Source organism: Lynx rufus, unplaced genomic scaffold (assembly GCF_022079265.1).
Source record: "Lynx rufus isolate CCGP_SWC_20201006 ecotype Redwood Valley unplaced genomic scaffold, mLynRuf1.p SCAF_2, whole genome shotgun sequence".
In the NCBI taxonomy this organism is placed as follows: Eukaryota; Metazoa; Chordata; class Mammalia; order Carnivora; family Felidae; genus Lynx; species Lynx rufus.
Genome location: NW_025814834.1, coordinates 142907254 through 143025188, shown reverse-complemented (window position 1 = coordinate 143025188; position 117935 = coordinate 142907254). Strand labels below are relative to the sequence as shown.

The 117935-nt window shown below is 45.7% G+C and overlaps 1 protein-coding gene across 1 annotated transcript; it reads right to left on the bottom strand.

Annotated features, from left to right (window-relative positions):
• Window positions 1-5485: 5485 nt before the first annotated feature.
• BCAR3 (BCAR3 adaptor protein, NSP family member) lies at window positions 5486-113316 on the bottom strand. The gene is made up of 11 exons (XM_047085586.1): window positions 112992-113316; window positions 85646-85685; window positions 38156-38284; window positions 35203-35645; window positions 31390-31493; window positions 29639-30291; window positions 24483-24598; window positions 20215-20386; window positions 17457-17568; window positions 9554-9766; window positions 5486-6513 (listed from the first exon to the last, which is right to left on the bottom strand). Exons 1-11 carry the CDS (start codon window positions 113306-113308, stop codon window positions 6335-6337), a joined length of 2478 nt encoding a protein of 825 aa, XP_046941542.1. The 5' UTR covers window positions 113309-113316; the 3' UTR covers window positions 5486-6334.
• Between the last annotated feature and the right edge of the window lie 4619 nt (window positions 113317-117935).

Genomic DNA, 117935 nt, shown 5'->3' with positions numbered 1-117935 from the left:
TCCTGAACAAGGAGGGGTCTCTGTTGTTGTGATTAATAGAGATCTATGCCAAGCTTGGAAGTGGCAGGAAAACAGTGTCAGTAACAAAAACTCAAAACAATGAAAAGGCTTTTGCTATCTGAACTGAGATCAGGGAAGTCAAATCCAACTTGCTAGGGAAAGATAACATCCCTGTAACAATCTCAAGAGGAAAATGATCTCCAGACTTGTTGAAAAGGATAGATTTTCTTTGTGAGAAGCTATTAGTTTAGATGAAAAAATCTAAAGAAACACCAAACCTATTTCAATGAGCTCATCATATACCTGGGGTCAAATGCATTCCTGACTATAGTTACTGTGAGTAAGAAACTACAGAAAATAGAAGAGGTGCCAAAAGATTAGAGATGGAAAAATACAGGTGAGGAGTAAGTTCTGAAAAGTTTGACGACTCTTAAAAGTACTTGACAATTTTGTCAGCATTTAAGAGAAAATGTGATGGACAACTGACCTAGATCCTAAGCTAAGAACAGGCCACATCAAATTAACCTCATTCCTTTCTTTAGATAGAACTGGGAAACTCAACGGACATAAATGTCTTGATTCCAGCACAGTTTCAGCATTTGACAGAATTTCTTACTCATTCTTGTAAGGTGGTGATAGCATTATTGTAGAAAATGGGAGCTCGCAATAAAGCTGACTTAGTAAACCCAGAATATCAACCCTGAGGAAAACTTCTTGTGGAAGATATGTATGAACCATACATAATAAATGTAAATCTGCCACCCAACTTAAATAGAAAATTATCCTCTTCCTCCAAGGATAACCACTATCCTGAATTTCTTCGTTTTTCTTAGTTTTACCACAAGGGTATTTTTTCCAAAACTTGATTAGCTTTCCGTGTTTTTGCATAAAGTATAACGAATGTAAGTTCCAGTACATGGGGGTTTATCTCAAAAACCACACATGATTCTTTGTGATGCATTTCTGGTTTGAGCACTGGGGACAAAGCTGAAGGACTTACAGTAGATATACTATTATTTCAAGTGTTGGGGAATCTTATCTGGTTTTGTAAGCCCTTGAGTGAGAGGAGGAACCTGGGCAACCAAGCTAAAGAGGATCTCGTCTGTTCATCCTCCCGGAGAAATGCCTCATCCTGCTGAAGGGCAACATATGTCTAAGCTCTGGTAGCAGCTGGGAAGATTGGAAGGGAGTGTGGGCAGGCACAGGTGTTTAGGGACATAGCCCCTTGTGGTGCAGTAATGGCCTTTTAGATTTTTTTTTTAACATTTTGGCAACTTGTTCTGTGGTGGAGGGTGGCCTGTCGTGTGCACTGAAGAGGCATGAGGCGAGTGACTCTTCCAGGATTCTCCTACCCAGAAGAGTATGCTCTAAAGCAAGTGATAACACAACTGCTCTTTTCTTCCCTCTCTTCCCTGGGCTGAGCTCCAGACAGGAGTATCATATTTGTTTGCCCTCCCCATCTCTACAAGTTCACCCTTCTTGACCAAACCAAGCTGCTCATCCAACCATTGTTTCTTGGTTGGCCAATGCAGGGGCTGGGGGCAGTTTTGGGTATGAAATGAGACAGAAACACAAGTTTCCGGTTCCGGCAACCAAGATCATCAGTCCCCACCCAATTAGCCCTGTCTTCTCACCCTTTATCTCTAGTTGGGAGCACCTGCCACTAGCTCTTGGCATATAGCCAGCACCCAGGTGGTACTGTCCTGTCTGATAAGATGGGGATCAGCTGCATGTCCCTTCTCTTCAGGTGCCAAAGAGCATATTCGTTAATGACTACCAATTGAATGGGGGAAGTCCTTGGAAGAGTTTGCATCCACATATGAGAGCATCATTTAGCTGGTAGGGGCGATGTCAAAAAAATTCTACCAACCCAACTGTTGAAACAAGTGATTTGGAAATTATTAGTGATTGCTGAATGATTTGTGCTACTTTCATCACTTGATAAAGTTTTATTGTGTAGTTCGGTTTATTTAAAGAATACAAGGGTTGGGTCCCCTGGGTGGCTCAATTGGTTACACATCCGACTTCGGCTCAGGTCACGATCTTATGGTTGGGGAGTTTGAGCCCCATGTCAGGCTCTGCTGACATTTCGGGGCCTGGAGCCTGCTTCAGATCTTGTGTCTCCCTCTTTCACTGACCCTCCCCTGCTTGCACTCTGTCTCTTTCTCAAAAATAAGTAAACATTAAAAAAAAATAAAGGGTTTATTTTCTTTATTTACACATTGACATCTATTGTTGATTCATATATGAATTATATATTAACATTTAAATATTTTGAATATTGCATGGTGTCTTCTGAGACTTGGTTTTTCACTCAGCTCTAAGATTTATCCATGTTTATGCATAGTTCATTTTAGTGTGTATAGTTCATTTTAGTGTGTATATATTATATATATAATTAGTGTGTACTAATATGTGTGTAATATATTAGTACACACATATATTAGTGTGTACTATTATATAAATACACAATTTACCCATCCTCTTGATGGACAATTGGGCTATGTCCTGAATTTTGCTTGCATAAACAATGCTGCTATGCACATTCTTATGCATGTTTACGGATATAGGAGTTCTGTATTGCTAGTTTGTGGGTTATATTTATCTTCAGTTTTTAAAAAAAATGCCACATTTTTCCTTCACAGTGATTATAACAGTTCTACATACCTACAACTTGTATACCAAGGTTACTTAGGCTCCATATCCTGGCCAATTTTTGTCATTTCGACAGATGAAAATGGTATGTATCTTTAATTTGCCTTTCCCTGTTTATTGATGAAGTTAAACATACTTTGCATTTTCTGTGAAAAGCCTGTTTATATCTTTTGCCCATTTTTTTCTGGTTATCTTTCCATATCTATTCATGGGGATTCTTTATTAAGGATGCTAATTAGTTATTTTGCTGTGTAGCATAATAAAACTGGTTCAGTTTCTCAGGAGGCTGCAGTCAAGGTGTCAGTCACATGATTGTTGGCCAGCCTCAGGACCTTGCTGTGTGGATTTCTTCATAGGGATGCTCAGAACATGGCATCTTGCTTGCCTTAGGGATCCAAGAGAAAAAGAAGCTGTAGTTTTTGTAACCTAATCTCAGACATGATACAGCATTACTTCTGCCCCATGTACTTGGTAATGCAGAGCAAACCTGCTACAGTGTAGGAGGGGACAACAGAAGGGTGTGAACACCAGGCTGCAGGGACGGTCAGTGACCATTGTTGGAAGCTGCCTACCATACTAATCTTTGGTTAGTTTCATGTCTTTTTAGTAACATCTCTTTGTTCTTTGAATTTATGACCTCTTTTGATGAGTGGAAGTCTGTTTTAATGTAGATTGACCAATCTTTTATATTTAATGTTGTTTTCTGTCTAGTTTAAGAAATTCTTCCTTGATTCAAAGTAAAAAGGATATTCTAGATTTCCTTCTAAATGTGTTATAGTTTTGCCTTTCGCATGTATGTTATTTTGGTGTATGATAGGAGGCAAGGGGCTGTTTTCTTCCCTTTCATTTGCTTAACCAGTTGTCCAAGAATTATTTGTTTAAAAAGTCATCCTTTCCCCCACTGATTGCCAAAGTTACTTCTGTCATTTATCAAATTTCCAATGACAATTTACTGTAGCTTAATAATCAGCTTTTAGGTCTAGTAGAACAGATTCCCCCCTCCCTCCATCTTAACTTCCTAGGATGGTGTTGACTACTTCTAGCCATGTAAATTTTAGGAAAACCTTATCAAGCTTGAAAAATCCTGTTGGATTTTGATTGGGATTGCATTGAGCTTATAGGTCATTTTAAGAACTAGTATCTCTGATACCAAATTTTGAAATCTAGGAACATGATGCTCCCGTTCATTTACTTTTCTTCAGATGTTTAAAAATTTTTTTCACCAAATTCTTGTACATCTTTTGTTAAAACCATTCCTAGGTATCACATTTTTTTTGCAAATGTTTTAATACCTTGTTATAAAGTATACATTCAGAGAAATGCATAAAACTTAAATGTAAGCTTAAGTTACTAGAAAGTCAACACTTGGGTCTGGAAATACAACATTACCAGCACTCCATACTCCCACTGTGTCCTCCTGATCACACCCTGTTCTCTTGTAATTATCCTGACCTTTTCTAACACACTTTACTTTTTTATGTATTTTTATGTTTTACGTTTCTTAGAGTATAAGGTGGTTTTGTGTTAAATCTAGAATGCTATCTCTTTTAACTGGCAGGTTCAGTGTATTTATGTTTGTAATGAGTATTGATAAATTTGGACGTATTTCTGCCATTTTTGTGCCTGCTATTCATCTCACTTTACTGTCTCTTTACATATATATTTTTTCGTTTTCTCCATTTTTTTCCTCTACTGTTTGAAACTTTGACCCTAATTTTTCTTTTTTTTTTTCAACATTTATTTTTATTTTTGGGACAGAGAGAGACAGAGCATGAACGGGGAAGGGGCAGAGAGAGAGGGAGACACAGAATCGGAAACAGCCTCCAGGCTCTGAGCCATCAGCCCAGAGCCTGACGCGGGGCTCGAACTCACGGACCGCGAGATCGTGACCTGGCTGAAGTCGGACGCTCAACCGACTGCGCCACCCAGGCGCCCCATACCCTAATTTTTCTTAATAGCATTTACCCTTGACATTTTATATACTTAAAGCTAATCAGTATGTTTTAGCTGAACAAAGGGGGTCCCTTTGTTCTTCTACTGATGAGAAGAATAACACTTGATCAGAACTCTAGTAATGAATGTCCCCATTCCTGGCTTCTGTTGTTTTAATTAACTTTTCAACCTCACATGGTAGACACTGTTTTAATATACCTAAAAGCCTACCAGTTTCTCTGCTTGACAATCCTTAAGTCTCCACCCTTTCTTCTAGATGAATTGCTTCCTCCCCACCCCACTTTCTTTCCTTCTGGAGCTGTTAGCACAGAGCCGGACTCGGGTCCCAAACTCAATGAACCACGTTGAGTTTGATCTGAGCCAAAGTTGTATGCTTAACTGAGCCACCTAGGCGCCCCTCTAGTTGCTCTTTTAAACTATGGCTTTTTTTTTTTTTTTTTTTTTTTTTTTTACCCCAGGGCATTTGGGGCTGCTGTGGGCTAGGGGCCTGGGGCTCACCAAGGTGGCAGGCCGGCTATGGTGCCAGGACCATGTTCCTATCTTCACTGTTAAGGTGAAAGGGAAACAAACCATGGTGCTCATTAGTCTCTCTGACCCAGAGAGTTCCAGCAGCTTCCCAACTATTTGGCAGGGTGCTAGGGCTAGTTCCTTTATGTTCTAGTAGCCCTTTTAAACCATGGCACTTTTTTTTTTCCTGTGCCCCAGGGCAAACGAATCTGCTCACGGTTTTTCAGTACCATCCTTCTTCACTGCAGTTTGCAGCTTTGGGTGTGTGTGTGTGGGGGGGGGGTCCCTTTGTTACTGTGTCACCATTCCTCTTGCTGTTCTCTGTGTGGTTTCTACCTCTTGTTGAGCAGAAGCTGTTCAGTCAGCCCTCAGTTCTTTAGGAGGAATTGCTCTATAAATAGGTGTAAATTTGGTATATCTGTGGAAGAGGTGAGTTCAGGGTCTTCCTATGTTGCCATCTGGGACTGGAAGCTCACCAGTCCCATTAGTTTCAAATGCATTGATGTCATGCAATATACTAACATCTGGGTACCTACTTTATATCAGGTGCTGTGTTGCACACAGGATATGATGAGGTTAACCTGACCAAAGTCAACTGCTAGCAAACACCACAGGTCTACCCTATATAACTATTGACTCTGTCTCCCAGGCCGAACCTTAAATTCTCCATCCCACGCTCATTAATTTTGGTTTATTAGGATATAGTCTCTAGGGAAGAAGGTAGGAGATAAGATTATTCTATGCTGATGAGTTAACATTAAAGAGACTAGATACAATTGTTTCACAAAAAGATATATTTTCATTTGACTATTTACACTTCTCATATTTAAGGAATATCATACAACTGATACCTTCTGAAATGTTTCATGCTTTTAAACTCTGTTCTATTTACACTTATCTGACAAGAAATTTAAAATGGTCAAACGCCTCAGTAATAGAAAGCAACCAGCCAACATAGCCAGATCTTCTCTTAAATTTGCTGATCAACATTAGCAATAGTTACCTTCATAATAAATTATCTTCATTTTAAAATCAGTAGTAATTTTAAACAATTCATAAATAAGTGTGCTCTGTGCAATTTACATGTTTAATATCCTGTGGATACTAAAAGCTTGTATACTGTCAGATTTGCACATTGTTACTTTATCAAACAATAAGCCTTCCCAAAGAAGAAACTGGAGAAGATTGAAATAATATCCTAAGGTATTCTCGAGAGTTATCAAAGCTCTGCCTGCTTTACTGGAGGAGGTTCCAATTTACGTGAGAGGGCAGTTAAAATCTGGTTGAATTTCTCATATCTTTCTGTCTGATTGACTTGTGCACCTTTGCTGCCCCATAGCAATCGCATTTGAAATTCAGTCTTGAAGATTTCACTCATTTCTTCATCTGGTTGAAAACCTAATATAAAAAGAGAAAAGTTAATTCAGTTTTCGAATACAGACTGAAAAACTGACTACTTGCATAAGGTAGGTAGGATCAAAATGAACTTCATCTTGTATCAGAACTTTAAGAAGAGCCCCAAGGAAAAATCCAGGCTCTGTTTTCCATAAGGGAAGGGCAGAGCCCCATGGTCAAGGACCTGAGCACTTTCAGAGAAGGGATACCAAGGAGACTGACTAAAACAGGACAGAATAAAATTGGTGTGCACAAGCCACTGTGGGAAAGTGTTTAAAGTACCTTGTTCTGTTTTTACAGCTTTCTTGATGTACAGTTTATGTGTCATGATTCTGCAGTTTGATTTAGAATACCCTGTACAAGTTGTAGAACCATCACCACCACTTTTAGAATATTTCCGTCACCCTCAGAAGTTACCTAGTGCCTCTTTGCTTTCTGTTGCTATTGTTTCACCTACAGATTTGATAGAAATGGAAACCTACGATGTGGCCTTTAGGTCTGGTTTATTTTGCACCATGTTTTTGAGAGTATTCCATGTTGTTGCCTGTTATCAATTCATTCCTTTTCACTGCTGAGTAGTATTCAGTTATACAGACAGTCCATGTTTTGTTTATCCATTTACCAACTGATAGATTCGGACTGTTTCCAGTTTCTGGCTGTTATGAATACTGTTGTAAACATTTGTATATAAGTCTTTGCGCAGACATGTGTTTTCTCTAGTAGAGGAATTACTGGGGCATATGGTAAATCTATGTTTATTTTAGAGAAACTGTCAAACTCTTTTCCAAAATGGTTGTACCATTTTATATTCTCACCAGCTCCAGCTTCTCCACAAGCTGCCAAATCTTAGTATTATCATTCTTTTTAAATTGTAACCATTCTAGACAGTGTGTATTATCTCACTGTGGTTTAAATTTATATTTCCCTAATGACTAATGCTTTGAACATCTTTCTGTGTAGTTATTTGTCATTTGAAGATCTGCTCAGGTGTAGCGTCTATTCAAATCTTGTTTGTCTTCTTAATGAATTCTAAGAGTACTTTATACAGTCTAGATATAAATCCTTAATTGGATAAATGTTTAGCAAATATCTTCTTATAGTCTGTGGCTTGCCTTTTTACTTTCTTAATGGTATCTTCTGAAGAGCAAAATTTAGAATTTTGATTCATCAGCATTTTTTGGTGTGGTTCAGGCTTTTTGGGTCCTAAAATAGCTTTGCTAATCCAAGGCCACAGTGAATTTTCCCTATGTCATCTTATAGAAGCTTTATACTTTAGCTCTTACATTTGGGTCTGTGATCCATTTTGGATTAATTAATGTATATGGTATGCAGTAAAGATTCATTTTTTCTTTTGCATGTCATATCCAATAGTTCCAGCACCATTTGTTGAAAGACTAAATCCAATGAATTTCGTTGGCACCTTTCTCAAAAATATATTGACAGCCATATGTGTGGATCTGTTTCTTGACTCTCTCCCTCTGTTTCATAAGAGAAGATCTGCTCTACTTAAAGCCAAGAATATTCAGTCAACTCTATTAGTGAAGTAGAGACCAACAGCCAAAGAGTCAGACAGGCTGTGGTTCTCATCTTTGATTACTTCTGGCTTAATCTGCTCTGTCCTTAAATATATCTCTACCATCTAGATTTATAGGATCTTTGTGGTTAAGAATAAAAGCCTTCTTTGTCCATCCTTCCATGTGAAGCCAGAGTATCTTTGACAGATAACATCCTGGAGGCCAGATGACGACTTCCATTCATTCAGTTAACATGCTTTGAGCCCCTGCCTTGGGCTGGGTATTTGTTAGTTGAGCAAATCTCTGCTCCTACTGGGTTCGTAGTTACTTCCAGCAATGGGAACTTGCTATATAAACCTGTAGCAGGATTAACTGAGAAATACCATTAGATACCTTTAAAGTGATTTGCTATAGAGCAGCTTAAAGTGCTTTTCTCAAAACCCATTCTAATATATTGGCTTAGGCAACATCTAGGGTAGTATAGTTATTAGCCTTGTATAAATAGGCACTCTAATTTCTGGTGAATTGAATTATGTGCTTTTATTTTTTGAATCCTACACTGCCAACTGTGGAGAATTTTCTGAGGAAAAACTTGAAACAGGTATGTAGTTCTTAAACCTACAGCAGATACAGTATAAATTGTTTAGACCCAAAGTCTGGTTCTGAAGCAACAACTTTGCTTTATGGTGAAATAAATAGGCCTCTCCTGCCCTATATAATTTTTTCTTAACTTTGTGGATATAACTTTGGGCCCTTGAAGAATTTCAGAAATACAGTGAAGAAGAGAAAATAGTCATTCCTGATAACCACCTTGAGTAAAGCCTTCTTTCTCGTACCTGCTTCCTAAATGGTCTTTTTGCCTACAAGCCCTCAGCCTCTCACACACAGATGCAAAATTTAAAATAAATCTGACCATGTCATGACACTTTCCCATGTTTAAAACCCTTAACAGACTCTCTCTCAGCTGCAGTCCTACAGGGAAGGCCTTCCCACCTCCATCCACCTCCTTCAGTCTAGGTGGTCATTACTTAAGGCACACTTTACATGAATCCAGACCTAAGTACTGGTGGTTTATATTTCTCTCCACGCTGTCTCTGCAGTGCCTTTACCTTGTGTTGGACCCTCTGATGCTAAAAGCAGGGGAGCTCACCTCCCAGTGTGACTGGGAAGAAACAGGAATGCAGATAAATGAAGTCACACAGAAGTCTAACTCCCCATATTGGCCCATCACATCTTCAAATAGCTCTGATCAGGAGTTCTAATGGTAGGTAGGCTGACCAATTCCTTGTTGACCCTTTCTCTCAGCTTATTCTATGCCATTGACACAACTGAACACATAAAAAAGGATAAACAGGACTCTCAAGTCACTTAGAGATTAAGAGAAAGTAAGGATTCATTGTAAGAAATGGAATTTCATGCCTTAATCTTTCCTATTTGGTCTTTTCCTGAGACCATCCATGCTTTTTCAAAGTTCCTTCATTCTAATCACTCTGCAGAGTAGAGAGTGGCCTATAGAACATAGCTCTTACCTTCCAAGATCCTCTCGGCGTTCATCCGGTAGCTGTCTGCAGCCTCTGCCATGAGACGGGCTGTTGCCAAGTGGTTCAGCATAATCTCACAGCTTTCATCATTTTTTTCCCACATGTCAGTTCCTTCAAAAGTGACCTCCTGGCGCTCCATTAAGGTCACAAGAGGCATCAATAGTGGGACTGATATTTTGTTTGGGGGAACACACGTAGACTCTAAAAAACAGGGTAAAGTTTTCTGTTATATTCTTTTCTCCAAGTTAAGCAAAGACAGTTCCAATTCAAGATGGTGATGTAGGAGGAGCCTGTGCTTACCTCCCCCCAGTGGACACACCCAACTCTGCAGGTAAATATGGAAATTCCTCTGGAAAAAAACTAAAAACTGAGCAACTCCTACATATCAGGTGAACAAAACGTGGTCCACATCGAAGCAGGTAGGAGAGGTCAGGACCCAGTCTTGTCATAAACCCCAACCCTGGCACAGCAACCCACAATTGGGAGAGAACTCAAAACTTGCAGCCTCCTTGCGTTTAAGACCTGCATGAAAGAGACAAGCCCCCAAAACATCTAGCTTTGAAAATCAACCCTGCATACATCTGCAAGACCCACAAGTCTGAGAAAGAGCTCTTAAAGGGCTTGTGTGCTCAGACTCACCTGCCCCACGGCTCACCATGGAGTTAGCCAATTAAGAGGGGCTCATTTGCTAATCTTGAAGAGTTGGTCTGAGGAGCAGGCATTAATTTAGCACACAGCCAGGGATCCGCTGGCTGGCAGGCACCATCTTCACGTTCTTCCTCTGCCTGGTTCTAGCCGGCAGGTGCCATCATTTTTTCTTGCTTCCTGTGGGCACCATCTATATGCTCTCCCTCTGCCAAATTCCAGAGGGATAAAGAGTGCCAGTATCTCCAGAGGGGAAATTTTACATACATCTGGTGTCTCCATTTTTGTGGCTGTTCCTCATGATACATCCCTGACCACTTGGCTTTGAAGGCCAGAGGGACTTGTGATTCCGTGTGTCACAACTGCAACAACTGGAGAGACAGGCACCCCTAAGGCACAGCACAGACAGCCGAATGAGACACATCCCCAGTCTTTCTGGGAAAGAAGCCTATTTGCTTGTCCTGGAGCTTTGGCCCGAGGGGTGGGCTTCATGTTTGTCGCACATTTGGGGCCTACAGAGATGCTCCCAGATAATGTAGGGTTGTGGACACCATCTTTGCACTCTCCTGCCTTGCTATAGCTTCCTGATACCTCTCAGAAGGGAGCTGGCTAATACATTTCTCTGAAGCCCTTTTTTTGCAACTGTCACCCAGGAGACACCTCCAGATTACCTGGCTCTGGTGGACAGTGGGGCTTATGCTTGCATTCCCACAGGATTATATATATTTGCATAATTTAAAAAACTGATGCCTGAGGGTCTGGCTTCCAACTGACCGAATCTAGGTGCTGAGACCCTCCACTTTGGGACACTGACAGGTCTTGACATATCCGCAACTACTGGGAGCCATGAAATATAGAAAAAAGACTGCTTGGACAAACACAAAGGTTAGACAACCAAGAACTAGGTCCGGGTTGAATGATAAGGTTCATCTCCTACATGAGGCCACTTCTTCAAGCCTGAGAGAGGTGGCTGTTTTATCTAACGCACAGAAACCAACACAAAGAGTCAAGCAAAATGAATAAACAGGAATATGTTCCAAATGAAAGAACAAAACACAGAAGAAACCTTAATGAAATGGCGGTAAGTAATTTACCTGATAAAGAGTTCAAAATAGTGGTCATAAAGATGCTCACTGAATTTGGGTCAAGAATAAACAGTGAGGACGTCAAGAGATAGAAAATATAAGTACCAAACAGAAGTCACAGAGCTGAAGAAAACTGAAAATTACGTGAGAGGGTTTCAACAGAATAGATGGAGCAGAAGAAAGGAGTAGTGAACTCAAAGACAAGACAATGGAACTCATACAATCAGAACAGCAAACAGAAAAAAAAAAACGTGAATATAGTCTTCTTGATGACATTCCATAACTCCCTTAAACTAACATTTGCATTATAGGAGTCCTAGAAAAAAAGAGAAAGGGGCAGAAAACTTACTTGATGAAATAGTGGCTGAAAACTTCCCTAACTTGGAGAAGGAAATAGACATCCAGATCTAGGAAAGCCCAGAGAGTTACAAATAAGACCCACCCAATTAAATTGTCAGAAGTTAATGAAAAGGAAAAAATCTAAAAAGCAGTAAGAGAAAAACGTGTAATGTACAAGGGAACTACCATAAGAGTCTATCAGCAGATTTTTCAGCAGAAACTTTAGAAGCCAGAAGGGACTCACACAATATATTCAAAGTGCTAAAAGAAAAAAAAAACTTCCAACCCAAGTATAATCTATCTGGCAAAGCTATCATTCAGAATTGAAAGGGAAAGAAAGAGATTTCTAGACAAAAGATAAAGGGGTTCATCACTACTAAACTGGCTGTACAAGAAATGTTAAAGGGACTTCTGTAAGCTGAAAAGAAAGGGTGTTAATTATTAACAAAACATATAGAAGTACAAATCTCACTGATAAAAGTAAATAGTAAAGATGGATTAATCACTAATAAAGCTAGTATGAAGGTTAAAAGACGGAAGTGGTAAAAAGATGTATAATGTGACATCAAAAACAAAACGTGGGAGGTAAAAATGTAGAGATTTATTTTTTTTTTTTTTTTTTAATTTTTTTTTTCAATGTTTATTTATTTTTTTGGGGACAGAGAGAGACAGAGCATGAACGGGGGAGGGGCAGAGAGAGAGGGAGACACAGAATCGGAAACAGGCTCCAGGCTCTGAGCCATCAGCCCAGAGCCTGACGCGGGGCTCAAACTCACGGACCGCGAGATCAGGACCTGGCTGAAAAATGTAGAGATTTAGAATGCATTCAAACTTAAGTTGGTATCAACTTCAATAGTAGACTGTTATAAATTGTTAAATGTAAGCCTCAAGGTAACCAGGAAGCATAAACCTACAGTAGACACACAAAAGATAAGGAGAAAGGAATCCATGCATATCACTAAAGAAAATCATCAAGTCACTAATGAGGTGAACAAGAAAGGGGCAGAGAGGAATGATAAAACGGAAAATAATGAAAGCAAGTAATGAATGAAAACAATGAAAAATGGCAAAAAGTATACCAATCAATAATTAAATGTAAATGGACTAAATTTTCAAGACATACAGTGACTGAATGGATAAAAAAAACAAAAAGACCCATCCTTATGCTTCCTACAAAAGACTCACTTCAGATATAAGTACACATACAGACTGAAAGTTGAAGAGATGGAAAAAGATAATTGTGCAAGTGGAAACCAAAACAAAGCTTGAGGAGCTATACTTATACCAAATAGGCATTAAAATGAAGACTGTAATAAGAAACAAAAAAGAGCATTACATAATGGTAAAGAGATCAATCTGATAAGAGGATATAACATTTGTAAATATTTATGTACCCAACATAGAAGCACCTAAATGTATAAAGCAAATATTAACAGACCTAAAGGAAGAAACAGACAACACCACAATAGTAGAAGACTTTAATACCCCACTTACTGGACAGATATCCAGATAGAAAATCAGTAAGGAAATAACTACTTAACAACACATTAGATCTGATGGACTTAACAGATATATACAGAGTATTCCATCCAAAAGCAACAGAATACGTATTCTTAAGTGCACATGGAACATTCTCCAGGGTAGATCATATGGCAAGTCACAATACAAGTCTTAAGAAGACTGTAATCCTATCAAGCATCTTTTCTGACGACAGTGGTATGAAACCAGAAATTAATTACATGAAGAAAAGTATAAAATTACAAATATGTGGACGTTGAACAACATGCTATTAAACATCCAGTGGGTCAAAAGGGAACTAAAAGAATACCATGAAAATCGAGAAACAACATACCAAAATCTATGGGATGCAGCAGAAACAGTTCTAAGAGAATTAATACTCACCAATCCCTATCTCAAGAAACAAAAAAAAAATCTCAAACATATTTTACACCTCAAGAAACTATAAAAAGAACAAAGCTGAAAGTTAATAGAAGGAAGGAAACAAAGATTAGAACAGAATGAAATAGAGACTACAATGACAATAGAAAGTATCAATGAACCTAAGAGCTGGTTCTTTGAAAAGAAAATTGACAAAACTTTAGCTAAAGACTCACCAAGGAGATGACACAAATAAAATCAGAAATGAAAGAGAAGTTTCAACTGAAACTACAGACAAAGGATCATAAGAGACTACAATGAACAATTATACACCAACAAATTGGACAACCTAGAAGAAATTATATGTCCCTAACAATATACAACCTACTAAGATTGAATCATGAAGAAATAGAAAATCTAAACAAACTTATTACCAGTAAGGGATTGAATTAATAATCAAAAATCTGGGGCGCCTGGGTGGCACAGTCGGTTAAGCGTCCGACTTCAGCCAGGTCACGATCTCGTGGTCCGTGAGTTCGAGCCCCGCGTCGGGCTCTGGGCTGATGGCTCAGAGCCTGGAGCCTGTTTCCGGTTCTGTGTCTCCCTCTCTCTCTGCCCCTCCCCCATTTGTGCTCTGTCTCTCTCTGTCCCAAAAATAAATAAACGTTGAAAAAAAAATTTTTTTTTAAATAATCAAAAATCTCCCTACAAACAAAAATCCAGGACCAGATGGCTTCACTGGTAATTCTACCAAACATAAATGAATACCAATCCTTCTCAAACTCTTCTGAAAAATAGAAGAGGAGGGAATACTTCCAAACTCATTTTATGAGGCCAGCATTACCTTGATACCAAAACCAGACAGGGGCTCTACAAGAAAAGGAAATTACAGGCAATATGCCTGATGAACAAGGATGCAAAAATCCTCAACAAAATAACTGACAAGCTGAATTCAACAATACATTAAAAAATATCATATACTATGATCAAGTAGGATTTATTCCAGGGATGCAAGCATGGATCAACATATACACACCGATCAATATGACACACCACATTAATAAAATGAAGGATAAAAATCAGATGATCAACTCAATAGATGCAGAAAAAGCATTTGACAAAATTCAACATCCATTTATGATTAAAAATACTCTCAACAAAGTAGGTATAGAAGAAACATACCTCTACATAATAAAGATCATATATGACAAACCTACAGCTAAATCATACTCAATGGTGAAAAGCTGAAACCTTTTTTTCCTAAGATCAGAAGCAAGACAAGGATACCTACTCTCAGCACTTTTATTCAACATAGTATTAGATGTCCTAGACTGAGCAACTGGGCAAGAAAAAAAATAAAAGGCATTCCATCTGGAAAGGAAGAAGTAAAACTGTCACTATTTGCAGATGACATATATATGGAAACCATTAAAAACTCCATCAAAAACTGTTAGAACTAATACAGGAATTCGGTAAAGTTGCACGATACAACATTAATATACAAAAGTCTGTTGCATGTCCATACACCAGCAATGAACTATCAGGAAGAGAAATGAAGAAAACAATCCCACGTACAGTTAAATGAAAAAGAATATGTGGGAATAAATTTAACTAAGGAGCTGAAAGACCTGTATACTGAAAACTATATGACACTGATGGAAGAACTGAAGAAAACACAAAAAAATGGAAAGATACTCTGTGTTCACGGTGTCCATACTATCTAAAGCAATCTAAGATTCAGTGCAATCCTTACAAAATTCCACTGGCATTTTTCACAGAAATACAGCAAACAATCCTAAATATGGGGGAACCACTGAAGACCCCAAATAGCCAAAGAAGTTTTAAGAAAGAACAAAGATGGAGGCATCATACTTCCTGGTTTCAAACTATATTCCAAAGCTATAGTAATCAAAACAATATTTTATTAGTATAAAAACAGACACATCAACGGAACAGAATAGAGAGCCCAGAAATAAATCCATGCATTTATGGCCACTTAATTTATGACAAAGGAGCCAAGAATGTTCAATGGGAAAGGACAGTTTCTTCAATAAATGGTATTGAGAAAACTGAAGAGCCCCATGTAACAATGAAAATCAGACACTGTCTTACACCATACACAAATATCAACTCAAAATGGATTAAAGACTTGAATGTAAGACCTGAAACCATAGAACTCCTGGAAGATAACATAGGCAGAAGCTTCCTGACATTAGTTTGGCAATGATTTTTTTTTCTGATAGCAAAAGCAAAAATAAACAAGTGGGACTATATCAAACTAAAAAGTTTCTCCACAACAAAGAAAAGCATCAACAAAATGAAAAGGCAAACTACTGAATGGGAGAAGATATTTGGAAATCATATTTGATAAGGGGTTAATATTCAAAATATATAAAGAATTTATATAAGTCAACAGCAAAACAGAAAGAAAAAAAAAACACCAATGAAAAAGGCAGAGGATCTAAATAGACATTTTTCCAGAGGAGATACAGATAGTCAACAAGTATATGGAAAGGTGATCATCAGGGAAATGCAAATCAAAACCACAATGAGATGTCACCTCACACTTGTTAGAATGGGTATATCAAAAAGACAAATAACAAATATTGGAAAGGATGTAGAGAAAAGAGAACCCTTGTGCACTGTTGGCAGGCATGTAAATTAGTACAGCCACTATAGAAAACAGTATGGAGAGTCCTCAAAAAATTAAAAATGGAACTACCATATTATCCAGCAGTTCCACTTCTGGGTATTTATCTGAAGAAAACAAAAACATATTGAAAAAAATATCTGCACCCCATGTTCACTACATTATTTACAATAGCCAAGATATGGAAACAACCAAAGTGTCCACTGATGCGATGAATGGATAACATGGGTATACTTATATACATATTTATAAACACACACACACACACACACACACGCTGGAGTATTATTCAACCATAAAAATAAGAAATGAGGGATGCCTGGGTGGCTCAGTCAGTTGAGCGTCCAACTCTTGGTTTTGTCTCAGGTCATGATTTCACAGTTTGTGGGTTTGAGCCCTGTGTCGGAATCTGTGCTGACAGTGAGAATCCTGCTTGGGATTCTCTCTCTCCCTGTCTCTTTGCCCTTCCCCTGCTCATGCACTCTCTCTCTTTCTCTTTCTGTCTTAAACTTAAAAAAAAAAAAAAAAAATGAAATCCTGCCATTTGGGACAGCATGAATGAATGGACCTTGAGGGCATTTTGCTAAGTGAAATATGTCACAGAAAAAGATCAATACTGTAACTATATATGTATATCTTACATATGTAATATATGTGTCAATACTATGATCTCACTTATATGTGGAATCTAAAAAAATGAAACCAAAAACCCCAAAAAGTTCCTGAGCTTATGGATATAGAGAACAGATTGATGGTTGCTTGAGCCTGGGGGTTATGGGTGGGCAAAATGGGTGGAGAGGGTCAAAAGATACAAATTCCCAGGTGCAGAATAAAAAAGTAATAGGGAGGTAACGTACGGCACAGTGACTATAGTTAACACTGCACTGCACATTTGAAAGGAGCCAAGAGAGTGGATCTTGAGAGTTCTCCTCACAGGAAAGAAAAATTTCATAACTGTGTATGATGTAGGTATTGATTGGATTGTGATCGTTTTGCAATATACACAAATACTACATCGTACACCTACAGCTAATATAATGCTACATACATTACACCTCAATTAAGAAAGGTAAGCACAGAATGAGATGACTGGTAGCCCATGTCCTGTTTTGGCAACTGCAGTTCTTCTAGAAGTGATGCTGTCATCTGATAAAAAGCCTTGATGATCCATCAACAATCCTACAGATAACTCGGGTATCATGATATGTCCGGGTCAAGGTTTTGATCAAACCAGAGCAGACGTGACCTAATGGTCTCACAGACACACGCCTGCTTATGCTGACTCTGCACTCACCTCTGCCTTCATGCAGGATTTTGCTGAAAGGCTTCAGCTGTTTCTCATAGAGGATGGCGGTCTGGGTGTATTGGTGCCGGAGGGCAGTCCATGTTTTTTCTAATCTTGTGATCTGGAAGAAAGACCGGTGTGATCATTTTGGAAAAAGCTCTCTTTAAAATAAAGTCAAAGCAGTTGAGAGCATCGTACAGAGAAAGGCTAACCCCCATCCCACCCTGTTCTGTATTGCTCTGATGGCCCATCCAGAGGCAGCTCAGTTTCTTCTGTGTGTGCACGAATCTTTGCACACACACATATACACAACTTTTTTATATAAAATGCATCTCATACATTACACATTTTTTTCCATAGAAGTAGTACAAAACAAGCACAGACAGCCTTATTTTGTTAAACTTCTGCATGAAGTTCCACTTTATGGATAAAGTTTAGTCTCCCAGAGAGTTTTAGAAATTTTTTTCCATTATGAAAGTACCTTGTGAAGATTTTGCAAATGTGTCTATGTGTGAAAATATCTGGGGGATAAATTTCCAGAAGTGTAATTACTGGGTCAAAGAATACATGCATGGTAAATGTTGATGGGAATTGCCAACTGTCCAGAGGTTATATTGATGAAAGCATGGACGAACAGAACATACAGCATTTTAATTTACTCGTAATAATGTCTGAGGCACAGAGAACACTGCCCAGACCATATGATGCCACTACTCACTCCTTTATCGTTTGTTTTAGAACAGTCAGGGCCAACACCTGCCACTGACTCTGACTGCTCTGAGACAAACCACCCCCACTCATACCATAAAACCAGCAAGCCTAAGCATCTGAGGTTTTTTACATGAAATAAGAAAGAGGAACGGCACTAATACTTGGGGGACAAGGGCCAGCTCTGTGTTGGGTATTTGAGGAATTTCAAAATTAATCCTCACAATGCCCCGCGAGGCAGTATTTTGGCCTCATTTTACAGATCAGAAACCAGAAGAGAATAGTTAACTTGCTCCAGGTTTTATAGCTGGTAAGAGATTCATTCCCTTGGCCTCTAAGAGCTGCATTTTCCCAGAGGACGGTGTGAAGCTACCAGCACCCGCAGGTCTGCTGGGACAGAAAAGACACTACTTGTCTTCCTCTGGCCACCCCCTTCTCAATGTGCCTTCTCTCCCCTCGCCCCCCACCTCCTGTGAAGTATCTGCCTTTCTGAAAGCAGCCCTGGTCTCTTGTCTGGGCCCATCTGCTGGATGCTCTTTCCTGATACTAGAAGCTACAAAGAGAAGACATGTTGAGCCTGTAGTATAGGGACAGGTTTGGATGATGATACACAGGAGGGATGTGATTCTCCTCTTGGCTTTCCCTGGGTCTGCCACTTCCCTCCCCCAGCAGTGCCCTAGCTCATTGCAGGGTCTGGAATATCCTGGAGGACCAATGCCATCAGGAAGAGTCTGATGCTGCTGGAGGCTAGGGAGCCACCTGCAAAGGCATATTAGGTGCTCGGGGAGAAGTCCCTAATTGCTGAGTGTGATGTCATGGAGGGCAAGCACATGATCCCTCAAACATCCTCTTTGCTGCTCTCAGAGAAAGCTCTGAGCTGGAGGGTGACAGACACTGAGCTTACTCTGTCTGTTGCCTCAGCCTTCCAAAATTACAGGCAGTTTTGGCTAAGAAGAAATAAATATGATACAAATTAGAAACAACGTGAGTGAAAAATTATAACCCCTATTATAGGAGTCAGTATATCATGAAAATACATCTAGATTTGCTTATTCTAAATATGGAGCGTATGAAATTCCAGTATGTCTAAAGAGTTTTCAAACTGTTAGAATATTGTAATAGGAACTGACCCCCCCCCCAAATTTCCTTGTGATGGCATTAAGTTGTTCAGCTTGTTTTTAGGGTGACCTTGCTTTAATTCATGGCTAGACCTTGCTCAAATGTGCTCTGACTTGCAGGACGTGTGACTGTAGCTGTCTCCCCTAGTGGCAGTGGTGGATTTTCAGCTGTGGTTATGAAACAGCCAAGCTAAATGACCCACTCCGTGGTTTTGGTGTTACTGGTCGCAGACTGGGTTTATATACGACTAGAGGAGCCTGAGGGCGAGATTTTAAACGCCTAGGGCTTGCTTGGCAGGACAGAAATGGGAAAGCGGGAATCTGGACAATCAAGATAACAGAACAACTTTCCTTTGTCAGGTCTGTTCGATTTTAAATACAGACTTTCAGGTTCAACACATCCTAAAAACAGCCCATCAAAGCATATAAACTGCAAATGCACACTTTCAGAAACTCTAATTAGGAGGTTATCTGGCAGATAAGCTAGAAATCTGAATTTTTTAACGGAAGTCTCTTTTAGCTGACCTAAGGAACATACTTTGAGACAAGCCACTCTGGGGATTCTCAGATAGAAGCTCCCCAAATGCCTGATGGCCCAGATGAGAGCAGTCTCTATTATACAACACACATTAGCCAGAGAGATCATCCTCATGGGTTCTTAAGGAACACCGATGGCTCCTGAGGACGACTCTTCTTACTGCATGCCAGAGAGAAAGTGTGGGCAGTCAACAATCATCCACTGTTTTTAAAAACAGAACCAAAACACTTAGGACACTGCTTTGGGTTGTCCCCTAATCCAAGCTGCTTTCAGTATGATTCAGTTTACCTTCTGAGATGGACGAAAATAGTCTGTGATTTGCTAAGCATGGGCTTGCAGACCACTTTGCAGAACAATGAGTGCACACAGGCCCGCAGGGCACACGAAGCAAGTGGAACCTCACCTGTGGCATTTCTAGGGCTTTCATGATGGCCGAGAAAGAATAGAGGTCCCCCATGGAGTCTTTCAGTTCCACCGCCACCTGGATGATCCTATTGAGGGTGGCCGCTCGGTCCTCCAAAGAGCCTGTGCAGCCCAGAATGTCCACTGCGATGCCGATGGCCATCGTGTTGTGTCTGGGAGGGAAGAGATCAGTGGTCAGGCCCAGGGGCGACAGGACGAGGAGGAAAGGAATGCAACCCAGCAAGAAAAGGGACTAGCTTTGTTGCCTTTTGCTGCCTTAGCTCTGTGCTGGCAGCTCGGATAATTTGGTTGCTGATTTCAACAGCGAGACCACTCCCACAGGCTGCCTGCGGCAAGGCCTGGGCTAGGCCTCAGAGGGTGCACTATCAAGAGTCAGAAAGGGCAGGACAGGGCCATGTGCAGCTCTGGATCTGGGGGCATGAAGAGGACCCTGCTGGGGTGAAGCTGCTAAAAAGTACATGTGGCTCCCGGTACCTTCTGCCATGAGAGGTCCAGGGAGACACCTGGTCCCTCAACACACTGCGGACTCCCATTCTCAGGGGAGTTCTGGCCACCTCCACTGTGCCCCTGAACTGGGGAATGGAAGGAACAGGAAACGAGAGAATATGCTTGACCCAAGAAGACGATATGGGTCTTGGAACATAAAAAGGGATGAGGAAGTAAGAATGGAGAGTCTGTGTGTCTGGTCAAGAGGCCAGAAAGTGAATGGCGATGTGGACAAAGACTGAATAGCCGACCGGCAGGAATTTCCCTGTAAAGTCAGACCCTAATAAAACAGAAATCTTGTATCTGCCAACAATCCTCCCTTTTCTCATCCTGTACTACCAGGGTCAAGCTCACAGACCCAGAACAGGAAGCACAGTGATAACAACGGGACTAATATGAATGGGGTCACAGAGAAGTCTCTGCCGATGGCAGCAGCACAGACCGCAGTCCTTTCCTTCTCTCCCTACATCAGCTGACTGCTTTGGGCCAGAAAGGCCTCCATTAACTTTCTTCCAGGCTGTGGTACAAGTGCTGGAGGTGAAGCCCCATCCATAGTTTTGGTTACTAAAATACAACATGCCTTTGAAACTCTGGGGCCACCTTGTTCTGAAAGTTCACAGCTAAGGATGTCACTCCACAGCCACGATTCTCTCTAGCCACATGTGTTGGTCTCTCTCTCACTGCTCTAGGCCAAGGGTGGCATGATTCATCAAGTGGCTAGCATTACTACTTTCTCTAATGGTTATGAAATATGCAATGAGCTCTCCTATCTCTGAGTGTGTGTGTGTGTGTATGGCGCTTGCTTGCAGTGTGACCATAGGCTGCTCCCTGACTGTCCACTCCTCAATCTCTTCACTGTAAAAATGTGAGCAAGTCTTGTTATGAGAAACAGATGCGTGGGGGTGTAAAAATCATTAAAGTGCCATGGGGCACCTGGGTGGCTCAGTTGGTTAAGCATCCAACTCGATCTTGGCTCAGGTCATGATCTCACGGTTCATGGGTTCAAGCCCCATATCAGGCTCTGTGCTGTTAGTGCAGGGCCTGCTTGGGATTCTCTCTCTCCCTCTCTCTGCCCCTTCCCTGCTCTCTCAAACATTTAAACAGTAGTTGGTAACACAATTGTCTCTGTGTGCCCATCTTTCTCTGTATCTTGGTCCATTTTGTCTGTCTCTACCTCTCTACCTTTTTCTTTCTCTCTTCTTCCTGATGTCTTAATGGATCCAAACAAAATTTTTATTTTTTTATTTTTATATATTTTTAATTTTTATTTAATTTATTCAAGTTTTTTTTTAATGGTTTTTACTTATTTTTGAGAGAGAGAGAGAGAGAGAGACATAGCGCAAGTGGGAGGGGCAGAGAGAGAGACACACACACACACACACACACACAGAATCCGAAGCAGGCTCCAGGCTCTGAGCTGTCAGCATGGAGCCCGCTACGGGGCTTACATTCACGTACCATGAGATCATGACCTGAGTCGATGTCGGACGCTCAACTGACCGAGCCACCCAGGCAGCCCCCTCAAGAGTTTTCTTATTTGTAAAGTGTTAAGGTTGAGCTGAGGATTTCAGATGTTTCTTTCAACTAACAGTAACTAATTTTCCATGTTGCCTTCAATTGATTCTTTCATTCACTGTTTTTTCCTATGTTTTAAATGGCCCTTAATAAAAGATAGGTTCTCTACCTCTTTAAAACCCTGCATCATATTAATTAATTCTATCCATTCATTCAACCAACATGTGCCTAAAACCTCCTGCATATACCACTGTAGGAAGAACAATTCAGCATGGCAGATCTGAGGCAAGAGGCACTAAATGTTATACCAAGGACATCTCCACTCAGTAGGCCTGGAATGGGTGAGGTGGTAAATTAAAAATCAAGGGTGGTTTGTATTTGATTCTAAAACACAAGATGATGATGTCATTTAACCTTCTGAAATGGCTATAACCTTGGCCTTTATTTAGTAAACACACTGTAAGGAAGAAAACCGCTCCCCAGACTCTAGCAGGCAGATCCCTCAGGTCAGCCCTGGGCAGGAAGCAAGCCAGGCAGAGAGGCTCCAGGCAAGGAGCGATCAGGAGAAAGGGGAAACAGATGGAGACAGGAGTGGAATTCAGAAAAGAGCCTGGAGAAGCCCCCAGCCTGCTGACCTCAGAGCGCTCTGCTGGGCCCAGAGCGCACGTCCAGCATACCTAACAACACCGACAAAGTAAGGTCTGGAACCCTGGGATATTTCAGCTGAGATGCATCACATGGCAAACAGCTGTCTCCATTGAAACGGTGACCACTGGCCCAGCAACAACAGAGGACAAGCTAGTGGAACTGAGAAGCAGGCCCCTGGGACACTAGGGAGGGGAGAAGATGCCTGGAGAGAGAGGCTAGAATCTAAGAAAGCCTGTAAGGAGAAGTAGGAAAATTCAGAAGTCAGGCCTGCCATTCTCCAAAGGCATTAAACAACAAGGATGCCTGAACAAAGCCAAGGCCCATTTCCTAACCTGCTGCCTCCCAGAAGCCTTTCGTTCAGCATTCTGGATGTCTCCTATCCATGGCTGTGAGGCCAAAGCAACAGTGGCAGGGGGGTCCTTTTATCAGCTCTCTAGCCAGGTAACCTTGAGAGCAGCTGTATGGATCCCCGAGGCTACCTGAAATGCAAGGTTTACTTTTCAGGAGCTGACATCCTAGGAATGCGATGTCCACCAGCCACACAGGGCTATTTACACTTTAAAAAGTAAATAGTAAAATACGATACTGTGTCTCCCAGTCACTACATTTCAGGCTCTCAACAGCCCCATGTGGTTAGTGGCTACTGTAATGAGATAAAAATATTTCAGCTGCCACAGAAAGATGTCATGGGGATGGTGGCCCTCGGGCCTTGCAGCCTCTGAAGCATCACTGGCCGCCCCCTTCTCATGGAAAGCTGGGGTCTCAGTTGTCCATCACAACCCATGTGTGTGTCATGACAACTAGGAAACTGGCTGGACAAACAGGATGCTTAAGATAACAAGACAGTCTTGCCCAAATCAATGGTCTTTGCTTGTGTGTCAACAAGTCCAACTTCTGTGGTGATACAGGAATGATACAGGAATCTGGTCTAGCACTTCCTCTCTCTTTTTTTCCTAATCCTTGCTAAATCAAAGGACTTTGCATGCTCTTTAAGCAATTGTTCTACACTTGTGTTTAAGGTTTAAGTGCTTCTCTTTATAACATGCCTCGCTACCTTCTGTCTTTTTAATTTCTAAACATCCAGTGTTCACACGGGTGGGCTTTAAAGGACAGCCAGGGCCCGGGTATTTGGGGAACTTGTGAGAGAGGGGAGTGATGCTTCCGAGGTTGGGGGCCCCCGAGCGCCACCATCCCCTGCCCATCCCTCGAAGAAGACACTGTTCAGACTCTGTGCTTCCCAGCCTTTCCCACAAACTCCCACTTGGTCCTAAAGTGATCTTAAACTCAGAAGAGACAGAGGAGCCTCAGCTCAGTGAGGTGGCGAGATGTCAGAGTCAGTCTGCCTGCCACCGCCCGGGGCTGGTGGCTGGGTGACTTCCGCTGGCAAGGGCCAATCATCTGTTCTGTCCTCTACTCCCTCCTGGGGAAAGGACAGGAACGCATTCTTTGTTCCCCCGACTTCCTCTGCACTTTCTCTTTGTGCTTCTCCAGGAATTCCCTGGCTCAGGCTTCCGGGAGAAGGGAGAGGCGCCGGGGCGGGTCAGTGGTGTGCCCCTCTCTGCTCTGACAGGCCGGAAATGCAAGGACGGCACTGCTCACCTTTCAATTATGTCCAGGCGCAGCTGGTGGCCATACGGCAAGGTAATAAGTTCCAGCCCTGAGCTCACACCCATGTTCTTCCTCATCTCTTCGGAGACTTCAAGTATCCTAGCGACCTGTCAAGAACACAAGTTGAAATACACCACGGACATGAAGGCAGCGCGTGAAAAGAAACACACTGAACTGGGATAGGATGGATGCACTTGTTACATTTCTTTTTGAGCAGCAGCATCCCCAAATACAGTTTCCGGATGCGATTTGGAGGATTCTCATACACGACCGGAGTCTAAAACCTGGAGGAAAGCACCTAAATTGGTCTGCAGAATCCGCACATTTTGGTGTTTCTGCCCGGCCAGAGAATGGTGTAGTTCTGCCAGCTTTTGTCTAACACAGGCTGGATCCCGCGGCCAACAGCAGCGCCGCCTGCGCACAGAGCAATGAGCCCCCGCAGTGACAAGGCTGACTGTGGCCAAGCACCCCGCTCCTCTGCTGCGGGCTCCACCGTTCATGTTCTCACTTAACAGCAGGGCTGGCTGCTATTACCCTTAATTACGCCTCTCCTGGGCTCAGTAAATGCACCATACGTCTGGAAACTATTAGAGGCATGTACAGCGATTTGAAACCTGAGGTCTGAAGCACACCCACTTCTCCCCAAGAGGCCTTCTTTGTGTGTCCCAGACAGCTCTCCCCATCTTAGTTCCAGCGTGCAATCACGGTTTACTGGCACCAGGTATTAGTCGGCCATTTATAGTTATTACATGCTGCCTCGAAATGTTACAACCGAGTCACTGCATGTCTAACACCAGGCTAATGACGCTTCCCTAATAGTGTGACTACCAGATACAGTGGGTCTAACCAACCCTGGACACACAGCGGCCACGTGGCAGCCACGGAACGATTCTTCTCCTCCATCTGCTGCAGTTGTCCTGGACCCTAACAATCCGAGGCAACCGAACAGGCCAGATATCTTCATAATGGTCCACAAAAAACATCTGAAGTTTGGCTGATATTATTAACCCCGACCCTTCACTTCTGTGGTTGAGCAAAGCAACCACTGTCAGCCCTGAGGAAATGAACCTGTGGGAATTAGCTATCCAGTGGCAGACTGGGAAACAGGATGCAGAATTCCTACTATGCTCTCTGGGCCTCAGTTTCCCCTTCTCTAACACAGCTGCTAAGTTCACGTTTCTAAAGGACTTTGCAAAGGATCAAATGACTTTAAAACCTCAAAAAGCTATTTGAAAATACAAGCTGTGAGTCACCGGCATGTAGAAGAGGGAATTTTGGCTTCATCTCTGGAAAGGGATTTACACCTTGAGGATGGCAAGGCAGCCCAGATGCATACCGCAGCCACTTAAGGTCACGTACACTTTGCTTGCTTGTTTAGACAGCTGCCCCATCAGAGGCTCCAAACCCAGCTTCTGGGTGGTGGGCATCCTCTAATTCACGCACACACTATGTAATGAGATTTAAAGGTTTATCATTGATTCAGTTTTGTTCTGGAAGCACTAGTAACCAGAGTGATCCCTGCTCTGAGAGAGAAGCCTCCAAGTCTGTTTTCTTTCAGTGTAAACACGCAATCCCCTGGTCCCTTTCCTGGGGGTTTGCCAGGATATGCCAAGGCCCGCTTGCCCCAAGGCTGACCTATGGGACAAGGGGATCCTGAGCTCACATGGCAGGGCTGGGATTAGGTCCCCTGGGGAAATGCCCAGAGCCGTGCAGCTCATGGATACAGAGGAGGGGTGGACACTGCTAGAACATTTACTATGCAATGGACCCGGCAAGCAACATTGGTGCTCCACCATGAGGCATTCCCACCTCCCTCTGCTCTTCTGACCTTAGCTGTCCTATCTGCAGGGCCTCCAAATTCTGCCTGCTCCTCATCCTTTCTTTGGGAGCTGCTGCAGTGACCCAGGGGGAATGCTGGCCCTTCCCAGCTGTCAAGGGACCTTCTAAACTCTAATGAGATCACCTGGCTCTGCCCACCATTTCTGCTGCCCTCAGCACAGGACTCTAATCTGGACTATGCACTTAAGGGCCTGTCTCCCTCACTGAGCTGCAAAGTGCTTTAAAGGAGGCAATAACCTGGCACTGGCTCAGAAGTAGAGACTTAAAAACATCCAAGTAAAGACCTGCTAGTTCCTCCCCCCCTCCCCCACCCATCACCACCTTCACTGCCCACAAAGTGAATCCTCTGTAAACTGAACCCTTGACACCCGAATCTCCACACACGTATGTCGTTTCCCACCCAGAAGATGCTTTTCACATTCCTCAGCTGGCAAATTCCTATTCAGCCTTGAAAACTCATCTCAGACATCCCCTCCCCCGTTCCCCTTTCCCCCATGTTCAAGACCCTGCCTCAGAGGCCCCACAGCTCCCGTACCTTCCCCTGCAGAGCATTTCCCACCTGGGCTGTGGTCTGAATTCCTGCATCACTGTCCTTCCCCACATCCCCCGCCGTGGCCGGCCTGGCCCACAGTACATGCTCCATCAAGGCTGAATACCTAACGCTAATAGCCGCATTCTGGGCCAGGCATGGTGTGTGGAGGCTTTACATAAGTTATTTCACTTAGTCCTCACAACCACCTGGGTAGGTGGTATTGTTCTCTTTCTCTTATAGGTGGAGTCCTCACAACCACCTGGGTAGGTGGTATTGTTCTCTTTCTCTTATAGGTGGAGAAAGTGGAGAACCCGAATTAGACTCAGGCAGTTCATCCCCAGAGGCCAACTGTAACACACTGGGCCCACTTCTAGATATTGCAACAAGTGGGTGAAGACAGGCTGCACTCTGGGTGCAGGCCAGGGCGGTGCCCATTCGCAGTGTGAGAGGGGCTCAGTGGACACCCAACCCACAGCCCCAGGAAGAGGCTGGACAGGCAGCCTTGAGGCACTTAGGACCATCCATTGTCATGATGGTCTTTCTGGGGATCAGCCTGGGGTAGGAACCAGCACGCGGGCCCCAAATGCTGCCCAGTGCCTGTTCTCACCTTCCGAGTGGCCATTACATTTGGAGTGGGTAACAACAGCTCTCATTCTATTTCCCTCAGAGATGCTGACTGTGCCTGCTTTGTTGGCAAAGCCCTGAAAGTCAGTGGTTCCAGTAGGAGAATAAGGAAATGGCAGTGGACTCAGGAGAGAGGGAGGAACACTATCAACAGTGCTGTCCTTGGAAAATGAAGGTGGGCACAGTGAAGCAGACTCCTGCTCTGGGTCTCCGCCTCACTGCGCCAGGGGGCTCCATCCAGCCCTTGTTCTAAGGGTGCCTGAAGGTAGATGGGGAGGGGGGTGCCCAACCAGGAGGACAAAATGCAAAGAAAGAAACCGAACCGGAAAAAGGGCAGGCTTCATGTTCCTTCAGCTGAGAACACACTTAAGCTCTAGATTCATGGCTGCCGAGGTGGTAGGAATGTTCTAGACCCTCCTGCCAAAGGGCGGTCAGGCATCTCACCTCCTCCTAGACTTTCCTAGATCCTCCAAGCCCTGTCTGAGGTCACAGGCAAGGATTCATTCCCTCCTGGGAATTAGGCTGATCCATTTCTCCACAAGGAGCTTCCTCAGTGGAGAACTCAGGCAGGTGCGTACCAGACTCCTGGCCTGTTGGAGTACCAGGGCGGGGTCAAGTAACTTGAACAGGAATCTTAAATCCTCTTACTGCCCAAACGGGTTTAGCTCACTTTAAAGTGAGGTAAGGATTTAATATGACCTGTGAGCACTGCCCAAGGACACCCAGCCAACCACGTGAACAAACCCTTGTTCTTCAGCACTTCGCCTTTCCTGGATCTTTCCCCCAGGGCCCCTCATGCTCTCACAATACACACACACACACACACACACACACACACACACACACACACACACACACACACACGGAGAGACCACCTCTCAGGCCTGGCTCAGTCCTACTTTCAGGAAGGGGTTTGTTTAGCCCAGAACAGCTAGTACCTCCTTAAATTCCTGTAGGCTGTTTTGGGAGGCGTCCTACCCGCCTTGTGAGCTCCATCAAGTGGGGACTCCCTAGGGGAGTGCTCAGAGTCCAGTTTCCTGTCATGATTCATGACCCAGGAAATGTATTTAGGAAAACTCAGCTCCTAAACAGGCCCTGAACTCTGAAGCTAATTGCCTTCACTGAGCTACACACAAATAAGGGCTTTAAATCTCACCACAGCCTCACCTGTTGTTCCAAAGCAGGGATTTGTCTCTATACTGGGAGATAGGCTGAGCCCACCCTGGCCTGAGACAACTGTTTTCTAGAAAGATCCCTCTGAAGGATAACTTTGCTGTGGGGTCGCCTATGAACAAAAGTTGCCCATATCTAAAAGATATGCCTCCTATCAAAACTGATTATGTAAACACATATTCAGTTATCTGAAAATACAGTCATGATATATGTTCAATCAAAGACTCAGGGTTTAAAATAGTATATTTAGAAAAAAACTAAAACCCAATCAAATCATATGTTTAGGCCTATGCCATTTCTGTGGAAAACAAACACACATGCCTGAAATTATGTACACATATCTGTTTGCAGAGTAAATGTTAACAGTGGTGATCATCAGGAAACTAGACTTTGTGTGATTTTAGTTTTTTTCTTTTAATCTGTATAACTTTTCTAAATTGAGCAAATATTACTTGTGAAAAAGTCAAGGTAAAATTCAAAATGTTTATTCTAAAGCCCACTTTAGTAACAATAGAAGAAATATATACATTGTGTGTGTGTGTGTATATGTATACGTGTATACATATATAATGTATAATAAAATAAAAATAACCTAGGCTCTGCTACTCCAGAAAGTACATTTTCATCTGTAGTCCACTCTCCTTGAACTTGACTTTCCCAGTTCTGACGGAGCTGAGGCCAGGGGAGAATTCCAAAATCAACACCAGCTGGGAGAACTCTATAGCCAGTGGGGGAGGCATGGCCCGTGGCAGGAGCCTGCCCTCCCTCTGCCCAAGGTGATTTTTACAAGCTTCCTGCCTGGGCAAAGGTCATCCCAAGCCTGTGCTTCCCACCCTTTAAATAAATCCCCACCCAGGTTATCTTCAGACTTTTTCTATGAGCAAGCACTTAAAGGGTAAGGTAGAGTGAGGCCCAACCTGATGTCCCCCTTCCAAATTTTCAGAAGCCAGAACAACACCCACCCTGTCTGGGCACTTACCACGCAGTCCATGCTCAGCATGTGCTGGGCGATGACCTTGGGGTCATTGTTGGTGAACAGTTCTTTTGCCCGCTTCAGCATTGCTGTTTCCAGGGGCTTGTTCTCAGGAGGAAGGAGCTTTGACTCGAAGTCATTGGGTCTGAATGAGGAGGCAGTCTCCAGTCGGGGCGGCACAAACTCTACCTCGTCCTCCTGCCCCTGGTCCTTCTGGGTGGCCGGTGCCTCCCAAGGCCCAGCCCCAACATCATCATCAAGGGTCAAGTAGTTGATGCCAGAGTTCCGGGGCCCTGGCGCCCCATTCTGCTTGGCCGTTAGCAGCTCCACGTAGCTGTCCTGGGCACAGAGGGGAGGCCTTGTTCCCCTGTCACAGCCTGCAGCAAAGCCTGGGTTCAGTTCACAGTAGTTGGCCTCAGAGTTGAGCCAGGTAGATGGAGACGGGGGAGCCTTGAGGACAGGTGCCTTGCAGGGCTTGGGGGGTGGTTTGGGGCACAGCTGGCTGTCTGAGCCCCTTAGAGCCTCCCCTGCCCTCGCGTCCGAGGAGACCCTCCGAACCACCGCCGGGCTCAGGGTGGGCTCACTGCCCGTCCTGAAAACGGGTGAGTTTGGGCAGGGGCTTGTGTCCACGCCTGGGGATTGAGGGGGCAACTTACAGCCTGTGAAAGGTAAGAGAGGGTCAGGAAAAGCTCAGCTGTACAGAGAACACAAAACAAAACTAGAGTGACAACTCCCCAGCCCTCAATGCATGCCTTCGGGTTTCGATTTTTTACTTCCCAAAGACAACTCAGTATGACTGTCCCGCTCCCAATCTAGGGCAATCTAAAGCATCTCAAGGGCCAGTGGGCCACACCCTGCTTCTGAGGGGATTCTACGAACAGCTGGGCTGCAGTGTCATTTTATGGTCAGAGAAGGTTAGTCCAGTCAGAACAGGACAATACGTGGAGCTGGAGGGCAGTGAGTAATCTAGTCTCGCCCTCAGAAACAGAAGTCTTTAGTCACATAGCATAAGGGCCTGAGTCACTCTCACAGCCAGTGGGATCTAGCCAGCTTCAAGAGAGAGCTGAAGACACCCCAGGAAGGTAGGACAAGATGCTGAGATAACCCACATAGAAGTGGTTCATCAAGGGGCATTAGGAAAATCACCTTGTGGTCCCAAGGAAGGTCAGTTACGAAAATAGTGAACAATAATCCATGGTCTACTAATATAGTTGCTTACGAGGTTTCCCCATATCCCACACCTCCTCTCTCCTCTGGCTGAGAAAGAACGGAGAGGAGAAGGGGTCTTGTCTGGATGGCTGCTCCTCCAGGAACCCCAGCACTGACCCAGCCCCAGAGATCCTGTCTCTGCCCAGGGAGGGCACTGAGACAGCAAGCTCATTTGTCATGAAGGCTATCAGTTAGCGGATGGGCGTGGGTCAGAAAACTTGGGTTCAAATGCTGGCTTAACCACTTGCCAGACGGATAACTCTGGATAAGTTACTTAACCTCTATGCCTCAGTTTCCTCGGCAACTAAAAGAGGATAAGCATTCCTGCCTTGAAGGGTTGTTATGAGGCTTAAGAGCTGGCACACACGAAGTGTCCAGCTCGTTGATCTGCATCTGGATATAGTTCTACAAATCCCTTACCCTCCAGCCTAGAGGCACAGAGCCTTGTGTTGTCCCCAAATCAGGTGACTGGATGGAGCAGGGAAACAGCCTGAAGGAGATCAGGCTAACACTGTCACCCTCCTCCCAGAAAATTCCCAAAGACCTACCAATTGGCAGGTAACTTTCCGACTGGTGGGCTTTGAGGGATAAGGCTCTTCTGTCCTGCATGTGATCCAGGCAGGCTGGCTGGCTACCGCTCTTCTCCTTATTTCTGAAGCAAAAGATCAGTGGAACAGAGACGTGTCATTAAATCATAAAACCTTCAGGCAGCGTCATGGAAAGTTTTTAAGAGAAATGACTGCTTAGAAGGCGAATGGTACAGCACATCCTAACAGTAAAGGAATGTCTGTTGGAGGGGAAATGACTGCCGGGGGCGGTTAACACAGGATTGTGCCCTGGGCTCCATCCCCACGTCCTCAGGGCCAATCCGGTTAGTTCCCGGGCTGCTGCCTCGGAGCCCTTCCATCTGGTGGAGCAGAGCAGGGTCAAGATTTCACGATAGTCTCAGGAAAAACTGATGAACTGGAATGTGTACTTTTAACAGAGCTTAAAATTACTTACAGACCCAGGAGGAGTGACTTGTTCAACTAAAATGCATTTTCCACCATCCCTCGTGGCGTCGGGAAGGGAGCCGTGGGGCTGTCTGCATGTCAGCACAGATCCCCATGTCCCCCAGATAACCCACCGGATCACCCTGGGGTACTGTCACTCTCATCCTGGAAGGACCAGGGCCCCGCGGCCGACCTTATGCTGACCTGGGGAAGGGCCGAGCCTGCGCACCAAGCTGGCGCTGGGAGGCACCAAGCACAGCCACGCGGGGAAAAGGCGACTGTCACTTTCCACACAATTTGCTAGCACTCCTCTGCTCCCTTGCCTAGTCAGACTGGGAATTTCTCTAGCACCAAAAAAGCAGAATCTCTCCTTTGCTAGGAGAGACTGCACTGCACCAGCCAAGTTGTAATGAACTTTCATCGGCCCTCCCACAAGCTTATGTTACAGAAATCGCAATGTTCTTTCCTACCTTTGCAAGCACCAAAGGAAAAAGCAAACAAACCAAAAACCCCCCAAACTCCCAGCAACAGAAAAATTCCAGCAACCCCTCAGAGATAAGGCTGGTCAGAGGGCAAATTCCAAAAGGCAGTGGCTTCAGCCGGGCGGTATTTATGCAGTGATCTTCAGAGAAGCCAGACTTCACTGGCCCAGAACGCCCACCTGGGACGCTCCCAACCTGGCTGAGCTCGCACACTGCCAGCCAGCCAACCAGCGGGCCTGACGTCAGGGAAGGTGCGGTGGGGGCGGGCAAGGGAGGGTAAGGGAGGGCCCCGTGCAGGGTGCTTCCTTATTGAACCCACCCCACCCCCACCCGTGGACGCTTCTGCTGCAAGAAGTGACAGGGCTTAGGGAGCTGTGCTTTCAATGGGCAATTGGAAAAGTGGCTCTGGGGGCGCCTGAAAAGTGGCTTGGTTAGGCGTCCTATTCTTGATATCCATATCCACTCAGGTCTTGATCTCCGCCCAGTGTTGGACTCTGTGTGGAGTGTGGAGCCTGTTTGGGATTCTCTCTCTTCCTCTCTCTCTCCCCCAAATAAACAAACTTAAAAACAAGGAAGAAAGACAGAAAAGTGGCTCTGTTAGACCTGCCTCATTGACTAAGAGACCTTCTCAGTCTTTCTTTCATTTATCTTAAATAAATTTGTATTTTGGGGCGCCTGGGTGGCTCAGTTGGTTGGGCCTCTCAGTCTTGATTTTGGCTCAGGTCACAATCCCAGGGTTGTGGGATCCAGCCCCAGGCTCCGAGCTTAAGTGTGGAGCCTGCTTGAGATTCTCTCGCGCGCTCTGCCCCTCTCCCATGCTTGCTCTCTCTCAGGAAAAAAAAAAAAGTAATAATAATAATAAATTTAAACTAATTAATTAATATTTTAAATCCAGTCACTGAGGGTAGACCAGGAGGCAGGCCTTCTTCCCCAGCACCACATTGGGTAGGGGTTCCATGCCTTGCCAAAAACTCCCTGGCTCTGTTCATGACATTAACTCTCTGTTTGTTAGTTGAGCAGCCAACCCTCACAATCACAAAAGAAACAGAGCAAAAGGTGCCCCTTTAATATTTTAAGGGATCTCAAGTCCATTCTTATTACTAAGAAGAATTTCTCTGTGTCACTTCTTGCCTCCCTCCCTGCAAACAGAGTCCCACATTCCACTGCCCTCCAGAAAATCATATTTATTATGATTACTAACACCTACGTGGCGCTTATTTTTCTTTAATGTTTATTTTTGAGAATGTGAGCAGGGACGGGCCGGGGGGTGGGGGGACAGAGGATCTGAAGCAGGCTCCGCGCTGGCAGCATGGAGCCTGACGTGGGGCTCACAAACCGTGAGATCGTGACCTGAGCTGACCTGACACTCAACCAACTGAACCATCCAGGCACCCCCTAGGTAGCACTCTCTATGTATCGGCATCATTCTAAGCACTTTGCAAGTCTTAAATCATTTAACCCTCACAAGCCCCATCATTCCAGGTAGGGAAAGCAAGGCCCGGAGAAGTTACATAGCTTGATCAGTGGCGGACCGGCATTTGTGCCCAGGCAGGCAGGGTCCACAGCCAGACACTGACTAACATCTACCAGAGCTTCCTAGGAGCACACGACCTGGTATGTATTACTCAGTTCTGAGCTTGGCTTCTGAATTTCTGCAGTCTGCAAATTACAGTTTATGACATTTCCTCCTGTCCAGAAAGAAAACCAATGAGTAGAATAAAACATGTGGGTTTAAGTGTGTAAGTTTAGATGCCAGGCAGCTGGAGAAGGGAAGCTGGGTAACCAAGCGGCTGGGGCTAGACTTCACCCTACCGGGCCTGCCTTTTCCCTGCTCTCCTTCTCTGGAGCAGTCAGACAGCAGGCACGAGCACCCAGCTCCATGAGAAACAGGTCCTCTGTCAGCACGTGCCACTGGCATTGGAGGGCAGGGGGCCCCAGCTGGGCATCCAGTTCTCTGGACTCTTCTCTCCCCCTGTGCCCAGGTTCTGGCCACAGCCCCCAGACTCTCGATGTCTCCAGCTTTCTCAGGTCTTTTCTCATCCACCTTCAGACTGAGCTCTCCCCCCCAAACCCCCAAAATGTTGTTGGACACTTGGCACTCAACAAGCCTATGGTCGTATCTCAGATGCGGCAACTGGTTTTTCCTCCGCGGTCCACCCCTTCTCTGGGCCCTCCTGTGGTCTCCAACTTGCCATTCTCCAACACACATACCAGAGTCCCAGGAAGCCGAGGTCCCAGGCTCTCCCTCTACTTCCCCTGCACAACCTGACCCTCCATGGCTCAATAACTGGTCTTCCTGCTCCAAACTCTCTCCTGCCTCTCTGGCACATCGCTGCCCTGTTCTATTCTCGGGACACCCTGTTCACCATGTCGAGTCTTTGAGGCTCCCTCAAACCTCTTAGCCTTGTTCTAAGGCCTCTGTGATTGGGCTGTGGTCACCTCCCTGAGCCGGCCCCTACCAGCCCCTTACACGGCCCTTTGCTTGAGCCCCACCGATCTGCCTACCCCAAGGAACTCTTGTCCTTTCCTATCACTACACACCTGCTCCTGCTGAGCCCCCACCTGGACCGCCCTCCCCTTCGCAGCGTCTATCCGAACTTTCCCTAGCCTTCAGACCAGCCAGAATCCTCCTTCCTTCCCAAATCTCTCCTGGCCAACCCTCCCCCTCTTCCTCAGCAACTGCCTCATTTAATTTTGGCTCCAAGTCAGTTGGGAACTAATCACGCACTGCCCCATGACAGCTTTTCCAATTACACTTGGCATTCTTAGTAACATCCTTTATTGTTCTTCCCTTCCCGCGTGAGCTCCTCATCTGGCTGACTAAGCCCAGGCGTGTCCAGAGTGTCCCTCGCGGTCCCAGCACCACCCCCATGAGGCCGTGACCCACCTGAGGAGGTTTCCCCTGGTCGAGCTCTGCTCCCGGGCCTGGAGGCCGCCCATGGTGAGGCTCAGCCTCTTGCCCACGTCGGACCTGCCCTCGGCCAGGCTGCCCTCCCGGGCCCGGCCTGGGGAGGTGCCGTAGCGCTCCTCCAGGCACCGCAGGGGCACCGTCCTGTTGATGGGCTGGAAGATGATGGCTCCGCTCTGCTGGGAGATGGGCCGGCGGTTGCCCACGTAGCAGCGCACCAGGCCAGGGATGGAGTCGAAGCTCTCCGTCTCAAACTGGTACTGCACGCGGCTGTAGGCCTCACTGAGCCGCAGGACCGTCCGGTGGATCTTGAAGTGCTGAGCGAGGTTCTTCCACTGACAGGTCAGGACAAAGTTTCCGGGGCTGGACAGAGAGTCACGAACCAGGAAGTCGCCATCTCGCTGCACGAGGTTTTCTGACACCTTTGGGACAAAATGGTGAGGGGTAGAAAAGGCAAGCGCACATTCATTCCTTCTAAGAGCTGCACTGCTCTCCACTTCTTTGGGCCAGCGGCGGACCACGGTATTGTGTCTCTTCTTGCTCAGTTGGCTCTTTATTTTTCCAACGTCAAATTCTTAGAAGACCCATTCATTCTCTTAAGAACTACGTGCTGCCCACCTACTGTGTGCCAGGCACTACTGTAGGCACAGGGCTTACAGCAGTGAGTGAAGCAGAGTAGAGTCTCCACTGTCACGGAGCTCCTGTATCTAGTGGAGAGCTGCTACTTTGGTGAAGATAAACAAGCAGCAGGTATGGTATGTCCGATGTTGTAAAGTTAAGGAAAAAGTCAATCGGGAAGGGAGATAAGAAGTGCCTGGGAAGGGATGAGGGCCGTTCATTGCAACAGGGTGATCAGGAGGGTCTCATGAGAAGATGACATTTAGGCAGACCCGAAGCAAGTAAAGTCACAGAATAAAACAAAGCAGAAAATTCATGTCTAGGGAGTCTGATCCCTCCCCACCCCCAGCAAGGGGAGGAGGGAGTTTGGTCCACATCTAGGAGCCTGGTGGATGGGGAGGAGAAGTCCACACGTTGGTGGAGGCCAGGCGTTGTGGAATCAGAGACCTGAGTGTGGTTCTGGGCACAGCACTCGCTGGAGAGCCTGTAGCAAAGTCAGGTCAGTGTCTCACGTCACAAAGTTATAGGGAGAATTATATATTTGCATACACAATATATGCAAAGCACTAGTACAGTGCCGAGAACACAGTAGGTGCTTAAATATTATTATTAACTATGAGGATGCTGATCTCTACTGTGTTGCCAAAGGAAAATCTCTACTGTGTTGCAGATGTTCCTGCGGCCAGACTGCCTGGCTGTGCATTCTGGCTCTACTGACTGACTTTGAACCAGGTACATAATCTCTTTGTGGCTCAGTTACATCACCTGTGGGACAGGGATAGTATGACCTACACAGTATCGATGAAGATTTAAAGGAGTAGAGTGTCAGCTACAACTACCTTATTGTCACAGTGTTCAGTTATACAACCTGAAATGATGTATGACTGAAAATTTACACTCACTGTAAGTGGTAAACAAATTTTGTGATCACAAAAAAGAGAAGGACGGTGGTGACAGTCATGAGTTTTATAAACTTTGACATTTTTTTCCAGGATATCCCAACATTGGAACAGTTAGAATAGCACGCTACCATGGTTACTTTAAAATTCCATCTTGGCCTTAAAAATTCGTTTTCACACAGAAATTGCACTTCTTGGAATGGGGCCTGAGGAAATAATTACAGTGATAAACACAGTCATTATCTTACAGGGTGTTGGTGAGGGTGCCCACTAAATAGCAGAGCACCATACGATGGACACACATACAGTGTAGAATGATTTTAAAACGATTTTATAACAGCAGAAAACTCCCAGGATATGTCAGTAAATGAAGACAGTGGGCTGCAAAAGTATATGCAGTATGATCTCACACTTGCAAAGCCTCGTAGGAGGCTTTATATCAAAAGGTTCACAGTGGTTACCTCCAGGTTGGAGAATTATGGGTGAGAGTTTTTAATTTTCTTCGTTTTACTCCCTGCATTTTCTACAATCAATTTTAAACTAAAAACAAAAAGTTAGAATAAGGATTATTTCTTTGATAGTGCTGAGGCATCTGCTACATGAAAAAAAATTATCACCATGTGATGCCCTCCACACACCCCCCCCTCCCCCACCACTGCCCCTTTCCTGTCATGTTGTCCTGGGTAAATGACTGGCCAGATCAGCTTCCAATAAAAACCCAAGAGAAATTCTACACCTTAATTCTGGACTTATATTTTTTCAATTTCTAAACTGTTTAGCAAAAACCCCACATTATTCACAGCTATCACCCAAATGATAGTCACACAGAGAACATCCTAGGCCAGGACGCTGTGGTCACTGGTATAATTCCTCTACCTGCCATCTCCAGGACAGGGGTCCAGGTAGGGGAGGGCTGGAGGGTAAATAGTTGCTGGCCCCACTAGGGTACTGGTGGCCCTGCTGCTCTGTGCCACTTGCCCTGATGATACTCTCTCTTCACCTGAAATTAAAGTACTGTCTTAAAAGAGAAGCAGGTTCAAAGGGTATGAGGCAGCCGGCAGCCGGCCATGAGTTCAATTATCTGAACCACAGGCTGGCCCCTCACCTCTCGGGGTCATCACCCTGCCGCCATTGCCTCCTGCCCGCTCCGGGTCTGTGGACCACAGGAACACCTGCCTTTCCTCCATCCCCTTCCCGGGCAGGTGGAGATGTACTGTGGGTTCCTGACCTCAGTTCTTCCCGGCGATCTCCTGGGAGACAGGCCCAAGTTCGGTTTCTGTGGGCTAGGGTGTTCTATCTGTTTGGCTAAACTGGGGACGACTCTGACATGGCGTTGGAGGGTAAGCCGGAAGGGTTCTCAGCGTGCTGGTGTTTGAGAACGGCGGGGCGCGCCCTGGCAGGAAGAGAGCGGGTACCTGGCGGGGGATGCGTCCATGGTACCAGGCGTGGCTGCGCAGGTCTTCGCCGCTCAGCAGCAGCTCCTCCTCCAGCTCCTTCTTCAGCCTCTCAGGGGTCCTGTCCATGACGTGCCTCTCCTTGGAGAACTGCAACACAGGGGCAGCGGTGACCTCCCACCCTGCCCAGGTCGGCCAGGCCAGCCGGCTGGAGAGGCCCTCCCGCCCGCACTTGGCCGCTTGGCTAACCAACCCAGGATATGCCAAAAGCCCTGTTCAGGTAGGGGAGCCTGGATAATGATTACAATTAGCTGTGACCTTTCACTTCTCCAGCTGCAAGAATGTAGCGAAATTTTCACCTACACACCGGTACTGTGATGGGAGAGGGGGCCAAGATGTTCCTTTTTTTTTTTTTAATTTTTTTTTTCAACGTTTATTTATTTTTGGGACAGAGAGAGACAGAGCATGAACGGGGGAGGGGCAGAGAGAGAGGGAGACACAGAATCGGAAACAGGCTCCAGGCTCCGAGCCATCAGCCCAGAGCCTGACGCGGGGCTCGAACTCACGGACCGCGAGATCGTGACCTGGCTGAAGTCAGACGCTTAACCGACTGCGCCACCCAGGCGCCCCAAGATGTTCCTTTTATCAGTCGGCTCAGGTAGCAAAGACAAGGGGAGATGGGCATTGGGCACCAGAGAGACACGTGTGGGGAAGGAGGCACAAACGAGCCCTGAGAGCTTCCTCGTTGTGCTTGGGAACCATCCTCCCACGGAGCTGGGAAGGACAGCAGTCCTCAACTGACTCACAGCTCTGAGCCCGCAGGACACTGCTGCCCAAAGCGCAGTCCCCAGGCTGAGAGGGGCGGCCCTGAATTCTTTGCTACTGGCAAACTTCAATTCAGGAACTGAGTTAGCCTTTAGAAACTTTCAGAGCAATCGGACAGAAGAATTTATGTCTCTCAAATCTAATAACGGAAGTCTGACTTTGGGTTGTTGTATGTCTTTTTCATTTCATTTTTCTAATATTTCATTTTTATGACAGGCTGGAAATTGAAACCTAAAAAAAACTGGTCCCTCGCCTCGGATAGTTTAAGAATCACTGATCTAGGTCACTGCGCAGTGGCCAGGGCAGGAAGTCTGGGTGGGCAACACTGCCTCCAGGTCTAATTTAGAGTCCACGCCTACTTTCAACATGTGAACTGAACTTGGACACCTGCCCAGTTCCCAGCAAAACCCGGCTCAGGGATCACTCAGGTCATGGGAGCAGGAAAACCATGTCCCTTATGTTCTCCCAAGTTCCCCAGCTTGGCCTCAAAAGGATCACCCAATTATCTTCATCACGCACTCTGCACCTTAGCAAAGGAAGAGGCCCAAATCCTTCTCCACCCAAGAAAAAGGAAACAGACTTGGGATTTTACACCCGGATTCTTATCCTCAAGTCTCTGTGAGCACGTTGGCCTAGGATGGCCCTGGCTGCAGGATGCAGGGCCGCTCTCAAAGTGGGGCTCTGGTTTACTAATTGCTTCCTTCTCCCACTCTCCTCCTCACAGCGCAGACACCTGCATCAAAGAGATGCCAACGCTCGCTGACCTAGATGCCCGCAGGCATTAGCAGTGATGTTTGCCATCGATCATTAATTATGTACGGGTACATGTGAAGACAGCTCACTGGAAAGACTTGAGTACAGAATGCAGATTGTCAACCAGGCCACATCTACTGGTAGTTTATTGTCTGTCTTGCTTCCCAGTAGATTTCAAGTTTCATGAGAGCAGAAACCCATCTGCCTTCTTCCCTACTGCCCTCCAGCAATGCCTGAACATATTAGGCACTCCACGTTCACCGAATGAGCAAATACCCCAAGGTGAGGCCTGTCTGGGCCTTTTCTTAGTTATGGAGCTTTTCCTCTTCAAATTATTTGAAGCTCCCTATCAGCTGAGCACGTGGCCACACAACTAAAGGATGTCATTCCTCAACTTCCGTCTCTTAATGTAGGCACGTGGCCACATGACCACATTCTGACCAAGGGAAGGTACAATGCCGCTTAGTGGGACTTCTAAACTGGAGAGGCAGCACCGTCTGGGACCTGAGGAGGGAGCCACGTCCTTCAAATGGGGGAGCAGAAGCCCCAGTGGGGTCAACACAACAGTCCCAGATTGCCCACCCCCAGGTCTTCCTTGTGATCTTCTGTCTCGTTTAAGCCTGTTAGTTTGGTTGCTCCTGTCACTGGTAGCTGAACTAAAATCCTAACCGATACTGTGACCCTAGCCTCTCTTGAGCCCCCCCGACAGTCTGTTTACATCTAACCTAAATCCTTGTGCTGTGCCTGGGCCCACTTCTTCTTGGCCTGAGCTCTGAAAACGCGGTCACCAGTAGCCATACCCTCTGTGTCACCCTCCGCTGAAACTGCACTCACCCAGATCCAATAAGCTGTTCCCATATTTCTCTTTACATTCTCCTTCCTTCCTGATGTCCAATACCCAGGCCACTTCCCGTTACCCCCTCTCTCCTTAGCATCGTTCATAAACAGCAAGATTTCTTAGCATTTTATAAACAAATCCTTCGCTCCAGATTTTGAGATAATCCTGCTTTACATTTGTTACCAAAAATATAAACTCTGCTATCTTGTTACTTCTACTCTAATTCCTTAGAGGAAAACCACAGTTGTGGTTCTTCCCCCTGCTGTGGACTGTGGAGATGGGGCATGACAGGGCATTACAGGCAAGTACTGAGGGAGGAGAGGAAAGGAGGCCAGTAAGACTGACCCTCCCTGGAGACGGAACACCAGACTTCAAACACTATGCCCTTAAGCTCTTGCATAATTTGTGAAAAGTTAGGAGTTTACACAATTGACTGGATTCATGGTTTGGGGGTGGGGAGAGGGTGGGAGATAAGGAGGGTAGGAGAGGGAGGGATGGAGGGAGACAGATCCAGAGCTAGCAAAAAATCTCAAGGGGTCTTCATCTCAAGCCAGTGACAGCTGTTTCTACTACATTACAAAGAGCCAGGTTGGCTTCTGGGAGCTTCTGCCTCAGCAGATGCTGTGGGCACCATGTCTCAAACGGCTAGGTGAACAAGGCAATTCAAAAGTCACCCCCATATGCCCATCCTCATGATTATTTGCGGGGGGGGGCGGTGAATGCCTTCTAGAAATTTCACAACTCTTTTTAGTCACACAGATTACTGCAAATTTTATTATTTTTCCTAAGGGCCTATATTTTATGAGACTTGCCCTTACCAGCTATGATTGTGCCACTATATAGGAGTACTGTTATACTCATGGTTGGTGAGAGGTGACCATGTAGGAAAATCTGGCAAAACGTATCCATTTGTATATTTGAGAACACCGTGACTGATATTTGTGCTCCTTGGGGACCAAGAATGGTATTCTTCAGGGCGCCTGGGTGGCTTAGTTGGTTGAGCGTCCGACTCTTGGTTTCAGCTCAGGTCATGATCTCATAGTTTGTGAGATGGAGCCCCACATCGGGCTGTGCACTGACAGCTCAGAGCCTGTTTGGGATTCTCTCTCCCTCTCTCTCTGCTCCTCCCTGGCTCATGAGCACTCTCTTTCTCAAAAATAAATAGGCTTTAAAAAGAAAGAAAGAAAGAAAAAAGAATGACATTCGTGCTTCACAGGAAAGGTCACCAACCATGGGAGTGGGACATTTGGCAGAATTCTGTCAATTTGCCCCAAACAACTAGAACATGTACCAACAGTGTACCCTTCCACTTAACTGCTGCCATCTGGAGGAAAGATGAGGTTCTGCCCCGAAATGCAGCCATTTCAGTTAAGTTTCTGGGTCTTTGGGGCCACAAAATAAACTCTAGCAATTTAGGGTAACACAGGAGTACCTCTGCCCTTGGCAATGGTTTTACCCCATCGGTGTGGCCACCCCTTTGAAGTTCTGACTGATTCCACTAGTGACCCAAGGATCCTCCTGGCCTGCCTTAGATTACATTCTGAGCAAAGTCCAAAAGAGATAAGTTCCTGCTCACACACAGTCACATGCATTGCTATCTCACGCACGGCCCAGCATTATGCATCATAGAGGGGCCGGAAGAGTAAGTACAGGTCCCAGTAATCCAGTGGTTTCCAATCTTGGGAAAGCACAGCCAAGCACATCATACTAATCTGTCCCAGTTCCTACAGACTTTTCTCCCAGTTCATACTTTCCAGCTCTTTCACATTCGTTTCTGCAGACGTCTTCTGAATTCAGTGTGCCTCAAATACTGGCTGGACCCAAATCACTCTCAAGTTTTCTGTTAGCATGGGATAGCGGGCATCTGTGACAGAGGGCATCCGCATCATGACACCCCAGAGCAAGTACAATATATCTGGGCTCTCTCAGACAGTTTCCACTGAATGGAAATGCAGCACTCACTGGCCCTTTGGATTTTATGTTCTTCCACCACCAGCAAGAAAACTCCTGAACGATCAGTATCTCACAAAGATGCTATAAAAGGTATAAACAACCACATCATAGTAACACGACTTTTTCTCCATGCTCAGATTCTCTAGCTATTCGCCCCTGAATTTGAACTTCATTCCTAGAAGGCAGGTCTGATTCTTTGTTTCCAGAGCTTCTTATCTTAAGGAAAGGAGGTGGCAGAGGCTTGGCCCTGACTCGAGTTTTTCTGCTCCAGCGGGGGCTCCGGATCCCTCCATCCTGAGCTCCACCCTACACGGTAGCTGGGGTGTACCCTCCAGAGAAAGAGATGCTTCCGGGTTTGGTTCAAGAACATTCTGCCCATGAGCTTTGCCAGGTTCATTCGAGCCACCACGTCCACCCACGGCCGCCACGAGAGAAAGACGCAGGCAGGTCCCATGTCTCCTGTTCTGTGGCCTGCCTGAATTGCACCCACCAGAAATTTGAAGGGTTCTTTTGGGGGGACTCAGGGTATAAGAAAAGGTGCTATGTACACAAATTAAGTAGTAATTTGAGCAGTAAAGAAAGGGAGGGAAGCTTAGTAACTACTATATCATGGTTTCCCACTCACATGGCTCCACTTCTACAATTTCGTGTTCTCTCAGCCATTAGTTCTGGGGTCTGGGGTGAGGCAGGTAAACTGGTAACTCAGGCAAATGCAGGGGGTGGAGGAGGCCCACGCTTGTCCACCCAAATTCAAGTTTAGTTAGAAAATTCCCAAGTTACCATAATTGTTGCTTTTCAGGGGAATCTGAGTCTAGCTACATCTTCCTTACTGCCAGCATTTTAATAACCCTGATGTCAACAGATGTTACAGCACGGTGTTTAAGCATAGCCGGCCCTCGCCCTCCATCTACAGGCCACTGGCCGCTGACCGGCTGTGTGGTTTTGCTTAAATAACTTTACTGCTCTGCAGAAGCCTCAGGCTCCCGGTCTGCAGAGATGGGGCTAACAGTTTGTGATGGGGTGTTAGTAAGGATGAAAGGGATCCATATCCGTAAAGCACTTAGAACATAACCCAGGACACAGCACTGTTACCTGTTATGACAGACATATGAGAATGCTACTCATCTGGTTATCTAAAAGGGACAGTTCACATCAGAGGTGTTTTCAGTCTGGTGCATGGATGTGTAGGGGTTGGGGGTTTGGGAGGGAAGCAGTGAAGGAAAACAGCCGGCTGCCTGCATGAATGTCCACGGCTGCCTCGCACAGCCCGCCTGCCCCAGCACCTCTGGTCCGGTTACAACGCCAGAACCAGTCCCAGCTTGCTGCGGCCGGCTCCAAAAATCATGCCTATCACTCTGAATCTGGAATGAACATCTCTGCAGCCCCACACAGCCCCGGCAAGTCTGTTCTTGACAGGCTGAAATAGCCAGGGCCCGGGAGATGGTTGGAAAACATATTCTGGACGTGCTGAGCCAGTTCCACAGACGTGCTGGGAACCTTGATTAACACGGAAACCCAAATTTCAACAGTTTTCCCAGGAAGAAAAAGCTGTTCCAGCCCAGGAGGAAAGGAGCCCAGGGTCTCTTCTCCCAAGGGCTGCCTGACATTAGAGCCTGCATTTCAAATCAGGCACAACAATAGGACCCTGCCTCTTCGGAGGAGGTCTGTGTTCTTAAGCTTGGGGACGAGGGAGGGTGTGCATGCAGTAAATTGTGGGAAAACCCCAGAGAAGGCACGACACTTATTTGTATGTAGGAGACAGTGGAGAGGATTAGAAAAAGATGTCATCTGCATTATAATTAATATTTATTTTACTCTGTCCCTCTCTCTAAGAAAACCTTCCCGGTTCCCACAGAATTTTAAATTGTGCAAATCACCAGGAAAGATCCTGTCCCTAGTCCCAGGGGCTAAAGGTAGAAAGGGAAAGACTGGAAAAGCACCGTTTCATGGCCATTAGCAATCACGACCAAGTAATCTGCCAAACTAATTGCCAGCGGGGGATGACACCCTGGTCCCTACCCTTAGGAGGGCACAGTCTCTTGGACGACCACACACAGAGAAACGGTTTAAACTCATCCCTGAGCTCTGGAGAAGCACTGCCTGGATCTTATCCCTGCCTTCCTGCTCTGGAGCCTGGCTGAGTTACTCTGCCTCGCTGTCCTTAGGTTTTCCCCTGTCAAAATGAGAAAAGTCACTGAAGCCCCATGCCGTGGGAGGGGCCGGGGGGGGTAGGATGAGAGCATGGGGGGGGGGGATCAGGATCGGACCCTGAAGATAAAACCTGAGAAGAGGAAGGATATTTAGGGCATTTGAGCTAAGAGCAGCTGGGTTTGGTCAGATGGAGGTTCTGGTTGAGGAGGTCTGAAGCAGGCAGAGGTTTTACACACACACACACACACACACACACACACACACACACACACACACTCCATCTTTTCTCCAAGCATGTGGTTCAGACCCCACCTTCCTGGGCATCATGGCTGACTGGCTGACCCAGCTAGAGTTAGTCCCAGGATTTTTCTAAGTGGAACTGAATGAAGAAGACTGAATGAATGAAGACGTCATGAGGCTAGAAGCATAGTGGTGCTACACCTCATGCTGACCCACCATGTGAAGCCAACTGGGTGGAGAATGAAATGAGTGTGCAAGGAGAAGAGGATCAGGAGATGGAAGGTGTGTCCCAGTGGTGCACACATCCCTAAGCCCCAGCTGACTCCATTAACCAGCAAAATCCCCTTGTGACCTAAGCTAGTTTGCCCTGGACTCTTGTCACATGTGCCAAAGGAGTCCTGATCCAGGAGGGCAGGATTGGATAGAGGGGAGTAGGACACTGGAGGCTGAGGGACTAAACCTTCACACTCTAGATGGAGAGAGTGTCACTGAAAATCTCTGGCTAGGAAGGCAAAAGGTAAAAAAAAAAAAAAAAAAAAAAAAAAAGATGCTTTTAGACAGAGTAATCCAGGTGCAGTAGGCAGAATGGCCAGGCCGGGGCTGGGGGCACAAGGCCAGTTCTGAGACTTGTGAAGTGTGCAGATGATGGACAAATCTCTATCGCAAGCCCATATGGTGGGTGCCAAGGCAGGGATACTGACCAGAATCCATTCTAGAACTTGGATGTCAGTATGAATAAATGGAATTCATCTCTGCAAAGCTTGTTTCTCTCCCCCTTTCCTAGTCACTGGCACCTCCTCTGTCCTCATCACCCAAACTCACCCTCACCCGAACCCTCAACACTGGCTTCTATCAGTCAAGAAATTCCTGATTCTATCCCTTACCGACACCCACTCTGATTCCGACTGAGATTGCTCTGTTCTGTTGTCCCAGAACTTCTGCAATGGCCTCGTAACAATCTCCCTACCCTCATCTCTGGTCATACACTCTGTACTTACATGCCGCAGACTATCCCACACTCCTGGCTTGGAGACCTTAGTCAAGGGGTGCCCTAGCAAGGGCTGACATGAGATCCAGAGTCTTTCTTAGCACCCCCACAAAAAACTTGATGGGCTCTGATGCCTGGTTTTTACTTTCCCAGGGCTCAGACCTGGTTCATGAGGGACACGGACCCTTTCATGCCCTATCCTCCCAGACCCCTCAGCTTTGAATGCCTTTCTTTTAACCCCAGTGAAGTGAACCACCACCTTTGCCATATACGGACACCGCATACCGGGATCCAGGTCTGAATTTGCTAGAAGGCCCAGTTCACAAGGGCTATGGATGGATGCCTATGTGAGGACCCCTTGTGGATATCTGCAAAATAACTGGTAGAGGCTTGACGGTGGGGGAGACGGGCCAGGGCACGGCCGTTTTGCAGTGGGGGTCTGTGAATCAGCAGTGACATACCTGCAGAGGTTCTAACGACGCAGGGGCTGGAGCCCAGGCTGGGCAATGGGGAGAAGAGGGAGGGGAGTTGGATGAGGCAGGCAGGGGCCTTGAAGGCCAAACTAAGCCAATCCGTTTTTATCTAAGCGGGGCAGGGAATCCACTAATGAATGCTGGGCAATGAGGCAGTACGGTCCGCGGGACACAGCTCTTTGAGGACAGAGGCCACGCCATATTTCCCTTTGGCTCCCAGAGCCTAGCCTCGTGCCTGGCACACAGCGGGTTCCCCGTAAACATTTACTGACTGGAGCCAAGCTTGCCTTCTTACCCTCTGTGTGGCAGCTTCCTGCCACTGGGTGGGGAGAAAAAGAACATTTGGAGGTTGCTCAAGAACAGGGAATCTTGGCCATCTTTCTAGACTTCGCTTAACTTGTTTCTGTATGCACCAAGCGAGTAAGAGTTCTCACTTCGCAGGACGACCTGATCTAAGGCACATAGAGCACCCAGCACCAGTACCGTGCCTGGCACACAGCGGGCATTCGCTGGAAACAATGTAGAATCTGAACACCCTTTCAAAGAGGACTCTTGGCTGCAAAAATAGTAAGTTGCTTCACTAAAGAGTTAAAAAAAAAAGAATTATAAAATCCATCAGAAGGTTTTAGAGGTATCTGGCCTTTGAGAATTTACTTCTAATGGAACAAAAAAGCTAGGAGTTGGAACAACCAATTTCTATTCATGCACAGGTTATTCTTTATTTCAGTTCTAAGTTGATAGTTTGGGGGTTTTGAATAGTGTTAAACAGTGGTTCCATCTGTGCATGTGACACTGACCACACGTGAGAAGGCACTTTCCCTGGTGGCAAGCACTTTGCAGGCCTGTATTAGCAAGTGCTCCTGGCTAGCTCCAGCTGCCTCAGCTGTCCACAGTACACGGGACAGAGTGGCAGTGTGAGTGTGCAAGAAATTGTCACGTGCACAAGGCTGAGAAGTCCTGGTACAGAGATTATGTGTCTTTCAGGGCCTTGGATGTTTAGTCAAGGATGTTTTTTGTTGAATTTTTAAAACTGAGCTGATTTTCTAGCCATTCATTCTATGATCAAGGCTGGCAATTAACTTGCTTGAAATAAAAAAAAGAGGGAAGGGGAGCATCTGGGTGGCTCAGTCGGTTAAGGGTATGACTCTGGATTTCGGCTCAGGTCTTGATCTCATGATTTGTGAGATCGAGCCCCAGGTCATTCTCTGTGCTGACAGTGTGGAGCCTGCTTGGGATTCTCTCTCTCCCTCTCTCTCTGCCCCTCCCCTCTGCTCACACATGTGTTCTCTCTCTCGCTCTCTCTCTCTCTCTTTCTCTCTCAAAATAAACTGAAAAAAGAAGAAAAAGAAAAAGGGAGAAGGAAATCTGTGCATGAAAAGAAGGCAAGGGGGAGAGAAAATGAAGAGAGAGGGAGGGAGGGAGGGAACAAGCTTCTGGGCTATTCTATCCCAGTCAGGAGTGTCAGGCCACAGCACCCAGCATGCTACCGGTTCTCAAAAGCTTCCTTTCTTCTGCCCTGGATGGTTTATTCAGTTGAGGGAGAGGTCAACAACAGTCCAGGCCTCTGATCAAGTGGCACCAAACCACTGCTCAGGTCACAGTTTTCTAGAAATCTCATCCAGATGATCACAACCAAAATTGTAAGTGCGACTGACGTAGAGCATCATACCAAATTGGTCTATTTTCTGAGCGAAGACCGTGTCCTCCTGCGAGCTGGTGGGAAACCCCTCAGGAACGTGCCTTGAACAGCCACCAGGTGACCCAGGCTGGGACCATGCAGGAGTCCAAAACGACAGACCCTCATCTCGAACCCAGCCTGTGCTGCCTCGGAAACTGCATCATTGCAATCCCTAACAAAACCTGAACGTACAAGGACAAAGAGCTCCCCCTCGGAAAAAAACATACACTGGATAACCATTGCGCAGAGCCTTCTGAAGCCTTTCTAAGTCTGCTACAGGACCACCTTGCAAGTAAATCTGCCTAACAATGAGATTCTTTGAAGATGTCAGAAACTCTGCCCCTTCAAGTCCCTGCCCTGTGTTGAACTGCAAGCAGTGGACTAGTTTATAACCAAATTCCAAAGTATATCAAGGGCTTGTAGAGATTCAGTTGGTATTTTTACCATTGAACACCTGCATAAATTGATCATGAACCCACAGGATGAATAAATCCCAATCACTTCTGCCACTCTTAACCCTGCCCACAGGCCGAAAAATGAAAATCCAGTTCTCCCCAAGCTTTAAGCCCAGCAACATTTTGCAGGCTCCCTCAGATGTTTTCATCTGAGGTACAAGGGCAGGAGAGAAGGTAGCGTTTGAAGATAGTAACCTTCAAGCCTCCATGTGAAACAATTTGTATACTGGCTTCTCTGCCACCTTTTATTGACACTCACTGGCCTTATGGCTTGCCTAAAAATGTTTTATTATTACTCCAAAGGTAAATGAAGAAGGGCTTCAATTTACGGATGCAACTTTTCCTACTGGGCGCCAGGCTAGACAAATACAACTTCCGTGCTAATAACTGTGATTAAAGCCAAAAGCTTTAGTTATTAAATAAACCATTAACTTTGTAAATAAAAGTCCCAAGAGGGAAAAAACATGTCAAATTAAAATTTTGAATATCCTTTTGGGTAGATAAAAGCCAATGGTGGCACGGGCAATTGGGCATTTCGGCCTGGTCCCCCCTGCAGGAGGACACACAAGTGGCCTGGCCGTGGGCTCCAGTACACAAACAGCACAGTGGCATTACATCTAAGCAGGTGCCCTTCTTACGTGGCAGAGAAAATTTCCATACTGATTGAAACGGATGCCTGGTGGATGGCAATCAAGTATCCCGAGGAAAGGTGCCTTATTCGAATTCATACCAAGGTGCTCTCTGGCTAGAAGGGAGAGACCCCGAGCACGTTCCCCACCTTTTAAGTGTCGGGCTGTTGACAGTGGGGACCTCTGGTCTCACTTGGGTCCTGTGCCTCTGAGCCTGCTCCTTTCAATCCTCACATTAAAGCTCAGCGCAGCAGGCTCTGTAGGCAGTTCTGTCCACACGCACTACACCCTCTCAGCTAAAGTGCTGCACAAACAGCCAGGAGGTTACTTTTAAATCAAGAGTCTGATAGCCACTGGAACACGGGGCCTCCGATTACCTCACCTTCTTGGCCAAAGTTCTGCAGGAACAATCAGGAGGTCAGTTGGAAATCAAGAGCTTGATAGTCACTGGAACACTGTGCCACCGATTAAACCCGAAGGCCTACTGAGCGCCCACTGTGCCACTCGGCGTCCCAGACTAGGTCTGACGGGAGACACAGACACGAGAAAGAACAGCTCCATGGCCTGACAGGGGTTACGGCCGCTTCGAGGGGACAAGACATCTTTAGAGAACGTACAGCAAACAGCCACAAGCAGTTTTGCCGAAGGTCTCGGAGTTCTCTATCCTATCTGAAGTCAGCGAGGGCTTCTGGCCCCTTCTGAGAAAGGAATCGGTAGCAAAGATACCTCATAAAATTTCAGTGAGTTTTAGCATTCTGAAACACTTCAATTAATTTGATGTTAATTTTAAGTACCTTGATGACATACTTTCTCCTTTCCAAATCCTAGAAAGAATCTCATCTTCAGAAAAGATTCTGCAGATGGGTTTTGATGCCATTTTACCATTTTATAATTAAACCTGCATAATTTATCACACTCAACACCAGATTCTTACTCCAGTGCCATTAAAAACAGATTTGCGATTTGCTATTAAATTAAGATGCTTCATTTTCCTACTACCTGTGATTTTTCTTTTCACAGACAAATGATGATACGAGGGCCATCAGACCCTAGCACAGACAGGAAACTGACATCAAAATCCCCCAAGAGCCCAAATCCAAGAGATTTCATTTTATTCATTATCAAACCTTATCAAGTATTACAAAAAGAGGCTCATAAACCATAAATAGTAAAAATGAAGAGAACATCTGTGGAACTCCTTGTTTATCAAGGTTCTGAGAAGTTTCCAATAACATTTGGCTTTCCATGTGTGTGAATGAAAAAGACTAGTTTAATTTTACATTATGCACACTGGAGTCTTACCACAGCACATGCCCTAGGCGTAGCAGTAACTTGATCCCCCCAGGCTTACCTAATTGCATTAGGATTATTCTGATCAGTGTGCACAGCTCCCCTACATGTTCAATCCCTGTTACCTTTTATCACCCATCATTCTCTAGGCAAGGTCTCTACGCCTTTCCATCTTGAAGGATGATGAAGTTACTGCTTTTGATGCCTAGCTTTATTTTGATGGAACACCAAGGGACTGAAAATTATTTTTCACAGGAGACCGATCAGTCTAAAATCTGCAGGAGGAATTGGAAGTTGGACCGAATGCAGCACACCCAACACCAACCCTCGCGGCTGCTCCCTTTCACAATAGTTACCTACACATGCGAGAAACTGCTCAACATGCTCATTACACTGTAAGAGCTCCTTTCCCAGCTACCTGCTTTGGTGGCTTTGCCCATCATGTTTCTACCCTCTTGACAAAGCATTATTTACCCATGGACTCACTCAGTACTCAGCTCCAAGGGGGTCTCATCTTTCCCTGGGAAAAGATAAACTGAAACACAAATGAGATTTTCAACAAGCCATTTGTAGCCATTTGTTAGCCTCTTGCCCTGAAAGCTCTGGGGGTACCTTCCCCTCTAGATCTAATTTAGATGATGACTTCCTAGAGTAGCCTGCGGAGCGGCAACATCCAAAGCATCCCCACGAGGCAGCCCTGTTTTCTGATTCCTCCCAAAGAGAAATCAGATTGCCACACTTAGGATGAAGGCTGAAAGTCCTTGCTTGCACTTAACCATTTAGTGGGTCAGTGGAATAAAAGGCTTCAAATGAAAAGTTGAGTACTAGGCGACCTATGCCACCCCCTCTGTAAACTGCTTTGCTCCCGTGAACCATGTCCTCAACTTCTGATACCACTTCTCTCTCTCACTAGGTTGGCACACAGGCTAAATGAGATAATGCAAGTGAAATATTAATCACTGGGTCTGGCAGCGAGATTTCATTCCATGAGAGCTGTGCTTTGTTAACATCTATAGGGAAAGGATAAACAGAGACTAACCCTGGCTAATAGGGCAGACCCCAAGATGAGGGTTTGAAGACCAGCTGACCAAAGTTCAGAATGTGAGGAGCTCCAAACCGGAAATCTCTCCCACTGGTCATTCAACCTTGTTAATTCATCTTAACCCAAATTACGAGTGATCTGGTGGAAAATAGCTGTTCACCAAAATAGATGCCCTATTTGCTCTTCAATAAGAATATCAGAAAATCAGGGCGCCTGGGTCGGTTAAGCATCCGACTCGATTTTGGCTCAGGTCATGATCTCACAGTTTGTGGGTTTGAGCCCCACGTGAGGCTCCATGCTGACAGAGTAGAGTCTGCTTAGGATCCTCTCTCTCTCTCCCTCTCTCTGTGCTCCTCCCCTGCTCACAAGCATGTTCTCTCTCAAAAATAAATAAATAAACTTGAAGAATACCAGAAAATCAAAACCAATTTAATTCAAATATAGTTGACCCTCAAACAGCACAGGTTAGAACTGTGTAGGTCCACTTATATGCAGATTTTGGGGGGCAAATACCATACAGTACTGTAAATGTATTTTCTCTTATGGTTTTTTTAATAACATTTTTTCTCTAGCTTACTTTATTGTAAGGACACACTATATAATACATATAACATATAAAATATGCATTAATTGACTGTTTACGTTAGGCTCCCAGTCAACAGTAGGCTGTTGGCAGTTAATTTATGTGGACTTTACGCAGGGGATTGTTCAGGGTCAACTGTACCATCCTTCTATTTTGTTGTTTTTAGGGAGAGAGAGCACGTGGGAGAGAGCACGTGAGTAAAGGGGAGTGGGGAGTAGGGAGAGAGAGAGAGAGAATATGAGAGAATATCTTAAGCAGGCTCCACACTCAGTGCACAGCCTGACTCGGGGCTTGATCCCATGACCCTAGGATCATGACCTGAGCCAAAATCAAGAGTCAGACATTCAACCGACTGAGCCACCCAGGCGCCCCTGTACCATCCTTTTCTTAATTCATCTTGAATGAATGAGACAATGAATGAATAAACAAAATGCATCATGGCTGAAAGACACTAGGAGATCTAACTGGAAAGAAAAACAAGAAATGCCAAACACACACAGAGGAAAATCCAAAGAGTCAGAAACCCTTCCAGCGTGGGGTGTAGAATAGATGACTTTCCAAATTCTCTCTCTCCAAAAACATACCATGACTAATAACTGTCTCAGACATCTGCTTTGGGGTAAAGCAATCGTATGTCAGGGCTAAATACACAGTAGGTTCTCAGTTAAACCAAACAATTCATCACAAGATGGGTTTTGGCCAAGCATTGACTCTACCACTTCCAACACAGAACTCACATGTCACTTTATTATTATTATCTTTTTAGATGTTTATTTATTTTTGAAAGCAAGAGAAACAGAGCGTGAGCGGGGGGGGGGGTGGGCAGAGAGAAAGGGAGATACAGAATCCACAGCAGGCTCCAGGCACCCAGCTATCAGCACAGAGCCTGACGCGGGACTCGAAGTCACGAACCACTGAGATCATGGCCTGAACCAAAGTCAGACGCTTAACTGACTGAGCCACCCAGGGGCCCCGACACACATCACTTTAAAGGTGTATTTTTCCAAGAGGAGCTCAAAGCACTCGACACCCACATATCTCGTTTAACAAGCTTTTGAGAAATACAATCACCATGCCAGATGTCATGGCAGAAACAGGAAAATAGCAGCTGAACTTGAGAGGAACAAGACACCTAAAAACAATACAACTCAGATTCATCGGACATGAATATGTACGATGCTCCCGGAGTTATATAGGCAGGAAGAAGATTTAGATCTCACAAGAGTCAACATCACCAAGGCCCTGAATGTTCATGATTTGCTCAGACTTAGAGAATATTAGTTAGAATCCAAGTCTCCCAAAGTATATATAGCACTGGAAATGTTTAGTCCGTATAGAGCAGACCTAAAGGAAACATGAGGGCTGTGTGGAAATAGCTGAAGGCTTGGGCTACTGCCATCCCTAGATGATGGTCAAACAGACTTGGTTCAACTCCCTAAGGAAACTCATCCAGCATCACCCTCCTACCCTCCCCCACATACTGTTTTATTTCTAGGTGTTCACTCATACCAACCAATTTGGTCTCAAAACAGACATGCCTACAATAATGGGAGGAAAAAATGCACCTGAAGGGCTGTCATGCCCGTTTAACTGCAGAATAAGGTAGACACTGCAGGTACACAGATTTTGACTTAAAGGAAAGAGAGACCTTTTAGCAATTAGAGTTGTTCACATGTGGGAATGTAGCGCCTTAAGGGCACAGTACACGCCCCATGTCTAGAAAGGTCAAACATAAAGGTGAAATCACGTCCTATGAAGAAGTAGGGCAGGAAGACCAGTTAGGAAGCACAGTGCTGATGGCAGAGTCAGGGAGCAAGAGGCAGATGAGAGCAATGTTGAGGAGTAAAATCTTAAGACATCTTGAGACGTGGAAGATGAATGGGAGAAGAGACACCAGAGCTCCTGGAAGATGCTGAGCCACCAACTCCCAACACAGAAGCACAGAGGGGGCAGGTTTGTGGAAGAGGACGCACAGCCCAAGATGCCCCTGCCCTGTCTGGATGGAGTGGCTCACCAGGCCGTGGGATCCAGGGGCTGTGAGAGAAGGGCTGGACTGGGCACGCACTGGGGAATCCTCAGAATGTGGGGTAGCCTATCTCAACTGCCACCTAAGAGATGGGGGGGTCGAGGGCATATCAGAAGGGTTTTTAAGAGGCAGGCTAGAAAGAGAAACTGAAGATAATGTCTTAATCCTTTGGGGCTTCTATAAGATAAATACCATATACTGGGTAGTTGAAACCGCAAACATGTACTTCTCCCAGTTCTGGACGCAAGTCCCGGAGCAAGGTGCTGGCAGGTTCAGTGCCTGGCCTGCTTCCGAGTTCTAGATAGCTCTCTTCTCACTGTGTCCTCACACAGCAGAGGGGCAGGAGAGCACTCTTTTGTAAGAGCACTAATCCCATTCATAAGGGCTCCACCTACCACCTCCTAATATAGCACACCCGAGGTTAGGATTTCAACATGAATTTGGGGGTTGGGGGGACACAAAGATTCAGTCTCTAGCAATAGGGTGGGAGCTCAGGAAGGGATCCTGGGAAAGATCCAGGAGAACAAGTAGAGTGCGGTGTCCTGGCGGTCAAGACTTTCAGGAAGGAAGAGCCAATAATGCCAAGTGCAGCAGAGTCCCAATAAAATCAGAATTGGACGGCATCCACCAGACTTGGCAAAGCTGCCGGTGGGGTGAAGGAGGCAGAGTGGCCACCGGGAAGTGAGAAAAACAGAGACCGTGTTAATCAGTTTTTGGGTGGAGGAAGACAGGGACCAAGAAATGAAGACATGGAAATAAGCAGTATTTTTAGAATGGGAAAGACTGGAGCATGCATACAAACTCAGAGGAAAGCGTTGGTGGAGAGGGACAGACTGAAGGTCTCTGAGGAGAGGCCAATGGAGAGAAGTCTATGCAGAGGAGGTGGTCATGGTCACAGGTGGCAGGGCCAGCCTTGGTGAGGACACTTCATCCTCGGAGGAAGTGAGGATCTGGAGCTGGATATAGTTGTGGCTTGTGGGGGTAGTAGCGGGGACGGAAAAATATTGTGCCCGATGGTCTTAACTGCTGCTGTGAAGAAACAAGATCCCGCGAGTGTGCAAAAAGGGCCAAAGGAGAAGGTGGAGGGAGGCAGACCCCAGGGGGCTGAGCAGGGACAAGGAGCCGATGGGAGGCTTCGAGGACGTGGGCCTGAGCTGGGGAAGGCGCTCCTCAAGCTCATGCTGCCCGCAAAAGGACCGAGCCCAGACCTCCCCCCGCTCCCCACCCACACTGTTCACTGGCTCCCACTGCCCTGCACAATCCGCTCACCCACCACCTCTCTTTCCTCTGCTCTCAGCTTCGGCCAGGCATCCCTCCAGGATGTGATGCCCGCTCTCCTGCCTGTGCCCTCTGCCCACTGCTGCTTTAGGAGCCGTTCAGTGTTACCTCCTCCTGGAAGTTCCCTGACCCGGGGCTGCATTAACACCTCTGCCCAGGGTCTCACAACACACCGGTGTCACGCTGCTTGCACTTTCATCTCCCCACCAGACATGGGAGCTCCTTCAGGGCAGGAGCTTGGACGGTCCCCCAGCACCCAGCAGGCCCTCGTATACAGGCAGGGCATGGGGGGCGGGGATGTAGGTAGGAGGCTGGCTCACGGGTCTCTCAAATTCCATCTTATTAAGAAACTAGGATTCTAGCTTGTTGGTTGTCTGTGTGTAACTGCTTTTGTAAAAGCACACGTGTTTCAGAGTGGACACTGGGGAGAGTTGTTCTCTATACAAACTAAAAGACTGATCATAGTTCTTTCATAAGCCAGAAAAATAAGCCATGACATTCTCATGGCCAGAGCCAGATTCCAACAGTAGCCCCTGGGGCTGTGGACACGCACTGGAAATCCAGACGAGGACAGAGATGCCGCAGTCCAAACCCACGAGGCGCTCCTCCCCTCCCCTCCCCTGCCAGGACAGCCCGAGTTTCCTCTGCTGGCCTGGAGACATCCAAAATATGCATCAGCTAAAAGGCCCCAGAGTGGTCTCTGACATCTTCAAACACAGCTACAGAGCCCTGGGCCTTCCACCCACCCCAGACCCCTCACATGGTGTAGCAGGAAGACCTCTGTGGCCCCAGCATGCAGACTCTCCAGCGCTCTCCCCAGTGTTTGGCACAGGCCCGCTTCTCTGTCGTCCTGGAGGTGCTGAACCCACTAACAGAATTTTCCCAGGGTCCCAGTCTCATTTCTGCTTCCCACCCACGTTTCTCCAACAAAAACAAGGCCTCGGCCAGGATCCAAGCTCCGGGGTCTGCGGAGAGGGGGTGCCGGGACCCAGCCGCTGTCAGCCATATCCTCCCTTCCCCTGATGCTGAAACCAGATCCCACAAGCTCCCAGATGCCAATGGAATGCATTTAGGTCTCTTTAAAAAAAAAGCTGTGCTAGGCTTATTTTGGAGGGCAGGAGAGATAAATGAGCAACTAGCAGCCGCCCTGAGGAGGGGCTGAGTCACTTGGAAAGACACTTCCCGAGTGCCTTTTTCCACTTTGCACAGCTCGTGCTGATGGTGCATCAGCCCCACTGACTAAGGCAACCCAGGCCATCATCAACACCAGGATGGAAGACTAGTGCCCAAGCTGTCACGAGAGCAAACACACCATGGGACTGGCCACAGGGAAGGCAAGCAGGACCTTGGCTCTACCACATTCACTCTGACATAGGAAAGCAGTTTCTAATGCAAACAAGTTCCAGGAATCCAACCGTCTAGGGATGGGCAGATGGGACACCTCAGGCTGTAAATGTGCATTCAGAGAGCTCCCAATACTTTTTCTAGGGGCATGGGAAATGACCGAAAGCAAAAACAAAACCTAAGAGTAGCAACAGCTCGATTCAAGCTCTTCCCGCTATAGAGCACTTGATGGCTGCAAAGACGATCACATCTATGCGTGGGAAAGTATATGCATAAATTCCACCACCTTCTAACCATGACTTCTCATTGCCAAGACCAATGCCACCGGACTCAGTGACTGGTTAGCCGAGACTAAACAACTCATTTATGTACCGTCTCTATGCTCCAACCTCTCTGTTTAGGCTCCTTCAGAAACACAGCTATTCTGCACTTGCAAGGGAACTCCCACCTCTTAGGTTCCCCTGGAGTGAAAATCACACAGACCTTCCCTCAGGAGTGGCCACTGGTAAGGAGGCAAATTTCAGCTCCTTTCCCCCAGCCTCCACACAAGAAAAATCAGAGACACAGGGACCAGAATGGCGGTTTGTTCTTATTGCCAGTTCCAGAAATGGGATCGATTGTGCTTCTCACCAAATTCTTTCTGTGGTTCATGAGAGACCTAAAGGTGGTCCCACCCCATCTGTAGAAGGATTACCTATTCTCTGAAAATTACCTCTGCATGCCCCACCCCCCAAAGCCTCTCCTGAAAACTGGGGTTCACACTATTCTTCCCCAACTGCATTGTAAACTGAAGTATTAATGTGCACACTGTCTTCTTGTTTTAGGTTTCAATGGTCTTAATGTGGTATCATAGAAGGGACATTGAACGGCTTGAAGCCAGACCACCTGGTTTCTATCCTTGGTGCTCCATTGAATGATTCTGGGTAAGCAGTTTCTCCTCTGGGGGAAGGGGTAAACTATCACCCCGCCAACTCAAAGCACTCGTTTTGAGACTCCAGGAGGACAACTCACTTGTGTTCCTTGTGAAGGTACTCAGACCCTGGAAAGTCTTTTGGAAACATAATGAGATGACACTATGACCTAATGCTCCTGTGGTAAGTCCTTCAAAGCAGGGGCTCTCCCTCAACGGTCACTTTCCACCCCACCCTCCCGGTAGAGTGCTTACGCATGGATGGGCTATTACATTCAATGTTCAGGGACTTTTGGACTTGAACATGCCTCAGTAATGCTATGGATCAATAATATCTTCACTTCAAACTCTTTTTCACCGCCATAAGCAAAATAGCCTTTCCTTTTCTCACCCAAGACCCACTGGTCTTTTGTGAAATGGCTGCCTTCTGTGAACCCCTTCAGGGATGTTAAGGTTGTGACCCTCAACATGGCTGGAACATCTCGTCTCTGGCCTCAACTCCACTGGGGCCAGCAAGGATTGCATAGCCTTGATTCTCCTCTCCATTCTTGGCCCCCTGTTTCGCTCTTTTCCAGGGCCTTGGTATGCAAGTCCACACGAGGCCCCTAAATACATTCTAAATTCCATCAAATCTCTGCAAGTAAGATTTTATTCCCTCAAAGCACCAGCGTGATTGGTCTCCTATGTAATGAAGGAGCTTTTATATTTTTAGTTTTCTTCCCATACAACAAACACTATTAATAACATTCTAGTTTCTCCAGAGATGATATGGATTAGACCAAATGGAAAGTTACCATGGCTACCAGAGTGTTATTTTTGGTATGAGAAATTCATGCCAAGGGAAGCAGCATACACGGTCAAGAACTGGAGCTTTATTTCCGCTTTGCTATCAGGCAATCAATCCCAATGTAATTTTGCAACCCTAATTGCAACAGAAACTAATTATGAGTGGCAAGACCCGAAAACCCTAATTAAAGTAGGAGTCAATAAAATAAAGCGATGCGGCATTATCACCGGGGCAACTCTGGTGGAAAGCACAGGAGGTAACCGCCCAAACAAAACAGGACGGGAAGCACACTTTGAGGTTCAGTGGGGAGCCCTAAGTTGGGTCTGAAAGTGTCAGTTTCTGGTGAGTGAGCACATCAGGTCCCTTCCACAAAGATGCACCAAACTGGGAGCGAGGTGGGAAGCCTTGGGTAGAAAGGAGATGTTTCTACCATCAGTCGACCACCAGGAGTGGCAGTCACAGGGAGGCCAGGGAGAGAGAGCTGAAGAATGGCTAAATCAGGCTCACCCCATGTAATACTGTGGCTTTTCTGTGCAGGCCTCCGAGGACATAACTGCAAAGGAACTGGGGCATCCAAGCAGAATCTCATCACTTGGGCCCAGATATTTATGGGCTATTTCCTCACATATGAACCCTGAGCAGCACTTTTCTGAATTAGCAGAAGTTGGCTTCTGGAAGGACTTCTATTAGAGTGAAAACCTACTGCCAATCCCTGAAGTGTATGGTCCCTTTGGGACCTCCTGGTCTATCTTTGACAGCTTTAAAATACTGTTAATGGCATGACTTCATCCACCCGACGCTAGAACGATCCATATTTAGGCCAGAAACCACATGGTCCTCATATCACCCCACTGGACTCCAGGATAGAAAAGGGCTCTTAAATCAGGGAGGAAACACTTTTAACCGATGATTAATTACTCACCCCCGCCCCCGAATTCCTTGACAAAGACAAAAACAAACTTTGCTAGATGGTTAGAAAGCTACTCAGAACACTCCAACAGGGCAGTAAAATCAGAAGAAGCCTGCCCTCCTCTCCCGCAGGGTATATTATTTCTACAAAGGACTCTTTCTCCCTTTAATAGGTTTTCCTGTTAGGTTTGCCTGAGAAATCTTCTCTTTCAAGCATTATTAAAAAGAAGGAAGCGGAACATCATAACCCTGCACTAAATAAGTCAGTCCCTCAGGAGACGGAGCTCCAACATCTGGGTGGGAAGAATGTCACGAGAGCTTCGGATTCCTACTTCCCAAGAATAAATGAGGTCTGTAGTCAAGCTAGGACCGACAGGATTTCTTCCACGGCACACAAACCCACGAATCAATGAGAACCTGTATTAATCTTCATTCCTAGTGTTGTCACAGGCAGGCAACACGGAACACAAGTCTTGTCTTGAATTAGTCAAATGAGGTTCTTTGAATATTTTCGTCAAAATAGTGCACTGACATATTACGCAAAACCTTTGGCACTTGTGTCTCGTAACCAAGGTTCAAAATGGGAGTAGTAAAGAAAAGGCAGTTCCAAATGCCGAAATGTTTTGGAACGCGGCTGAGACTTGCAAGGAGTCGTCTGGTGGTTTCTGCATGTTATATACGTTATTGACATAATGGACTAGCAGGTTCAGCAGAGAGAGAGGGGCTCAGCCACCTCACACTCACTGCCAACAAGGGAAGAGAGACACAAAGAGAGAAAGAAGAAAAATAGCTCCGTCTTACTGAGTTACTTTGGTATAGAATGTCAGCCCAAAGAGACTGAAAGTGTCTTGAAAAACACAGCTTCATCCCAAAACACAGACTAGGACCTCCTTCTGTGCAGCTGGATTCTGCTTCTAGGGGAGGCAGTTCACTAGGGGCTTAGCAGGGTCTACCGACCAAAGAAAGCACCTCTGTTTTTACAGCCAGCAGGCTGTAAACTTTTTCTGGTGCCTTTTAGAAGACTAACGCTTTCAAGGCCCCTAAAAGAATCTCCAATGCACCTTATCTCAAAACTGCACCTACCTTGGCTCCAAGGAAAGACTTGCGGTGATAGAAGCAGCACAGGGCTGCCGAGAGGGCGTGGAAAGCATTGCATTCCTTAGGCATCTTTCAGTGTCCAGTCCCTGGACCACACACTTTCTTTAGGGTTAAAAGAAATGGGGCTTGGGCGTCGGAGCCCTGGCCCCACGGCGGCAGCAGCTTGGCTGCTGCTGCCCGCAATCCCGTGGCCGGTCCGGTCGGGGGAGTGAGCCACTCCTTCTCCCAGGCCAGGCTGGGACTCTTCCCCTCCGCTGAAGCCAATACGATCCACTCGCTCAATTCTGGCAGGCTGGTGTCCAGCCTGCCATGCACACAGTGCCAGAAATTCTCATGTGACCAGACTTGCTTTCTGATGAAATTCTAACCTCTCTTAGAAGAGGCTTTGGGCTTTAGCTGTCCCCTCAGTTTAGAGACCCAGCAGAAATCATTATCCCCCTCAGGCAGCCTGTCCTTTCCAGGGCTCTAGGGCAGCAGGCAGTCTGCTCCTAGAGGCTTTATCTGTTTGCCTGTCACCCTACCAGCTAAGGGTTAAGGAAGCATGCATCACACCACCTTGTGATTAGACAGAGGCTCCTTTGAGAAAAGGACCTAAAGGTGACTGGGGTGTGACTTTCCTTTAGGACCAATCCTACAAGTCCTAAGAAATGTGGGCAGGGTCCCTGGCCCCACTGTCCCACCCCACCCGCACTACTATTTATTTTTAATTAGAATGCTCCTGGCAGGTAGCTTGCAGCTGATAACGTTGGCATAGCCATCACTATGGGCAAAGCAATACTGTCTTCCGGTGTTTAATTAGCAAGTCTGTTAGCAAATACCCCAAGCGTCCCATGCCCTCCCACCTGGCCGAGTGGTCTGTTGAGAGGATGGGGGACAGGCTATGTACTTCCTTCTGATCCTCCCCACTATTTGTCTCATTTCCCTCCTTCACTTGGAAAACTCTGAATTGTCCTCTCTGCCTAACCCAGATCCAGGACTTGGACCGTGAGGCCCATGCAGTACACGTAGCCAAGCCATCCTCCTGTGCTAAGAGGCCTTTGCCCCCAGGGAGAGCCTCCTATGACCTTCGGGGGAAAGTAATCACCTCCCTTCTAGCATTCCAGTTACAGTGGATGCTCAACAATGTTTTTTGTTTGTTTTTTGTTTTTGTCTTTCAAGTTAAACCCAGGTTTCTGCCTGTAGCTCCTCTCCTACTGTTCCAAACATTACCTTTCTGTGGCTTTGGCCACTCAAGACTGGAATGTGTCCTGAAGCTTTCTGAAACTTCACACAGGCAGAAACTTGTAATAAGGAAGAAACAGAACCTATTCAGTGCAGAAAGGAACGACACCAGATGAGGCATGAGGGAGGTATGAGAAATATCCAACAGGATTAGTGGCAAATCCTCGGGAGGCCTCGGCCTTTGGACTAGGTCAAGTTGGCCTGTAAAAATAGAGACGTGTTTGTTCAATGCCTGGTGAGCGGCTTCTGTGCTTGGATGCGGGCTGAAGGGGCAGAGGGGCAGCCTCATAAATACAGAGGGTGTGGGGATGGAGTGACAATAAGTCGGCACCACAGGGATGGTGGGGAAAGGGGAGGCTGACTTCCTTTATGCTCCCTCAGTCCTCCTCTGTGACTCTGGAGGTGAGATGTGCAGTCATGGGAGCTCCTGGGTCCATGGAAGTGCTCCCAAGAAGCCAGTAGCAAGCAGGAAGGGTGACAGAGTTCACGGGGATTCTGAGCTGGAGGGGCCCCTGGAGATGGGCGGCTGGTGGCTCAGTACTGTCCTCCACAACCCGAGTACTGTATCCACGAGCAAGCATTTACTCTGTTTGCCCTCATTTCTATTAGCCGGGGTCCAAAGGTAAGTCCACCTGAGCAGCCGGAGCCCATGGCCTGTGTAGATGGCTCATCAATCAGGCCAACAGCCACCAGGTAAGGGGCACAGTCTTCACCTGCTCATCCCCCTTGGCAGGAAATAAGAAGCACCACCAGGCTAAGAAACTCCCCAAGAGGCTACAAAAAAAAAAAAAACAAAAAAACAAAAAAAAACAAAAAAAACACACCATCTCCAGCCCGGGAAAAGGAAGGGCAACAGCTTTTTAAATCCGTCTCTCCGTCAGAGAGATTCGCCAGCCAAAGCCTCTGAACTCCTCCCGGACCCTCAGAAAGTCTGAATGAAATGCATTCCTGAAAGAAATATGCAAATAATTCAGCCATGTAAAATTACCAAGAATTATGTCATCAGATGCTCCAGGGCCAGGGTAAAAGCAAAACAAAAGATCCTCAGGTCACTGGAGAATCACAGCTCTTGTCACTTACCCTGTTTACTCTAAGAAATGCCCCCAAATGTCGAAAGAATTGATTCTGTCAGGATTAAAGAATGAGCTAGTCTTACTAGGTAAGTGTTTCCTAAGCATTTACAATTTTTTTTGTTCCATACCAAAAATAATTTCTGAAACAGCACTCAAAGGTTTTAATAAATTTCTCCTGAAATGGCCAAGGAGGGAGACTAAAATAATGTGTGGTTGTTGCATCTAAAGATGATAATTGCGTGAATTTGCAAAGTGCCCTTCACTGACTTGTTATGCTTCTAAATATCTGCATCCACACTGATCAATTCTCCCATGTTCTCCCCACAGTGATTATTCTATTCTAGTTACAAAGAAACAGAAGACCAGGACAGTATGTCACTCAGCAGAGAACAAAGGACCAGGGACTCCAGCCTGTGAATGCAGAACCTGGTATGCAGTCATGTAGAAATACGAATAAGAGATTTTTTAATGTCTTATAATTAAACCTGTTACTCACACAGCCCCATGAAAAGGCAGTGACCTGGGGCTGGGGTCACTCTCTGATGATTTGGTGCACGTGAGTTAGGACCAAATTTGGATTCAGGCTTTTCAACACATTACGCCTTTCTCAGGACCAGGGTCAGCATCTCTAGTGAGACCCCAGGGACTCATGGAGAGGGGGAGAGGGAGAGAGGGAGTGGTGCTGGGTGTCTCACAGAGCTCCTGGGAAACTGTGCTCTCTTGCGCCCCCTCTGGCCTCCGGGAAGACTTGCTCCTCTGCACCAAGGAACACACCTGTGAAAAAAGCCAGGGCAGCCAGGTAGACCCTCGAGGGGGTCTACCCCATGCCTTCAGGTCAAATGTTGTTCACCCAATCTGGGAAGAGGGTTAAAAAGGCCAGAGGAAGGCCCCCCGCTCAAGTGTTGTCCTCAATACCATTGTTTTCCTTGGGCAGCCCTAATACTAACCTGCCCTATAGAGTAACCATGGAAACAGGAGTTGCCTGCCAGCCATATTCCACAGACGGTGCTTCCTGTCGGCAGCAGCCCTTGCACTGAGGGAGGCTGAGAGCCCGCAAGAGTCCCTCTCCCAGAGTGCTACCGTCTTCACTAGAAGATCAGGGTCCCAGTGAGGCAGACCCTCTCTTTGACCTGGCACGGGTGGGGAGAGTTGTGTAGGGAGAGAGATGTGCCTTCCAGGTATCTGCTTTTACCTGTTTCAGGGCAACTAGGAAGACCACGTTGCCAGTACGCCACCGTTCCCCTCCCCGAAGCCAGCCCAGAATCAGGGCATCACGCCTTAAGTGCACTGAGGTGCTCGTCATTGTCAAGTAGCCCCGTGGACAGTGACACTGCCCACGGTGGGCAGCACGCTGTCACCTGAGGGTACTGGTCCAAGGCTGCAAGGCCTGGGCTCGTTCCTGCCCACAGGGACATGCTCAGAGCATCAGTCAAGGGGTGAACACCAGTTGTGGAGGTCACAACAGCTCAGCCTCTCGTGGCAACTCCTGAGACTCCACCTCCCCAGCAAGACCTCTCTCCTGACTTTTTGCCTCCACTAAACCCCGGCATTCAGACTCTTGGTGAACAAAAACAGCTTTAATGAGATAGGGAGTAAGACTGATGCTACCATTCCCTTTTCCCTGGTGCCCCACACAACCGAGAAGATGAACCCGGATGGGCCCAATCCTAAGTATCCAAGACTGCCTTCTGCAGGTTCTGCCCCTTGAAGACCCTGGGAAGCCCAGAGCCAAAAAAGGTGCATTTAATTTTTTTTCATGTTTGTTTATTTTTGAGAGAGAGTGAGCGAGCGAGCACTAGTGGGGGAGAGGCAAAGAGAGAAGGAGACACAGAATCCGAAGCAGGCTCCAGATTCTGAGCTGTCAGCACAGAGCTGGACATGGGGCTCGAACTCACAAATCGTGAGATCACCACCTGAGCCGAAGTCAGACGCTCAACCGATTGAGCCACCCAGCATCAGAAAAGGTGCGTTTCTCTGCAACCCTGTCTCCCAAAGCTTCCCAGACACCTGGCCTGATTGCGGTATTCTGAGCACGACAAAGCAGGAGGCGAGCTGGTGGTGGAGGAGCTGGTGCGCCTCTGACTGCCCACCCTCACGTAAGTGATAGGACGCAGGGCTCGAGGGGAATTTGTTGGGAAACCTCTGAGGTTGAGGAGAAGCCATCAGGGAAGAAGTCTCCTTCCCCTCAGGCCAGACTCAGCAGCTACACAAGCTGCCAAAGACCATTGGACACATTTTCCTATATGCAAACGAGATTCATCTCTTGCTCAAAATGCACACTGCACCTGGTGGGAGGAGGGTGGGAAACACTGGCCACGCTCTCAGGGCCACTCTGTGTGTTGCTGTGGACAAGATGTTTGCTTGCGCCTGCGAATACAGAGGGTGCGTTTAAGAGGGTCTACCGTGCACATCTCGGTCTGCCAGTCCTCAGATTCCTCATGGGGGTGAAAGACTATGGCTGTCAAATGGCCTCTGTCCGGAAGCAGTATTGATCTGCCTACCACATCAACAAAGGAACTAAGGACAGTATTCACAAGCACGTTTCTCCCTACCGGGTCTTACGGACCCCCCAGTAAATTTCCGTTTCTCTAACTGGCTATTAAAATTGTAAAACTGACATCGTGGAGTTGAATTACGTGAGTGCCCAGCCCTGACTCTGCTTTCTTGCACTATCACACACAATTCCGTCCCATACATCCCACCACCACCGCCTATTTTCTGATATCACCCCAGGAATCCTGCTACACAAGCCCAATTTTCGGTCTTCAGCATTAAGGCAAAATGAAACGTGCAAGCATGGGGCAGAATTCCAACCTCGAAGAACAGACTTGGATTCTGGTGGTCTCTGTCTTTTCTCACAGTCCATGAAAACCATCCAGCCTCCTCCCAGAGCAAAAAGGCACACGCTGTAACATTTTACATATAATTTCAGGGGATACTTTGCCCCCCGAAGCCCATCCATATGCCCCTGGGAGACTCCCTCATCCGAGATGAGCCAGCCTCTCCATGCTTCTTTCCATTCTACACTCACGATGCACGCACCTCGCCCAAAGCGGGCATTTGTTTTTCTGGGCATTGTAGCTCCGAAGCTTTCTGTGCTGTGTGCTTTCCTCTTTCTCCTTCCGTCCACTTTGGTAAGTGTGAGCTATATAAGCAACTAATAGTGACCACAAATACCCCTCAGAAGCCCCTCCCAAGCAGAGCTGGAGAAACGCTCTGAGGGGCATCTGCAAAAGCCAGGACACGTGAAGCTTCCCCGGCCAGGACCAGCTGCACTGTCTCCCATCTCCACTGCCCCCAGCTCTCCCACCTCACAAGCATTTCTGCAAAATGACATCTTCCAACACTGAGCTGTGAGACACATATTTGCATGCCTCAAAAGCGACACTGGCAGGTAGGGTAGAGGGAGAGCCAGGGTGGGTTCAAGTCTTTACTGCACTGCTAGCAAGCTGGGTGACCTTGGGAAATTTCTTAACTTCTCTGAGCCTCCGTTTCCTCCTCCAACTTACCAGGTTTTTTTGAGGCCCAAGTGAGACAACCCATAAAGAGCCGGGCACTCAACACATAGTAGGCACTCAGCAAATGGGAGCTTCGGTTCCCATTTGTTCCTACTGCAGGGCATATTCCTGATCCCACCCAAATGTCAGACCACATGCCCCCCACAGGAGTGTGGACGGCTCCGCCCTGAGCCACCGACTGACAGGCTGGTACAACAGTGACTCCTGAACCTTGAAAGCCAGGGACCAACGAGGAGGCGTTTAAGAGTTTTCTCAGTCTTAAAATATTTTTAGCCTTCAAACTTTAAGATCACATATGAAAATCGCACATATGGTTTTAATCACACTTGCTCAGATGTCTCCAATGATTTTCTTACTCCAGAGCCGCTGTCGTTTGGAGACCTGTTTGTTTCAGCAGGTGGCACGTGTGTCCACGGCATCTGCCTACTCGGCCCTCACGCAGGGGGAGCTCCCGGTCCATCCACAGCTACTGAGCCCTCGATGCCCCACCCCATCCCAGCCAGTCTGACTGAGGATCCTGAACACCCCTCCCCACAGGACCTGGGTCGCACTTCCAGTTCCCCATTGCCCCCCTCAACAAGTCAGCTGCAGAGCTGGGAGTCCGTCTACACATCCTGCCTGGATGTTCTGCCGGATGCTCCTCCAGCCTCGCCCCCTTGCCTAGCCCAGCCCTCCAGGGTCTTGCTCTAGGACTAGATCTTCCATGTGAGGCTGGAGTCCCTAGAGGACCACCTTCCATGTGCGTGACTCCTTCATTCCGCATCAGCCCCTACTACTGGCTACTCTGATACCAATCATTTCTTTTTTTTTCTTTTTTTTATGTTTAGTTTTGAGAGGGAGAGAGAAAGAGAGACACAGAGGGTGAGTGGGGGAGGTGCAAGAGAGAGCGGGAGACCCAGAATCTGAAGCAGGCTCAGCACAGCACCCAGCGCGGGGCTTCAACTCACGAACCGTGAGATCATGACCTGAGCCGAAGTCAGATGCTTAACTGACTGAGCCATCCAGGCGCTCCCCGTCCTTTTATTTTTTTTTTAATGTTTATTTATTTTTGAGAGAGAGAGAGCGCGTGCGCGCACGAGTGGGGGCGGGGCAGAGAGAGAAGGAGACACAGAATCCGAAGCAGACTCCAGGCTCTGAGCTGTCAGCACAGAGTTTGATGTGGGGCTCGAACTCACAAACTGTGAGATCATGACCTGAGCCATAGTTGGATGCTTAACTGACTGAGCCATCTAGGCGCCCCTCCTTTTATTTTTTTTTAATGTTTATTTATTTTTGAGAAAGAGAGATTGAGCACGAGTGGGTAAGGGGCAGAGAGAGAAGGAGACACAGAATCGGAAGCAGGCTCCAGGCTCTGAGCTGTCAGCACGGAGCCCGACGCAAGGCTCTAACTCACAGACTGTGAGATTGTGACCTGAGCTGAAGTCAGATGCTTAACCATCTGAGCCACCCAGGAGCCCCTGTTGGAGCACCTTTAAACCCCCGTGAGATGAGGGGAACCCCTCCCCAGCTGGTGGTAGGGCCTTGCTTGCACACCACACTCACTGTCACCACTGAATACTGAAGAATACAAGTTGGGTTCTCAGCAACCCTTCCCGACCACAGACTCCAGGGCTGCGTGCCCAGCAGACTGCAGCAGTCACAGACATCCCCCACCGCTCAGCCGGGGCTCCTCCAAGAGCCAGCATTTCACCCCCGTGCAAGGCCCCCAAGAGCCAGCATTTATACTGAGAGCTTTTACCATGGTGAAAGCTTATTTAATACTTACACTGAGAGACACATATTATTATCTCTATTTCATATGTGAGATCAAACAGTACTTAGAGTTAATAATTAAAATGACTCTCAATCAGAATAGCTGGATCAATCGGATGTGATAATGGAAGCATGACTAGCACCTGGTTGCCTGGAGTACCTTATCTTGTGCAAATCCAAAAGGCAGAATCGTGGCTGCTGCAACAGCCCCCTCCCTCCCCCCCCTCCCCCACCCAGACAGATATTCTTAGCAACAGAGGCAGCGGGTCTCACCTGAAATAGCCCATCAGAGATCTTCACTCATTACTGATGGGAAAGGGCAGAACATGTACAGATGGACACTGAAGCAGAATCTGTAAAGAACCAGGAGGCAGCAAAACCTTATAGCACAGGGGATGACTGCAGGGCTAAGGGACCGCCTTTTTCATATATAGAAACATCATCTAGGCCTATTTCTCTACAGGAGAAGGCCGACTCAGAGGGTGTGTTGCATGGGAAGGCTCATATTGATTACCAGCCAGTTTGTTCACTTCCTAGAGCAGTCAGGTGCCAAGCACAATGCCGCCTACAGAGGTGACATCCAGATGGTCAACACTTCTGGTGCCCAAGGTGGGACAATGGGTTCCTTTTGTCAGTGACTCAAAGGACAATACAATCCCTGGCCTTGTAGTGTATACTCAGAGAGGGAGGGCAGGGTGGAGGAAGGGAGAGTTACCAGGGAGAGCGGCAGGAAGCCACCTGAACCAATCTCGAGGGACACCACAGCAGCCTCAGGGCTGGAGTACTTGTGACGGCAGATGTGAGAATTTTTCTGAGGCCAAACTATAAGCAGAATCCACAGCCCCTATGCTCCAGTGCCCACGACTTCTCTGTAACAGTATGGATCTGACAATCAGACTGGAAGGCAATGGGTATCCAGCACATAGGAGATAAACTCCAGAAGGATGAGTATAGGGTTTGAAAGGGTCAAAAAGAAAATACCTCTGCAAAACCTACCATTCATATGTCAGTATTTTACATAGGTACCCCAAGGAAACAGAGACAACCAGAAATAGCGCCCAATATACTTTTGTGATCCTGAACATTCAGGGGAAAAATGATATAAATAGCAGATAGTGGTTATTATGTTTAAAAACTTTAACCCGTGGCATGTACACGGGCATGTACCCGTGGCATCTTGTTTTGGATGTGTGAACTAATCAGAATTCTGAACACTAAATAGTCCAGGTGGACATGTGACCTAAGGTAGACCAATCAGAGTCCTTCCCTGGGAGTTTTCAAACCAGGGAGGAGGGAGAGGTCCCCTTTTCCCCTTGGGCCATAAACTTTAAGATTATAAACTAGTGCAGCCTACAGCCATGTGCTCCCACTATATAAACAAGCTGATCTGGGCAAATGCAGCCAGCATGCTGAGAAGTAGAGTCTGGACATATCTTCCTTCTTCAGCACAATCATCAACCCAGGCCACTCTACCCCTGCCCTTCCCAGTGGTAAATTTCCTAGCTCACATCATCAGTTTGAGAGTTTACTTTATGATTGTGAGATTAGGTAAGATTTGAGGTCGACACAGAATACACTGTGGGTTCCACTGGGGTTCACATGTGTAAGACGCGATCTCCACATCTGAGAAACGCTCAAAGGAAACCAACATAAACTGATGTTACATGAAAACACGTATAATACACACCCATTAATAATAGGGTTGTTCCCTCATGTTTCAGTGATGGGTGGAAATTAATGGTGCTTCACAGCCTCCAAGGATGTTCCATGAAAGAACTGACTTGCCTTGAGTTTTCAAGAAGAAACTGACATGAATTCGCCTCTGGGAAAAGGGATAGGAATTCATGGAGTTGGAATGTCCTGTGCCACTGAACGTAGGTGTGAGTTTTGCTCCCACACCCGGCACCCCTCCCAAGCTAGGGGAAACCATTAACAAATGGGTCATTCAACTCTGCTCATGTAGGCAACAGCACCATCTTCAGTTCCTGGAGGATGTTTCCAAAGCCTATTATATTTTGTGGAAAGACAGACGACCTGATTCAGAGGTGTTGTCTGAGACATTCCCTTACTAAGGCCAGGTGGACTTTACCAGCTACAACTGATTACCTGGGAGAGCAACTCTCATGTCTTCTTTGTAGGTCAAAGAAAGGGAAATCTGTATCATCCCCAAAATATATTCAGATCTTCCCAAATTTACTCCTTATGCAGTCCTTAGGTGGACATGGCCCAGAAAGAGCTTCAGAGTCCCCACTGTCAGTCTCTGTGGCCCTATGCGGCTTCCTTCATGCATTGCGATCATTTTATTTACCTCAGTGAGGGGCCCCAGCTCTAACACCTGGCTGTTGAAGCACTCATTAAAGTGATCTATGTCTTTGTTTGCTTCAGGACTTATTCATTGTCTAACTCATTGTCAACACTCCAATGCCCAGAAGGATTGGGGCCAATGCCTGGACAGGATAGAGGCCAGTGAATGGTTGGAGAAAGCACAGGGATTGTCAGTCTGGGTCCACAAACACCCTGGAAGTAAGACGTACAATAAGTGCACACGCATATTTCTAGACATAGTTCTTATTCATCCCGTTGGCAAAAAGATAGGCACTTCCTCAACTAATTCAGAACCACAGAGGCCTAAGGCAGGACTTGCCACATGAGGGTTATGACCCTCGTTGGGTGAACCAGGCTTGCCATCCCTGTGTCTGGATTAGGACTGGTCCCTTCTTCAGCCCTCAGAAGCACCTCATTCTCAACCGTGAACTGCCTGGGGTCCCAACTGGAGAGAGGCTCCCAGAACACATGATTCCCCACTCCTACCACCTGCAGAAGCAATCATTAAATGCTGTGAAACCAGGAGATAAGAGGATGCAGCCCTATTCTGCCTGGGCTCATTCCAGCAAAAGCTCAAAGACAGAGGGGAGGACACTGGGCCATGATGGACTCACATGCTTCAAAACACACCCACCTGGGCCTGGGGAAAATGAGAACCCAATTGGAGACTGGTGGTCACAGGAAACAGTCCCTCAGCTTCATCACTGCTTCTGTACAAAAAGCTCTTTTGAGAGTGTGAATGGAGGCTTTATGTGGTTAAGTTCTCATCCACAGGCTAATAAATATGTGAAATGGCCTCTCAGACCAGGTTCCTGAAGCCTGGACACTGAGGTCATTCAAGAAACAATTAGATGCCATCTGGAGAGAGCTGGGACTCAAAAGGAAATTGCCTCGAAGGGCCAAACAGCATGTTCTTGTTCCCAGGGTCTGACACATCCTTATCTTCACTGACATAACCGACGGATGGAGCTCGGCCAGCTAACCCACACTGGGAGCACAGAATGGGCAAATGTGGTGGCAATTAATAAAAGCTTAAGGACCAGAAGAATGTTCATTTTCAGCCTGCCTCAACTTAATGTATCCCCTGACTCACTTTCACATCCAAGCTGAGCATGTCTGCCATAACCCAGACCTTGGCCTCACCAAGCTTTAGGTTTTCACGGCTTTAAAATAAAGCAGTCAGAGCAGAACAGCGACTGCTTCTGGGCCAGCTCTTCACAGTATATAATGAGCGACACGATCATATGAAACAGAGTTGGTATTTGTTGAGGCTTCACGATCCATTCAATTGTAAAGAAAAGGCCCCATAACTGAAGACCCTTATTTCTAGGACAGATTCCCAACCTTATTTTTAAATAAAAATTTAATGTCTCTTCTGTATTAATGATCAGTATCTTTTAAAGAGTATATGGATTTAGATAAACAGGAGATGATTATTTGTATTCTAAGTGTTTCTGCAGCTTTATAACAGCTCTTAAGTAGCAGGAGACCCTCTGGGATGGCAGAGTTCAAAGTGCAGCGGGGAGGGGGGGCATGGGGGCCCTTTAGGGGAGTCCATGAGGCCAAAACTATTTTCATAACAATACTGAGACATTTTTTGCCTTTTTCGCTGGGTTGGCATTTCCACCAATGAGGTAAAAGCAAGGACGGGTCAAACTGCTGGGATTTTAGCACAAAGCAAGGGAGACGTCCCAAACAGGATACCGACCCACTGCATTTCTTAGCTACCAGTTTCTTAAATTTATTTTTTTAGTATTAAAAAGGTTTTTTAAAAATATTTCTTTAAAAAATAGGCAGTTTCACCTAAAAGTCCTTGATGAAGCAGTAAGAATTACTTGCTTTATCACAGCTGGACCCTGGAGCCTAGGTCTCTCTTTAATATTCTGTGTGATGAGACAGGACACGGGCACACGGCCCTTCTCCCACACACCCAAGTCCAGTGGCTGCCTCGAGGGAAAGCAAGCGTGTGTGGAACCAGCTCCTTTTTCCTGGAACACCACTTTTACTTCAAAGAATGTCTGACAAACTGTGGTTATTCAGATGTGGCTAGTTATCTGGCAGGTATTTTCTAAAAAAGGAACAAAGTGAGCCTGTCACTTATAGGAGAAAAATTGATAGTATTTGTTGCCAGTGATGAAAATTGAGCTTTCGACTGAAAATTAGAATGCGGGGAAACTTGTATTCACGACCACGAGTTTGACAGCTTCCCAATAGCTTTAATAATTTTTTTCTGATAAGTGGGGATATAAATGAAAGTGAGTTTTTAATATTGTATAATGAAATATATGAACATTTTGAATATGTGCATAACTCAAACAACCAGTATTTTTCAAACGCTCAATGCATGATGACACAAAATCACACACGGGTAAAAGACCCAACTTGTCACAGAGACTAATGGATTTTAAGGGAATACAGTATAAAGAAAAAAAAAAAAGTTCATGAATATGGTTTCAGATTCCACATTATAATTAGCCTTTATGGAGCTACAACTTTTCAAGTTTTAGCATAACATCAAAGAAGAATAGCTCCGATTATCTGAAAACGCTATTAAAATAGTCCTGAGGGTTGTAAAATGGGTGAAGGGGGTGGCAAGGTACAAATATTCAATTATAAAATGAGTAAGTCATGGGGAGATACAATGTACAGCATGGTGACTATAGCTAATAACACTGTATTGCATATTTGAAAACAGCTAGGAGAACGAATCTTGGAAGTTTTCGTCACAAGAAAAAAATTTTATAACCATGTATGTTGATGGATGTTAACCAGACACAGTGGTGTGCATTTTGCAACATATACAAATACTGAAGTTATTATGTTATATACCTGAGACTAATATACTGTTACATCAATTACACCTCAGTAAAAAGAAATACCCTTCCCATCTTGAACTATGTGTCTGTGCAAGGCCAGATTTTCTTCAGACTTCAACCAAAACAACACAACAGACTGAAGGCTGAATAAGGTAGGAGAATCAAGCTGTATTCTATAACACTAAAGAGATTTGCAAAAATGTAAAACAGTGCCATTCCTCTCACAAAATTTTGTTTTGGAAAATGATTATTTTTCAGAAAAATAATTATTGTGATTTTAAATAAGTAAATATTTAAAAATTCCTGTATTTCACTTTCTAAGACAATAAACCACTAGTTAAAAAAGCTCACATAACAAAGGCTCCTTGGGGTCCCCCAAAAATTTTTAAAAGTAGTTTTTAAACTTTTTTTTTAAAGTTTATTTATTTCTTTTGAGAGACAGAGAGACGGAGAGAGGCACGGAGAGAGAGAATCCTAAGCAGGCCCTGCCTGCCATCAGCTCAGAGCCCAACGCAGGGCTCGATCTCACAAACCATGAGATCATGACCTGAGCTGAAATCAAGAGTTGGACGCTCAACAGACTGAGTCACCCAGGTGCCCCTGGGGTCCTCAATAATTAATAAGAGTGAAAACAGGTCTTGAGCTCAAACAGTTTAAGAACTTCTGCTCTAATACATCTAAGCTCCTTGTTTTACATAATTTTGATTGATCCATAAATTTTCAGCATATTTATGAAGTAGACTAATAGAAGGGTGTTTTTATTTTAATAAATAACTCTACCATAAAAACACTAACGCTTATAGAGAAGATTTGGAAACTGGGAGAAACGTGTAAAACAAAACAAACACTCTCTAGCTGCAGGAAGTGAATTTTGACCTATAACTCTCAACACTCAATCATTCTACCCTTAGTTTTCTCTTAAGGAAGTCCGCACACAAATGTGCACCAAGCCCTCTGAGTTGCAGGCAACGCAACTGTCCTGCATCGTGCTTCACTCCTCTGCGTTCCCACGCACACTGATCAGGCAGGAAATGCTGAAGACCGCCTTCGTGTGAGACCACAATCGCCCTTCTTCAACACCTCTTCTGCTGTCACAGGCCCACACTCTCCTGTCTCACCTGGACAGTCACAATGGCCTCCCAACTCCTCTCCCTGTTCTTGCCCCCGCTCCTGCCATCTGCTAGCCACATTGAACCCAGTGTCATCCTGACTTGGCTCCCCACCTCACTCAGCAAAAGTTACCTACGGGCCCCAGGCAATCTGCCCCCTCCCTCTTATCACTCTCTTACATCAGCTTCTACCTTTCTCTCGCTCAAGTTCACTCCCTTCTAGCCTCTCTGGCCTCAAGGCTGTTCCGGGTGGAAGAGGTGAACTCCTGCTTCATGACCTTGCCCTTGCTACAGCCTCTTCCCTTTAGACATCATGCTTGACTGGCCCTTCCACTCAGGTCACCCTCTAGGTGAGCCTCTCCCTGGCCACCCTATTTAAAATGTGGCACCCCCTCACCCCAATATTTCATAGTTCTTTTCCCTGATAAATCTTTTCGCTTAGCGCTCATCACTGCCTCACGTGCTTGCTAGGGTGTCTTCCCCATCTCCCAGTCCTCCTCCCCAGAGTACAAGCTCCACAGAGGCAGGGACATTGTTTTGTTTCGCTGCCATATCCTCAGCCCCTAGAACACTGACCAGAAGGCAGGTCTTCAATACATATTTATTAAATGACTATGACATATGTAACAAATAGGGCTATATTTTTAAATAACCACAAGACTGTTTTTAACAGCATTAAAAAGAACCCAAATGTCAGTGGGGAATTGGCCAATATAATTGTATTTCGTACAATGGGATACTGGATAGACATTCAAAAGGAGGTAGACCCATGTATTTAACATGCAATGATGTTCAATAAAAAAATCAAGTTGCAAAGCAATATGTAGTTATATGTTATTTTTGGCAGTCAATCAATCAATCAACCAATCAATATAATTGTTCCCCAACTCAGCCTTCTTACTTCCTTAATCTCAGAATTTCCCAGGAATACTTGAGCTTCCTCACTCTCTTCCCACTCAAGAAATATGTGAGTACCTATCCTTCTCGTAGACTCCTGCTACCCTCTCTCCTACTCCACTCAGCCTGGGCACACATTGCCCCACAGGCATGGGGTCCTTCCCCAACAATCTCTAATAGGCTGATACCTGTTTTCTGCCTCACCTAATACCAGCTTTCTTCTGGCCATTTTTTTCAGCTGTCAAATAGCAATTCAAATATCATTAAAAAAATTTTTTTTAATATCTATTTTTGAGAGAGAGACAGAGAGAGAGAAAGAGACAGAGCATGAGTGGGGAGGGACAGAGAGGGAGACACAGAATCTGAAGCAGGCTGCAGGCTCCGAACTGTCAGCACAGAGCCTGACGCGGGGCTGGAACTTGCAAACTGTGAGATCATGGCCTGAGTGGAAGTCAGACGATTAACCGACTGAGCCAGGCAGGTTCCCCCAAATATCATTTTTTCCAAGGATACTTCTTGGTTGCCACAGGTAAAACTTCAGATCACTACCAACTGCCCCTCCCCACTCAAAATCTACATGCAGTGTTACAGCATCTTAAGAGATTTTTGTCCAAGAATGTAAGACAATTCACCCTATTAATAAAATGCCTTTACAATTTTAATCTGTTTAATATAAACCCAAAGAAAACCACCTGCCTCTTTATTTACTTTAAACACAGCCTTTAGTTCTGAAGTTAAAATGTTAATAGTTTAATATCAAAAGCTCCCAGAATATTTAGACAATGAACTGTAGCCAAACGCTGCACTGTTGTGACATATTATTTCCACTAGAGGGCGGAATTGAACAACGATTGCAAGGCTTAAAAAAAAAAAAAAAAGCATGGCTCTCATTTGGGAGCTGATAACAAGATCTGCTGAGGAACTGATAGGTCTGAGCCACAGAGGTTGCCAGAATTACACTTTAAAAAAAAAAAGTATATATACCTCTGCCTAAATGTGTGACTATTTAAGGTGACAACAGCGACCCCACAATTTTTATCCTATACCAGGTTGGCGAGAGAATGAAGACAGGATAGGAATCTTCTTGCTTTCATTAAATAAAATCACTGGAGAAATTTCTGGAAAAGTTTTAGAGATGCTGAGTGTTACTTGCTTCTTGGGAAACTTTAAGACCTTTAGAACACCCTCATTCCTTCTTCCTTCCATTTAAATGCCCTTTGCATCTGGTTTTATGTGGTCATCAGTCAGTCACTAAGTATTAAGAAAAGGTCCATGCCCTCAGAACTCACCTTCTAATGAGGCTTTTGGGGTTGTTTTGATTTTTTTTTTTTTAACAAACGTTTCATTTTTGAGACAGAGAGAGACAGAGCACGAATGGGGGAAGGTCAGAGAGAGAGGGAGACACAGAATCCGAAACAGGCTCCAGGCTCTGAGCTGTCAGCACAGAGCCCGACGCGGGGCTTAAACTCACGGACCGCGAGATCATGACCTGAGCCGAAGTCAGACGCACAACCGACTGAGCCACCCAGGCGCCCCTTGATTTTTTAAATAAACAAATAGAACTTGGGACAAGTGATGATCCCCAGAGTAATGACATAGTGACGTGGGGAGGCAGCTTTCAGCAGTGGGGTCAGGGAAGGTCTCTCTGAGGCAATGAAATCTGAGTCACACCACACAGGAGATGACCGTGATAGTAACTAAATTAGTATTTGCTGAGTGCTATCTGCATGTCAGGCACTGTGCTGATAACTTTACATGTAGCAACTAATTTAATTCCTACATGCTCCCATTTACTGTCAAGGAAACCCATCTCCAGAGAATTTCAGAAATTTGCCCCAAGTCACACAACTAAGCTAGGGGTTTGGATCTATGTTGGCTTCCTACTGCTGTAACAAAACACCACAGATTTGGTGGCTTTAAAATAGAAATTTATTCTCTCACAGTTCTGGAGGCTAAGAGTCCAAAACTAAGCTGTTGGCAAAAGTCACATTCTCTCTGAAAGCTCCAGAGGAAGACCCTTCCCTGCCTCTTCTTAGATTGTGATGGCTATATTCCTTGGTGTTGTTGGCTTATCCATACATCAACTCCAATTTCTGCTTCCATGGTCACATGGCATTCGTTCTCCCTGTGTGTCAGTGCCTTTGTGCACAAATTCCTCTCTTCTTATAAGAACACTGGTCTTTGGATTAGGGTGCACCCTAATCCAGTATGATCTCATCCCAGTGTGATCATACCTGCAAAGACCTTCTTTCCAAACAAGGCCACATTTACAGGTACTGGGGGTTCGTACTTCAATATATGTTTTGGGGCAACACAGTTCAACCCACTTTAAACCACTCAACTGTAAAAGAAGCATTCATGCCAAAGAAAAGGCAAAGACCGGGGACCAGTAGGAAAAGCCAGGATGGAGGAATATCCCACTAAGGCAGATGGCAGAATGAGGTCAGAGGTAGACAGGCCACATGAGGAGGGTTCTGAAGTCCGATTATAAAACGGAGCCTAGTCAGATGCCATAGTTTCGATTCTCGCTTGCATGCTAGTTTTCCAATCTCTTTGCCACCTCTCTACCTGCCATTGCTTGGGATCCCAGAGGAGTCCTCTTACTTTCAGTCAAGGATGAAGGCTGCGGCATAAAATACAATGGTGAACCTAGCTGTACTAGGCCAGACAAGGCTCCTTTGAGCACCTTTAGAGGGCAGCTCCAGGGTTTGACCTTGATTCAAACCATCAAGTTCAGGAGGCCCAGGGAGAATTTGCTTTTGACTTGGGACACTGAGAAAACACATCTCAGTCTGCATTGGGGGGAGCAATCTGGCCTGAGGAAATTATCTAGACAAACCCCAGGCAAGAACCGTCAGGATTGCAGCACCTGTGCTGTCCCCACACACCTGTTCAGCCAGCAAAACTGAAGGCCTTAGATGTGATGGGCCCAGCGGGAGATGCTGCTCAGAGCAGACAGGTCTACCCCACAAGATGCCAAGTTAGATCCAAATCGTGCAGGATTGCCACTGTAGCATCTCCGTGAAGGTGCAAGGTCTCATCACAACTTGCACAAGGACTCATTGCTATGTCACCAGGCGAGATAACAGTGATGTCCATCACGCAAGGCTGAAAGCCTACTATGCATTTTTATTGAAAGCCTACCATGCATTGTTGAGAGGCAAACCAGGAACAGTGAATATACATATAGTCTAGAGCAGGAGTCAGCAAATCTTTTCTGTAAAGGGCCCGACAGTAAATATAACAGGCTTTGCTGCCCATTCTGTCATATCTACTCAACTCCATGGTTATGGCGAGAAAGCAGCAACATGTAAATGAATGGGTGAGGCTGTGTTTCAATAAAGCTTTACGCATGTTGAAACCTGAATTTTATAATTTTCACATTCCTCTTTTGATTTAAAAAAAAACAAAAAACAAAAAACATTTCAAGTGTGAAATCCGTTTTTAGCTTACAGGCCAGACAATAACAGGCTGCAGGCCAGATTTGGTCTCCGGCTATAGTTTGCTGATCCTACCAGTCTAATGATATCCCCACATGCTCATCAGTTAACTTAACGTCATTGTGGTAACAAGGTCTCCAACTGGAAATTTCCTGTCCTCCCCTAAAATATTCACTGGCTTCTGGGCAAGATGCCAGACACTCGTGTGACCTCTGGAACCTCCTCTGGCTTCCTCTTCCTCACCTCCTCCAGTTAAGTCCGCCAGGAACTGTCAACTCACCTAATAAAATGGCTCTTAATTCTCTCTTGGAAAGGCCTCCAGGCCCTGCCCTGACTTTCCCCGCCCACTGCCACTATCTAAGGTTAGGCTCTTGGAAACACTTTGCTCCCACCTCTCACTCCACTGAGCAATTACCAACACGTGATACATGCTCACAACTATCTGTTGAATGAGCCAATGCAGTAAAATATCCATAAGCTCAGCACTTTCGCCATGTGATCAGCAGTCTGAGGTAGCCCATCTCCAAATCAAACATTTCCCCTACTGGGGTGACAGCCCTTAAAAGGGCTAAAATATGGTAAGGTTTTAGTTTGCCTTTTTAAAGTCACGCTCACTTAGGTTTAATTTACACAGAGTAAGAATCACCCCTTTTAAAAAGTATCATTCTGTGAGCTTTGAAACAACCATAATCAAGGTGTTTCTATCATTTTAAAAGCTCTTTTGTTCCCTTTTGCAGTCAACCTCTCATCTGTTTTCTGTCACTAGTAAGTTTTTATACTGACAGTCCATTCTTTTTTAGGCTGACTATCGCGCCATTGTATGGTATCCTACAGTTTCGCCATTCACCAGTTAAAGGGCATTTGAACTGTTTCCAGTTTTTGTCAATTATAAATCATGTCACTATGAACATTCACATATAGATTTTAAATGAGCATACAATTTCATGACAAGATTTTGCTTTTTACAAATGACCGCATTTTCAAAGACCTGCGGGAAAAGATTCCTTTGAAAGAGGGACTGTCCTCGACCCCTATTCTTCAGTCTTCCCACCCTGCCTCTGTAATTGGTTTTTAAACGGTAGTAACGTTAAACCTCCCAAGAAGATTTGCAGAGAATGTTTTTGGGGTGGAGTGGGAGAGGGTGGATGGGAGCTCTCACTCGCTCCTCTGAATGTGAGCCCCAGGGCTGTTTCACATTCACCGTGGGCAGCGTTTGATCTTCTGGTCCCACAGGGCACGGTGCTGGCTCTGCGGATGTGCACACTCAGGCAAAAACCTGCAGAGCCAGCCAATTGGGCCGTTATTTGGTTCATATAACTTGCTAAAATCTCACGGAATGTACAGCGTACCATTGTTTCCGTAAGTCCCTTTCATGACTTTGTTAGCTGGCTAATTCAGAGCAGACTAGCCTGTTTTCCCCGCTGGAAGAAAAGACGTCCCTCAAAGGCAGCTATTTAACCGTGACCATGGCTGCAGCCATCTTGAGCACAAAGCGAACGCAGCCTGGCTGGCCCCTCTCCCACGAGGTCCCAACGCCGGCCCGCGCGCTTATTCTTGGCGCTGGAATTCGCATAATTACTCCTCTTTTAATCTGCTGGGTGACCTAATGTAGCCCGGGCCGGCTGCAGGAAGCAGCCTTGCTGAGATCTGAGCCTCGGGCAGCCTGTCTTATCTGTAGGGCCCTCTCACAAGGAGCATTTCGGAGAATTAACCCCACAGAGGACTGATTGCCAAGGATCCCCAGACTCGGGAGCTGCTCATGCGCGCTGGGTGGTGGGAACGGGGAACTGGGGACGGGGGACGGGGGACGGGGGACGGGGGACGGGGGGGGGGGGGGGGCGGGCGTTGAGGGGAACGAGCCGTCGGAGGATTCCAATCCCCACTCAGGATAACAGCTCCAGCCCTCTCCTTTCTCCTAGCCTGCGAAGGAGCTCAGAAACCGCAAATCATTTCAGAAAAGCTCGCAAGTGGTTCCAGCAAGAATCCACCCAGGCTGACTACAAAAGAAAGGATATTTGTTCACTAGGAGGCTAGCCCGGGACAAAAGGCTGCATTCCGTCCTGACACTTGCTAACTGCGGTCGCCTGGAGAGCAGGCCTTTGTCCACAGGCGGGCATTGTGCTGTTTATAGCCTCGCCACGAAAATGGGCTTGCCTACATCTTGGCTAATTTGAAAAACAGTCATCCCGATTTTCTTTTCTGCTTCCTGGCTTTGTTTTCCGATTTATCTTTCTTAAGGGCATTTTAAAATGAAAAATCTATAATTAACATTTCTCTTATAAGAAAACTCACCCAGCTCTGCCCAATCATCACCTCCCCTAAAAAAATGTGTTTTTAAACCATTCCCAGCAAAGAGATGCTTTATTAAAATGACTGTAAGGCTTGTGTGTGAAGAAGCATCTACAAAGAATCTTCAGTATAAAAGGAAGATAGATACATAAAGGGGGAGAAGATAGGAAATAAATTTGTAAAATTTAGTGTATGGTGGGGGGCAACTCTTGACGCTTAAAGAAGTAGCCCCAAGAAAAAGAAAAGAAAAAAATAGCGAAAATGAAAGTAAGTTTCACAGGTTCAAGAAGGGGTTACAAAAGTGAAAGCATAATGGATGGTAAGAACAGCTGCAGGAGTGTTGAGGTACAATCTTTTGAAGTAATGTGATGGGTGGGCAGTTAGTAGCTCTCACATCCTTGGTCTTAATGTCTGAGACACATCATCTTCCAATCAATATGGCACTTTTATGGTCAAGAGTGATAGATGAAGAATCCCTTACCGCTTGGTATAAAAAAACTTTCCCCTCCAGCCTATCACAGGTATAGATGATCCTTAAAATGTTCAAAGGACATTCACCCATTCCCTGATTTTCTACCTGTGAGAAGACAGAAGCCATAGAGAGAAGGTGCAAAGTCCAAAGTCACACAGAGGTAGACCGTTCTCCCCTCTCTGTGGGTTCTTAGGGGTTGTGTAATCTGGAGTCCACCATGCGAATGTTATTCTGGGAAGGTTAACACACTGAGCTATTATCATTTATTAACATTTTAAAGACTTTTTTAATGTTTATTTATTTTGAGAGAGAGAAAGAGAGAGTAGGGGAGGGGCAGAGAGAGACGGAGACGTAGAATCTGAAGCAGGCTCCAGGCTCTGAGCTGCCAGCACAGAGCCCAATGCATGGCTCGAACTCACGAACTCCAAGAGCAGGAGATCATGACCTGAGCTGAAGTTGGATGCTTAACTGACCGAACAAAACAGGCACCCTCATTCATTCACATTTTAGTACATTTTATCAAATGTTCTAGTAGTTACCAGACACAGGTCTAAGAAAGTAGACACTAAATAAATACATTGTAATGGGGGTAAAAATATGACAAAAATCGAATGGGGCAGTGAGTAAGTAAAGAAGCCCAGAATATAAACTCTTCTTCACAATTTTGCCTAGGGCTATTTCCTCCAAAAGCTATTTCCTGTTTTAAAAAAAAAAAAAAAAAAGTTTTTATCTCCAGTAAGGTATGCTAGGTACGCAGAGGAAAATTCCAGAGCTGTGCACAACTCATGAAAGTCACTAACAACTAAAGAGCAGGAGAAAGGTGGAGGCACTGTGGAGGTTTCTGCTTTCCAACCTGGAAGAAGTGATTTCTTTTGGGTACAGTGAAAAAGACAATATTATGTGGTTACTGAAAAGGACCTCATGATTGCACAAAACAGTTAAAACCAGACTTTTAAGATGAGTTTAAGCATGAGCTACTGTGGGGAAAAAATGTGGGGAGAAGGGAAGGCTCAGAATATAAGGAAAAAGTTGAGAAAGGGAAAACTGGGGTGCCTGGGTGGCTCAGACGGTTAAGCCTCTGACTTAGGTCATGATCTCACGGCTGGTGAGTTCAAGCCCCTCATCTGGCTCTGTGCTAACAGCTGGGAGCCCGGAGCCTGCCTCAGATTCTGTCTGCTTCTCTTTCTGCCCCTCCACCATTTGTGTGCGCGCGCGCTCTCTCTCTCTCTCTCTCTTAAATATAAATAAACATTAAAAAGTTTTTTTAAAAGAAAAGAAAAAACAAAACTCCTAACGGTCAGAATTAGAGAGACAGAAACAGTAGAGAGCAAGATTCCAAAAATCCCCTGGCTACTTTGGAGCTGCTCTAATTTTCTTAGCACATCCAAACATGGCATTCAGCTGGTGGGTCTAGGTGCAGTTGGGAGGCCCCAGCAGGAAGTGAAAGAACCGCCAACAGCCCTGGGGCTTCTCAGCCATGCATGGTTCCCTCCATTCTGGGCACAGAGGAGCTACTTGTAGCCTAGCAACCGCGGACTGGTCCCCTTTCACGCCGTATTAATTCGCTTCGATACAAACTGCACAGAGTGTTAGGAGGACACAGAGTACAAACTGGACAGAAGTGAATTTTGGATTCATTCTCTACCCAGCTCTCTCTGCCACAATACTGCAGCCCCAGCACCACCCAATCCCCCAGTGCCTTGGCTCCCCCAGGCACAAGGAGAGGGAGCCAGTCCCAGATCTCATACCTGGGCACTGGGAAAACCCAGTGAGGATGGTTAGAAAGCCTCCCATGGGAAAGAGAAGGCATTTGAAGACAGAGACCTGGGCCTGTGGTTCTCCACAGAATGAGAAGAGCTGTCTATTGGCCACATCTGGCTGCTTCCACCACTGAGAGAACTCTCAGAGATCAGCCCACCCCCATTATGTGGCCCATAAAAATGTGCTCCCTTGAATCTTGTTTTTTGGGCTGATAAGTCTCCAGAAGGGGACTCTACACAAGGCAATGACTTTTACATAGAATTTCTACTTTTCTACGTGCCTAAGAGGTATTAAGTATACCAGGGGATCAGAGAGAAGTAACAGCTCTGAGTCAGGAGGGGCCAAACTGCATCCCAGTTCATCTACAACTATCTCACCTCCCTTATTTCAGTCACCCTCCAAAGTCACTAGGCTCCAGCGGGCACCATTTACAAGGCCTTCATCACATGGACTGGTCAGCCAGGCTTGAGAGGGCAACCAAGTCTGAGAAATGCTAGGATGAGCCTGCACTGGCCCAAGAAGCGTGACACATGGGTCAATTTAGACCTGGAGGTCAAAGGCCTCCATGAACATGCTTTTGGAGCTTCTGTACCCAAAGAAACAAATGGAAATATCCCACATTTGCCCAACAAATCCCCAAACTGCCCCTCCAAACCAGGGGCAAAGTGAGAAATAAAAAAATAATAATAAATGTGAGGCATCCAGGAGAAGCACAGGGACATCATTTATAAAGCCCCGACCAGATTCAGACAAGGTTGGGAGCAAAGAGTGACCTTCGGAACACCTCAACAGGTCCTTGGAAAAAAGTACCCTTGAGCCACTAAGAGCGGTCCCATCACGTCTCACTGTTGGGGAAGGCAAGGAGAGCCTCGCAAGCAGAAGCCACCAAGAACCCGCATATCTCTTCTTACCCAACTTAGAATGGCCGATATTCATGAACGTGATGTGACAGCTTAAATAATACTAAAACAGATCATTCCAGAATCTATGTTTAACTTAGAATTCATCACTGGATTATCTTAAAGGCTTGGACATTGTCAAAGAAAAACCAAGTTACTGGAGTTAAGGGAAGGGTCTGTGCTTGCTAATAAGCCCAGCCTGAGTGACCCTACAGTGGGAGACACCCATTTCTGAAACATGACATGGTGGCTTTTAAAAGGCAGCTGTGATTTACACACTGCCTAATTCCAGGGCACATTTTTTACATCATGGTCAAGTCAAATCACAGTCCTGCGAATAGCACCCCCCCTATTGTTTTGCAGCATACAACCTGCATAAAAACAAAGGTGGACGTGTTCAGGAGGGACACAGGCATCATTTATAAAGCTCTTTTGTACTCTGACACAGCAGCCATACTACTGGTTTAGGACTGTACATTTGTTGCAGTGAAACTACAGTTCAGACGTAGCCTGGGTATGAGAGAGGAAAAAATAATACCCACCTCCCTTCCAACAAACTTTATTATGACTACCTCAAGTGACTAAGTGATTCTAATAGAGCTTTCTCTTCTCTCTTCCATCCTCTGGTCTAAAGAGAGAAGAAATGCCAAAAATGGGGCAGGCACAGGCACACAAAACAGCAATAGGCCTAAATACCCCCAAACCGTGATGCTGCCCTTACAATAATGAGGTTGGAATGTGGCTCCCAGGAGGCAAGCACCTTAAAACTTAACATACGCCATTTCTCCTAAAACTTAAGGACATATGTTGTCATCAATCCAAGAAACTGTGACAAATCAAAGTTCTCTCTTCTACCATAGCAGGTACCAGATTTCAGTTCTCAAAAAGAAAATAAAGCAAACATATATACACAAACACACCCAAGAAGATGGTGTGGGGAAGGGAGAAGGAAAAAGCATCTTTTCTTTCTGTTCAGAAGGATACCACTGTTTCCAGGTGTTGCCTATTTAGAAGCATTGAATGTCAGCCCCACTGAAAAGCAGCGTATTCCCACAGCTCACAGTCCTAGATTAGCCACCACATAGGAGAGGGGCTGTTGGAAAGGAAAGCCGACCCAGAAGAGCTTAGGGAGCCTTCAGTCCTCCACCGAAGATAAACACAGGCTCACAATTCGTTATCTACCATCCCCAAATCCAAAACACTCTGAAAACTGAAAAATTTCAAGTCAGTCATTTGGTGGCAAATCAAACCTGACTTCATCTGGTGGCAAAACATGAGCTGCACTACATAAGATCATTTGTAGTGTGTTTATCTCACTTTGTGTGAATACTCTTACGTTTCACTGATGAAATAATTAGCTTGAGTACGGAGTACTGACCCTAGACCCCTCTGAGGATGTTTATATATATATGTACCCGATTACCTTCCTAAAAAAATTCTGAATTTAAAAACCCATCTGGCCCCGAGGGTTTCAGATAAGTGGAAAAAGACTGTAGACCTATAATAGGATGACGTAAGACCTCTACAAAAGTTACTGAAGGCCTGAGAGAGTCAGATTACCCCCTGGTTGTTCCAACGTGAGAAGCTTCCTACACAGGCCAGACTGCGGCATTATTTGGCAACACTGTGTTAAAAAAGGGAAATCAATTACGCAGTGTCCTAATTACACATTAAATCCTGGTTTCCTACCTTCACATACTCCAGGGTTGGGTCCAGAAGATGCTGATCCCTGAAAAGAGAAAATGGTAAGTATGAGAACTGAGAACAATGCATTCTTGCACTGAGTAAAACGTATCCAACACTAATTCCCCCTATTCATTCAGATTATTAAGATGGGCCCACCTCCCCAGCAATACTCCCAGCAGACAGATAAGGAAGTTAGAACAAATACAGATTCCTTTCATGGTGTGTGTTGGGGGTAGGGGTAGATGGTAGGACACCACCATAATTTCTGTTTAGAAGCTCCAAGTGCTTTATCACATTCAGGGTCCAAATGTTAGACTTCCATGTAGTGAGTCTACTTTCACTCGAGCATAAAAATTAGCCTAGAAATCTGAAGGAAAGAACACGGAGGATAGAGGTGGGTGTAAAGCAGGACTGGATGCCCAAATGAGGGGTACTCTGGATCAGACAGCTGTATCATGCTCACTTTGACAGAAGAAAATGGAGACTGAGGTGGGCCCAGTGGCTATCCAAGGTCACCTAGCACCAAGGGGAGAGAATGGAATCTGTATACCCAGCTTTCTAGACCACATTTGCCTTTTTTTTTTTTTATTGCTGCCTCCATTACCCACCCACCCCTGGTGTCAAGCAGAGAAATCCATCCCATTTTCTTTGGCACCCAAGTATTCTTCTCTCCCTATCTAATGTCTGCTCGTGTCTGTCATAATATGACGCTGGAATTGACAAGAGAGTGAAAAGTAAACAACAGCAGGTGGCCCTAAGGAGGCTGACTTCTTACAGAAAGAAGAGAATCTGACTAGGCCAAAGGAGAGGAGGAGGAGACGTGAGAGTGGCTGTTTTCAGTGCTTGCAAAGTTATGATGAGGTGGTCCCTCAACAGAAGGTGTGAAAAGACAGCTGCCTTCAGAGTCTTAAACTTCAGAAACTCAACACATCCTCACAGAGGCAGCATCATTTTGAAAGGACAGAATGGCTGTGAAGCCTGTAAGAGTAGTCTTTTCAAGGGAGTGGGCCTTAGTGTGAGGGTGAGGGTCTCTCAGAAGCCCTACTGATAAGCAGCTTCCTCCACAAGGGTTGGCTCAACCCCCAAACCCGTGGGCTGTGACACTTCCCTGGCAGTGGAGAGACCTCGAAAGATGGCAGCACTTCTTCCCAGGACAAGAGAGAAGGTCACTGCCGGAGCACAAGGAGTCCCAACCCCTCAGCTCAGGGATACCACTCCCAAAGCCATGCTTGGCCTGGTTTGACCATCCAGTCGGGACTACGCCCAGGGCACCTGCACAGAGGCAGCGTGGCATCTGAGATGCCCCTTTCCACGTCAGTGGGTTAGGTTCTGGAATGAGTCCCTTTGCAGGGCCAAAAGATCTGAGAACAGCATAAGCTCTCTGTCCCTGGGTGCATTCCCATTAAAGAGGGCTATAAACCTCGAAGCCTTAAAACTCTTTGCCTTCAAGTTCATTTATCCGGCATCCAGAGTCCATCCGCTGTGCCAGGTCGTCACTTCTCCTGCCACATGCTCTGGACACCATCTCAGTGTCACCAGGCTTTGCATCCACGGAACCATCTGGCTAGGGACTCAAAATTTTGTCCACAGCACTTGGGCTGTGCTCCCTTTTAAGTTCTTGAACCCCTGTTTTTCTACTGAACTAACATTTCAGGCATATAGCCATCTAGTCTTAGGTTAATCATCTGGCCCAGAGATCTGGTCTTGTGAGGGCAGAAAGATGTTAGAACTACTGAAATGCTGTTCTCTTCAGATTTTATTTTTAAGTACACTTAAAAATGTGTGTTATGGGGGCACCTGGGTGACCAAGTCGGTTGAGCGTTTGACTCTGGCTCAGGTCATGATCTCGCGATTTGCCCACTCCTGTATGGTGGGCAAATGGGACTGAGCCTCAAGGTGAGAGAGAAAGGGGGGCGTGTGATGGCTCAGTCAGTTAAGCGTCCGACTTTGGCTCCGGTCAAGATCTCACGGTTCTTGAGTTCGAGCCCCACATCAGGCTCTGTGCTGACGGCTCGGAGCCTGCAGCCTGCTTCGGATTCTGTGTCTTCCTCTCTCTCTGACCCTCCCCCACTTGTGCTTTGTCTCTCAAACATAAATAAACACAGAAAAAAAAATTTTAGTGTATGTTATGTACATTTATACATACATGTCTTCATGCATGGATAAATAGTATAGGTATGGGCAGTTGAAGTCAATGGTTCCCATATATTTTTGGTCTCAGGATCTCTTCACACTCCAAATTATTGAGGACCCCAAAGAGCTTTTGTTTATGTGGGTTATATGTACTGATTACTGATATTAGAAATTAAACAGAAATTTTCAAAATACTAATATTAAAAAAATAAACTTATATAAACAATTGTATTACAAAGAGGTATGTTTTCATAACAAAAATTTAGTGAGACGAATGACACTGTCTCACATTTTTGCAAATCTTTTTCATGTCTGGCTTCTAGGGCAGCTGAATTCTCATATCTACTTGTCTATTCAGTATGTTGTGATAGGTCTTGGTTTAGAAAAAAGTCCATCCTCACATAGACACATAACTGGAGAAGGGAGTGGTATTTCATTTCCAGATACTTATGGCTATTCTTGATACCATACCAAAACTCAACAAGTGGTAATTTCTAAACGATCAGTTGTAACGCGGTATCTTAAACCATGTCTGGTACTCTTTTGCATCTATCTTGCACCTTGATTGGGCCTTTTATCCATGTGTGATTCTGTAACCACTGTTCTGGAAAATACTGGTTCACTGAGTTATGCAGTTATTCTAAGTTTTGACACATTTCATTAGAATATAAAAAAAGAATCACATTTGTTAATATCATCACTGATCTCATCAGAACTTATAAAGCCTTGGGAAATATCAAGCTCATGGAGGAGGATATAAGTTTTCCAAACTTCTAACTTTCACTTGAAAGTTTGAATTTTTTCACTGGCAGCTTACACTGTCAAATATTTTCCTTGAGCTTCATTTCATTCATTTTGGAGAATGTATTTGCCAAATACCGAGACCATATAGTCATGGTTTGCCATTTTAACTCTCCTTTTTTAGTGCTCAAATGTCATCCTTTTCATAAATTCTTTTTAGCATTTTGTCCAGGATCTGCTCTTCTCACCAGATTTAGCTGTAAAATCCTTTTCCTTTCACCTCTGAAAGTTGAAAAGTTCCTCTCTTCCTTTCTCTAGACACATATCTGAAAACTCTCTGAGCTGGTTCCCTCAGAAGAGATCCTTCTAACTGTCTCAGGCAGAAGTGGGGTGACCAACGGGCCAGGCCAGGCACTGTGCCCGGGTGGCTCCTGAGGCCATGCTGATCAGCAGGACCCGCATTCAGAGACAAGACCGCCTAGGGGCATAGCAGCCTGTGCGTTCCCATCCAGGGAGCCTGGGGTGCTCTCCAAAATGCCCCCCACCTTAGATGAACCTCGTTCCTCTTTGATCCTTTACTGTACACTTCTCTGGGCACAAGAGAAGAAACTGGAGGCTCCGGTGAGGGATAAAACTCAAGGCCCCTCTTGACCCTGCCCCCAACTGAACTCTGCTAAGGGAGCCTTGTTCATTCTGCTTCAAGAGCAGAGGGGAATCCAAATGTCCTCAGATTCTAGTTCTGGGCTCCCGGGGGTGCCCTCGAGAATCCTCATGTTCTCTGTCTCCTTTTTAGAGAGGCAAGGAGGGGACACAAGGAGATATAATGAAACCAAGTAGGTGTGTTACAAATCCAAAGGCTTTAAAAATCATTGCCTTGAACTAAATTAAAATGATGTTTATGAGCAGAAGTGCTGCGTCTCCTTTCTCAGCCAGTCACATCATCCCGGCTAACCAAAGATAGGAGCTAGAAAACATAGCAGTTGGCCCTGTAGCCCCAGCCTCTAATTTGAAATAGAATATCCAATTATTCATACAAGTCTGTGCAGCAAACACTCCTTAAGCCACAGATTTATATTCTCTGACAGAGATCACTAGAAAACAAACAGAGGGACTTGGCAATATAAATGAAAAGTTGTTGTTGTTTTTTTATTTTGCTTTTGCACATTATGAATCCCACCCATGTGAATCCATGATGTCGTGTGCATCTCTTCTTACACCTGGTGAGGCTGGCAGGCGCCCATGGGCCCTCTGTCAGGCATGCTGCCCCGCAGGGCACGGTCCACAGACCGCAGGAAAGCAGCAGAATGAAACTGGACTCTCTTGTTATTTTGTTCTCAAGTTTATTAAGTTTTAAATAACATCACTATGTTTACGCCAGTTAAATTATTCTCTCCAGCACTCTGTTTTCCTAAGTTCAGACTGAGGGATGTGTGGTCAGAAGTCACAGAAATGGGGTCTTTCCTATTTCAGTTTGTTTCTCATCAGTAACCAGGTTCAGAGTTCCTCCCTCTTAAGAGGACACGTGACCTACAGGTAAGCTATTTGGAGTTACTCAACTATCTTGAGTAAGTATATAAGCAAAATTTCACTACCACAGATCTTTTCTGAGTGCTTGGCATACAGATGAGAAACGAAGCACCCTACATCTGTCTTAAATTATAAAATGCTTTAAATGAATGAATGTTTTGACTTCTTTAAATATTACAGAATAAATTGATGGCTAACAGTGTTGCCAAACAAATGTCCTTTTGGAAATAACATAAAGAGGAATCATTTGTAATAAGACGATTCTTTCATGCAGTGGAGGGATGAGAGAAACTAGATCCAACTGTTCCTGACTGAGTAGAAAAAAGGCTCCGTGCACACCAGTAATCTGCAGAGTTGGCTCCCCTCCTTGGTGCACACGGCATAGTATTTGCATTCTGGTTCATTCTATCATGTATTTATTTGTATACAGTTCCTCCTCTACTAGGAGACACTTCATTCCCAGTATCTCCATAGTTCTTGCATCCATCCTACCAACATTATCAAGCATCTACAGTATGCTGTGCTGTAGGCCAGACAATGGAAACAGAAGAACCAAAGACAAAGGCCCTGCTCCCAGAGAGGCTGCAATCAAGTGGCAAAGACAGATGAACAGACCCAGCACAACTCAAGTTAAGTTTCATGGGAAGGAAATACCATGAAGGGGCCTTTCAGGCAACCTTTGAGCTAAGGTTTGAGGACCGGGTAGAGACTCATCGGGTAAAGAAGATGTGAGGTAGGTGGTGATGAGAAATGCCTAGGAAACAGCAGAAGCATGTGCAAACACATGGGGACACGGGACAATGTGGCATACCTGGGGAACCAGAGCATTCAGGAGTAATTCCACTCTGGTCCAGGCCACCATCATCTATCGCCTGGACCCCTGCAATGCCTTCCCGGCTCCACTGTCTCCACAGGAGCCAGCATGATCCTTACCAAAATCAAAATCTTCTAATAACTCCCATCCAATCACAAGAAAAACCCTAGAGTCCTTACCAGGTTCTCTGAGGCCCTCTTTGGCATGGTCCCCACCAGCTCCCCAACCTCACTCTGGTGCACAGAATTCTAAAGATATCTTCCAACAAGATTCCCCACCCCCACCCCAAAAGTCAACTAAACAGTAATCTCAGTACTGCTGTGAAGGGATTTTGCACATGTAAGCCCCAAGTCAGCTGACATTACGATCTGGCAACAATCCAAATGGACCAGACATGCAAAGCGAGGGGGCCTGGACATGAAGGACCCTGTTACCAAGGTGACATTACAATATGGCCTGTGACAAGGCCCATGGCACGGAACTCTGGGTGGCCACTACATGGGAGCCATCCACTGAAGACAGCCAGGAAGCAGAGATCTTAGTCCTACCATCACAGGGAATGGAGTTCTGCCAACAACCTGAATGACTGTGGAAGCAGATTCTTCCCAGAGCCTCAGATGAGAACACAGCTGCTGACATCTTGGGTTTGAGACCTGTAAGCAAGAACCCAGCTGAGCTCTGTGGGACTTCTGTCCTACAGGAACTATGAGGCAATAAACAGGTATTAAGGCACCAAATTTGTGGCAATTTGTTACTCAGCAAAAGCATACTAATACATTCCACTCATTCCAGTCAGGTCATATTGACTTTTCTTTCTGGCACTCAAACATGCCAAGCTGGTCCCTGCCTCTGTGGCTTGGCATTTACTGTTCCTTTGCCTAGAACATTCTCCCTGCAGTTCTCAAAGGCTCACTCCCTCCTATCACTCAGGTCTCTGCTCAAATAACACCTCCTCAGAGAAGCTTTCCTTAAACACCTATCTAAATGAGTACTGCTGCTACCCTCTATCACCTTATCTGATATTATTCTTTCCCATATTATCTGATATCACATGAAATATTTATTTGCTCAGGTCTTTCTTATGGAATATAATCCTACAAGACTGAGACTTTCTCTGCTTTACTCACCTTGATATCCCCTGTGCTCTGCACACAGCAGTTGCCCAGTAACCATTTGCTGAATTAATGAATAAAAGAACAAGTAACAGAAGCACAGGGTTGGGGGAAGCTCAGGAGTGGTGGGGGGTTGGAGATCAGGATGAAGAAGAGGCAGTGCCAGAGCATAAGGGGTTTGGAGGCCATGTAAACATGTCTAGACTTATGAAAGCAATGGGATTTGTTGACAAATCTTAAGCTGCAGAATAACCAGAGATTTGTGTTTTAGAAAAATCCCCCTGCACTGGTGTGGAAAACAGATTCGTGGGGGGCAAGACAGAGTCAGGAAAACCAAAGGAGATGCTGGAGCAGTCTGGGTGAGAGAGGGCAAGGCCTGGACTACAGGAACAGAGGGAGCAGGGACGGTGTGTAGATTAAGGAGACTTTTTTTAAAACAATTTTTTAAATGTTTATTTATTTTTGAGAGAGACAGAGAGAGACAGAGACAGAGAGGCAGTGCGAGGAGAGGAGGCGCTGAAAGAGAGACAGACACAACCCAAAGCAGGCTCCAGGCTCTGAGCTGTCAGCAGAGGCCGAGGTGGGGCTTGAACTCATGAACCTGAGCTGAAAAGTCAGTGCTTAATCTAATCCACTGAGCCACCCAGGTGCCCCAGGAGAGTTTTCTAAGTGACAATAGGTGGTAAATGACTGGATTCAGTGGGTCAAAGGGAAAAGAGAGGTACGGGTACTTACTAAATTCTTTCTAAGGGAACTAAGTAGATGGTGCCTAGCACACCTCAATACACTCATTAGGAATGAATTAGCATGGTGCCTGCATCTGACTCTTGATTTTAGCTCAGGTTATGATCCCAGGGTTGTAGGATCAAGCCCCATGGTGGGCTCCGTGCTGAGCGTGGGGCCTGCCCGAGATTCTCAGTTTCTCTCTCTAAAATAAAAAAACTTAAAAGAATTAAAAAAAGAAAAAAGAATAAACTAACAAACACCTTTTTCAAGCACGAGAAGAACTTTCAAGGTTACTGAGATCTGCATAAGAATTAGCCCCATTACCACCTATTGTCCATGGTTCTCAGTGCAGTACGATTGCTGGCATTCAGCTACTGAAGGTTTCAGATGAGCTCCCTTGCTTTTCAACTGTTAAATAAGTTACTTTCAGTGGAGTCTTTCACATCTTTCAAGTTATGAACACACAAATCTTTCCCATAAACTACGAAATATAACAAACATTTAAGGGATCCCTTCACACCAACAAAAATAGTTAACTCAAGAGGGAAACACAGAGAACAACTAGGTGGCTATTAGATACCAGCCAAGAATACCTGTTTTACATAATTTTACATAATTCTTTGGTCTTCTCCATCAGTCCCACCCCAGAGGGCAACCACTGCTTGTTTCTGTCTTTTTCATGGGGCTGTAAGCTCCATGAGGGTAAGGGCTATTTGTGTCTTGCTCACCAATGTATACCATGCCCTTTGAGTCATATTTGTCACAGAGCAGCCAATTAATCAATAAACAAGGGTGAGAATGGACAAATAAAAATATAAATCACCAAAACCCACCTTTGTATATAGTCCAAATAAGGCCTCAGGAAATCAGAAATTTCTACTACAGGGCTTTCATTTGCTTAATATGGTAGACCAGATATTCCAAAAACTAGACGACGAATTAAAGTATGAATGTATTTTCAAATGCATTGGTGACGTCACAAGAAAGATAAAGCCTCAAGAAGCACAGACATGAACAAAACAGATACAGAAACAGAGAACACGTCAAAAACACAAAACATGGACAACAGCAGGGTAAGGAGCAGGGCAGGGAGGATGAGTCTCGGGTCTGCAGAGGTGAACAGCTCACCATAGAGCCATGCACAATGTGTGAGCTGTCAGAATGCGACTAACACTACCTCTGTGTAAGGAATGTTCAAAAATAAATAAGAATTAAGAAGGTAGCATGCTCTCTAGCAAAGGGAACCAAGAAGGAAACCTACTGTCCCCACTACAAATTCTGATGGTGAAAAAAAATAACGGCAGCAGTAACAGTCTCCCCTAAGAGCTTGTAGCCACAGATCTGCTGTCTTGTCAGCTGGGATTCAAATTTATGCTGCTCTGCTTGGACAGAGAAGCCAAAACTGAGAAATTAAAGTGTTTGGGTTGGTGGTGCCACTAGTAAGGAAACAGCATAGATACTTTCTAGGGGGAAACTTTATCAACAGAATGCCATTCAGGATATCCACAAATGTGGTTAAACATAAATTTCCCTTCAGAAATAACCATCTGCACAAGGAAGCAAGCCCCAATCACTGAAGTCGGCAGAAACAACAACACACTGAGATCCTCGAAGACCTCAGATATTAGAATACAGACATAGGCTACAGAATAGCGATGTATGATAAGTTTTTTTTTAAGTTTATCTATTTATTTTGAGAGAGAGAGAACACAAGCAGGGAAAGAAGACAGAGAGTATCCCAAGCAGGCTCCATACTGTCAGCACAGAGCATGACATGGGGCTTGAACTCATAAAAACTGTGAGATCATGACCTGAGCAGAAATAAAGAGTTGGACACTTAACCACCTGAGCCACCCAGGTGCCCCTAACAATGTATGATAAATTTTTTAAAAAGTAAAAGATGGAATCAAAAAGTGATCTAAGAATAAACAGGTGGTTATAAAAATTTAAAAAAAACAGATTATAATATATACATATAATCTGCTACATAGCAGATTAAACATGGCTAAAGAAAATATGACAAATATATAAAGAAGCTATATGAAACACAGCACAGAGAGAAAAGGTGACAGAAAATATAAAAGAGATGTTGAAGGTTGAATGGGAAGGTTAATTACATTTAACCTGAACTCTACAAGAAGAAAATCCGAGAGAAAGAGCAATAGTCAGGGAAATAAATAATGATGGGAAATCTTCAAAATAAATGAAAGATACCCATTCTCAGATTCAGGCATCCCGGTGCATCCTAAGCAGTATAAACAAAAATAAAGTCCCACCTACACACATTGCAATGAAAGCACAGACCCTCAAGAACAGAGAGAAGATGGTGAAAGCAGCTGGAGAGCAAAGGAAGTTTTGCCCTCAGAGCAATGACGATGAGGCTGACAGCCTGTTTTCATCAGCCATAGAGGAAAGGGAGGAGCTCAAAATTTTCTGCCCAGTGAAACTACCGAGTATAAGGGTGAAGAAAGACAATATTAGATAAATAAAAGCAGAGAACACCATTCAGGAAGAATGAAATGGATGCCCAAAGAACAGCCTAAGATCTAAGAATGAGTGTTGCACAAAGTAACTAGTAAACATATAGGCAGCTCCAAACCAGCACTAGTGGGATAAAATGAGATGAATATATAATTTGTGGAGGTAAAAAATATATACATAAAGTGCTGGCAAAGATGTGGAGAAGTTGGAACCCATATGCATGGTTGGTAGGAATGCCAATGGTACCACTGCTAGGAAAAACAGTGTGGAGGTTCCTTTAAAAATTCAAAATAGAACTGCAGTATGATCCAGCAATTCCACTTCTGAGCAGACACCCAGGAGGACTAAAAGAAGGGTTTCGAAGAGATATTTGTGCACACATGTTCTCAGCAGCATTATTCACAGAAGGCAAAATGTGGAAGCAACCCAAGCATCCGCTGACGGAAGAGTGGATAGACAAGATGTTGTATACAGATACAGTGGAATATTATGGGGCCTTGAAAAGGAAGGGGATTCGGACACCTGCTCCAACAGGGAGAAACCTTGAGGGCTTTATGCTAAGTGAAGTAAGCCAGTCACAAAAGGACAAATACTGTATAGTTTTACTTATATGAGGTGCCTAGAGTAATCAAATTCACAGAGACAGAAAGAACAAAAGTGGTTACCAGGACCTGGGGTGAGAAGATGGGGAGTTGTTTCAAGGGTACAGAGTTTCCATTTTGCAAGATAAAAAGAGTTGGGGAGACTGGTTGCACAACAATGTGAATGTACTTAATATTATTCATTAACTTATTACTCATTAACTGTACACTTAAAAATGGCTAAGATGATAAAATTTATATTATGTGCATTTTACCACAATTTTTTAAAAACAGACAAACTAAAATATAGGACAACAATGGCATATAAGCCAAGTGGAAGGCCACAGCCGGGGCTAGTGTTCTAAGGTCCTGTATTGTTCAGAAAGAAGTACTGTTTCACTTTATCTTTTATAAAGTAATTATATTTTAAAAGTAACCATTAAATGAATAGTAGAGTATTTATTTTTAATTTTTTAAAATATTTTGTAGGGGCGCCTGGGTGGCTCAGTCGGTTAAGCGGCCGACTTCGGCTCAGGTCATGATCTCGCGGTCCGTGAGTTCGAGCCCCGCGTCGGTCTCTGTGCTGACAGCTCGGAGCCTGCAGCCTGCTTCAGATTCTGTGTCTCCCTCTCTCTGCCCCTCCCCCGTTCACTCTCTCTCTCTGTCTCCAAAATAAATAAACGTTAAAAAAAATAGTTTTTAACGTTTATTTATTTTGGAGACAGACAGAGTGTGAGCGGAGGAGGGGCAGAGAGAGGGAGACACAGAATCTGAAGCAGGCTCCAGGCTCCGAGCTGTCAGCACAGAGACCGACGCGGGGCTCAAACCCAGGAACCATGAGATCATGACCTGAACTGAAGTTAGACGCTCAACTGACTGAGCCGCCCAGGCGCCCCATGAATAGTAGGGTATTTTTAAAAAGACAAAATAAGGCAATTTAAAAAACCCATAGGTTTTAAAAAATGTACAGCTAGTACAGACGTACAGAATAAGCAGCAGCTATAAGCCCAAAGATTGTACATCACTAAACACAGTAACTCTTAACTAGATTAAATTCGCAAAACAGATTTTCAGAAGGTAGAATATAGTACATTTGGATATAATAAAAGTGATATTTTGAAGGAAATGTGTAGCTATAATGCTTATTTTTAGGAAAAAAAAGACCGAAACTAATTAAGTGTCCAGCTTAAGTAAAAAAGAGTAAACACAAATAGAACAGAGATTTAAAAAAAGGTGGGGGGGGGAGGGGAGAGAAATTAAATATAAAACAATGACACAACAGGGAAGCAACAAATAAAGCCTTGTTTTTGGAAAGCTTAATAAAATAAACCTCTGACAGATGTAATCCCTGGGGAAAAGAGAGAAGGCACAAAACGATATAGGAATGACGAGGGCATAGCCATAGACACGAGGGAGCACAGTAAGAGAACACTATGAACACCTTTATGCCAATAAATTTTAAAACTTAGCGAAAATGAACAAATTCCTAGAAAATACTAAAACAGACTCAAAAAAGAAACAGAAAACTGAATATAGCCATTTAAAAAAACTCAATCAGTTCAATATCTTCCCACAGGCCTAGGTGGTTATACTATGTAGCAAGCTCTGCCAAACTTTGGAATTATTTGTTACTTGAAAATGATATAAAAGCTTCAAGAGGGGTGCCTGGGTGGCTCCGTTGGTTAAGCATCCAACTCTTGATTTTGGCTCAGGACACGATCAAGCTCTGTGTCAGGCTCTGCAATGACAGTGTGGAACCTGCTTGAGATTCTCTCCCTCTCTCGTCCCAAAATAAACAAACTTTAAAAACAAGAGAGAAAAGGTATAAGACGTGGAAAGGAGAACAGAACTGTCACGATTCACAAATGCTCAGTGTCTACATTAGAACACAAAGAATCCATACAGACCCTATAAAGTAGGGCAAAGTTCCCGAAACACTGCAAAATCTTCTATTTACAACTTACTGAGGGTACGGACTAGAAGGCTTGTATGTCTGGGTTGGAGTTCTTGCTTTGTGGGTGTTCATTCATCACAAATAAATTCATTCCTAGAACACTTAACTGAAATGCAAGACAAAGAGATGAGTGGGACCCGTGGGTCCCTGTTTACCTAAAGTGGCGGGGCCAAGGAGGTCTACCGGTTTACCACTCTTAACCAACTCATGACCAGGGCATGTCACACAATCAGGGGAGGTGAAGCCAACAACTGGGACCAAGTATGCCCTCCATTGGCAACTTGATGGCTGCAGCCTGTTCCTATATGGGTATGGCCTTAGAATCTAGAGCCATCACCCTCCCTTCTCTATCAGGAAGAGCCATCAACATTTCAGAATCTTAGTTGGAGTGAAGGGGGGACAGAAGGATTGAAGGAAGGAAGAGACAGCAATGGGTTTTAAGTCTACTGAGAGTTTGTGTCCACTGGACAATATTCCTTACTAGATCATGTTCTTTTAGGTAAGATTAATATGTGGGACAGTCTAGCATTCTCATTTTATATTTTATTAGATGATATCCATGGTGTTAAGCCTTGCTCATCTCACCAGCCTCGTCTCCTCACCTTGCTCCCGATGCTCCAGTAACTCCAAACTGTTTGGAATTCCCTGAACCTAAAGGCCTGGAGTCCCCACTGTCTTCCCGTTCATTTCCACCTTCCCCGACCACTCTTCCCCTTGCCTCCCACAACTCAAAGAAGAACATCTCCCCAGCACTTCTTTTTCATTCATTATAAAACTTTGTAACAAATAATTATAATTCAATACAACATGTGTACTCCTGTCCATCTCCCTTACCGGGCTATGAGCTCACAGAGAAGAGGGACCATATTTCATCTTATTCATCTTTGGTTTTTTTAATGTTTATTTATTTTTGAGAGAGAGCGAGAGAGCGCGAGAGCACGCACACACGAGAGCAGGGGAGGGGCAGAGAGAGGGAGACAAAGAATCCAAAGCAGGCTCTAGGCTCTGAGCTATCAGCACAGAGCCTGATGTGCAGCCTGAACCCACAAGGCGTGAGATCATGACCCAAGCCAAAGTCAGGTGCTCAACCGACTGTGCCACCCAGGCACCCCTATTTTATTCACCTTTGTATCCCCAGGGCAGAGTTGCTCCATAAATGTCAGTTTGAGTGAATGAATGAACGAGTGTGAATTTGTGTGTGTCCAAAAGACCTCCACCCCAACTTACCCTTTGTCACACTCCCTGGGCTCACCAAGAGATTAACAACATTGGAAGGAGACAGGGAATGAGAGAGAAATGTTGTTTTTGAGAAATAGGCCTCCGCAGTAAGGAGATAATTTAGCCACAGGCCTGTGACTGAACCGTGGCGGCCTCAGATAGAACCCCCTCAGCAACGGACCGTCACTGCTGTTCAGGCAGTGCCTGGCTTCTCAGCCCCACTGAGACCAGAAGTTTTCAAATTGACACTGAGAGCCTGGCGGCTCCTGCTGAAAATGAATCTCTCTGGATATGTTTGAAATGTCATGTTTGAAGTTCATTAGGGAGATCACCAAATGGACAGAGAGTTTACTATAGGGCCATTTCCATTGGTTTCTGGGAAAATGAGAAGAAATGGATGCTTGAAAGATGGCTGGCCTGGAGAGTAGAGATGAAGGTCCCGGAAAAATACCCACCAGGAGGTGATTTGATGGACAGGTTCTTTACTGATGCTGGGAATCCCATGAAAGTCCCCTGCCTTTCTTTCACTAGGCAGGGGTATATTATGTATACAGCCTTTGCTAACTTAAAAAGGGGTGCAGCTTTAAAAACAGAGAACTGCAACACTTCTAGATGTGCACTCAATATATTTTGTTTCATCACCTTGCAAAATAAATGAGAAGAGATTCACTCTCCCACATCTCACAATGTATTTACTGACCTTATTTGTTAACATAGGCTTCACTAGGAGTCGACAGGATTAAGGTCGGTGCGTATTTCATATTTTCCTCCCAGGGTTAATATATGACGTGAGAAGTTCCTTTTCACTAATACACAAAACCTTAGGGATATTCTTTAAGGATTAAACCAAAAGATCTGCTTTGGAGTAGAGGAGTGGCCTCGACAGAGGTTCACTGGTCTGCACTGGGGGAATTCATCTTCTATTTCTGGTTGTCTAGAGCTAAAAACAATTCACCAGATATGCGATCTGGGCAGCCAAGTGTGACCACTTCCCTTCATCTGAATATTAAACTTTAGTTAATGCTCCTAAAATCACATTAGCTTCTTTGATGACCATAGCACACTGCTGACTCATTCTGAGGCTGCACTTATCCAAATCCTGCAATATTTCTCATATGTGACTATTAAGCCAAACCCCATACTTTGACTTTGCTGAATTCTAGTGCAAGTCACTAGAGTCTTTTCTTTTAAATATTTTTGAGAGAGAGAACGTGAGCGTGGAAGAGTGTGGAAGGGGCAGAGAAAGAGAGGGTGACAGAGGATCTGAAGCAGGCTTCACACTGACAGCAGAGAGCCCAACGCAGGGCTCAAACCCACAAACTGCCAGATCGTGACCTGAGCCTAAGTCGGATGCTCAACCGACTGAGCCACCCCGGTGCCCCAAGCCTCTCACTAGAGCCTTATGCAATTAGATTTGGTCTATTCTTTCAAAATGCCATGATCTCTTTTGGATCTCATTTGTGTCATTTTGACATATTCTTCTAAGATTCACGTCACCCCCCAGTGTGATCTTTATGTCCATATTACCGTATAAACAGTTTTTAAAAAAAACTAGCTAGACTAGGCAGAGCGAGACGTGGGTCAATCAGGACACAGTCCACAGCACGCTTCATGTACTACCATCTGGCCTGCCTCTCACCTGAAGGATATCACCAGTGATTGGCATTTGCTCACACACCTTCTCAAGCTTCCTCTATAGGAAGGAAATTAATCTGGTCTGACTTGCTTTTGGCAAAGCCCTAATACGCTAACGATGTTTCCTCCAGCAAGTATGCAAAAATCATTGTCCAGTCCTTTTACAGTATTTCCTGAGATCAGTTCAATCTTATTTTACAGGTTTCTATTGTCTCTCTAGTTCCTTTCTTGAAAATTAAGATATTCATCTGCATCTTTGCTGTAGCTTGTTACGCCTACACTCCTCCAAAGTCGGTCTGCATTGGCGTGGACCTTGAGGTGCCTGCATCGTCTTGGCCTTGGGCCCCCTCGGTCTTCTTGGGCCTTGGGGCTTCACCTCATCTGGTGGCATCAGAGCCCCTTGCCATGGCCTCTCCTACTCCAGCTGGGAATTCTCTTCCTTTACATGGATACTACCCTTTCCAATCAGGGAAGTCATTTCCTTGACAGAAAAAATGCAAGCCAAACAGCAGCTCAGCAGTTTGGTTTCTCTCACCTCCCCCTCTTTGGTTTCATTGTTCCAACCATAACTTCTGAAAGCCCTTTTTGTTACCCTTAGCATTTTTCACAATCCTCTGCTCACTCTGCACTGTTTCTTTTACAACCCAGAGCCACCTTCTGATGTGGTCCTTGGTTGCATAGGGGGCATGGCCCAACCTTTCTTTGGTCTGGGTCCAAGGCCAGGACAGCACAAGAGCAAGCAGGCAGGCCCTGGGGGAAGGATTATCCAGAAAGTACAACTTCCAATCACCCAGTCAAGGAGAAAAAATAATGTGATACCTGGAAATATGTTAAGGTCAGAGGCCAAGAAAAGCAGAAGAGAACTAGGGAGTGGTATGAAGGGCTATACCATGGATAAGAAGCTGGGTCAGCAGCAAAGAAGGTGGACATAACAGACGCTGGGGAGGTCAGATGGTTCAAAAGGGGCATCCCTTTCTCCTGTGGCTTTGAACTCCTCACATGGACGCAGTCGCTGGCCTGCCTTTAGAGCTCTACCACCCAGCACAAGGCCAGGCCGATGTTCAACATTCATCAGAATGGCCCTGGCTCATCCCGCCACATAGGGGGATCCTGTAAACCAGTGAGTCCAGGGGCGCCTGGGTGGCGCAGTCAGTTAAACATCCGACTTCAGCCAGGTCACGATCTCGCGGTCCGGGAGTTCGAGCCCCGCGTCAGGCTCTGGGCTGATGGCTCAGAGCCTGGAGCCTGTTTCCGATTCTGTGTCTCCCTCTCTCTCTGCCCCTCCCCCATTCATGCTCTGTCTCTCTCTGTCGCAAAAATAAATAAACGTTGAAAAAAAAAAAAACTAAAAAAAAAAAAAAAAAAAAAAACAGTGAGTCCAGCTGGAGACAGTCCTGCATGCACATCCCTAAACCAAGAACAACCTGGATGGTCACATACCTCATCCTCCTTCAAGCAGTGTTCAGCACACTATTTCTGGTTGTCCTCAACTGTGTTTCCCTTTCAGAGCCTCAGGCCATGGGATCCTCTTTATCATTTCCTTCAACTTTGAGAATCTTTCTTCTTAGAGCCCAGGTTGGGGGGGGGGGGCATGGGGGGATTACTGTAGATGAGGACACATTTCCCTTCCTGGCTATCAGAGATTCTAAGGCCTGAGTACATCTAAAGGTCCTGCTCTGCCAGCCAATTCCTGCTTCTGTGAGTCAGTTTCTACCTCATTGGAAAATGCAGCAATGCCCGATTAATGTGTGCATGACATATATTATAAGAATGGCAGTGAAACCACCTCCTCAGGCAGATTTCCTAATCATGTTAAAACAGCATCATTTAAATATCCTACATATTCTACTCTGGTAAGTCTATACAGGAATCCAAGACTAATACAAAGCAGTACTAGTTGATAAAAATTTGACACGGTGATAGATTACCCTGTACTCAGCAGAATTCTAGTGATAGCATTAAGCTAAAAGCTATAGTTCACATCTTAACTTGGCAGCAGTCAAACTGAGTAGAGTAAGAATAAGAAACACCATATCAAGGCCAGTACGTCTCTTGGCAGGCAGAGAGGATGGCATTAGTGACTCATCAGACTTCAGGCTGTCTAAGCCCCAACACAGCACTTTTGATAAAAGCAGATGCTTTGTTTGGCTGGTGACTCTTCGCCCTTCCTCACTCCATCCACCCCACCCCCAGCTGCTCTTCATCTCCTTCTGAAACAGTGTGTGTTTGCAAAGGCTTCTTCTCAACTAATTCAAAGGAAGAATAAAAGTGGTATGGTTTTGAGATGATGTCCCCAGGACCTCTAAGAGGAAAGACTTCACCGAGCCAAAGAGACAGAACACACGCTCTCTACCTGCCTTCCAGGCCAGGCAGCCCGCCTCAAGGTTGCTGCTCACCCAAACGGTGGAAAAGCAGCCGTCACCCCTCAGGCAAAGCCTGCATGCCAACCACAGTCATCCATTTACCTTTTCTGTCCATAGAGTCATCAGAGAACATGTGGGACCCGGTGGGGAAGGAAGTGCAGGAGCGTGATCACCATGCTGCTGACACAGGCTCACAGGGAAGGTGGCCCTGGGGACATGTCTGCTTTAATTAAAAATGTTTTATAAAAAGACTCAAGTAATGAAAAGATGTGTTTTGTTTTACTACATGCTTAAAAGATTAGATCTTTTCCTATTGAATTTTGTCTCTCATTCTAATTTCCATGTTTATTTATTTTTGAGAGAGAGAGAGAGAGAGAGAGAGACAGTGTGAGGCAGAGAGAGAGGGAGACACAGATGTGAAGCAGGCTCCAGGCTCTGAGCTGTCAGCACAGAGCCCGACACAGGGCTCAAACCCACAAACCGTGAGATCATGACCCGAGCTGAAGTCAGATACTTAACCGACTGAGCCACCTAGGGGCCCCTGTCTCTCGTTCTAAAAAGAAAAACCTTCCTTTGAACAGCACCCCTGTGTAACTCCAGCCTTGCTTCTCTGCTCCCCACCAAAGCCAGCCTATGCAAAGTCAGCCTCCACGGCTGACCCCTTGGAACGGATATGCCAGGGATCCTCAGGGCTGGGTCCCAGGGTTCCTTCCCTTCATGCTGTACCCAGCTCTCTCCCTTGGGGAGGACATCCCTTTCCATGGCTTTAATTTCACTTCTATGCAGACTCTCCTGACTGTATAACTTTGAGCGTGGATCTCTCTCCAGAGCTCCAGGCTTATAACACTGACTGGTTAACACCACCACTTGACATGCATGCATCTCGAACTTAGCACACTCCAAAGAGAAGTCTCAATTCTCTGCCATCCACCAAACAAAAAGCAGTCCAACAAAGGAAGCCCTGTTCCCCTCCCAGTCTTTCCCATCTCAGTAAATGGCCCCACCTCACACACCAGCTGCCGGAGCCATGCCTGGTGGTCCCCTTCCCTCACCCCACATCATCAAAACCTCACAAAGTCCCGTAGACTCTACCCACCAAATAGATCTTGAATCCACCCCCTCTCACCTTCTCCACCACTATCCCAGCACAGACCTCTAACTGCTCCCTGCACTTTTGCAGCCGCTTCCTGTCCCCTTCTCCAGAGACCAAGTGATCTTCTAAAAACTGAATCAGATCACATTATTCCCTTACTTAAAACCCTTTAAAGGCTTCCCTTCGCCCTCAGGAGAAAATCTAAATTCCTTACACCAAGGTCTAGGCCAGTGCCATCCAATAGAAATACAATGTGAAAACCATATGTAATTTTTTTTTACAACACCTGGCGCTAATCACAAGTACACTCTTTAATCCCCTTCACCTATTTCACCCATCCCCCCACCTACCTCCCCCTTGGGTACCATCAGTGTGTTCTCTATGGATAAGAGTCTGCTTCTTGGTTTCTCTCTTTTTTCTCCTTTGCTCATCTGTTTCTTAGATTCCTCAGGTAAGTGAAATCATATGGTATTTGTCTTTCTCTGACTGACCTATTTCACTTAACATAATACTCTCTAGCTTCATCCATGTTGTTGCAAATGGCAAGATTTCATTCTTTTTGATGGAGTATGTGTGTGTATATGTATATATATGTGTGTGTGTATGTGTGTATGTATATGTATATGTATATATATACACACACACATATACATCTTCTTTATCCATTCATATGAAAACATACGCAATTTTAAATTTTCTAGTAGCCAATTGAGAAGAAATAGGTGAAATTAATTTCAATATCTTATTTAACATAATATTTAAATACCATTTTAACACATAGTAACATAATCAATATTAATCAAGTATTTTACATTCTCCTTTTATATTAAATCTTCAAATGTCCCCTCCCACAGAGAGGCCTTCCCTCCACGCAATTGAAGGAGCTCTGGGCTCTCTGATATTCCCTTCCTTGCATCTCCTCATTTTGTGGTTATGTATTTTTTTTTATTAAAAAAATTTTCTTAAGGTTTATTTATTTTTGAGAGAGAGAGACCCAGTAAAGAGTGAGCATGAGAGCACAAGCAGAGGGGCAGAGAGAGAAGGAGACACAAAATCTGAAGCAGGCTCCAGACTCTGAGCTGTCAGCACACAGCCCGACGCAGAGCTTGAACACATGAACTGTGAGATCATGACCTGAGCCGAAGGTGGATGCTTAACCGGCTGAGTCACCCAGGCGCCCCAATGTGGCTATGTATTTATTGATGCATTTGTTTGCATGCCCTCTAAACTGGGCACAGCGTAAGGACAGGACCCACATGTATTTCATTCTCCGTGGGTACTTGGTACCTAGCATAGTGCCTGGCACAAAGTAAGCTCAATAAACATTTACCAAAGAATAAATAGCTAAGACACTAATATTAAGCACAAGGATAGGCAGGAAAGGGCTGGTCCAGCGCACTGAAGACAGGCCCTGTTTTGTGTCTTAATACAATGGTGTGCTGATCTTTTAGCGCAGCGTGAGGCTGTCATACCTTTAAGCATGAATGGTGGCCAAGGCACACTGCTATAGGGCAGCTAAGGGCAGACCCAGAGAGAGGGATTCCAGCCAGACACCGTCAACATGTGGGAAACTTTCTCCCACAGAAGCCTCAGGCATTGAACGTGATCTCAGGTTACACACAGGGATTAGGGGCCTCCAGGAGGAAGGACAGATGGATGGACACCTACATCTGAGCCCCTTCTTCATGCCAGGTTCTGTGCTAGGCACCCCCACATGGGATTCTATTTGACCTCATAGCTACCCTTTGAGGACGTAGACAATCAGAAAGGTAAAGTAACTTACACAAGGTCACAAAGCTACTGGGTCTGGTTGCCGGAATCAGTGTCAAGGTCTCTAGCAGCATTCTTTGATATCCATGACTATGTCAACATCCCAGTAAAGGCATCGGTGGCCTTCAAGGTCAGGTGTCACACAGCAGAGTTGGGGCAGGAGAAGAATAAAGTGCTCGTGATGAGGTGGGAGCTGACAGCAAGGACGTGACCTCCTCCACCCAGACTCCCAGGAAGGCGGTGCCAGGCTCAAGTGCGGAAGTCAGAGCTCTGCCATTTGGTGCAGCCTTCATATTTAGTAACCAGTGAACCTTCACAGCACTCCTCAGAGGGAGGTATTTTCACCCCCATTTTATAGTTCAGAACTTGCCCCAGTTCACACACCTAATAAGTGGAAAAACAAGGATCTGAAAGGAGACGTCTGGGTTAAGAGCCTGGTATTTTCTCCTCCTCTCCATGGAAGGAGTTATTTTAGCTTTGGTTACTATGTCTGCAGGTGCATCTGGGAATCACAGACAGTCCTGGCTGCACAAATTCTGGGCCAGTTATGTCAGGTTTCTCAGACTTCTGTAATTTTTATTTTTATTTAAAATATTTTTAATGTTTTATTTTTGAGAGAGTTAGAGACAGAGCATGAGCAGAGGAGGGGCAGAGAGAGAGGGAGACACAGAATCTGAAGCAGGCTCCAGGCTGCAAGGTGTCAGCACAGAGCCCAACACGGGGCTCAAACCCACAAACTGAGATCATGACCCGAGCCAAAGTTGGACACTTAACCGACTGAGCCACCCAGATGCCCCAGACTTCTGTAATTTTTAAATAAGGGCACAATCCTTAAAACAAAAAGGCCATGTGCTGTCTTTGGGACCTCTAAGAAGAGAGAGCTTGAAATTCTGCATCCAACCCTCCAGCTACCCTCTTGGGGACCGACTGCATGCTGGCAGCATCACAGAGCCATGAGCGGCAGGGCGGCTGCAGCCTGCCAGCTTATGGGTCCTGGAGCTCCAGCACAAGCCCTGCAAAGGCATCTCCTTCCCATCAACAATAACAACAATGACCTCTCCAGCCTGTATCCTCTGGCCAGGCTGCGAAGGCCAAATCCACATGTGATAAGAACACGAATCATTTGTAACTGCACGGCACCTCCTGTTTACAATAGGCTGCTACGTATACCGAAAGGTGTGAAAAACTCTCACAGTTTCTGACTCTCAGAAGGCTAAAACCTGACCTTTCCCAAACAGCATACAAGAGGCCTAAGCAACCATGATTTGTAGGTCCTGGGGGCAGGGGCAGAGAAGATATGGAGCAGCATCACTAAACAAAGACTGCTTTGTGTAATACTCTGATCATCTTCTTGATTGTGGTTTGCACTCAGTTAAAAAAAAAAAAAATCCTTCAGTTTTCCCCACAAGAACAGCTGAGAATGCACAGATCCCAGGCTTTCGGTTCAAATCATCCTTGTCAGTGGACGACGGAGGACCACTGTGGGCAGCTGGCGGACCCACAGGCATTTCCCCGTGCCTGGGCTCTCTCAACCCTGGGGACGATGGTGGTGGGTGGGGGTGTGTGTGTGTGCAAGATGCCCAGCAGGGGCTGAGCTCACCTCTGACCCAGCTGCTCCTGGCTCAGCACACCAGGGACCACCGGGGCCTGGGCATGCACCGGTCCGTGGAATTCCCTACCCCATCCACAACAGCTGCATCCAAACACCAAGGAACATTTCAAAATGTTAGTAAAACCCAACTTGAAATTTTAAAAGGAAAAATTCAACACAGGGACTATAACTTTCCTGGAGACATTCTTGGCTATTAAGCGACTGTCACTCTGCTAACTCAATAAATGCATCTTCTATTAAATAGAATCTATAATCTAGTAGATAGCCTTTTTCAACTCTAAACCCAACTTTTCCTCTGTGCACGAAAAGCTTCCAATTTGCAGAGAGGAGACATGCCCATATGTAAATAAAATGCACATATTTGCATGTGGACCTTTGCATTATAGGTCCTTCTGGTCAACTGCGAGCTAAAGGCTGATTTCTTTTCATGTCTGGGGAAACATCTTGCTTTGTGAAGGAGAAAGCAGTAGTTCTAGAACTCGGTGATTCTCAAGAGGAACAAATGAAATAAATGTTCCAGGTGAGGGCATTGACATAGCCCAGAATTAGATATTTAAATCAGTGTTTGGAGAAGAGTCTGCACAGATCCTATGCCTTACACTTTGCTTCCACTTTAAAGAGCAGCCGCTGCAACATAGTACGTTACTTACCGCCTGGGAAAGCATACTGGATTTTAATTTGGGATAATTCTGCAGACTTTCTGGCCCCCGTCAGTTAAAACACTTGTGACTAGTCAGTCAGCTCCACTCATGCAAACTAATGAAACATCACATTGTCCCGCCACATGCTCCCACAGCACAAGGGGCAGAAGGAATTAGGCACTCGGCAGCTGTTCCCAGGAATGCATGCCTCCACGTACCCACAGGCAGGAAGCAGACCCGGAACGGTCTCCCAGAGCTGATCCTTCAGCTATCCTGACAACACAGCTCAACAACAGGAACCAGTCTCCTCCGAGCCCAAGGAAGGTCCCAGATTCAAATAAAAATTCATCCTTGAAGATAAGTGAATCAAAGGGACATCAGTCAAACAACGCTAGTGTCAAGAGGAAATCCTGTCTGCAGACCTCTCTGGGAAGCCTCGCTCTGCCTGCAGAACAAAGGCTTCTTCTGTGACATCAAGCAGCAGGTTTAAGAGCAGCCTGGCTTCTCGTTTTGGCCACCTTTCAAAACCACAAGTACATCCAAGGGCAGCCAAGGCAACAACAAAGCCAAGAGATACGGTCTCCAAATGAGGGGAGACCCACTCTCCCTTCTAGGCCTGCCTTCTGCCTGGCTCTTGGTGGCCAAGACTCCATTTCCCAAGGTGGGTGTCCAAGGTGCTGGGTTCAGACTCTGGGGGCTGAAGTTTTCCATGCAAGAGGACAGCTCAGAAGACACCCACAGCCAGTGCCAACCTTCTTGGGAGGCTGTGGAGTACAGTGTCTGAGGAAGACCCTACAGTACTGTCTGGGTTCTAAGCCCAGCTCAGTTACCCACTAGGGTCTGATCTTAGGAGCCTCAACAGCCCTGAACCACTTTCTTGACTGTGAATGATAATAACAACGCTGTCGCTCAGGATGAAATCTGCCATGTCTCTCACACAGGGTTATCATGTTTATACAGGATGATTTATGAACACAGTCTTGAAGATATTTTAAACCTATAAAATGTAAGAGATAATAATTCATGTGCATAGGACTCATGCTGATAAGAAAGCTTCACACTACACATTTTTAGGTCAAAGGGGAGACTTCCTCTGCTTTGCCTACGGTCTTCCACAAGGTGGATGTTCAATTAATACGCAATTAAAATACAAGTGACTTTTTCATGATAAATAAGCTAAACATATTTGTTAGGAAACTACCACACTTGCAATTTATCAGAATATTTTACAAGACAAACAGGTGTTGTCTGGCAGGTTTCCCTGGGGTATACATGACAAGGGGGTCTGGGCTTCCTCTTACGGTCCCATTATCATCATGCCCACACCAAACAGGACAAAATGGAAGGTTTTCAGACTTGACATCTGGGCAAGTCACTGTCAGCTGAAATTAACCTTTGAATTTGCTATGAAAAGTAACAAGGCCAAAAAAGTTTACCTGAAAGAAGATCCGCACCCCCCCCCCGCCCCCGCCCCCACCCACACAAATCAATAATCTTGTTAAAAGTAGACCTAACTAGTCTCACCCCCTGGAGTCAGAAATCCAAAACTCTTAACTTGAAAATACACATGGCTCCCAGCTTCCAGTGGTGAGTGAGCAAGAGTGCTGGGTGGTTGGTGTTTTCTTAGCACCAGAGCTGTAAGAGCTGAGTTAGGAACAGAAATGCTGTTTCTCCCTCATGGCAGTTCAGTTGAGGCACTTTAGGCAACCCCTGTCTCTGGAGCCCCAGACTTTCATTCACACTGTTTGTCCCTAGCTTTTCATATGCACAAATTTGGTGGATCTTGTGGCTTGCTCCAAAAAGGAACTGAGGCAGCTAATAATCTTAGTAGGAATATTTAAAAGGATGAAAATAACACAAGGTACTTTGAACTCCTCAAAATTGGGAACCCCTCAAGATAGTTTTTAAAGTGCATTAAGGGGGTGCCTGGGTGGTTTGGTCGGGTAAGCATCTGACTTAGGCTCAGGTCATGATCTCATGGTTCATGTGTTCAAGCTTAACGTCAGCCTCTGTGCTGGCAGCTCAGAGCCTGGAGCCTCTCTACCTGTTCTCTTTCTCTTTCTTTCTCTCAAAAATAAACATTTAAAAAAAAAAAGCGTGTTAAGTGAACCAAATATAGGGACATCTGGTTGGCTCAGTTAGTAAAGCATGTGACTCTTGATCTTTGGGTTGTGAGTTCAAGCCCCATGTTGGGGGTAGAGTTTACTCAAAAAAATAAGTCAACAAATAAATAAAAAAATAAAAATAAGTAAACAAAATCTATTAATAAGACTGAGAAGAAGGAGACTAGGACTTATGATCCTTTGACATGACCTTCTCACTCAGGAGAATTCTGAAGGTGATGTGTTTGTTAATTCCTGTATTCACCTTTAACAATAAGATATTTTAAGTTAAGGGGAAAAGATGTGAATTTAGATGAATGATAAACAAACCTCGTTAAGTCTTCCACAGCCCAGACTTCAAACTTAGGACTTGCACCCACCACCTGATAAGATCTTTTACAGAGATCTGACCTCTGTCCAAGTCATTTTCAAATCAAAAAGCTTTGAACTCCTGGCAGGTTGTCAGCTTGGGCCTTGGGTGTTTATCAAGAACTTCCTCGAGATAGAAAGGGTGACTCCATCGCCACCCCCAGCTGCCCGGAGATTCCCCCTTGGAAGAGCTGGCACCCAGCCAGGACCTTAGATCTTCAAGGAATGAGTTGGTGAATCGTCTCCATATGGTACACAGTAGATATGTAGCTCACTACAGAGTTTCAGTTAATAAATAAAAAGTGGCTACAGCAAGTTCAGGAATAGTTGGTTCTGACTCCACCTTGTGCGGCCTGGTATTTAGTGTTTGTTTCTGGCTGGCCGGGAGCTCTTTTTCTTTGCTGCCTCCTAACCCTTGCAAGAGGGAGCAGTGATTTCTCCGCTTCTTCATCCCCACCTGTCAGATGCCAGTGGTGCAATGCGAACAATACTGTACACAGGTGTGCACTCCCCACTGACCTGTGCCATCCATGGGCCTTCTGCTGGCTCCTCTGAGCTGGGAGGTCACCCACCTACATTTTGCAGAGCAGGTGCAGGGCTTTCTAAGCCCCATGACACCCTGGGGGAACCTTCTGAGCTGATGCCAGAAACACTTCAGAGCTCTCCAACACTCTCTACAGAGACTACCTGGGCCTCCACTTATTTTCTTCTTATACTACTGCAATTATGCAACTAAAACTAATTCTGAAGTCTTGCCTGTCTAGCTCTCTCCCAAAATCTGTACAGTCTTCCTCTCAGCTTGCTACACTCCAGCCACAGGCCACACCAGCTTCATTTTGGGTTTTTTCAAACATGAAACACTTGCTCTACCCCCAGTCCTTTGCACTGCCCTCCCTATGCCTGGAACCACCTTTGGTTCTTCCCATGGCTGCCTTCTCTCATCACGCAGGTCTTAGCTTAAATATCATCTCCTCAGAGACCTGTCCACTGTATAAAGACACAAGCCCAATAAATCTTCAGTATATCCCTATTTCCTCTATAGCACTCAATATAATCTGCAATTAACTTATTTATTACCTGGGTCCTTCACTCAATATTAGCTCTGGGAATATACCATCTCAGATGCCCTACTGCTGTCCTGTTAGTTCACATATTTCCTTACCCTGTAAAAGGGCAAGAGCAGATTGCTGGAATGATTTGGCTGCCAGAATGTCTTCAAGGTCGGACCAGCCCTCCACTTAAGATACTAAGAGGGATGGGGCAGAATTTTCCTGGTGAGGCACTGGTTACAAAATCAATGTACTCTAATCAACCTAGGTGCTCAATATATAGACATTGAACAAAGAAATGAGCTAGGATCAAAGTGGCTGTCTGTGATACAGGGTTGGACAAAAAGAGACACCAAGAGATACAACAGAAGGAACCAGCCCCTTCTCTGCCCGACAATATCACAGGGTGCTGATCTTCCCCAATAGGAAAAGAAGGGCAGTTTCTAAACCAGCTCTAACAAGCGAAACCAATCACAGCCAGGCCCAATACAAATCCTGACAAGAAGTTTTGACAACCATAAAGCTTATTTACCCAGATCCCTAGTGGATAGGAGAAATCAATCCTTGTTCTAAAGTATTCTGAAGCTGACCTGATGATGCATCCGTACCAAATTTTATTTCAGCATGTTGGAGATGCAGGTTCTAATTTATAGACATCTTGGCATCTCTACAGAATTGGATGGACATAGTTCAGAAGTTGACATTATAATAAAAAAAATACTTGTTCTTCGTTCTGAGGGACTTTATGATACACAGGAAGTTGACTTTAGAAATCTCTCACATACTGGATAGTAAGAAATGGTTACTTTTTTTAGGTGTTATAGTTTTTTATATTATGTTGTGTTTTTTAAAAATAAGAGTACTTATCTTTGAAAGACATATACCAAAATATTTACGATAAAATAAGAGCTGAAATTTACTTCAGAATAATAGCAAAGGAAGGAATGTGGGCAGGAGAACAGAAAAAGCAGGACTGGTCATGAAGCCGGGTGGTGGGTCCTTGGGAATTAAACTATTTGCTCTACTCTGTATAGCTGACATATTCCCTAATGGAAAGGCTTTTGGTTTTTTTGTGTTTTTTTTTTTTTTGAGCTTATTTATTTATTTGTGGGGGGTGGAAAGGGGCAGAGAGAGAGGGAGAGAGAGGGAGAGAGGGAGAGAGGGACTGAGGGAGAGAGGGAGGGAGGGAGAGGGAGAGGGAGAGGGAGAGGGAGAGGGAGAGAGAGAGAGAGAGAGAGAGAGAGAGAGAGAGAGAATCCCAAGCAGGCTCCACACTGTCGCCACAGAGCCCAATGTGGGGCTCAAACTCACAAATTGTGAGTGAAGAGTTGGACCATTAACTAACTGAGGCACCCAGGCAACTTAGATTTTTTTTTTTTAAGTCCCTTAAAGACAAGTCATTTTCACTTGTGGAATTAAATAAATCACCTGAAGGTGAAGGTTTCGCCTTTCCGGTCTTGCAGGGGTTGCTCCTGGATGATAGCCGGGGTCACCGGAGAGTTCTGCCGTGGTGACTTGGAATGGGGCAGGGTCCCCACGTGACTGAAGTTATCGCAGGACCTGATGGGAGGAGGGGCCTTTTTTTTCCGTGGAAGGGTGCCGTGTATAGACACGTCTTGATAGGCATCAGTGTGATGCTCAGCAGGAGGGGACTTGCTGCTCAGAAGGTCCATGGATGAGGCCAGGGGGAACTGGTGATTCACCAGCATGTTTCTGGGAAGGCTCACAAATTTTCCGGCAGCCATGATTCTCAGCTTCTCTAAGGGGGAAAGAAAAGAGCGAAGGCATGAATCTTAGATAATCACAAGAACTGACTTCCTACTCACAAAAGGAAATGGAAATGTACCGTTAAACAAAAGAACACGTTCACGGAGCATTAGAAGGCAAACAGTGAATGGCATCACTAGTGAAATTTAATACAAATGGGAAGTTTACTCATGCCCCTATTTTGATCCTACAGAGGAATGCTCCGGGGTTGGCAGCAGATCCGCCAATGGAAAAGGGCAAGCAAGTTTCAGAGACTCTAGGGGCACATGAGCCACTTTCTTATTTCAGATGACTGAAGCTGATGGAAAAGCATGACTGACAAAAAAGAAGACTATGGAGGAAGTACTCAAGGTTTCAATATAAGTGCATCAGAGAACACATTATAAATGTTAGATAAGTGGTTCACGTCTTTCCACCACCCTGTAAATGATAAGAACAGGTGGAGATTATTGGAATTCCTCAGCTGCTAGAACGCCTCCAGTGCCAGACCAGCCCCTCAGTTGTGCTACCCAGGGCAACGGGGCAGAATTTTTCCAGCAAAGACCTGGTGCTTACAAATAAATCAATGTACTCTAATTAACGAAGACGGGCCAGGGTCAGGGGTTAGGAGGTGGGTCACTCCTCCGTACATTAGTGGGCTCAGCTGCAGAGGAAAGCCACTAGGGTGAGGGATCCGTGTACATTGTCCCCCAGAGGGGTCAGGAATCTGCCTGCCACCAGCAGGGTTAAGCAATACGCATGGTGCCTGTATAGTCAGGGAAGAATGGGAAGGGAGAGAAATAAGAAAGAGGGGGTGGGGAGCACACGGAAAGAAAAGGAAAATGTGTACTAGGTCATATGCAAAACTAGACCCAACAATTATTCCCAGCTGTGACCACTAGCAGAAATGTTCACCCTGAGCCAGAGTCAGCACCCACTCACCTCCCCCCAAAAATCAAACTATACTTTTGACCTAAGTCAAATTCTATAAGACATTTTTAAGGCTAATACATAGAGGGAAGGAAACACAAGCCTGAGTAAAAATTAGAACTAGGCTCTGGAGACACTGAGGATCCAGAATCAGTCCCACCAGCCATGATACCAGACTAGTCTGGACAACACAGCAGCATAGCTAAGCCTGTTGCACTGTCTTCTCCAAGGCTGCGGAGCAGAACATTCCTTTGCTCTGCCGTCTGTTCCAAAGCCCTGCAGCCCCCACTGCTTACAGAGCACCCTTCCTGCTACAAAGAGGACAGCTCAGAGTGAAAATCATCACTTAATAGTAACACTGCTGTCAGTTCCACTAAGGAACTGGAGACTTGGGACATGGCTTCTCCATGACCACTAAGAAGAACAATGCTCTCCAGAAGCTCACATTGTAGCAGGCAGAACTGGGTTAAAGACAGCACAAGGGAAATAAACCATCGAGGACATGAACAGTCCAACAGAGAAACATACAAGTTGTGGGGGCTGGATAGGAGGAAATCCTTCACTCAAGGTATATAATCCTAACCTTGTCCTCAGTTCTTTCCCAAACCTGGTAATTCTGGGGCTTGTCTGCTCCATGTCTAACCGTGACCACACAGAAGGCCTGGCTCACGGCGGGTGCAGAACAATAGGGCTGTGAGTCCCCGCATGGGCTTCTCCTGGGTCTGGCCAGTACCTGGCACACTGTCAGCACTTACTCAATGTTAGTCATCATTATTTAAAAAGAAATCCAGACTCCCTGACCCTCCCTGCCTGACCACCAGTGACGTAAGCCCAGTAGGATTCCCTCACCCTATACACAACACTGCCCCCCACAGCTGTAAATGCTTGCCTGCCCAAGCCGTCAGCACCTTCTTCATAGAGGCCTACATCATTTCAAAGAACCTTCTAGGGAGGCCCAGAGCACCCCACAGAACCTCTTTCTGTGCAAAGGGCCACAGTGATGATCAACAATTTGCAGGTCATTATGATGGGCTAAAGTTGCCCTGGCTCCAGTGTTTCTGGCAGCCTGTTTCCTCTCTGCTTACCCAAGATCTAGATTTCAAAATTGGGCCAAATGCTCTAGAATGCCCTCCAGCCAGTTCCCCATACCTCAGTTTATTCTCTGAATCGAGGGTTAACACTTGCCCTTCCTATTCTCAGCATTTAAGTGCCTTCTCCATATGAGAGGCTCAGAGAAACAATGATGTTTATAAGTCCCAAACCCTATGAACTCTAAGAATCCTAGAACGCATCAATAGGGACCCTTCAAATGCTGGAGGGAAGAACAATTTGAACAAAAGGACTCGAGGAGGGCAACGCTGGAGATGTGGAGAGGAAATATTCTGGAGGGATTTTGAAAGGTAGAAAATTGTAAGGAAAAGCCTTCCAAAAGGATGCTGTAACAGCAAATGCATAAAGGCAAGGAAGTGCTCCCACAGGCTCACAAACCGCAAGTTGGGCTATGTGGCTCACGTGGAGAAGTCAGGAAGCATTTCCTAGGAGCACCCAGCGTGGGAACAGATGGTGAAGTCTTGAAAGTTGTGTCGAGGGGTCTGGAGTGGGCTGTTGGTGCTAGGGAAGATCTGGAAGGGAGGGACAGAAGCCAATCCATGCCCAGGAAGGTAGCTGTGGTAATTCTGGAAAGGAAAGAAGGGAGGCAGTCCGGTCAGGCTGATGGCAACAAGCCAGCAGGGAAAGATGAAGTACCCTGACCTGGGGCAGTGGCCAGGGAAAAGAGGGACTGAGGGAAGAATGAGGAGCTCCAGGCCCCTGGCAGGGAGGACGAGGGCCACAGCCTTGGCGGGATGGTGTGGTGCTGTAACAGGCTGAGTTGTGCAGGAGAGGACTCCCGCAGGAGGGAGGCTAACAAGCTCACCACTGAGCTGCTGCGTGTGAGGAAGCCATGACGTGGTTCAGTCGAGGAGGTGAGATATTGGTATGCACAGCTAGGAGCCAGGACAGGATGTAGATTTTTAAGAATCATCAACATAAAGGGAATATTTAAACCTGAGAGCAGATCCCTTAGCTTGTAATTATCAGCTGTGATAACAGATGTGAAAGTACCTCTTAAACTGTCAGGAACCATACAATATCCATGAATTATATCCCTGCTCTCTCTCAGCATGGCTGCTTCAAGCCCAAAAGGCCCAAAGCAAGGGCTGAGCTCTGAAAACCTGAAGTGGTGGTCCTCATGCTGGCTGCACATAAGAGTCCTCTGAGCAGCTTTTAAAATCCTGACACCCGAGCTGTGACCCAGACCAATGAAATCAGAACCTCAGTAGGTAGGACCCTGGCATCATTCTTTTGAAAGCCACCGGTACTGTCCAATGTGGAGCCAGGGTTGAGAGCCACTGGATAAGCGAGTCTCTTTGGTACAGAGCAAACTTAACACTCAGATTTGTTACCTAAGGAACAGAACAGAATAGCAATGAGGAGGGGTCAGTCAACAGAAGCATCAATTCATTCATGCACTCAACACACACAGTATGGAGGGTCTCTGTGGCAGGCACTGTGTTTGGTATTGGGGACAGTGTCAAACAACTGTCCTCATGAGGTTACTACTCTATGAGGGAAGCAGACAGGAAGTACCAACCACATGTCCTGGTGATTCCCAATGCTATGGGAGCACAAAGAGTGGGAATCAGGGTCTAGACTCATCTAGTGGCCAGGAAAGGCTTCCCTGAGGATGGGATGTTGACCTGAATGATGTCAAGAAGAGTCTAATAACTGGAAGAAGATGAGCTAAGTTGAAAACTCCAGAGAATTCTCAGCAGCAAATTGGAAATATGTAAGCCAGGCTCCTCTCTACAACCCACTGCCTCTAAATTGGGACTCTTCCCCATTAAAATACAGGCCTGCCCTATGTGTAGTCACTTGGAAAAACTGGCTCAACACCAGGCCCTATGTCAAGCTTGAATCAGCCTAAGGGTGGTGGAGGTGGGCCCAGACCACAGACAGCACTTCCAAAAAATATAACTAAAAGTGTGGCAGAGGACCGAAGGGGTAACTATAGGTAGAAGGAACTCACTTACAAACTTTTTGGTCCTTGTACTTCCTACTTGAGCTTTATCTGCTTTTAATTTTTCCAGACCCCAGGAACCTAGGGCAAATCCAAGGGATAGAAGTACATGGTGTGTAGTTGGAATCTAGGTTCAAGGTAAGTACTTTTCATTTTGAGAACAAAGCCACTTACTACATTTGACCTCACTAGGCAGAATCTGAGCGTGTTATATGTAGGTGGGATCTCAGAGAATCAAGTCCCTTCCCTTTTCCAGATAAGCGAAGTAAATGTTCATTCATTCAATATATATTGTCTGGACGCTTACAATGTACCAGGGATGAGGACATAATAAACCAGATGAGCTCCTGCTCTCATGGAGGCTACATTGTGATGGGCGGGGGGGGGCCAGTAAGGGTCCAGTCAACACAGACCAGAAGACAAACTAGGTTACATCCTAGCTGTCAGTGCCCCAGGGAACACAAAACAGGATAAAATGATAAAACATACTGGTTGGGATGGAGGGCTATTTTAGATTAGGGTGGTCTGGGGGGGCTTTTCTGAAGAGGTTCTTTGACAAAAGAGATGACATCAGTCAAGAGAAGATGGGCAGGGAGTTCTAGGCAGGGGACTGGGCAGATGCAAATGCCCTGAGGTGG

Coding starts and splice junctions, on each gene's coding strand:
- BCAR3 (XM_047085586.1), bottom strand. CDS start 113,308: ATGGCTGCCGGAAAATTTGTGAGCCTTCCCAGAAACATGCTGGTGAAT. Junction 85,686..112,991: donor GGCGAAACCTTCACCTTCAG/GTGATTTATTTA, acceptor TTCTCTTTTCAG/GGATCAGCATCTTCTGGACC. Junction 38,285..85,645: donor CAACCCTGGAGTATGTGAAG/GTAGGAAACCAG, acceptor CCTGTGTTGCAG/TTCTCCAAGGAGAGGCACGT.